The sequence below is a fragment of the Oncorhynchus gorbuscha genome, linkage group LG16 (assembly GCF_021184085.1).
Source record: "Oncorhynchus gorbuscha isolate QuinsamMale2020 ecotype Even-year linkage group LG16, OgorEven_v1.0, whole genome shotgun sequence".
NCBI classification, from domain to species: Eukaryota; Metazoa; Chordata; class Actinopteri; order Salmoniformes; family Salmonidae; genus Oncorhynchus; species Oncorhynchus gorbuscha.
The window spans coordinates 14,627,012-14,767,653 of record NC_060188.1 but is presented as its reverse complement, the minus strand read 5'-3'; the positions used below and the strand labels follow the sequence as shown (position 1 = coordinate 14,767,653).

The window sequence follows — 140,642 nt, the reverse complement described above, 5'->3', positions numbered from 1 at the left end:
CATACACCGAAACCCTCATGAATCTATAACTTGACATGAGATATAAATGAGTGGCATGACTGACAAACTCCCTCCATTGTTAATGAACTCTAAAAGAGTTCGGTCCAGGACAGCAGTGACATTTATAATGATGTCAGCTAAGTCAATGCACACTGACTTATTACCTTGCAGTTCTATACACATGAATAAGCCCCGAGTGTCACAATGACTTACAAATTGGAAATAGGTAACAAACAGGACCATGATTGGCATGACAACAGTGGAAGCCATGCAAATGTTCTATTGGATTAGTGCAAACCTTGAACACTGTCCATTGGTCAAGCAGGAAGCACACAGGCTTCTCTTTCACTGAGCCAGAAACCCATTTGGTCTTAAATCTGACTTGGTACGAAAGTAATGGTACATAAAAATTTGATGAGTTCGCCAAACCAATTGAACAGATCAATGGGAGTATGCTTATGAAAGCTTTAGATAAAATGATGAACTTCTTTTCAGAACGATCTGTCATCATTCATGAGAATCAAGCCTTTTCTGATGTAATGTGACCTATTTCAAGGACTGGTTGACCTTAACCACATGAGAACAGTGTTCACAAAGTTTTGTCCTGAAAGTCAAAGACCGACCTGCCTGATTCTCAAAGAAAATCCAGTCCAACTTTCGTATCTGATCAAAGTCAGCAAGGCCTCTCTCAATGCACTATACAACAGTGTGGCAAATCGATAAATGAACCTGAGAGTGACGGTTGGCTTCGTAACGCACCGTGTCAGAATGATAGCTTTCTGCAGAGACTTGGCATGCACACAGGAGTGGGTAAACTTGAATGTGGTGGGGTTCGAGACGTGCCACGGAGGGGATGGTTAAGGGGAACAGGGAGACACAGGAGAGGAATGATGGACGGCTCACACGCCAGCCATTGTGAGAAAATTATAGCGAGGTGCCGCCAACTGAGGCAGCATGGCAGCTGGCCAAAGGCCCGGGAGAACAAAGGCCCAGGATCCCTGTGTGTGAGTGAGCGCCGGCCTGCCCACAGAGCCTCAAACGTTCATATTTACATGCGACGCTGAAAAGTTAATTGCAGTGAATTCCTGCGCTGGGTGCAAAGTGGGGGCTGTTGTGTTTTATTTTACATAACAAACACGTTGTTTCTAAGCACCTTTTTGCTTCCAAGGCTCTCTGAAAGAAAAATGCAAAGAGTATTTGAGCACTTGGTATTCAAGAGGTTGATTGTAACTTCGATATAATGCACCCAAGGCAAAAAATGACCTTATAATGAATCACTCAAATTGTGAAAAATGTGTTGTGATTCAGTGGAGAATATAAAAAGTGTGCTGAAAACCATGCTTATAATACAGCAGACCAAGATTTGGAGGATGGAATTATTAGAACCTTGGGGGGGGGGGGGGGGGGGAATAGGGAAACAAACAACTAATTGAAGTTTACATTTCATGAATGTGTTTGGCATGTGTTGAGGTAACTCTGGTGCTCCGCAAAAGTGAACGTTTTAGGTTTGATACTAATCAGCAGTGGCTCCTTGGGGAAAACATTAATTCTCCATACATTCCTCAGATTATACTGTGATAATAGAAAATAATTTCTATTTGATTCATAAGTTCACATAAATGTTGCTGCTGTATATGTTTTCAATAGCTGGAGGGCTAGGGGGGCCCTTTAACAAACCTCATCTTCACAGTGGTTGATGGACAAAGGCCAAAATGTGTCAGGGTTGCTACGGTTCCTGATCTTTCGTAAACGAGCAGTGCCCTCTCGCCTAAGACTTGGCTATGCTATTCCTAGCCCATCAAAGTAGAGCTGACCTTGCATACCAGATGAGGTTTGGATTAATGGGCTTGGGATATCAAATCCACCACTTCACCCCCACGAACCATCAAAACCAAGTCAAAGACATTCACAGAGAAATAAATGCTAAAAAAATCAACATCAACCTGTCCATGTGTCTCATCCAAACACTGTAACCAAGACAGGGCTAAGCAACAAGAGAGGATATTTCAAAAGCCTCCAATTATCTGATGTGTGGGGGCCTACAATGAACTAGGCCAAAGGCCATAGGCATCCTTTACCGAACAAATAAAATTTTTGACAGGACAGGTCAGCCTTTCAAAGCATTCCACTGAAAAATGCAGCTCATCATAAGTCAAACGGTTCAAATGCCCATTGCAGTCAATTAAAGACCATTTTAAGTTAACGTGTGTTAATGTTTTATTCACCAATTGCATGTACAAATAAAAAACAAACTACTTTCTTCTGAAACTCATCAGTCTATTCTTGTTCTGAGAAAGTATGGCTATTCCGTGTGAAAAATTGCCAAGAAACTGAAGATCTCGTACAATGCGGTGTACGACTCCTATCACAGAACAGTGCAAACTGGCACTAACCAGAATATAAACAGGAGTTGGAGGCCCCGGTGCACAACTGAGCAAGAGGACAAGTACATTAGAGTGTCTAGTTTGAGAAACAGACACCTCACAAGTCCTCAACTGGCAGCTTCATTAAATAGTACCCGCAAAACACCAGTCTTAAAGTCAACAGTGAAGAGGCGACTCCGGGATGCTGGTCTTCTAGGCAGAGTTACAAAGAAAAGCCATACCTCAGATTGGCCAATAAAAATAGAATATTAAGCTGGGCAAAAGAACACAGACATTGGACAGAGGAAGATTGGAAAAAAGAGTTATGGACAGATTAATCTAAGTTTGAGATGTTCGGATCACAATGAAGAACATTTGTGAGACGCAGAAAATATGAAAAGATGCTGGAGGAGTGCTTGACGCCATCTGTCAAAGCATTGTGGAGGCAATGTGATGGTCTGGGGGTGCCTTGGTGATGGTAATGTGGGAGATTTGTACAGGGTAAAAGGGATCTTGAAGAAGGAAGGCTATCACTCCATTTTGCAACACCATGCCATACCCTATGGACGGCGCGTAATTGGAGCCAATTTCCTCCTTCAACAGGATAATGACCCAAAGCACAGCTCCAAACTATGCAAGAACTATTTAGGGAAGAAGCAGTCAGCTGGTATTCTGTCTATAATGGAGTGGCCAGCACAGTCACTGGATCTCAACCCTATTGAGCTGTTGTGGGAGCACTTCCTACGTATGGTACGTAAGAAGTGCCCATCAAGCCAATCCAACTTGTGGGAGGTGCTTCAGGATGCATGAGGTGAAATCTCTTCAGATTACCTCAACAAATTGATATCTAGAATGTCAAAGGTCTGCAAGGCTGTAATTGCTGTAAATGGAGGATTCTTTGACGAAAGCAAAGTTTGAACGACACAATTATTATTTCAATTAAAAATCATTATTTATAACCTTGTCAACGTCTTGACTAAATTTCCTATTAATTTTGCGACATTTGAACGGTAGTGTATTTAATACAAACTTATCGTCCTGTGCGGTTTAACCAGTATATGACTAGAATATAGACTACAGTATACGCTGAGCTGAGAGTGATACGACTACAATGTATTATTAAATGATGTCAGGGATGTAGACCAAGCCCTAGGCTGACTATAATACATTTACAACTATGACAAGACAATGTATTATTAAATGATGTCAGGGATGTAGACCAAGCCCTAGGCTGACTATAATACATTTACAACTATGACAAGTTCTGAATGATTCATTTTGTACATGAATTCCATAGTTATAACATATTATATAAGGCCAAATGGATGACAAAAGACAGTAGTTGCCACCATATCACCATGCGACCACAGGTTTAAATAAATGTACATGGATGCCTTTCATTCTTATAAGCTGAAACATATGTTTCAGGTATACTATTTCAAAAAGCTCTCACTGCTACTTTGAAGGTCAAAGCATTTCAGAGATGTGTAAACCCTTTGATGATCTCTGATGCCAGCTCCAACACCTTCTTCCAAAGTGTTCTGAAAGAAGTCAAGGAACACAGGCTTCGCCAACATTTGAGTCTTTACAACTGATCTCTAACTTCCATCATTCATCTGATAGGTGTAATAGTATTGTATGTAAAGTGAATCTTGGCTTGGCATTTTTCATTACAGGAGAATGATATGCTGCCCATGCATGTACATCAAAGCAATACAACTCCTTTTATGTCCTCAAAAAAGGTCAAAGTGTAGATCAACAAAGCTTTGAACTTTGTGTCAATTATTAAATATATTTGTTGTGAGTTAGTGATCATTTAAATTTGAACCAAGAATGTATGTCATTCCATGTTGGAAAAGGAAATTATTTGACTGAAAGCATAGTCCTATCGGAAAAGTAATAAAACAAAAGCATAATTCCCCTTATTGCTCTAATACACCTATCAAAAAGATAAGAAATGTTGATGTCAAAATGATAATTTATGGACCAGCCAACCTTCATTTTAGAAGTTAGTGTAATCTTTTCTCAATTAGTGAGCCACTCAATGAATGATCAATCCAGTTTTTCTATACATCAGGCATAAACAAGCTTAGTCTGTTAATCATAATTGTATTATGGTTGGCATACTTATCTAGGAGACGCTGCTTTGATTAGGCAACTATCTGAAACCTTTAGGGTAATTTAATCAGCCACAACTTTTGGCTCAAATGTGTCTGCACGAGCCTTGCAACAACAACAAAGAAGTTGATTAACGAAAGAAAAAGAAAGAAAAGCAATAAAAAGAACCCATGGCTAAAAATATCATTAAGTTTATGGATTGCTGGTGGCTAAAAGCATTACATTGTTGTATATCTCAGACTTCAGAGATCTCTGGCCATGGAGCCTGGGTCTTTTGAGGCACAGCATGCTGTGTTGAGGAAGGGAGCACTAAAAGCCAGCTCACAGTGACAGGGGGCATTAGCTGCCCTGCATCCTCCAGTCTGCAGCTGGTATTAGCAGGCACCAAGCGCTCTGTCAACACTTATTACTCCACACACAAATCTTCTGACCAGCGTCAGCACTTTCCTACAGCTCTAAGACAACCAGAGGAAAGAAAAAGATGTGCAGTTGAATATAAAAATCTTACCCCAAAGTGATGACATGTGGTTGGTCAAGTGAATCAGAGTGAAATTACATTGTAAAAGGAAATGGTCTATATTACACAATGAGGAAATATTTTCGGAGAAAAATATGTCTTAAAAAAATTATATATATTTTACACTTTTCATTACAGATGTAGGATCTTCATTTGATCACTCTTTTGTCCATGAGCATTTTCCTGCCAGGCAGGAAATACAAACATGTAGTGTATTTTAGTTTTAAAAAGGCTTCTAAAAGTTTGTCATTTCCACCTAGAAATTTCAGGCTTGATGTGCTATTACAAAAAATGTATCAACCCCTATAAAAATACTATTTAATTATAATCCACATAATAATTCACATTTCCTGTTTCTGCAGGATTATTTTCCTACTGTAGGAGACTGGCTCACATGAACATCCTACATCTGTAAATGTGTAGCAAAATAGAAAGACTGTAAAGGCTATGTAGACTTGATGCGTTTGCTTTGTTCTGTCGCTGTGTACCGTGCTCGACAATGTCTTACACTGACCCTTTCAGTATTAAATACATATTAATTATAAAGTGTTGGAATATAATAGAACAAATAAGTATATTTGATACCTACTTTCTGAGTAAAAGTCAAATTAGTTTATTCATATTTAACAACTTTTCCAGGCCAGCTGTTACTGAGTAGACGCTGTAATCCTGCCGTCTACTTAAATACCCCACAATGACACACAAAACCTGAAATAGGTGGTCACTTTACATAGCTTGTAAACTGAGGCTTGACAGTCATAGGCATTATAACCATACGAGATTACATTCCATGGAAAAGTCAAATGGGTCTGTGTCAGTCAAATTCTTCATTGTTCATTGATGATATACTGTGTATGATCCTGCATCTGGAGCTCTATCTCTATGTTGATTCAGCCCAGATTGTGTAGATATGAGAACCCTTGACTAAAAATCAAAGCCACTGCATATCCACATTATGGATTCTATTCACTCATAAGTAAACCTCAGTGACCAGCAGAAATTGGGTAAAAAATTATGGTAGCGTACCCCTGCTCAGACATTGCACACATCAACCAATGGTTGCAAGCCACGTCATCGACTGTTCCATTGGGCACCAGATTGCTATAACATATGCACTGGTGTAGAGGAAACCCCCACTGCCCCCGCGAGCTATGGGGACCCATGCGCACCTATGTCTACATTAAAAAATATATATATAATAATAATTTTGACAGTAACCCTCTTTTTAAATTTCCGAATGTAGCAAGTGAAGTGTTTGTGTTGTCCAATCTACATGGTAGTAGGTGAGGCAGACAGACAATATAGTTGTTGTGCATCTAATTAGGCTATTTTTTAGTGGCGCCGGCGGCAGCCCGCCTTCCTCTTCACCATCAAGTAAAAAAATGTAGGTGAATCAGGTCGGACTCGGATGGACAGTGAGTATGTTGTTCGAGATGGATAAACATAAGGCAAGACCAAGTGGTGCACAAAAAAAGATGCAAAAAATCTTTATCTGATCAAGCTCGTGCCAAATTACCCATGATAACCACATCAGCAAAGCAACCACCTCATCCTCCACTGACGAAACACCATGGCAGCAGCTAGCACAAGCAGCCTTCCAGTCCTGACAGTGAAAGATGCCTGGCTCCTCCTCTTCTTCCTCCCCTCGAGAATAATGACAGTTCCTCTAGTGAGAGTGCCGGCCCTCCTCCTCCTCTCTAGAAAACCAAGCGGATGACTGCCAGAGACCAAGCGGTCTCATGATAGCGACCCACCTTCTGTGAACACTGGTAAGCCTATGAGTGATGAGATGGATAGCCCCGACAGTGTGGAGTCTGAGTTCTAATGTGTAATATAAATAGGCTACCAGCTAAATACTGTATATTGCTATGAATAGGCTAGTAGGCTAGACTGCATTGTCTGCATAATGAAACAATCCCTAATAAGCTATTGTTTTGATGGTAGAAATAACTTATATTTGTTCAACTTCAGGTGGAATATTGGCATCTGCTTACTCTGGTATCCAGCTCCATTCCTGAGCTCACTCCTGCTGTGTTCCTAATGAGGAGGTGGGTGTTAGAGATGACTCTCTGAGAACTGTCAACAGCTGCTGAAACCATGGATCAATAAATCAGTGTTAATTCATCAGCATGTACATTTCTAATGGGTTCGTAAGCTGATCACTGTTTGATGGAGGACAGATGGTTTTACTATGGCAGGGTAATTATAGGACCGGTCACTGGTTGATAAAACAAATGTGGGAAAATATCAACTCAATTTGAGACATTGATAGATTGTCACCAAGTATCTTGTTCTCATCAATATTTTAGTTTCAGTTGCTATGATACAAAAAAGTAAGATTGTAGAAAAAACAAAACTCCCTCCATTTATCCAATAGTGTGCGTGAATTGTGCGCATATACGCATGAATACAAACGCTTAAATAATTCTGACTCAGGCAATCCTCAGCCCGTATCCACTCCTGGGAAGTTTTAACAAATATAATTAACATGTATGTCTTGGCCCCAGCTCTATGAAAGTGTATAACTGTGTACGTAAGTAATCTACTGAGAGCCGCCCATAGGTTACCCATGTATGACCGGTGCACGCTGCTTCACTGAGAGTCTCTTGAATCAGACTGCTTACTTGCACAAACTACGCGAGACTCCTGAGAGTTTGGTTCAGAGTGAGTGAGTGCGCACGCTACAAACCCTAATTGTGACAGGTGTCATTACTCCATCAAAGGGTTCACGGTGTGTTGAGTTGATAGGTATAGGGGAGATATATATATTTTAAGACAAAATATAGATTTAATTATTTCAGGGACATTTTATTATATGAATATAAAGAATAAATAGCAGTTCTCTTAATTTACTTGATAAATCGTTGAAATAGGCTACCGATATTCAGCTGTATATCAGCTGCAAGATAACACAATCCACATGAAATCTGAGGTCGATAGATTAGTTTCCATAATGGAAAACAACATATTTATAAAACGGCACCTATGCGCCATTGATCTTCAATATAAATACAACAAGTATAACCAATAATTTCGACAAATACGGTAGACTCTGGTTACACGTAATACTGACTTTTTACAATAACCTACATAATTGAATGGCACCTCATATACATAAAATACATTCCTACACTCGGTAGTGCATACAAAATTACAAAGTCATTATAATTTATACTTGAAAACAGTTATTTCAGTTCGAGCAGGCGCATTTGCATTCGGTTATCATCGGGTATTGAACTGGTATCCAAGTACATTTGAGGCCCCCTTTCTTCTGTATACACCGCCATCTCAATATCGTAAAATGGGTCGAGTTTGCTGGTTTGCAGACCATCCCCTCTGGAACCGAACATGATCTTTTGCTTTGACAGTTTCCCACTCTCACATAACGTGGCCAAAATCTGCTGCCGAGGTCGTTCCATGTATAAATGACGGGACAGAACGAGAATGACCACAGCCACTGCTGCAGCCTCCGTTTAAGTTTTTTACTGGGTTTGTGCTTCTTGCCAAACTGTACGTCAAAATCCATTGCTTTGATTTCATTCGGCATCACTCCACTGGGCTTCTGTTGAATGTCCAAATCGTCAAGCTCATCGTTGCCAGTGTATTTATCCTGTGGTGGTGTAATAGACATCAAGCGACTATCAAAGTCCCCCAATACACTTTTCAGTTCGGTTTCATTGAGGTCCCTCTCTTTTGGGTCAAAGACAGGATCTGGGTCCTCTTTTAATTCCACAAGTGGCAAACTGTCACTCGGGATAGGACGGAGGAGGTAATAATGCTGGCATAGCCCTTCTTCTATTATAAGTCCGAGGGACAACATCAGCAAGTACATTGCTACAAAATGCTGTGATTGATCCATGTCCGTTACGCACAATAAGACAGTATTATAGGATTCAGCTAAACACGTAGGCCTAGTCTACTCTGCTGCGTACAGTTGTGCCCGGTTCTTGCGGAGTGCGCACCGGCTTGAGTTACATCCAGCCAAACTTCACTTCTTGAGTGTTGGTGTCCTTAAAAGTCAGACTGCTTACTCCATAGCAAACGATAATTGATTGAAGATGGTAAAGATGAATAGTCTATTTCGCAAAACAAATCTAGATATAGGCAGTGTTTCCCTTTTACGCACGAATTCAATATATTGTATGAAATGGCTCTGTGACAGCATCAGCGGTTCTCATTCTTGTGCGCTTTGACGCGTGAGTCCAGTTTCAAGTCCTCCCCTCTGAGGATCGGCATGGTGTTTCGTTTTCTTTTGCAGGACGCTGAGAGAGTAACCTGCACCCTCTGATATATCCTCCACGGGTTGTGATGGATATATTAATTACATCTGAATGTGGGTTTGTTGTAGGAGATCCCCGACACCTCCCTCAATCAAGAGGCGGGGATGGGTTAGGGAGAGGAGGGGTCCGTCAATTTGGATTCTGATCGCCCTCTGTCGGAATATCTGACTACTTCTGCTAATTTTCCATTGATAACAGAGGGGGGAAATGAGCAAGAAGCGGTGAACAACAATTAGAACTGAATGTGAGAGGTCATAGCCACTACTATTTCTATCAATAGGCCCACAGCTACTATTCATTTGAGAGGTTAGCCTACTGGCTACCCTGTACAAATCCTGCTGAGGATTTTACAAAAAAAGGCTTACTAGGTTATAAAACAACAGGATATAGAGATAGTGTTTGTCATGAGGAAAAACATGTTAAATACTCTATATAATAGCATCCTTAAATGACACTCATGACACATACACTCAATAATAATAATAATACCAACACAAAATGCTTCAAATATTTGGAATTGTTGTGAGCAAGTAGAACAGGGAGAGATCTTATAAAGAACATGACTGAACAAACAACTGTTTATTTTTCTAATGAAGAGTGTTCTCTTTGTTGGCAGGGACAATATTTCAGTGTGCAACCATGTCTCAGGGAACCTCTCAATAAACCTTGGCCAAAATAACTCCCAAATAAACAACTCTTACTAAGCAGCAGCCGGTCTACCCTCAAATGCTTGGAGAATCATTCCTTGAAAATAATTTAATGGAAGAACTGACTGGCTGCTACATCAGGCATAAAGCATTCACTTAGATAAATGCATCTCTGTTTCATTTTGAATGAGCTAATTCACACACGCACTTCTGCGCACGACTCATTTAGTTTATGGTCAAATTATGGTGAAGAGTCTGGAAAAGGTCACGCTTATTTTTATTTTTTGAAACAACAATTGATCGGACTATTCAGGCATTCTTGGGCATTGGCAATAAGGCATTGACAAGGTTTAACTTGTTGTGACAAATCCCCGTGAATCTGAATACCGGTGTTGAAATGATGCAGCGATAATAGGTAAATACTGATGAATAGATACATAATCATCTACAAGCAATATATTACAATGATTATAACATTTAATGGTCTAGATACGTGGTAACATCTATGGAATACTTTAATCTATGCGATGAAATTCATTGGAGAATACAGCTGCATTAGAGCTAGCAAAGTGACAGTTCAATATGGTTCTCATTACATTATGGACTTATTGCCAGCCCTCATTTCATGGTGAGTTGTTTTTGTTTCTTCTAATCCCTTCCTACTGTTTTATCACAGGAAAATTGTGATAGTTATATATTCACCTTGAAACGACAGAATACTTTAGACAGACGCCTGCTTAATTGAAGTTTTTATTCAAGTAGGCTAAACCAAAGTCAATTTCCTCAGCTAGTAAAACAGCCAACACAATTATCATTTTCAGGGTCTGGTCCTTGAAAGGTACAAAGGAATACCAACTTTTGCTTAAGGATATGCATTCTAAATGAATACCTTTAGGTTCTGCATAGGTCGTTGTACCCGTTCCTGCTGGTTTCTCATTTTGTGAGGCAAACCAGACCACTCTCTTGGCAGGCACCTGATTTTTTTATTTTATTTTTAAACTAGGAAAGTCAGTAAAGAACAAATTCCTATTTACAATGACGGCCTACCCTGGCCAAACCCTAACAACGCTGGGCCAATTGTGTGCCACCCTATAGGACTCATGATACAGCTTGGAATTGAACCAGGGTCTGTAGTGACACCTCTATCACTGAGATGCAGTGCCTTAGACCGCTGCGACACTCAGGAGCCCTTAAACATAGGCACCAAGAGAAGGCCAGCTTAGTTAAACCATTAAAAACACACTAAGAGTGATTAAGAATGGACCTAGACATTCCAGTGTCATTTATTTTATTGTGGTTGTATTAAATTATTACTTTCTCCTACAGTTGAAGTTGGAAGTTTACATACACCTAGCCAAATATATTTAAACGCAGCTTTTCACAATTCCTGACATTTAATCCCAGTAAAAAATCCCTGTTTTAGGTCAGTTAGGATCACCACTTTATTTTAAGAATGTGAAATGTCAAAATAATAGTAGAGAGAATGATTTATTTCAGTTTTTATTTTTTTCATCACATTCCCAGTGGGTCAGAAGTTTACATATACTCAATTAGTATTTGGTAGCACTGCCTTTAAATTGTTTAACTTGGGTCAAACGTTTCGGATAGCCTTCCACAGGTTTCCCACAATAAGTTGGATGAATTTTGGCCCATTCCTCCTGACAGAGCTGGTGTAACTGAATCAGGTTTATAGGCCTCCTTGCTCGCACACGCTTTTTCAGTTCTGCCCACAAATGTTCTATAGGATTGAGGTCAGGGCTTTGTGATGGTCACTCCAATACCTTGACTTTGTTGTCCTTAAGCCATTTTGTCACAACTTTGGAAGTATGATTGGGGTCATTGTCCATTTGGAAGACCCATTTGTGACCAAGCTTTAACTTCCTGACTGATGTTTTGATATGTTGTTTCAATATATCCACATAATTTTTCATCCTTATGAGGCCATCTATTTTGTGAAGTGTACCAGTCCCTCCTGCAGCAAAGCACCCCCACAACATGATGCTGTCACCCCCGTGCTTCACGGCTGGGATGGTGTTCATCGGCTTGCAAGTCTCCCCCTTTTCCTCCAAACATAACGATGGTCATCATGGCCAAACATTTATATGTTTGTTTCATCAGACCAGAGGACATTTCTCCAAAAGGTACAATCTTTGTCCCTATGTGCAGTTGCAAACCATAGTCTGTCTTTTTTTATGTTGGTTTTGGAGCAATGGCTTCTTCCTTGCTGAGCGGCCTTTCAGGTTATGTCGATAAAGGACACGTTTTACTGTGGATAGAAATACTTTTGAACCAGTTTCCTCCAGCATCTTTGCTGTTGTTCTGAGATTGATTTACACTTTCGCACCAAAGTACGTTCATCTCTTGGAGACAGAACGCGTCTCCTTCCTGAACGGTATGACGGCTGCGTGGTCCCGTGGTGTTTAAACTTGCGTACTATTGTTTGTACAGATGAACGTGGTACCTTCAAGTGTTTGGAAATTGCTCCCAAGGATGAACCAGACTTGTGGAGGTCTACAAAAAATGTTCTGAGGTCTTGGCTGATTTCTTTTGATTTTCCCATGATGTCAAGCAAAGAGGCACTGAGTTTGAAGGTAGGCCTTGAAATACTTCCACAGGTACTCCTCCAATTGACTCAAATGATGTCAATTAACCTATCAGAGGCTTCTAAAGACAAAATGGTCTGGAATTTTCCAAGCTGTTTAAAGGCACAGTCAACTTAGTGTTTGTAAACTTCTGACCTACTGGAATTGTGATACAGTGAATTATAAGTGAAATAACCTGTCTGTAAACAATTGTTGGAAGAATGACTTGTGTCATGCACAAGGTAGATGTCCTAACCTACTTGCCAAAACTATAGTTTGTAAACAAGAAATGTGTTGAGTGGTTGAAAAACAGGTTTTAATGACTCCAGCCAAAGTGTATGTAAACTTTTGACTTCAACTGTATCATGTTATTGAGATTTGTTATGAATATAATGGACATAGGTTTTCCAGGTATGTCACGCCTTGGTCTTAGTGTTTTGTGTTTTCGTTGATTGTTTGGTCAGGCCAGGGTGTGACATGGGTTTGTTTTGTTGTATTTCGTATTGGGGTTTTGTAGTTATTGGGATTGCGGCTGAGTAGGGGTGTTGTATGGGCTTGGCTGCCTGAGGCAGTTCTCAATCAGAGTCAGGTGATTTCTCGTTATCTCTGATTGGGAACCGTATTTAGGTAGCCTGAGTTTCGCTTTGTATTTCGTGGGTGATTGTTCCTGTCTCTATGTAGTGTTCACCAGATAGGCTGTAATTAGTTTTCACGTTCCATTTGTTGTTTTGCATTTGTAGAAGTTATTTCATGTATCGCGATTGTTTCATTAAAGACATGAGTAACCACCACGCTGCATTTCGGTCCGACTCTTTCAACAAATGAAGAACGCCTTTACAGAATCACCCACCACACGGACCGAGCAGCGTGTTAACAGGCAGTGACAGCATGAGCAGCGAAGGGAAGACATTATGGACAGTAGAGGTATGGAGTATACTACGTGGGAAGAAATAGACATGTGGGCGGTCGACCCAGAGAGAGTGCCGGAGCCCGCCTGGGATTCGCTGGAGCAGTGCGAAGAGGGCTATAGGAGAATGGAGTCGAAGATAAAGACACGGCGGCGCAGAAAGAAACCTGAAAGTCACCCCCAAAAATGTATTGGGGGAGGGCTCAGGGAGAGAGTGGCAGAGTCAGGAGTCAGACCTGAGCCAACTCTCCCTGTTAATCGTGAGGAGCAGCGATCAAAGGACTTCTGGACTTGGGAGGAGATATTAGACGTGCTGTCGGAGTCTCCCGCCTGTTCAGCTCTATCAGAGCCTTCCTCCTCTACAACGCTGCTGGAGTATCCTGTCTGTTCAGCGCTATCAGAGCCTTCCTTCCCTGCTGCGCTGTCGCAGTCTCCCGCCTGTTCAGCGCTATCAGAGCCTTCCTCCTCTACAGCGCTGCTGGAGTCTCCTGTCTGTTCAGCGCTATCAGAGCCTTTCTCCTCTCCTGCGCTGTCGGAGTCTCCCGCCTGTTCAGCGCTATCAGAGCCTTCCTCCTCTACAGCGCTGCCGGAGCCTCCTGCCTATTCGAAGCAGCCAGAGCTGTATGAAGCAGCCAGAGCTGTCAGTCTGTATGAAGCAGCCAGAGCTGTCAGTCTGCATAAAGCAGCCAGAGCTGTCAGTCTGCAAAGAGTTGCCAGTCTGTAAGGAGCTGTCAGTCTGCAAGGAGCTGTCAGCCTGCATAGAGCAGCTAGATCCGCCAGTCAGCCATGATCTTCTAGATCTGCCAGTCAACCAGATTCTTCCAGATCTGCCAGTCAACCAGATTCTTCCAGATCTGCCAGTCAACCAATCTCTTCCAGATCTGCTAGTCAACCAGAATCTTCCAGATCCGCCAGCCAGCCAGGATCTACCGGAGCCTACTACCTGCCTGAGCTTCATCTCAGTACTGGGCTTCCTCTCAGTACTGGGCTTGGGCTTCCTCTCAGTACTGGGCTTTCTCTCAGTACTGGGCTTCCCCTCAGTCCCGGGCTGCCCCTCAGTTCCGGGCTGCCCCTCAGTCCCGAGCTGCCCCTCAGTTCCGGACTGCCCCTCAGTCCCGAGCTGTCCCTCAGTCCCGAGATGCCCCTCAGTCCCGAGCTGCCCCTCAGTCCCGAGCTGCCCCTCAGTCCCGAGCTTCCCCTCAGTCCCGAGCTGCCTCAGTCCCGAGCTGCCCCTCAGTCATGAGCTGCTCCTCAGTTCAGTGGGGTTCTGGGTGAGGACTATTAGGCCATGGTCGGCGGCGAGGGTGGATTATCCCGGGACGTGAAGGGGAAGAACTATGACTTTAATGGAGTGGGGTCCACGTCCCGAACCGGAACTGCCACCATGGACAGACGCCCATCCGGACCCTCCCTATGGTTTTGAGGTGCGTCCGGGAGTCCGCACCTTAGGGGGGGGGTTCTGTCACGCCTTGGTCTTAGTGTTTTGTGTTTTCGTTGATTGTTTGGTCAGACCAGGGTGTGACATGGGTTTGTTTTGTTGTATTTCGTATTGGGGTTTTGTAGTTATTGGGATTGCGGCTGAGTAGGGGTGTTGTATGGGCTTGGCTGCCTGAGGCGGTTCTCAATCAGAGTCAGGTGATTTCTCGTTGTCTCTGATTGGGAACCATATTTAGGTAGCCTGGGTTTCGCTTTGTATTTCGTGGGTGATTGTTCCTGTCTCTGTGTAGTGTTCACCAGATAGGCTGTAATTAGTTTTCACGTTCCGTTTGTTGTTTTGCATTTGTAGAAGTTATTTCATGTATCGCGATTGTTTCATTAAAGACATGACGCTGCATTTCGGTCCGACTCTCTTTCTCTCGACTCTCTTTCAACAAACGAAGAACACCGTTACAAGGTACTGCATTATTAGTTACACTTTTACCTCAGTTGACTGTTGAAAATAAAGATGAACTTAAAGCATAAGACAAGAAAAAACTGTTATTCTCTGGACAATGAGAAAGTTTAAGCATTTTCTTGTTGTTTCACAGAGTAAACTGTATTATTCATGTAGGACATGAATCAAAATGTGCATTCTGATAGTACTAGATCAGTGTTGTTGTTTTTTTACTGATGACTGTTTACTGTGTTTGCTTGAATAGGGCCCACAGCAAGAATGATAAGTATGCTCAACACAGAAGTGGTCTAAATCAGAGCACCTCACTACTAGACAATACAATCTCTTGACACTCCCACTCCACTGGTGGGGGGGGATTGTGTAGTCTACTCTGGAGGCACTGGTGGGGGGCACAGATAATTGTCATAACTGATGGAAACAGTGTGTGGTTTCAATAAAATGAAATTGTCTCAGAAAACAGTCCATTTCACGTGGCGCTCTTCCGACACAGCACCTTTCACAATGTTTATCTCGCGCAATCCCATTTTTCACACTCCAGGCTAATTGAGGCCACATTGCTGCTGAGTAAACACAGACATGAAATGGGTGCTATTTTGTTTACTCTGGCACACTGGTGGTGTGCAATCTGGTACTTTTCCCATGTTCCTCCTGCGATCCAAGAGCCCACAATCACAATAATCACACTTACTATGTGCTTTATCTCAACAAATTGCTAGGTTTCACTAGAGCAAGGTGAGATCTTTCCTCACAATGTTAAGCCTTATCGTAGATGGTGTTCTTTCACGTCAAGCAAGGCCACTCTACTGCTCGAGCAAAGCCGTTAGAGTTTACATCAATCATTTGTCTCGATCAGATCTTCACAACTACAGGTTTTATGTAGTATACAGATGTCAATCCTATTTCCGTGAATCTATGATCATAAATATCCAGATATGTAGTCGTTATACATTACCATGCATGGAAAATACTGTTCTTTGAAGGCACAGAACCGTTAAAAAATATATTTTTTGTTTAATTACAGAGAAAATTAGTAGACACATTTTGCCCGAGTCATCACTTGCCATTGTCTACATGAAAATGTGTCTAAAGCATGTTAGAAAACGCTCTAAAACACTCCACATCAACTCCTATTACATCACAATCCCATTCTGAATCATGTCTCTACACTCAATTCTTGCTATTTTCTTCCGCTGTCCCATAAATCCATATTTTTGTTCTTGTTATAAACAGCATCATTCAAACATGGATTTATGGGACAATGGAATGTTTTTAGTGCAGAAACATCATTCCAAATGGGATTCTGATGTAACATGAGTTGGTTTCGAGTGTTTTAGAGTGTTTTCTAATATGCTTTAGACAGATTTGCATTTTGCATTATAATCAACGCCAAGTGATGACTCAGCAAAATGTGACAATCAATTTTCACTGTAAAGAAACAAAATATCAACTACAAGCACAGAAAGAGTGAAAATAAGGCCAGATGGGTGAACTTCCCCTTTAACAGGCTCTTTAATTAACAGCTAGCCTTGTTTTCCCACAGGTTGTGGAGTTGAGGCATCACACTGTTGTGTGTGTTCATTTATTTTCATCCCATAAAGTTTTCATAGACAATAGCATTTTATCCAAACAGAGTAATTAACCAGAATATAAACACGGGGCTATTTCAATCTCCGAACCGCCCTCGCTAGCTATTCAAACAAATGACTTAACATAATGTCTATTTGGGTTTCAAAACAAATCGAGTACTTTTACACAGTTAGTTTGGGCCTGTAAATGAAATCGTTAAGAAATTATGAATAGAAATTGTGTCATTATTTCCAGAAATTATCAATAAAATACACAAACTAATGCTCAGATTTGGCAACCTTGACCAAGACACGGGCCTGGGAAAATGATAATACAGTATTGTAGGCCTACTGTAGGCTCAGTACATCACAACTAACATATTACATCAGAGCGTCATGGATGGTGGAGGGCTTAAGGTTCCATTGAGCTCAGGAGGTGAGCATGAACTCATATGTCATCCAGAATAGCAGTGTCCTCAGCTGAGACGGAGGAGGACTGATGGTTCTAACAAGCCAGTTACACAGCAAGTGCACTGGGCTGTGATGCAGCCCGAAGTCAGTGGTCAGCTCTCAGATAGCAGCCCCTTTAGTATATGTAAAATAAATACTTTGGCTTTTGATTGATGATTCAGCAGTTCATCAATCCACCATGTCACAGAAATGGAGCGTGAACAACAGCACAGAGAGACGGTGGGCATCCACTGCGGCTACCAAGATATTTAGCACACGTCAAAGACCGCTTTTCAGCACCGCCAAAGCCAGCGTGGTGATCCCATGTAGTAATCAAGGTGGATTTACACGGTTCATGAGGACAAAGCTGCAGTGGCTGGGCCGGAGCCTCCTCTATGAACTAACATGCTGGGGGAGTTGGAGACAGGATGGGGAGCCAGCCGAGGGGGATCTCGGTGTCTCAACCTATAACACAGGGTGCTGTGTTTGCAACCCACCCCCTTGGTCTCAGACTCTCAGCTCCAAATTCACACATCATAAATCAAGATGACCTTACATTAATGAATCCCTCTCTTTGCTTTATAGTGGTGCTTTTGCAGCAGTGCTAGGATTCATTTCATGGATGTATTCACTCCCTGATAGCTGACAGGGGGGCAGGTAGCCTAGTGGTTAGAGCGTTGGGCCAGTAACCGAAAGGTTGCTAGATCAAACTCCTGAGCTGACAAGGTAAAAATCGGTGGTTCTGCCCCTGAACAAGGCAGTTAACCCACTGTTCCTAGGCCGTCATTGTAAATAAGAATTTGTTCTGACTTGCCTAGTTAAATAAAAATATATACAAGTCCTTTATAGCTATAGCAGATAATCTGTTGATCATCAAAGCTGAAACATGTCTGAGTAGAATTGAAAAGATCCATACCAGGCTTCATATTTCCATTTTGAATATATCATGAGAGGCGCTAGGTAGTAAGAAAATATGAGCTGTAATTGTCCAATGTCTATTTCTGTACTAAATAAGTATTTTAAGTGTTTTGTTTGTGAAATAATGTTGTTCACTCTCTGTGGGAGGTACTTTTCAGTTCACAACATGGAAAAAATAATCAGCTCTTGATTTTCTTTGTGCAAATAAATAAGGTCGTTTAAACGAAAATCGGTAATACAGTATAGTTTGTGTGAGGCTTGCACTGCTCCCTGTGACATCATCAGTGTTCGTTGACTCGTTGAGCAGATGAGTGATGCACACAGTTTTTTTCTCTCCTCTTCTCAAAGTCATGTTTAGTACAGCAACTCTCTTTCTCTACCTCTCCCTCTTTCACTGGGGGGTGTTTGGTAATGAAGCAAGTGTTTCTATGCATTGCGAGGGGCTGTCAGCGCTGCACACAGCAGACCTCTTTCACCTGCCGCAGCCAGGAGGGTTGGACAGCGGGCGTTGAGCCAGCCTGGCCCGCCAGCAGCAGGCCCCTGCCTCCACATATGGATGGCCAGCTCAGTGATTTACACAGCCTCCGCCCAGGGGTGGCATGTCCAGTTGTGTACAGAGGGTTGGTGCTAATTGAAAGTTGGCAGTGGAATTAAAGCCAGTTCAATGTCTGTACTTTATATTTCTAAACACCTGGTCTCATGTAAAAATGAAAGAGGTCAATATTCTTGTCACTATATGAAGCGTTAACATTAGTACTGAAATACAACTATTATAATGATCTCTTAAGCTAAGAATAAGGACTTTACCACTGTTTTGTTAGGACTGTAAAATGTACCAATGGAATGACGTTTGTTTTGATTGCAAGAGTCTTCTAAGGCGGTCCTTGGCTGGTTTACCAGTAGTGAGGTTGAGATAGGAGACCCTGCTCTTGACAAGGCCAGACTCAAGAACAGAGAAGTGAAAAAGGAGAGGAAGGCAGTGAGAGGGAGACAGACAGCAGAGGAGGGGGAGTGTACTGGGGGCTTGGGCAGCAGTGGTAGCAGCGACTGTTACAGAAGGAGTTAAAGTGAGACAGTAAAGTGAATCCAGATGTGCTGTTATTATTAATATCTCTGGCTGATGAATGGGAAGGTAAAATTACAGGCGCCAGCCAGGGAGGCCCCGCGCGCTGCCCTGCCACCCAGGCGCGTCCCAGCTCACCTCACCTCCACGGCTCCAGCACTAGCCTAGCGCCATGCTCCCTGTGATCCGCAACGGCAGGCAGACGCTCCGAAGGCCTCCACGTGGTTTCAACACGTCACACAGGCAAAGAGAGCAACAGCCTTAACCCCAACTCAATCTTCAATTTCAAAACATTGAACACCGTGATTGATATTAAAATGGAATGATCTGAGAGGTAGATGATCCTAAGCATTGTGAGGCATGAGGAGGACCAGACACAAATCTGTAGTAACAGACACCGGCAGGTAGCAAGTTACTGCAGAAAGGGGCTAAAGAGCTGAGGCTGAGATTTAAACACCCTTTAACGATAAAAGCTAAGACTTCCACTTCATTGCCTTTGAAATCCAACTGAGAAAGCCTTACACCTCTGGTTTGTACTGTAGGAAATCTATAATCACTCCTAAACGGCTTTATTGGTACTATTGGCTCTTCACACCTCTTTCTCACACCGTTTGCCTTTGAATTGGTGTTGATCTATAGTGGGCATGTAAAGCGGTAACAAACAGACACAGAGAGGGCAGATTTCATAGGGTGAGTTCTATGGAGGCAGGACCTCTCTCACTCACCCCATCATCATAAAAAATGACACCAGACAGGGCAGTTTATGACAAGTTCCTACTGCGGTTTAATCAAAACCTATAATGCCAGAGTCATTCCTGAGGGCTGGCTGGCTGCTGGAGTGTGGAACTGTCAGCTCAGCTCACCGCTCTGTCACAGTAGTTGTTTACGGGAGCAGCAGGAGAGCCCAGAGAGGAGGGGGAGGTTGCTCCTGAAAGACTGACACAAGGGGGACTGGTGGGGGAAGCAGAAGGGGAGTAGAGATGGAGGGACGGGGTGGGGTTTGAGAAACGAGTGTAAATCCACTGGGGAGATGGAGCCTGGTTGGCTGCAGGGGCTGTTGTTTTAACCATCAGGGGAGTCCCTCTCGGGTTGCTGTCCCCCAGCCGTCCTGGGGGAGATCACAGCGAGCCTCCCTGTCGCTGTCTGCTCCCTGCACCCCGCATGGGGCCCCCATCTCTCCACATCACAGCTTAGAAGAATGTCTCATGCGGTCTTACTTTCCCCCTTTGTGCATTTTCAGCGCAGGGATACCAGACACACCATGCTTAATGACTGGCAGTGGTCGCCAGAGGAATGGCTGTTTTGTTGCTACTGCCAAGAGTGTTATACAGTATGCAAACGTCAGGGCACACCCCTATCCCCGCCCCCCTCTTATAAACTGCCCCGTGGTGTTGAATAGACTAGTAAAGTAGTAGAGAGCTGAGAGACAGACTGGACATGGTTTGGGCATTTATCATGGAGGGAGGTGTCGCTGTGCGCACCAGGGAGAGCAGATTGTATGGGGCCATTCTCCACGGTAGAGAGGAAGAAGCCCTCAAAAGCACTCCACACTCCCCTGCTGAACTACAGGCAGAGACAGCACCTCTGTCTCCAGACAGAACTGAACCAATAGCTACATGAATAATGGCCACTGAAATACATTTACATTTACATTTAAGTCATTTAGCAGACGCTCTTATCCAGAGCGACTTACAAATTGGAATATGTCGTATTATTGTACAATCATACAATCATTTTAAAGTCCGTAATATGAATTGAATCTAATTTCTATTTTTATCTTCTGTTTCACAGTGAAGTCTATTTTCAATGACAATAATAAACTTAAACCAGTGTATGGATGACCATAACTTTAATGGGTCCAATGTGATGTAACACATTTAAGATGGGTGTATCATGACCAGGATTGAATCCTCTACAATGGCGGTGAATTAGTGAGAACAATTCCAACAGGAAAATGTTCATTGATTTCAGATTAATGCACTGTAACTGAGACTTGTGGGTCAGACTAAAGCCATTTTAAGGTTGGATTTCTAGTCTGAAAAACGAGCAGACCTTTTGAAATGGCTGGAGTCAGTCTGATTAGACTACTCCCCAAGGAGACATTTCCACCCTTCCTCCACAAATATCATGTTTTTATTTAATGTAATATGCTCTCTGTAAGAGGTGATGTTTCAGAACTATATACATTACCAAATTATATAAACATTTAACATTTACCAGCTCATATTTTAATGCAATGCAGAAAGACAAAACTAGCACAGTGTTATTTTGGTAAAGGCAAACCTAGACTTATAGATGACCTGCTGTTTTGCGACATGGTGATTCAAGATGTAAGGACAGATTGTCATCAAGGTCCAGTGATCAAAAGAGACACAGAGATCAGCAGGACAGTTCACTAGACTGTTCACCAGACATGTTTTACAGGACCGCCACATATGATCTTTCACCTCATCCCCTCATGGTGTTTGGAGGACAGTCTAAATTAACACATTTACACGTGACTTCAAATGTGTTAGTTAAGTATACATCTTTCACCAAGTGGAGTAAATCCAGAAGCTTGGTCAGATAGTAAGCTTTGGGGATCAAAGACATTCTCTGTCAGCATGGCTGTTCGACTGTGAAGCCTCACTTGAACCCCTGAATAGAGGGAATCCTCTATGAGATACAGACAGAGAGGGGATCAGTGGTCGGCTCAGGGAGGGGAAGAGGGGGTTGAAAGCAAACAGCCCACTGCCAGTGTGATATATGTTTAAGCCCATTGGGTGTAGAGCAGAGACACCCAGCTTAAGATCTTTAACTTGTCTCAGGAACCAGGATGGTCGATCCCTGCCGACTCCGTGATTCAAGCTGTTGCGTTATTAAAGAAAAACAAAACCCACGGTAAAACGGCCATATGAAGGCTAAGGAGAAAGAGCTTTCTGTCTGCAAGCAAATCTGTAGTTATAGAAATAAATTATTTTCTTCCTATTGACGGAAAATATGTTATTGCATGATATGTTGTTTTAAGGAGACGTAACATTTGAACTCAATTTGAGACCCTCTCTAAAACAACAAAATTATCTTTAACAGTCTATAAATGTTTGTATAACTGTCTGTCTGAATCTCATATCTTGCATAATCCTGTACATCCTTAGCTAGCTATATTTTAAAGGGCTGAATTATGTAACCTCTGTCAGGGGTTCTATTGCACAAACCTGACAGTAGGTCTATCAAAGTATGTTCTGTCTGGAAGTATTGAATGTCAATGATGTCAATACATTTATTCTGCCATCAGCTTAATCATTTTTGCCAATGTCTTTTCAAGTCATACTCTGGGGTGTGATCAAGACAACCTAGAAAATCAGCTCTGTTTGGGGGCAATATTGGTTTGAGTATAGGAAGTAAGAAAATAGAGGCTGAGAGAAAGATACCCTGGGCTCTGACAGACCATGTTTAAATATCAGTCCGACACCAGCCCAGCTCCGCAGTGTGACTGAAACTCTGACTCGTCACGCTGTAACATTTAATTAGGAGTCACTCGGATTACCTGTGCAGCCAGTCCAGAGACTCAGCTGAGAGGCTCTGAAAGACCACCCATTCCCTCAAGAGCACGTCTTGTGTTGTTTCTGTAAATTATTTTAATAGCAGGGGACTGGGCTTTGTAGAGGGGGTCAGGTCTGGGTGGGTTGACTGAGTCTGACGAGGCACGCCACCCGTTGACAGACAGTGGTTGGGCATTTCATACACCTACCTCATTCGTTCATATCAATGTTTTATCAAACTGAAATAGAAACTCTATATAGAATTTCTGCATCAACAAACAGATTTGGCTGGTGAGGACAGATGAGCGAGTGTGATGGGTGAATGGAGCTGGGTGGAGGGCCCTGTGGTAGGGTTGTTAATATTGTCTTTATTAATCTGATCGGGCAGAAACCCATTACCACATTGACTTACATAACTGATGTTATATTTTCTTTAACAGAGCTGGATATATACCTTCGTTTCTTGAGCCCTGTTAGGACTTGGGATCCTCTACACCCCAAAAACTGACAGTTGGGTTCCAGTCTGGCGTTGGCACTGAGAGGGGGTGCCTGGGGTGCTGGTGGCTCCAAGGAGATGACAATGAATGATGTGCGGCTGGTCACTCAGACACACGGCTTGGCGTCTCCCAAGACCTTGGAAAGAGAACAAACACAGAGAGGTCAGACAAAACAAAGTGCTGTCCATCCTTGTCTCTCAGAACCCTACTAAATAACCAAAGCATCACAGGCAAAGCTGGTCCCCAGGTCATTTTAAATCCAGCTCAGAGAGGGGACAAGTAGAGACTAAACAGTGGTGTAGGCTGAGATAATGAGATTGAGATTTTAATTATAGACATTACAACATATTGATATTTAGGTGCAACACTATTGAGACACATTCCATGTTTATGAGAGGCTGTCCTATGGTTGGTCAGGTCTCTAGGTTTTCTGTTCCCTAATGGTGACATTAGATATCTCAATGTGTATCACTGTTGATGTAAGTGTGGTTGCACCAAGTCCAGCAGTAATCAGCTGCACTGCACCACATTCCACAGGGGCAGCATCACACTGTGTTTTCCTAAGGAAATAGATTCATCATAAGTCATCATACTAACTGCCACATCATACAAAACAGCCCTTTGTCAATTTGTCCAGCTGTAAACCTTTTCAACATTAATTAGCAAACATGTTGAAAAAACTGTCCAGCAGAACATCAATCTCAACGGAACTTCATGTCAAAGGTTAATGTAACGAATAATCGGTAAAGAGATTCTCTCCAAAGCAGTGAGTTAACATCTTTCTGACAGATACATTCTTATGAATCCTTTTCTTTCACTATTGTTTTAAATGGGTAAATCTTCTGGTGTAGTTGTACATTATCACAGCCCTTCTGCTCAGATTATTGGTCAACTGAACAGCGCTACGAGTGGCAGCCAGTCAGCAGGTGGCAGTCTTATCAGGAAAGCCAAGTGAGACTTGACTTGATACTGGACAGTCAACTTTCAGATGGTTTAGAGTCTCGCCACGGGACTCTGATTACACCCGAATAAGCAACCTCCTTTATAGAATACACTCTACTGCACACAGTCAAACAGAACAATAAAGGAATTGTCCTGGAACATAGCGCAGGGGAACAGCCAAGGTCGTTTTCCGTGTTGAATTACTGTATTTAAAAACAATTGTGAAACCACATGTTCAAATATACATAATTTGAACTAAATATTGTTGGAATTTCTAAATAGAGGGCTTTATGTTGCATAGATCTGTCATGGACATTATATAACTAGCTCAAACCATATGTACCAAACATTTGCTCAATGTGAAGGACTGAGAATGTTTAAAATCATCTGATTCTGGCTCGTTTTCTTTCCAGCACCCACAGTGAGACGTCTGTCTGACTAGCTTTGTTCATTCTGATAGACAGATACATTCAAAGGCTTTTGTAGTTGTAACAGTAAAAGGTCAATTTTCCGATTCCTCTGAATGTCGACGACATTGAATAATATGCCGTCTAATCTGTGTTGCAGATTATTAAACTATTCACAAGAGCCAGACAAAGGTCAGTAACTCACAAGACTGATATACTTGACATAATATGCCCCCAAAAATGTAATGGACTGCTTTCAAAATCTAGGAGTCGGCATATACAGTATAACAACTTACCTCAGGTTACCTCTGAGAAGCACTCAGGACACAAAATTATACATTTGTTTTCCCTTCAGCAAATGAGACTTCCAGATAAATTGGTTCAGTCTCACATTCAGAGAGGTATTTGAAGGGAATAGCATATTGCTCTCAAAATATTTGTACAGTTAAATCTGTGAGTGAGTATATATCCTCATTTTGACACTGGTGAGACGCTGTCTGACGCTGTTCATTGAGTAGGATACATTCATGTTTGTCATTTATTGTAACAGTAAAAGGTCTTGTCCCTGTGCTCCCCACATTGAATAATTCCCTCTGCTGGTCTTGTTTGGTTCTAAACTATTCACAAGAGCCAGACAAAGGTCAGTAACTCACAAGACTGATATACTTGACATAATATGCCCCCAAAAATGTAATGGACTGCTTTCAAAATCTAGAGTCGGCATATACATAACAACTTACCTCAGGTTCCTCTGAGAAGCACTCAGGACACAAAATTATACATTTGTTTTCCCTTCAGCAAATGAGACTTCCAGATAAATTGGTTCAGTCTCACATTCAGAGAGGTATTTGAAGGGAATAGCATATTGCTCTCAAAATATTTGTCCTGTATATATCCTCATTTTGACACTGGTGCATAGCAATGTGGAGCTAAAACAAACTGCAACATGGGGAATCATCCCACGTAAGAACCATGGCACCAGACCTATTCAGACAGCTTTAATGGCAAGCTCTGTGAGAATCCACTCTGGGCTTAAATTCCTTCCAGTATTTGTGAGAGTGCTTAATAACTGTAGAATTAAACTAATTACAAACACAATGTTATGGCGACAGAGCAGATAGATGCCAGGCTTGAAACCCTGAGAATCTGCACCTATCTCTGATTAGAAAAACAAGCTTACAAACTATGGTCTTAGTGGGAGGATTAAGTTGGATACAAAGAAGAAAAAGAAAAAAGAAAGAAAGAAAGCATGATATTCAGGAGGTTTGATTTGTCTATAGCAGAAACTAACCATGAAACCCAAACAAAATGCTCATGTGCAGTATGGTAAAGTGAACGTTATTTTTCCAGGAAAAGTGAAAGAGACAGAATTCCCGTTGCTATGGCTGCAGCCCTTAAACACATCCAGTTCCCTGGTATGTGTGAATTCAAGGGCAAAGCCGTAATGAACAGTGGCTTTAATGACACTGCAATATGTGCGCTTGCCACAGTGTGTATTACTACAGTTAACTGGGGCTGTAATGAGATAGTCTTTCAGGCATGAGTCTGAGAGGAGACAGACAAAGAGCAGGGTTCAATCATATATATGTGCATTAATCAGGGAGAGAGAGAGGAGAGAGTCACTACTGGTTATTACTGCTGCTGTAGCCACACCAGGTCAGCCCAGGTGGGGGAGAGGCTCTTTACTGCATTCATCATTTCAGACAATGAAATCAAAACAATACATCAAAACTATATATGGGAGCCACAGGTTTAACATTCATAGGTTTGGTCATTTTAGGGGAAAGACAAATACGGTTTGAACAATATGAACGTAATCCGTAGTTAGAAACTCAGGTGAATTCTATATTTGACTAAGAACAGTTAGTTGTAAGTATGCTGTAAAGACAGAAGAGGACAGTAATACTGTCTGAATGGTTGTCTGTCTGCTACCACCACTGTTTGTGGAACCAGAGGGTACGAGGCCTGCTGGTCTTTGATTCTGGGAACGCGTAAATCTATAGACTGAAACATTTCATTTGTGGTATTTATTTTGTTTATTGGTACCTAAATGGCCCCATCCATCTCTGACCAAGACAAGGTTGGTTTTGATTAGGGAATTTGCTGTTAAGAAGTTTATAGAATAACACTCGAGTTCACAGATGGGTTTACTGATGGTTACTCAAAGGTGTTATTACCTATATGCATAGCACTCCTTTATCATGTCAGTCACTACAGTCAAGGACAATCCTCAGAAACCAATGGGGTCCATTTAAGCAAACCACTACTCACGACTCATACCAACATGCCAAAATCATTATGTCCATTTAAAACTCCAACTATTGAAAGTGTGTTGTATGTTGTAGTATGAAGAATTTGTGAAGTGAAGAATTTATGTTGTTTCGACATTCTCCTTCAGAGACCGATTCTAACCACAGAATTTATTCAATGTGGTAAATCTGCATTCTATTGATTACAGTGATAAATCATTATCTTAACTATAAACAGTTATATTTTTCTAAATGGAAATCCAGCAAAGAAATTTAGAAATTAATTTTTAAAACACTCACATTAGTGTTTTTCAGGTCTCATCTTTTTTTCCACAAAAGGTATTTACTATTGTTTAAACACTTGACTTGTACAAAACATTCCAATCTGTATTTTCTGGATGGTTTGCACATTCTGTCACTTATTCATGTCATCTACTTCCTCAGTGCTCTAGTACTACTTCCTCAGTGCTCTAGTACTACTTCCTCAGTGCTCTAGTACTACTTCCTCAGTGCTCTAGTACTACTTCCTCAGTGCTCTAGTACTACTTCCTCAGTGCTCTAGTACTATTCTGCTCTATGTGGTCTGCAGGCAGCTGTAGTAAAGCAAAAACAGTCATCGCTTCTTCTACTGGAGGGGTATTGACATAATAGGAGGTATGAGGTCCCAGAGGAGTTTCATTAAATGGAATTTATAAGAACAGAAGAGGGGGTAATGAGTAATCACTCAAAATGTTTGCAATCAGATATTTGCCAAATTTATATTTTGGGGGTAAAACGTTTTTGAAAAGAGCAATGGAGAAAAAGACTTGACATTTTCACAATAGTAGTGGTGGTAGTCCTCAACAACTCCTTAATGAAGAGAGGAGCCAATATAGCCTCTGTAGTTAGGCTACCAGAGCTGAGGAGAGCTTGCATGCCCCCTTTTGGCTCTTTGGGGAAGAATGGTCATCATCTAGATTCAGAGGAGGGTCACCAATCTGAGAGAGAATGCAGATGCTGCTTCTCCATATCCAAATGAAATGCTTCACCTACTCCATGCCGCTTTGTTTCAAGCTGCTTGGCTGACTGCAGGTCTGGACTCCTGATTACAGTGATAGACATGCAGGAATCTGGAGTTGGCTGCCAGAAACCACAGAAGGAAAGGAGAGGACCCTGAGTCTGCGGTCAGACGGTCGGGAGAGGTAAACAGGAGTAGCCCCTCCTTGGAATGCAAGGCCTGTGTTGGCCCAGAGACTAGGTTACGTATGGAGGAGGTGCCAGTCCCAGTCCACGGCAGCTCAACAGAAAACACAATTATTTTTAATGAATGCAAAGACACACCAAGGAAAACAAATACCTGACATTAAGCTCGCGCCAAAGCCTTAGCAATTTTGTTTAATGCAGCTTACACTGTGCATTACTATTACGTGATTGAATCTGTACTTGCGCAGACAAGCAGTAAAGCTTAGTCATTTAAACGTAGAAATGCATTCATTATAACCATACCATAAGACCAGCAATGGGTGTTAATTACGGTCTGTGTGTACCTCTCTCTTTTTGACAGCGGCCTGCAGAACAACAGAACGTTTTGCAGTTATTGTTACTCCTCTGAAAAGTTGAAAAATAGCCTGTATCATAGTCTGTTTTCTCAACATCATCATAGACACAAGCCTGCATTCTAATGACCAGAGAATTTAGGGACCGTAACAGCAGGTAGAAAGTGAATGGGAAAAAAATCAACATCCAGTCACAGGCATTAGCCACGTGTCTGACCCAGTTCACAAAAATACATTTTATTTTTAAATCTTCCGTGTATTTTTGTAGCCTGTAAATGTATGCTCAAGTCAGGAAAAGGCTTCTCTTTTTTGTGTGTTTTATTTTGTTTAAAAGGACCCGTATTTCACACCGACATTATTTTCTGTTCGTTGAATGAGGAGCTGTTTGCAGAAAGATTGATGGATGAAAATCAAACATTATCTTACAGAGCTGTAACGATCCAAAATCCATAAATACCCCTGAGTGCCCAACAGCAGCCTGCCATCCTGGTGATTTCCGAGTTCCGTAGCAGGAGAGCCCTGGGACAATATTGTGTCTCTCCATGTTTGTAAAGAGACCATTCATTACTTCAGTAGCAGGCTAAACGTTGGCCCTGAGGAACAGACTAGACTCTCCCAGAACCGGAATGGCTCCCGCCAAATGAGCTATCATACAGAGATACATTATTTACCATCCTAGACAAGCATGTTTTTAAAACAGAAAGAGTCAAACATCAAGTGTTTTGACTGCAAGCTTTCTCAACTCAACTAAATCATTCTCTGTGGTAATAAGAACATTAACACAGCCATTATAAAAGTATTGTCAAACAGTTGGATTCCTGGCCTGGTATCCTGATATACGGCTTGCTACGGTTCAACATTTCTCCAAAATAAAAGGGGACACAAACTGAGCACACATAGCAATACAGACAGAGGAATAAGCTATAACTAAGCTATGCCAATTGTTGAGAGATGCAAATACAATACTGCTATACATCTTTTTTTAACCATAAAACTAATGGAGTTAAGCAATCCCTCCTAAAAATTCTCATTTTGCAGGGCTGAGTTATTTCCAACATCATAAATACATGCGTATGCAGCCTATTGCTGGACATTAGTTATACTATTGGTTATTCAAAATGCTCTTACTTCTGGAAGTAAGTTTGGACTGTATTAATTAAGTAAAATATGTGATTGGCACAAGTACCCAGCAGTTCTCAAAGATGCTGTTGAAATGAACCAGTGCGACAGGGTTGATTGATATTCATAATGTAAAGGAAATATTTTTAATTTACTAGGCAAGTCAGTTAAAAACAAATTATTATTTACAATGACAGTCTAGGTTAACTGACTTGTTCAGGGGCAGAACGACAGATTTATAACTTGTCAGCTCGGGGATGTGATCTAGCAATAGCAATATTTCGGTTACTGGCCCAAAGCTCTAACCACTAGGCTACCTATGCAGAAGAAAATAAGTGTATAACCTTAAGATTGGGCCTTATTGAATAGAAGTAAAGCAAGGCAACTGTGCTCAGTTAGAACCACATGTGAGTCTGCATGTATAATTGAGTTGAACTACAGTTGATTTGCACAACACTGTATAAAATCATATAAAAGCCTATTCAGGATCAAGGATTCCGATTCCCACAGCACACCGATATCTATAATTGTAATCTATTAAAAATCACCAAAAAGGAGGTTGAAAAAATACATTTCCAAGCACAGCCATTATTGTATTACCTCTGGCAGACAGCAAGGCACCTGGGAAATCTGAGCTGACATTTAGGAGAAGCAGGAGTCCAGGACAAAAAGTACATCACTTTCTAAAGCTAATTAGCCCTGTATATTACCAATCAAAAGAACCCCCCTCTAAAATACAATGGCTAGCCAAGAAATATATTTGTCTTCCATTTGTGAAAGACTGGCAATGGAAAGAACCCTTTTGAGAACTGAATATTATTCACTCAAGAAATTCCTGTGGATAAAATGGTGCATAAAAATATAAAAGTACGGCTCTGATTTTTATCATTATTGATTTTTAGCATTACTCCCATAATTCAGTCCCACCAAAATAGAAGGGATGCATAGAAAATCATACAAAAACTCTTTCAAGATTCCAACGTCATCGACCTACTACTATCTCGTAAACGGATTCAGCTCTCTCGGCTATGACAATTCTCGACTCGTCACTTACATTGCCAGAACTGAAGTGTGCCTTTGATTACTCTATTAAAATAACTAATGCAAGCCGATGTTTTGTGGCCCATAGATGGAATTTGAATTCAGTAATGTAATCCAATTGAGATATTAATTGGATACACAAATGTGTTCCTTGTACTTCTTGATAGTCTCAGGGCTGAAAGAAGTCATGAGACAAAATTGAGACCGGACCTTCACTGCAGATTATGTTCATTCAATGTTCTACTATTCACTCCACAGACCACTAGGTGGAAGAGAAGAAGAAAGTAAATGGTCAATCTCCAGCACAGTGAAATCAGTGAGCCCTAGGCCCTACTTCACTTTCCATTGATGATTAAACAATACCCACTGGGCATAGACATCCATTCAACATCTATTTCATGTTGGCTCAATCTAATTTAATTGAAATGATGTGGAAACAACGTTGATTCAACCAGTGTGTGCCCAGTGGGTAGTGATACCATGATTGCACTTTTCTCTAACTCCTTAATAGCAAATAGCCTCCACAGACCACTAGTTGGAATAATCAATATCAAAGGCTATAGATGGCATGTTGTGTGCACTGTAGCATACTGTACATGCGCGTGGTTGAACGCCTGACAAAGTGACAACAAAACATTCCGATTTTAATAACTGGCTATATGCCAATGACTAGAAAGTTACCTGGACAGTGCTTGGAAATGTAATGGCAAAGACAAAGCTATTCTCTTTGGGGTTGATGGGAGGGCTTTCACACAAGATATCCTAGGCCTAGAGCAATGACACTAGGTGGTGATCTCATAGGAAGCCAGCACCATTTTCACTCAGGAAACATCTAGAACAATGCCCAGTTCGCTGACAGGTCAGCAGAAGTGAAACGTCAGAGAGAGGGACACAGTGAGGATGGGAGGGGAACACTCTCTGGTCTCACTCTCCACCAGTGGACTGGCAATAAACAGGAGTATAGTGACCAATAGCGGTGTGGGTAAAATCACTGGGGAAGCCAAGCCAGAAAAGAAAACTACAGTATGTGTTGTGATAATTGCGTTGTTTATTCTATAACCTGTTTGTTCATATGCCTTGCAAACGTGATACACTACATGACCAGAAGTATGTGGACAACTGCTCGTCAAACATCTCATTTCAAAATCATGGGCATTAATAAGGATTTGGTCCTCCCTTTGCTGCTATAACAGCCTCCACTCTTCTGGGAAGTCTTTCCACTAGATGTTGGAACATTGCTGCGGGGACTTGCTACCATTCAGCCACACGAGCATTTTTTAGGTCGGGCACTGATGTTGGGCGATTAGGCCTGGCTCACAGTCGGTATTCCAATTCATCCCAAAGGTGTTCGGTGGGGTTGAGGTCAGGGCTCAGTGCAGGCCAGTCAAGTTCTTCCATACCGATCTCGACAAACCATTTCTATATGGACCTCACTTTGTGCACAGGGGCCATTGTCATGCTGAAACAGGAAAGCACCTTCCCCAAACTGTTGCCACAAAGTTGGATGCACAGAATCGTCTAGAATATAATTGTATGCTGTAGAGTTAATATTTCCCTTCACTGGAACTAAGGGGCCTAGCTCGAACCATGAAAAACAGCCCCAGACCATTATTCCTCCTCCACTAAACTTTACAGTTGGCACTATGCATAGGGGCAGGTAGCGTTCTCCTGGCATCAGCCAAACACAGATTCGTCCATCAGATTGCCATATGGTGAAGTGTGATTCATCACTCCAGAGAACGTGTTTCCACTGATCCAGAGTCCAATTGCCGTGAGCTTCACACCACTCCAGCCAACGCTTGGCATTGCGCATGGTAATCTTAGGCTTGTGTACGTCTGCTCAGCCATGGAAACCCATTTCATGAAGCTCCTGACAAACAGTTATTGTGCTGACGTTGCTTCTAGAGGCAGTTTGGAACTGGGTAGTGAGTGTTGCAACCGAGGACAGACGATTTTTACCCACTATGCGTTTCAGCACTCTGTGGTCCTGTTCTGTGAGCTTTTGTGGCCTACCACTTTGCGACTGAGACGTTGTTGCTCCTAGATGTTTCCACTTCACAATAACAGCACTTACAGTTGACCGGGGCAGCTCTAGCAGGGCAGAAATTTGACGAACACTTCTTGGAAAGATGGCATCCTATGACTGTGTCAGATTGAAAGTCACTGAGCTCTTCAGTAAGGCCATTCTACTGCCAATGTTTGTCTATGGAGATTGCATGACTGTGTGCTCGATTTTATACACCTGTCAGCAACGGGTGTGGCTGAAATGGCCAAATCCACTCATTTGAAGGGGTGTCCACATACTTTTGTATATATAGTGTATATCATTATTTTATATTAAATACATCAAATGTATATATATATATATTTATTTTATTTGACCATGCTATTTAATCCAGTGTATGCCCAATTTCTTTGAGGAAAACTGCCTTGTTAAGGGGCAGAACGACAGATTTTACCTCGTTTGCTCCGGGATTCGACTTGCAGCCTTTGGGTTACTAGTCCACTTTCTCACAACTTACAGTAGGCCTATGATAATAACATCGCTTACTTACCCACCTATGTAGCCAGACAAATTCTATAGGACTCACCATACTCATCACCATCACGGTTCATGAGGTTCGGTTTTTCCGGCCTCGTGGATTCTATCCTGTCGACGAATTTTAAGATAAAAATTGAAAAGTAGGCATAGACTGCTAAACGTAGGCTAGGCTCTACCTTTTTCAGATATCAAGAAATGCCCTGTCAATTTATCTTCAATATAACTAGTATTTACAAAACACAACAGGACTTCCGGTGAGAGAATTAAATTAACAGATACAATGTATCAAATTTGAAAGGTCAAGTAAAGTATATCAACTTCATCACGCAAGATCAGGGCCGCGCGGCGTGGACATGTCATTTTTACCGCAAGGGGGAGCGCGAACCACAGGAACAGTTCATTTCATTGGTCAACGCCAAAAGTTGGAAAATACACTTTTTTTAGATATTGTGTTCGATTAAGGTGATAGTCCTGTTTTGAAAAGCGTCTACAGGTTTCAGTCAAATAATGCATGATGCAGTGCTTCATCTCAGCCGTCATTTTATTGATATGTATTAGATAGTAATACACACTGTATCACCTCCACAGAACTGGACCCCTAATTGCAACCACACAAGGATAAAGAGGTATAGGCCTAGCTCTCGAAGATTCAACATATGAATAATTAACTTAAACTATTTCATTATCGTGTTTTTGTCAATTTCAAGTATCACAACAAATCAGTGCAGGCAACTTTTAATGATAGGACAAAATATTTTTTTAATGTACATTCAAAATGTCCATTAGGGATATACATATAATTACAGCACTGCATTTCTTCCTATAGACATTAAGGTTTGGAAGTTGATTTGATTTCAGTGCTTAATCACAAGTGCAAAAATGCATATCATTCATTGACTGAACATTCATACATGAAAAAATGTAGGATTTAAAAAACAACATACATTTGACCATAACAAACAGGAAAATAAAAGGAAAAGCCATTGTAGTCAAAGAAACAGTACTCGTTAAAACAGGGGGTAGATCACTACAGATCTCATCCAAGCCCTTACTGTAGGCATGCCCAAAATACAACATTTACATAGGAGTAGGAATTCAGTACCAGATAACTTCAATTGAATTTTTTTTATTTTATACAACTAATAACTCAAATAAAGTACATGCCCCAGTCAGTACCACATCCAGCTGCAGATTACACCACCACCACCACTTTCACCTATTGACTTAGTAATAAGTCTCTAACCATACCCAAAAAAAACCACAATGGCCCTCAGACACTGTAAGTGTAGACTTTTATTGAACGATGGATTGAAAAAAACAATCCTTGTGGCTTTGATGCGACTTCCCACAAAGGACGTTCATTTCTTGTTCTTCTGGCAGTAGTTTGAGTAATTGCCACAGGCCTTCTGCATGTCTGTAAGGAAGGCAGGCACTCCGCTCTGTTGAAACACGGGGAATAGCTGCCTTTGTCAATGAACTTCATGGATAGACTAGCAGAGTAGACACACCCAAATGGGGCAACCATTGGCATCCTAACACAAAACATCTGCTTGAGATTAACAGCGTGAATAAAGCCTTCCAATTTAGATAACAGGGCATGCTTTGTGGCATTCATAACTGGCAAGTAGATATAAATGTGAGTAAACAAACCATTTTCTTAATTCTATAGTACTCCTTTATTATTACTATGAATATGTCAGCCATCCCACCAACAGAAAAGATCAGCTGCTACACTCTTAGAAAAACAGGTTCCAAAGGGGTTCTTCAGCTGTCCCCATAGAAGAACATTCTGGTTCCAGATAGGACACATTTTGGTTCCATGTAGAACCCTCTGTGTACAGGGTTCTACCTGGAACCAAAAGGGTTCTACCGGGAATCAAAAAGGGTTTTACCGGGAATCAAAAAGGGTTCTTCAAAGGGTTCTGCTATGGAAACAGCCAAAGAACCCCATTAGGTTTTTAGATAGCACTCAGGTCTGAACTCACCTTGGCTGCCCAGTTCACAAGCCAGGTTGGAATATTACCACCAGGGTTATCAAAGTAATTCATGAAGACTGAAAGGAAATAATGCAAATGTAAATGTCTGTCAATAAAAAGCAAGTGACTTCACAGACAGATCCACAACAGATTCAAGTTCAAAACTGAACAGTTTCCCCTATGGACATTTAAATTGGTACTACAGGGATGAGTTCTGATTGGATCTGGTGTACTCTAGAGTGAGCAGTACCTTTAGTGCCACAGGCACCATCACTCTCCATGGCCACAGTCTGCTTGTAGTCATTCACTCGCTGCACCCCACTCTTCTCTGGTAACAGGGACTGTGGGGAGCTCTTAGCCAGGACCACCCAGATCTTCCTGCTGTCCACGTCAACGTCCCTCCGCTCCCTGACGTACACGTACTGAGGTTTACACTGTTAAAGAAGCCTGGTAGAGATAATATGGTCTAATGTGGTCCACACCCTGTGACTGGATCAGTTACTCCTTGAGAAAATATACTGTCCCGTGTTGTCACCTAAAGAACAATACATTTCTCACGTTACTCTTAATACTATAAACCATACTTGTTTTCACTTCACCATGTTGGACCCATTGTAAATGTGAAATGGGGGAGAGAGAGGAAAGCAAGATTGAGACATTGTGGGTGGGTGAATACATAGAACAGGATTATGTGATATTCTATATGGAGTATGTATTTAGTTTTTTTTTTTAGTTAAAAAAAATCACAGGCCTATTTTTCTTTTACTGAGAAACATGATGACCTGATATCTACAGGTATTATTTATTTGGACATTTTACTTCATTAAGGATACGTCTCTGTTTGACAGAGGAAAAGGGTATTTCACCTCCCAGTAGATTGCTGAATGACCATCATTGTCCTTCTCATGCAGCTCTGCAAAAAACAAAAAGGGCACACACAAAATAAAGCAGTGCTTACATCATGAAACATCTGTCATCTATTATACTATAGGTATTATACTATAATGTCATACTATTCATTACATGATTAAATACATACATCTTCTGGAACACTTATAAAGGGGTATAGGTATTATATAGAACCAAAAGGGGTTCTTTGACTAACCCCCTTTGATACTAGGTAGAACCCTTTTGGGTTCCATGTAGAACCCCTTCCATAGAGGGTTCTACATGGAACCCCAAAAAGTTCTACCTGGGACCAAAAAGGGTTCTCATATGGGGACAACCGCAGAACCCTTTTGGAACCCTTTTTTCTAAGTGTACAGCACACATCAAGATACATGTGCAAGCAAAGACACCAACAACACTTTCAGAATACAGCATCTATCCAATCTATTGAAATGGCAATTTTATTCAACAACAAAAAGCTTGACGGCAGTCAGGAGCTGAAGCCAAGGATGTGTTTCCAATAAAAAGCCCACTCCACTCTCTCACGCAACAAGTCTCTGGGAGAGGAAAATGTGTTACTTCAGTTAGTTATCATTTCCAGGATAGCCATAACCCTGTTGTCTCTTCTTGAAAAAGGACAACAGTACAGTATTTGGAAATCCCAAAACAAGTTATGGCCAATGACTTACGATTTAAACGTGTTAACCCTCGCAAGGCTGTAGGCCCAGACGGCATCCCCAGCCGCGCCCTCAGAGCATGCGCAGACCAGCTGGCCGGTGTGTTTACGGACATATTCAATCAATCCCTATACCAGTCTGCTGTTCCCACATGCTTCAAGAGGGCCACCATTGTTCCTGTTCCCAAGAAAGCTAAGGTAACTGAGCTAAACGACTACCGCCCCGTAGCACTCACTTCCGTCATCATGAAGTGCTTTGAGAGACTAGTCAAGGACCATATCACCTCCACCCTACCTGACACCCTAGACCCACTCCAATTTGCTTACCACCCAAATAGGTCCACAGACGATGCAATCTCAACCACACTGCACACTGCCCTAACCCATCTGGACAAGAGGAATACCTATGTGAGAATGCTGTTCATCGACTACAGCTCGGCATTCAACACCATAGTACCCTCCAAGCTCGTCATCAAGCTCTGTGCAACTGGGTACTGGACTTCCTGACGGGCCGCCCCCAGGTGGTGAGGGTAGGCAACAACATCTCCACCCCGCTGATCCTCAACACTGGGGCCCCACAAGGGTGCGTTCTGAGCCCTGTCCTGTACTCCCTGTTCACCCACGACTGCGTGGCCACGCACGCCTCCAACTCAATAATCAAGTTTGCAGACGACACAGCAGTGGTCGGCTTGATTACCAACAACGATGAGACGGCCTACAGGTAGGAGGTGAGGGCCCTCGGAGTGTGGTGTCAGGAAAATAACCTCACACTCAACATCAACAAAACTAAGGAGATGATTGTGGACTTCAGGAAACAGCAGAGGGAACACCCCCCTATCCACATCGATGGAACAGTAGTGGAGAGGGTAGTAAGTTAAGTTCCTCAGCATACACATCACAGACAAACTGAATTGGTCCACAGACAGCATCGTGAAGAAGGCGCAGCAGCACCTCTTCAACCTCAGGAGGCTGAAGAAATTTGGCTTGTCACCAAAAGCACTCACAAACTTCTACAGATGCACAATCGAGAGCATCCTGGCGGGCTGTATCACCGCCTGGTACGGCAACTGCTCCGCCCACAACCGTAAAGCTCTCCAGAGGGTAGTGAGGTCTGCACAACGCATCACCGGGGGCAAACTACCTGCCCTCCAGGACACCTACACCACCCGATGTTACAGGAAGGCCATAAAGATCATCAAGGACAACAACCACCCGAGCCACTGCCTGTTCACCCCGATATCATCCAGAAGGCGAGGTCAGTACAGGTGCATCAAAGCTGGGACCGAGAGACTGAAAAACAGCTTCTATCTCAAGGCCATTAGACTGTTAAACAGCCACCACTAACATTGGGTGGCTGCTGCCAACACACTGACTCAACTCCAGCCACTTTAATAATGGGAATTGATGGGAAATTATGTAAAATATATCACTTGCCACTTTAAACAATGCTACCTAATATAATGTTTACATACCCTACATTATTCATATCATATGTATACGTATATACTGTACTCTATATCATCTACTGCATCCTTATGTAATACATGTATCACTAGCCACTTTAACTATGCCACTTTGTTTACATACTCATCTCATATGTATATACTGTACTCGATACCATCTACTGTATCTTGCCTATGCTGCTCTGTACCATCACTCATTCATATATATTTATGTACATATTCTTTATCCCCTTACACTGTGTATAAGACAGTAGTTTTGGAATTGTTAGGTTAGATTACTCGTTGTTTATTACAGCATTGTCGGAACTAGAAGCACAAGCATTTCGCTACACTCACATTAACATCTGCTAACCATGTGTATGTGACAAATAAAACTTGATTTGAAGATGGAACCTGTTGGTAATTTCTCAGTGGGTCGACGAAACAAAAAACTACATTTTCAAGATACAAGCCCTTGAAAGAACATCTTCAAGTTCCCTTGTTTGTTCACACAGTCTAGGCTTATTTAAACATTTGATTAAGCACAATAATACACAAAAGGACACAACAACATTAGCTCATGGCTATACCAGAGTGCTAAGTACCCAACTACAACATCAATAGCTACAGTCTATGGCTAAATTCAGGTGGACAGACATGTTACCTGTTGGATACTTTGGGGAGGCAAGAGAAAACAAAAGATGAGAAAAGTTATTAACTGCCAAACGGGCCCTGTGCTCTTGTTGTGATCCTCATGAAAACTGAGATAAAAGGGATTCTTGGTTATGATTGGTTTGATTGGGATAGAAAACAGGAGTGAATGGAAAAGGACAATGGAAAGGTGATGTTTCAACTATTTTGTGAATGGAAAAGGACAATGGAAAGGTGATGTTTCAACTATTTTGTGAATGGAAAAGGACAATGGAAAGGTGATGTTTCAACTATTTTGTGAATGGAAAAGGACAATGGAAAGGTGATGTTTCAACTATTTTGTGAATGGAAAAGGACAATGGAAAGGTGATGGTTTCAACTATTTTGTGAATGGAAAAGGACAATGGAAAGGTGATGGTTTCAACTATTTTGTGGAGCTCATATTTGAGATAATAAGTAAGAGTTAAAGGGGCTATACATATGAACAATAACACATGCATAAGTAAGCACCATATAAAACAAGCATTAATATGCAATACCATGTCATCAATACTCAACTAACTGACAGAATTTAGTTGCTTATGAATGTGTTATGAGTCTTATAAATGGCCCTTATTAGGGGTTGAGTGCGACAAGAGGTTTGAATGGGAAGAAAGTCGATCTAGGGAGAGTTTGCGTAACCCTTTACCTTTGACATATCCATCCCATTGTTTCCGATAGGGCAAGTCCATGTAGACATCAGCACACAGTTCTGGAGTGCAGGTGGCAAGCACTCCAAAGACTTTGTACTCATAAAGTCCAGTTTCCTGTGAACAGCATATGAAAGAAGTTCTCTCTTCCGAATATATACCACACCTACAATGTAACTAATCCCATACCACAGGGCTCTGATTATTGCCAGTTGGAGAAACATGCAACCCTCAAAAATGTGCTGGATTTGCACAGGATATTATTTCTCCAGAAACTTGAGCTGGGGATAGAGTTAGGCAGGGGGTTTAATAAAAACAAACATGCATTCTGTGAAAAGGTACTGTCTGAGCATGCGTAAAGTTCTAGACTACAATTTGGCACACCATACCCAACAGACACAGCACAAAATGCAATATTTGGCATATTTCTGAGAGTGCCATTCATCCCACTATCTCTAGCCTACAACACCATCATTAAGTTTATTGACGACACAAGAATGGTAGGCCTGATCACCGACAACGATGAGACAGCCTATAGGGAGGAGGTCAGAGACCTGGCAGTGTGATGACAGGATAACAACCTCTCTCTCAACGTGATCAAGACAAAGGAGATGATTGTGGACTACAGGAAAAGGAGGGCCGAGCACACCCCCATTCTTATCGACGGGGCTGTATTAGAGCAGGTTGAGAGCTTCAAGTTCCTTGGTGTCCACATCACCAACAAACTGTCATGGTCCAAACACACCAAGACAGTCGTGAAGAGGGCATGACAACACCTACTCCCCCTCAGAAGACTGAAAAGATTTGGCATGGGTCCTCAGATCCTCAAAAAGTCCTACAGCTGCACCATTGAGAGCATGGTTGCATGACCGCCTGGCAACTGCTCAACCTCCGAGTGCAAGGCACTACAGAGGGTAGTGTGTACGGCCCAGTGCATCACTGAGGCCAAGCTTCCTGACATCCAGGACCTCTATACCGCCTGGCGGTATCAGAGGAAGGCCAGGTGGTATCAGAGGAAGGCCAGGCGGTATCAGAGGAAGGCCCTCAAAATTGCCAAAGACTCCAGCCACCCTATTAATAGACTGTCAAAAAGTTAGGTCCAAAGGGCTTCTTAACAGCTTCTACCCCCAAGCCATAAGACTCCTGAACAGCTAACCAAATGGCTACCCAGACTATTTGCACTGACCCCCTCATCCCCCCATATTTTTACACTGCTGCTACTCTCTGTTTATTATCTATGTACAGTCACTTTACCTCTACCTACATGTACATATTACCTCAATTACCTCGACTAACCTGTGCCCCTGCACGTTGACTTTGTACCGGTACCCCCTGTGTACAGCCTCATTACTGTGATTGTTGCTCATTAATTATTTGTTATTTTCTTAATTAGTATTTCTTTATTGTTTACTTCAGTTTATTTAGTAAATACTTTCTTAACACTGCATTGTTGGTTAAGGGCTTGTAGGTAAGCATTTCACCCTAAAGTCTACATACACCTGTTGTATTCGGCACGTGACAAATAACATTTGATGATTTGATTTGTATTTTTCTTTTAAACCTAGCATAAAAATGAATCCTTGTAACTGTGTGGGCAAATATAGTCAAAATGATTGCCCTGGGGTAAGTTGAGAAAATTAAAGTGTTTCTTTCCAGGCATAATGCAAGGCATTATCGCTGGGATATGAGGTAACAGGGCCTGGCCTATGTTGAATTTTTAGGTAAACTGTTTTTTAGGTGTTAAGCCTTGTTAAAATATGCTTAAATTACTGAAATACAAAAAAGCGATCATAATTGTGTTGAATTGCGGAGGTAAATTGTGCCAAAAGGCCACTTTTTTTTGGACAAGCTACAGTATGCTTTCAAAACTAATGTTTACATTAATTCTGAATGGCTCAATTTACCACACTCTCCCCTAGCCTACTCAATCATCAATATGACGTTTAAAACACTTTAGTTGATGATAACGACTTCCGCATTTTGCCAGTGGCCTGTTGCTCGAGTCTAACGCAGGCTACTCACAAAATCTCTATGCTATTTCATGTAAATGTCCTTTTCGACGTGAAAATAATACAACGTATGAAACGTGAAAATAGTCTACGTGCGAGCACATCCAACAGATCGATGTCAGTGCGTCATTCAATCACGCCAATCGGCATAATCACAATGAATAAACTATTGCTTCGCCAGCTAACGACGCTAACCGCCGATAAGCTAACACAGCAGTTGTCACTTTCTATTCCTGTCTCAAAACATTAATTTAAATGTACCTTGTCATACAGCCGGTAGATTTTGACACCCATAGTCTCTGTGAAAAACTCCCATCCCCCCTCCAACTGAGGTTTATCTAATTCCTTCCATGCCTCCAGAAATTCCTCATCTGTAAAGTGCAGCGACATGTTTTCAAACTGTGCTCTGACATTTGATCATGTGATCTATGACTCCGTGGTGCGCTTCAGACGCCGTGCGTGCGCTGAAGTGCGTCAGTCGTTCCAGTGATATACTTAGAATCACTATCTATTTATTTTTGTGATTGAAATTGTATTTTGTATTTAAACTGTGTGTGTGTGCGTGTGGTTAATAACTATCTGCACTGTAATGTTTTTGGAATGCTCCTTTGTCTATCCCACTTCCAAATTGAAGTGCCATCCAAGGAAACATTGAATTTGGAAGCACTGACCATCTCCAATTACAATAGAGAGGAAACATAATCTGTAATGCTTTGTGTCCTGCTGGTGCCCTGTCTCAGTTGCTTGTTGATGGTTATTCTGCGGTTAACCACTCCCATTCCATTCAGAAATACCAAAACTGTAGTCTATTTCAAATATAGGATAAGCTACATCTGGTGGTTTTAATAAAATATATCAATGCCTTTAGGAACTTCCAGAGGTAGAACCGTGGATCTGTGGTTTAGCATCCTTTGCACTCTTCAGGCGATTTCAGCATTTGCATATGCCACTGATTGAAGGTAGGCCCAAATGATAATCACTCTAAAATATGTCACTCCATAAGTGCCTCTGAGGGATAGTTTAGAGATATGTCATATTACTCAAATCAGTTTTCCAGCCGGACAGTATATGGTCCAGCTAAGGGTTGTGGAAGAGCCATGATTTCCCATTGTCACTGTCTCTTTTTGGGAAGGGATTTACTGCAGGAAGGAAGAGACAAGACAACACCCCGTATCACATTACTATGTATCAAGATCTGTCTTGGGGAGCACTTGTGTTACAGGCAGTAGGCATATCCCATCCACAGGCCCTGGTGGCTGCCATTGGATCACAGGCATAGCATGGGTGTGTGACAGCATGAATTTCCAGACACATAGGTCCTATGAACCACGGTCCCAGTTTAATAGACCATATGTCAATCATCTTAGAGAGTCCCTTGTTTTAATTAAAAATAACCAAACATTAAGATATGTGCATGGATACTATTGTAGGCTCAAGTGTGTGTGTTTGTATGTTGTATGTGTTTGTATGTTTGTGTGTGTGTATATTTGTTTGTAATGATGTGATAATATTGTAATATGTCAACCGCTATAACTCATCTTCGTATTAGCCAACATCTGCTTCAAAGGCCTAATGCGCAGTTCTAGGCTATATAAATGTGTCTGAACATCCCAACAGCTGTGCTTCATTTTGGCCCTGCCTTAGTCAAAAGAGGTTAAAAGGTCCCCCTCCTCTGAAGCCAAGATAATAATAAAAACCTGTGGCCCGCTGTTGGTTCACCCCACCCCCATAGCCACCGATATTCTACAAACGTGCTTGCAATGCAAGAAGATGGCAGTCAAACAGTCGTTTTCTTACACAGGAGGAAACGCACCGGGGACATCCGATGAATGGGAGTCAAATTCCAACACAGCGTTTACGGTGCGAGCTGTAGACTGGCTGAGCGAAGTGGAGAGTGAAACTGTGTTCTGGACCTACACATTGAATCTGGTTTATAATTGAATGTACACAAAGACGGAGGGGAGTCCCACTTGTGTCGGCTTTTGAAAGTATACGGAGTTACTGGAATACAAAAGCGTATTACAGTCCATGTTTTATTCATCGATGGGCAAAAACACATTTTAAACGTTGCGGGCATGGAAAATGCGTGCAAGGTAAGTTTAAACACTTCGTTAGACACTTATCGAACATGCTGATTTTTTTCTTCATCACACAATATTCACTGTGTGTTTATCGGAAGATGGTCCACGCGTAAAACTCGATCTCTCCAACCCAAACACTTTTCCTCAAACATGATATGTTCCCTTTTATGTAATCATTATAACAACTTGAGATAACGTGTTTATATATGGTAGGTTGACTATGCATGTGGCACAGCTAAGGCTACAATATTTTCCATTACTAACTTTCTAGACACATTGAAATTCAATTCAAACATAACACCCCTTATAGCAAAACCGCATGATTTTACATGTGTAAAATCACATAATTTCACATTAAATTGTACTTGTGAAATCATGTGAAAATGTGTTTTTGTAACATTTCACATATGTAGTTTCATGTTATCTATCACATGTTGCTTTACTTGTTGTCGCATGTTATCACATTAACTTCACATACTATCACATGTGATCACATGAAAACATGTGTTTTTGGAACACTTCACATGTTCACATGTGAAATGAATGTATTTTTTCTATCAGGGACCTCATCAACAAAGGTTACTGTAATAAAGGACTAGGCCTATTACAATAAATAGGCTATAAGTTAAATATATTCCATATAGAATATCAATTGCAAAAGGTCTACAATTTTGCACTGGCCTATTAGAGTAATACATTTCTAAGATGTTATGACATGGACTAATGTTTTATAACAAGCATCTTGAATTACATTTTTATTATATTTTCTAAGTTTGCGGACATGGAGAAAGAATGACTGCTTGTGAAATTGCTGATGATTTTGAGGCTGCTCAGATTACACAGAGTAGTTTGTAATGCCATCTCCCACTCTCTCCAGGGAATGTGACAGCTTGTGCAAGGTTGAGTGGTTCTGCGTCATTCAGCCAATTTCTGACTTTGTTGGGCCAGAGGCTAGCATTGTGCAAGGAGGTTGCCTGGAGTTACTAAGTGCCAAATGAAGGCTCATGTCTTAAGCTGTCAACAATTCCGACTGAGGCCATGTGCATGCACATAATAGCTACTTAAATTATTGTTTAGGCCTATGTTATTATGTCCAGTGAGGCTACAATTGGGCAACATGTTGAGGAACATATGGATTTTGACACTCCCTTCAGTATGACATAACAAATTATATATTTCTTCACATAGATTGGGACACGCTGACAGAACAACCTCAGGATATAAAAAGTGAAGACCCATCTGTGGTTAAAGTGAGGATCCATCTGTGGTTGGAAAGAAGCAAAACTTTGATGCTGGATCCTGCGATGCCAGAGGAACCCAGTAAAGACACCATGACAGTGGCAGCAGCCCCAGAAAGAGCTGTCGTGGAGAAGGCCAACATCAATGACCACACTCCGACTGTGACTATAGTAGCTATCCCTTTGGTCACTGAAATCCAACTGAATGCGGCCACAGGTGGTGCAGAACTCTCCTGCTATCGTTGCACAGTGCCGTTTGGCGTGGTCATTCTCATTGCCGGTATCGTGGTCACTTCTGTGGCCTACAGCTTCAACTCACATGGGTCCACCATCTCCTACTTTGGGCTGGTGCTACTATCTGCTGGACTGGTGCTATTGGCGCTAAGTGCGGTATGCTGGAAGATGAGACTTGAGAGAAAGAAGGAGAGGCGGAGGGAAAGCCAAACTGCACTGGTTGCAAACCAGAGGAGCATCTTTGCATGAAGGGAAAGACTGATCATCAGGAGAGAAATAAGTCTGTGATATGTTTGGGTGGGAGAGGAAACAGAGGTAGTGATCAATTTGAAAGCGGAGTGGAGACAGCTGTATCCAGATGTTTTCATGACTGACCAACGTCTATGTGGTGAGTCGTTGCCCTGCAAAGCTTTGACCTCAGACTATCTCTAGGCTAAGCAAGTCAAAACGTCTTAGCTTTCATGAAGTTGTTGGGTTTTTAATCTGTCAAACAGACTGGTCACATCTGGGAAGCTGGGCAGACAGCCAAACTGAATGTATCAAAATTAAGACAAATTACCACTGTACAAAGCAATGGAGAGGATGTTTCCCATTAATCTACTGTTGCATCTGGTGTCTTAGATTTACTGGGAGGGATAGTGGTCTGAAAGGAGGGGGACATGGGAAAATCCAGAACAATGAATCATGTTTCATTTACCATGTTTTAGGCATAACATCTCTCATAAAGTCTGATTGTTCCTTTTCATTTCACGCAGAATTATGTTCAATTACCTGACATGGGAATATGGTACTTACAGTGAGGGGGGAAAGTATTTGATCCCCTGCTGATTTTGTATGTTTTCCCACTGACAAAGAAATGATCAGTCTATAATTTTAATGGTAGGTTTATGTGAACTGTGAGAGACAGAATAACAACAAAAAAATCTAGAAAAACGCATGTCAAAAATGTTATAAATTGATTTGCATTTTAATGAGGGAAATAAGTATTTGATCCCTCTGCTAAACTTGACTTAGTACTTGGTGGCAAAACCCTTGTTGGCAATCATAGAGGTCAGACGTTTCTTGTAGTTGGCCACCAGGTTTGCACACATCTCAGGATTGAGCCACTCCTTTGTTGCCTTGGCCATGTGTTTTGGGTCATTGTCATGCTGGAATACCCATCCACGATACATTTCCAATGCCCTGGCTGAGGGAAGGAGGTTCTCACCCAAGATTTGACGGTACATGACCCCTTCCATCGTCCCTTTGATGCGGTGAAGTTGTCCTCTCCCCTTAGCAGAAAAACACCCCCAAAGCATAATGTTTCCACATTCATGTTTGACGTTGGGGATGGTGTTCTTGGTGTCATAGGCAGCATTCCTCCTCCTCCAAACACGGCGAGTTGAGTTGATGCCAACAAGCTCCATTTTGGTCTCATCTGACCACAACACTTTCACCCAGTTGTCCTATGAATCATTCATATGTTCATTGGCAAACTTCAGAAGGGCATGTATATGTGCTTTCTTGAGCAGGGGGACCTTGCGGGCGCTGCAGGATTTCAGTCCTTCACGGCGTAGTGTGTTTCCAATTGTTTTCTTGGTGACTATGGTCCCAGCTGCCTTGAGATCATTGACAAGATCCTCCCGTGTAGTTCTGGGCTGATTCCTCACCGTTATCATGATCATTGCAACTCCACGAGGGGAGATCTTGCATGGAGCCCCAGGCCGAGGGAGATTGACAGTTCTTTTGTTTCTTCCATTTGCGAATAATCGCACCAACTTTTGTCACCTTCTCACCAAGCTGCTTGGCGATGGTCTTGTAGCCCATTCCAGCCTTGTGTAGGTCTACAATCTTGTCCCTGACACCATTGGAGAGCCCTTTGTTCTTGGCCATGGTGGAGAGTTTGGAATTGGATTGATTGCTTCTGTGGATAGGTGTCTTTTATACAGGTAACAAACTGAAATTAGGAACACTCCCTTTAAGAGTGTGCTCCTAATCTCAGATCGTTACCTGTATAAAAGACACCTGGGAGCCAGAAATCTTTCTGATTGAGAGGGGGTCAAATACTTATTTCCCTCATTAAAATGCTAATCAATTTATAACATTTTTGACATGCATTTTTCTGGATTGGTTTGTTGTTATTCTGTATCTCGTGGTTCAAATAAATCTACCATTAAAATTCTAGACGGATCATTTCTTTGTCAGTGGAGAAACGTACAAAATTAGCAGGGGATCAAATACTTTTCCCCCTGACTGTACATGTTAATATGTAATGATATATATTGGTATTATGGGGACACAAAAATGTGTTGTTTTTGTTTGATGTTTATTATCGTATTCTCTGAAACAAGTCGAGCTCAGAGATAAAGTAAATTAGATGTCACACAGTAATTATTGATAGTACCTATGATGTACCTATTATGTTATAGGTAGTATTGCATTATGAGGGAATATGATTATTGACTAAATGTAACTTACATCGAATTAACCTTTATTAAGTATTCTCTGTAAGCACTTTGTTCCACACCATGACTAACATGGTGTTCTATGTAACTATGACGACAAGATTCTTTGGAATTACTAGCATCTTGCCACAGTCTTGTTGTCACTACAGTACTTGCCAATGTCAGTAAATGTATTTCATATGTTGAGCGATATGAAATGTTCTAGTATTTTATTTCACTTTAATATAATCATTTTTATGTATGACTTCTCTGTTAACAGTACATCAATTGTTAATAGGTTATAGTGAGGTTTAATAAACTCTCATCTATATTTAAACATTTCATTTGTGTCCGTTTTCATGATCCAAAGGTTCACTATGTATGTATTCTGAAGAGAACAGCTGATATATAGGGGAGAAGTCGAAGTGTTCCATGAGACAGTCTGGCTCAGCTATTAGCTTGACATATCAAAGTAAATGATCTTTCTGTTTAACACAACCACACATGGTCTATTTCAGCTTTGGGGGTTTTTAATGACTGAATTGACATAATAGAATGTCGCTCACTTAATGTATTTGTCAAAGAAGAAAGAGTAGGGCATAACTGCTAAAAGCAGATAAGTGGTGTGACTTGAACATTCAATAGTGAATTGAAGGAAGTGTGTCTTTCTCTCCTGACGTACACCACTAAGTCCAACTCCTTATCCTGGGGTTCCATTGTGTATTCAACCTCATGCACTTGTTCTACCCTTTGTTGATTGTTTAACTGCTTTGAGGGCAGGTTTGCCTAGGATTACATTTCATTCATCTGCAGTGAATGAAATGTGTTCGTGATAAGGATAATAAATATTGTTTATTTATTATATAAATAAGTTACAGTATTAATATCTACTTAATATGTTTTTCTAATATTACAATGTATTAACTATTTGTTGTTGTTTTGTACCTCTGTCAGGATCAAATTATGTAGCTGCCAAAGGTGACATCACTGTATACTTTGACAGCTGAGAAATCACTTCCACCGTTTCTTCCACTATATAGTAAAGTCCAAATAATCTGCATAACAGTGCTCAGTTGGCCAACAGAATCAATACTTCACTCTACCTTCCAATACATACATTCCCAAAGGTAAAAGGGAGTTGAACTCTCCTGTTTGACTTGGTTTAAAATAGCACAGACTCGGAGGTATATTTATAGGCAGCATTTGCGTTGCTATGTGTCCCTGTGACACCAGACACTACAACTAAATGGTTTGCTTGCGTCAGAGGAGCACCTACAACACACTTTGTCACTTTTGAGGGCGAACCTTCCCCCACGCATAGGAAAGCTCCTTATAGGGGGAGAAAGGAGTCATTCAGACACCTGACTCTGAGACCAAATGTTAATCACTTAGTAAGATGTGTCCCTTTTCCACATGAAAGGTTACCAGCAGCTAGGGCTAAGAAGCAGTGAAGTTGGAAAAAAGGGGTGACCTGATATGGGATTTAACAGGTGCTCTCCACAACCGTACCCTCTTTCTGAATTTGGTGTACATCACTTTTTTTTGTTCCAGGGACTGCCAAGCAGATAATTATGTTTATGAATAAGACAAAAGTGAGATTGGATCAAATGATTTGAATTGAATCGAAGAAGCCCATAATGACTAGCTGTTACAAGCCAGAATGGGATGAGCACAATTAAAAGTAATGAGGCCAACATTACAGGGATCCTTTTCAGTCAGTTACCTCCAATCAATTACTTGATAAAAACAAACAGAGAAGCATGACTTAACCATAAACAGCTTGTAATAATCAAAATATGTGGTACCAGAGGAGCAAAGGGCTTATTTGTTACAGCTTCTATTTCAAATGACGTCCAATCAATCAATGAGGTCAATGTTTTATAAATATTCTTTTCATCGTTGCTTGTGAGCTCACCCTGTTATCATTAGGCTGTTAGGGCTGTTGGTGTAAAGGAAGACAAATTCTCACATTTTGTGTCTGCACACAAATAAGACTGCCCATGATCTTGTACAGTCCAGCCCAAATGGAAAAACAGCTAACCATATCCTAATAATTGTGGATTGTTCACTTGAAAACATTGTTACAAATATTCACTTCAAGAGATACTTTGCTGTTATGATATTAGAACTGGGTTTCTGATCAATGTGAAACTGTCATTTTAAGTATTCTGTGGTCAGAGCTTCTCATATGTCCGAACCATTGTAAATGGTTTTAAGTTGCTCTATGGGGGCTGGTGGGTTAAAGAGATGGAGAGTGACTGTTTAGTTGCTCTACAAGGGCTGGTGGGTTAAATAGATGGAGAGTGACTGTTTAGTTGCTCTACAAGGGCTGGTGGGTTAAAGAGATGGAGAGTGACTGTTTAATTGCTCTACAAGGGCTGGTGGGTTAAAGAGATGGAGAGTGACTGTTTAATTGCTCTACAAGGGTCTGTTGGTTAAAGAGCTGGGGAGTGACTGTTTAGTTGCTCTACAAGGGCCGGAGGGTTAAAGAGCTGGAGAGTGCGTCAGCGACCTTTCCCCTGGCGGATTGGCCCATGTCACTACTTCCTCTGTAAACTCACCCCACCTGACACTCAGTGACCATGGGCACAGGCCAGCTGATGCAGGAAACAATAGGCAGCTTGCCTGCTTATCAGACACAACCCTCCCATTTCTTGAACGTGAGCAGTTCTTTGATGGTTGTGTCAGTGGATACAACAAAAGTGGAACCTTGGCAATCAGGAGAGGGTTTTGATTAGATTGTTGCAGCAGTCGCTTGTAAGAATGCTTGCCTTCCCAAATGTTCACTGTCAGAAATATTTGCTCACTTGGCGTTTCAAACTTTTAAGCTTGTGCCTCTGCTGAATTTCAACATTGGCCCATGTTTTTGATAACTGAAAGAGCAACCACTGAAACACTGCTAAATTCCATGTATTGGTTCAGCCCTTCAAAAAAATTCCAATCTATATTTCAAGCGCCTCATCAAGCAATGTTTTCTTCCTGCTCCCTTTGAAAGGTACTAAGTGCACACCCTCCAAGATGAATAAATGGCTTATCAAAAAGTATTTCAAGGCAATAGCTAACCCCAATTTTGGTGGTAGTTACCTTAAACAAATTATTATTGTGATAGCTGGGAGAGGATATGTCACGATCTTTATAATGAGTGGACCAAGATGCAGTGTGGTATGGTTCCATCCTCTTGATTAGGTAGTGAAACTCAAAGAAAACAAGAAGACGCAAACCAAAACATGACGCTCAGGTAGTGCTCGCAGACAACTATACATAGACAAGATCCCACAAAACACAAAGGGGAAATGGCTGCCTAAATATGATCCCCAATCAGAGACAACGATAAACAGCTGCCTCTGATTGGGAACCATACCAGGCCAACATAGAAATATAAATCACCTAGATTACCCACCCTAGTCACACCCCGACCTAACCAACATAGAGAATAAAAAGCTTTCTATGGTCAGAGTGTGACAGGGTAAACATAATAATAACTTTTTATTGGAAGAAATCCAGACTACATCCATTATCCAAGAAGCACATTTTACCTTAAAAGGAACAGAAAAGCCACTATGGCATTCACAACAGTTATTTCACTGGCACTGCCCAAGACGGTCTTTTCTTTCATGCTGTGCCAACAGCTCTCAAAGAGGTGTCTGAAGTGCTGCCTGCCCGCTGCCTCTAGGGTCCTAACCCATGGCATGTCCTCATTCCCATGCACACTGGAGGTAAAGCCCTTCCTGACAAACTCAACAACTCTGAGGGATAGAGGATGCACTGGATCGCCATCAAATCTCAGTTCAACCCAAAATTTCCCACTGTTGTTTAAAAAAAATGTAATTACTGCTTTTTAAAGCCTTTTTAAAACTGTAAAGTTCTTCACCCTCTTGTATCTGGCAGTTTAACTTGAGTTTTGAATCTTGATTCACCTTGACGTGAACAACTCTCAGCAGAGTAAAATAAGTCTGAACAGCAAACAACGCAAGATCAATAGACACTGTGACGTTATTGAGTCTGGACATTGTGTAGAACCTTGGAAGGGTGGTGGGTCAGGGCCTCTAGAAACAATTATTTTTGTTTTGTATTATTTCCCTAAATTATTATTTAGACTACAGGGCTCTCTTCAGCCATAACAAAAGGCCATCTTGACTGATACAATCTTGACGATTGAAGCAGCTGCAGCTCCCCCAATGCCCAACAACGACCAACTGTTGAACTAGCACATTCATCTTCTAATCGATTGTGCTGTGTAGTATTTTACCTCTTGTCTCCTTGTCGCCAGCCACCCTTCTGTCTCTCTCCCCACAGACTTCCTAATTAAACCAAGGAGTGTACTGCTAACAGGGTTTTCCCTTTGTTTCTCTTCCCTCATCAAGACCTCTCTCAAACATAGTGAGCCTCAACCAGCTGCCTGCTGGAAAAGGGTGAAAATGATTCCCATCATGCAACAAAGACGGAAGGACGTCAAAACGACACAAAGGGAAACCACAAAAGTGACATCCTATCGTGACTGTATTGTTGACTCCGTCAAGCATGAAGATACATTTAATCCATTTGTCTGAAAAGAGGAATGAGAAAAGACATGGTCAGAGTTAGGTTTCACTGTGATACATAATACAGGATATTTGGCCGAATTCCTGTTGAACCATGGTGTATGTTGTATCTTGTGATTTACAATGCATTGCAAAAAGCTTAGAGAAACAAATAGTATGAACAAGGCAGTGACGGATATGTTATTCATGGTCAATATGTTGGCTCAATGTTGATCTTGAAAGAAGTTCTCACCCTGAAACAATCTAATCCTCGTACCCTTGTTGGAACAACAGAGGAACAATCACTCCTGTCACTGTGTAAAAGACCAGCAGGGCTGTTTCATGTCAATCTCTGACACCAACAGGAAAAAAGCGGCTTCCACAGTGTTTACCAACTCTGCCTCAGGAAATCTGTTTGTAATCTGCAAGTTCTCCTTTGAAACCAGGGATTGGGAAACAGCTGTAATTGAAGAGTTATCTATTAATCAGTGTTTATTTTTTGCACTTCCACCTTAATTAGTGTGTGTGTGTGTGTGTGTGTGTGTGTGTGTGTGTGTGTGTGTGTGTGTGTGTGTGTGTGTGTGTGTGTGTGTGTGTGTGTGTGTGTGTGTGTGTGTGTGTGTGTGTGTGTGTGTGTGTGTGTGTGTGTGTGTGTGTGTGTGTGTGTGTGTGTGTGTGTGTGTGTGTGTGTGTGCGAACACGTGCGTGTGTGCATGCATGTATGCAAATGCTCATTACAGAAGTATTTGAGAAAAATACACAATGCAGATTAAAACTGCACCCCCTCATTGATCAAATAATAGACAATATGCCAAAGTACATGTGTTGCAAAAGGACATATATTTTTACATCACAAAACAGTGGATAAAAACTCAATGATTAATATGTCTCCTGTGTCTAGAATATCAGTTTACTGTAAAGAAACATTGTGGACAGTGAGTTAATGCTGGAAGACCTCAAGTGCAATTGGTTAGACTGCAATAATACATGCAAGGTGTTCACTCTTTCCAGTACCATATTCTTGTATGTGTGCCAAGAAACATCTTGGCAAGCATGGCCAGTCTTTTTCCCCTAAGTAAATTAACTAAATAATTGGAATGGTTTAGGGAGGAAATGACAAGGTGTGTCTGACACAGCTGCAGAGGTCATTTAACAAACACAATGATGTCATGGGAAGTAGCTTCTTCACAGCACTTGGTTTCCTTTCATCTGAACAGCTGAGCTACTTTGTAAAAGGTTGGATTTTCCTCTATAGGCGTTCAAAAACTCCATTGCATAGATCTTTTTGAATGGTAAGTAGAAACTTCTACTTCTGCTGTTGGTTAGGTTACCAGGTTAGGTTATTCCTCAACAGATAAACTAATACAGTTATGATATAAATGTATTGATCTTTGGGGGAAAATGAAAAAATGTCGAGGGAATAATCTAAACGCTTCATCCTTGAATGCATTAATGGAGACCAAGACAGAAATATATATTTATTTACCTTCTTCTGCCCTTATGTAACATGAAGTGAAAGCCCAGAGGCTCTCCTATTTGCCACGCTCTGTCAGGTAACTTTCACACCTAGAAGCTATGGCCCCATAAACCAGCTTGGGAGCCTAGGACTTGGTCAGACCTGGTCACACAGAGCACAACAAGGGAATGTGGCCCAGCTGGGAGTAGTGGGACCCTAGCTCCAAGCACCATCTAATCTTGAACAAGTGTGAATAGGTTACTGTGGGAATCACTGGGGGAGAGTTTAATGTGGTCTCGGGGTGTAAATCGGCATGCTTTTAATCAGCTCTGGACGTTCTTCTGAGCGCTGCCTAGGGAAGAAGCATTTCTGATGACGTATGCAGGACAATGGAGAGGGGACACAGTCAGGGCATCTGTTTTGTAGTGCCCCAATGACTTATTAATGTGGCCAATGGGACCCACGTATAAATCTGAGCTCTTCTGGAGCTGCAAGGCGAAAGAGTCTCTTTGATGCTAAGTGAGATTTAAAGCAAATAAAACAAGTCAACAATGCATTAGACGGAGAAAGAAAACCCTTCGACAGCTCTCTGTCCTCCTGAGTATGTAGAACATTGCTATAGGTTGCAATGTGTTCTGAGACATATGGCCAGAGAAGAGTGTTACGAAGGATTACACAGGCTTCATATAGAGTAAAACAGTTAATTGAAATCCTATTACTCCATATTACATACAGTACATATCTAGGTAGGCTACAGATGAAGGATCTTAATTTGAGCCAGTTTACTACAGCAGTAAAATAAATCTGAAGGAACAGGAAACGTGCATTATAATGTGTGGATTATAATTAATGTAAATGTTTTGTAGGGGTTGATACATTTTCTGTTAGGGAAAATCATGCATATAAAGTCTGATATTTTCAAGTGGAAATGACAAACTTTAGAATCCTTTTAAAACCTTGAATACACTACAGTTTGCATTTCCTCATGTGCAGGAAAATTCTCAGCAAAAAAAGAGTGATCAAATTAAAATCCTACAGCTGTAAGTTAGTGCTGTCTAAAAACCATTTCAATGATTGATGTGGTGTTTCGGTAAGGGTCTTTACATGTGTCACATACTCTCTGTGCGGTTTAACACCACTGTAAAAGCACTCCTCTCCCAGGCTGGGTTTTAAATGTAAGTCACATGGTACACAGACGGGTCGTGCTTTGTGGGGTCCTTGACTAGAGGAAGCCATGAGCTCTGGGAGGAGCAGGTTCCCACACCCAGAAGAAGAGACGGAGGACAGGCTAACACAAACAGTCCGCCTTTCAGGAAGGAAAAGGCTCCCTTTAGGCCTTTATCAGATCTGTGAGCGCCTCAGTCCGCCAGTCGCCCGCCAGCTGCTGTCCCCCCGAGAGGTACGGTTCCACCCTGGTCCAATTTAATGGTCCCTTTACTCTGAAATAATCAGTCATCATAATGCACCACTAATATATCAGGCTAGCTGCTAGGTCACTCCCTTATTTGGGTCTGAGGACACAGTGCATACAGAGGTAAAGTGTGGAACTAGTCAACTAGTCAACATTTCAAGAATGCAGGCTAATGGCAACACTATCAGATAGGGCTAGACCGGCAGTGCAATGTGTGATGACCTGTGCACGGTGGTCTACACCCCCTAACACATGTTCAGGAAGGTCTGGCCAACGGGATACAGCAATGTGGTAACAATTACTATAGACTGAACAAAATAACTGATGTGTGGGTAAGTTAGGTTTACCACACCACACATGGATTCCTTCCCGTTCAGGTCTAATTTCCTGATCAAACAAGTTATACTTTTCATAAAATCAATTCTGAAGGAAATAAACACAACACGAAACAAATCCTCAACCTCCTGGTTCCTCAGTCTAGATCCCCTCTACTCTCGGTGCCCATGGACCAGTATGTCTCTCCTGTGGTATTCGTACACATTGCGGCCGAACAGGAGCTGCCCTCAGCTGTCTTTTGATTGCATAACCCTGCCTCTTTGCTTACCTCATGGAACATCTCTGGAGTAACTCATGGAGACTGAAGACACAAAGAACAGGGACACGTTCACAACATCTGCTGGCTTCAGCACCTCATGACTGTGTATGCCGCTTGGACAACTCCGAGTGAGTAATAGTTCCCTTATGTCCAGTAAAGGGGGCTGTGTCTATGTTGATCTTTTTTCTAAACTTATTAAACCCTTATGAAAAGGAACCGGATGTGGAATGGTATATTTAATGGGGGAAGGAAACTTTGACGCTTCAGTTTAGTTCAAACTTTCAGCAACAAATGTTTTCTTGGTTGACTCCTCCATTTTTTTAGATAGAAACAGCTCTCAGCAACAGTCATGTAGGATAGGGACTGTGAGTAGATGATATCCCACTAACGTCATAGGGAAACCTTTGCCACATCGAGGAGGTCTTGATTTGATGGGTTTTTGCAAGAAATTGATACGCTAACGCATTACAAAATTAGTACTCTGGTTTTTTAAAAATTATTTTAAAAAGCCTGGGCCTGAAACTTCTGCAATTTGTTTTTACTGGCATGGCTAAACTCTCCAAACTTGTATAAAATATATCTTACATTTGTTAGTAGTAGAAAAAACACAGTGTACTCCAGTGTCCACCGATTGAATATCATTATTACCAGATCTGTAAAACAGAGCATTTAAACCTCAAATGTTAACATGCTTCCTTTTGATTCATGTCAGTTAAGTTGTAACAACTTTCTACATTTGGCACACCCTCATGGTTGCCCACAGAGACACCATGGCAACAAAGACAAGAGTGCTTGAATACATACATATCAAGACAAAGATCTATGCTGTTCAGTATTTGAACGTGAAGCTAGTATAGGCGAGAAAAGCTCTTGGGGCCCTGTAGTGACGATTTATCACATTGTGTTGGATTGCAGAGAGGGAGGGACCTTTTGAATGTGTGTATGCCTTGTAACTCATTTGTTGTGAACTTGGAGGGGTGAGGGAGGGGGGTCAGGATATGTCTGATGGAGGGAGGGACACCACCAAGTATTAGTGGCATGCTGGGGAAATAAACAAACATTGAGCAGAGTTGTGTCTCTTTCCCTTGGAGGTAAAGTCTTTGTGCTCTAGCAGAAAGTGAGGCTTTTGTTAACAGAAAAGTCAAAGAAAATACTAACTCCCCTAGCGCCCTCAGACATCTACACACAGAAAGGCTCCATCCAGACAGAGACGACAGATGGGAAGGCCCAAGGCCCTCCGGGAGGTTTCTCTACATATCCTTTCTCCCCAGCTCTCTCAGGGCGTCTGTCTACTTCCAGTCCCGTGGAGACGGCTGGACACCCTGGCACCAGGTCTGGAGCTGGGAAAGATTGCCGGCCCAGATATAAACAGGAGAGAGACCCCACCCATGGGCATGGGACAGACAGACAAACCTGACATATCCTCTCCTGTAATCACTTCCAAAGAACTCAACAAAGACATCCCTCAGGTTTTCCTTCAACCCAATGTCAATGTGCTATTTTTTGGTTAGTAATCTTGAAAATTAAGCTATATGGATTGCCATGCACAAAGTCATCTTATTGATTCTGCAAAGACCTTACCAATATTAATCCATTCCCACAATGTCATCTCATTGCCAAAATTGACCATTTTCCAGAAGGAAATTCTGGCCTCCAAAAATAAGGTTGGAGGCCTTGAGGATGTTTGCTAAAAAAAATGCAGATTGAAAATGTTCTGCATTTCAATCCACAAAGAGACAGGCTGACTGTATTAATGCTGAGGCCTCCACACAAGGGCGTAGCCTTTTCCAGATGCTCATTTTGGGAATTTGACCAGATTAACAAGTGATGACGAACTGACTGACGTACAGAGGACTGTCAGAGGACATGGTTGCTCAATGAGGACTTTTTACTCAAAGACAGAGAAGGCATTAGTCTTCTTCATAAGCGTTCATGAATATTGTGCTGATTGTCCTTCAGAGGCCAAAATAACCCTCTAGTTTTAAATCAATGTCCAAATGAACAGTTAGATCATGACATGTTGGTGTGGCTATGAAAAATCTTTGTAACCTTTGACATTGGTCACAAGAACATTAAAAACGTATTAAAGGCATGAAAATCCAGTTCTGCTATGAATTAACAGTAAATCCTAACTAAGCCTCTGATGGTATTTGGAAACATGAAACCTCTTTATCAAAGAAATCCTTAGTTTTTCGAATTAAAACACCTCTGTCCTTTGTTCTAAAAACCCATGTCATCTGTTTGGGGCTTGTCCATAGTAGACAATCATCATGTTAAATGACTAGTTGAGCCAGAGGAACATGAACTCTAAAAACAGAGCTGTTAGAAGTTCATCAATTCACATAGGATCTATCTGGTTTTATCTTTGTTCAAGAATACAATCTAAAACTCATGTATGCACTCATAAAAATGCACCAATCAAATCTCATCTCTTTGTATTGAAGTGCCTAATAAACAAATATTGATTACCAGCGACATCAAGTAGAACATTACAGTTTGCCTGTCCCCATACATGACAGACTCGTGTGTGTGTGTGTGTGTGTGTGTGTGTGTGTGTGTGTGTGTGTGTGTGTGTGTGTGTGTGTGTGTGTGTGTGTGTGTGTGTGTGTGTGTGTGTGTGTGTGTGTGTGTGTGTGTGTGTGTGTGTGTGTGTGATGGCAGTCTGGGTCAAAGTTCAGATTATCATCCTATAGATGGTGCTGTTCCTACTGCGCAGCTCATGTTGACGATGATGACTGCCCTCTGCTGCTCATCTAACCCTCTCGCTTGAAAGCAAAAGGATGAAAACCATACCACAGGAACAACATTAGCTTCACTCAGTAAAAATATATGAGTAAATAAATATGGTAAAGAAATGTCCTTGTGGTGCTTTTCTCTTCCTCAGAGCATGTGTATTTGAAAATGAAAAATGGCACTGCCTTAATTGACATGCGTCAGCACAGATTATTGACCTCATAGGAACGCTTTCAATTTCGTTAATCCGCCCTCTGATATCTCTGCAGCGGCAGCCTACAACGACTGTGTCAATCCTCTGCTACACACAGTGAACAGAAGAGTACTGATTACACATATTTACCACAATAAATATGCCTTCATTGATATTTAACATTGAAATATGAAAGTCAAAGACCCCTCTTTCACATCTGAATAGCTTTTTAAGTCGCTATCTCGAGTCTCTATTTAGCCAGATGGCTCCCTCTCTCAATCCCCACTCACAATCAAGATTAAGATTACACTATTACACACACACACACACACGCACGCACGCACGCACGCACGCACGCACGCACGCACGCACGCACGCACGCACGCACGCACACACGCACACACACACACACACACACACACACACACACACACACACACACACACACACACACACACACACACACACACACACACACACAGAACACAGTACTCATAAATGCGTCATACACATGTTCATACTAACGACAGACTGTCCGTCCCCACCCTGCTTTTTCTGTTAATTCTCTAAATCCGTGCCGTTTCCGACATTAATATGCCCTTGATAAACAGATTCTGGTGATATAACACAGGCTTTCAAAAATGGCCTTTTTAAATGGGCAGAATCCTATACGAGATTCAGTTGTTGAAATTACAACCGAGGCTTAAGTTATTAAACAGAGCAGCTTTAATCATTGATCACAGAAATTCAAGGTTGGAGGAATGGCATGGATTAAAGTATTTTTACCACAAAGCCACATATCCACTGTGATCTGAGAGAGAGAGAGAGAGAGAGAGAGAGAGAGAGAGAGAGAGAGAGAGAGAGAGAGAGAGAGAGAGAGAGAGAGAGGAGATTGACGAGGATAGATTGACGAGGATAGAGAGAAAGCCCTGCTGTCACTCGCTAGTTTAGTGATTCCAGCTCCACTGAAGGCGACCGTCTTCCATTCTCCGTCCCATCCACCAGCTGTTTCTTCTGGGCCTGTGGGCCGCACAGTATGAGGCAGCTACCATGGGCTTTAAGGAAAACTTCTCGGAGATTGATCCTGTTACTTTGAACCTCTGCATCCTTATCGCCAGCTATGTTATCTTGCTTCTGGTGTTCCTGATATCTTGTATAATGTATGACTGCCGGGGCAAGGATCCAACCAAGGAGTACGCGCCGGACCCTGTGCCGACCCAATCCCCCATCAGACTGGTGGTGATGCAGCAGACCACCCCTTCTCCGCAACATCAACGCTGGGACCAGACCAATATGGTCACCTCATATGAGCCTCAGCCCAGTCCAGACTTCAGGGAGAAGAAGAGCACCATGGTCTAGATTCTAGAAGGGCTACTGTGGTGCTGAATAACTCAGTCCACCACCCGTTGGAATTATCGCAGCTGAATAAACTTTTGTACATATATGTTTTTTAAAATCTGTTTCTACATTTATTTTTTAGACTGTATTTTTTCCCTGGTGGCCAGGACAATGCTAGGATTGGACCTGCAGAAGACCAGTCTGAGACGGTAAGAGAGAAGCATGTGTGTGCAGTGTTGATGCACATGAAATCCATCTTTTAGAAAGCTCTGGTGGATCACAGAAGCCTACAGCCTGTTCTAAAACAAGAAATGTCACAACTGATAATCAACATGGAATTCAGGAGCTGTACTATTAACAGTGGTTTGTGTTACATGACATGAGAAGGAAATGCAATTTCAAACCTTATCTTTGCACATAGCCCAACTATTTATAACATCACAAAATGCCTCAGTGTTTAAATTTGATACAAAGTATTACCAGTTATAATTTTTCATTTTTAGAGAGACAGGTCTGTCCCCTCTCAGTGAGCGTTCATTGTCATCTTGCTTCACTACTTTGTCAAATGTTACTTGATAGACATTTGTATGATGCTCTGCTAGTGTAATGTTTTCATCGATGACAGACTTGTTGCCCTATCTCAACCAGGACTCAGGAGGAGTGTATTTCAAAGTGTCCCCTGGCATTTTCAGATTAGGAGATTGCCCAACATTTCCTCGTATTGTTTAGAGGAAAACTAAGGAAGCCATTAGCCAATTACATAACTTGACAGTGTTGAGTCTCTATGAAGTAACCGACCACAGTTCAGCCAAGTGCTGTCCAACCATGGTCCTGACCTGTGAGGCCCAGATTATTCTGCTATTTTGAGACTTGCTTCTTTAATCGCTCTCCCACCCGTCATGAGAAACAGGTTATTTATGGAGCCCATTTCAGATATGTACCTGCTAACCCTTTGATGTCAAGACATGTGACTTGATTCAGCCAACACAAGTTGATACATGTAAATAAATACATTAACAAATGCTATGTAACGGTTTATCTACAGTTAACTCAATAATTACAAGCTGTATTGTAGATACAAATAGTCAGAGTAACACATCAATCAATCGATATGGCATACTGTGTACTTTTTCTGAAGTGCTTATTGTTTTGTATAATTTCCCTGTATCAGTAGTAGCTTCCTGTACGAATGTTCCCTTATGAATAATGAAACTACAGACGCTTGATACAGACTACTCCTATCATCAAGCAAAAATAAACATACTTTCTAAATAGTGTTTTACTTTGATAATTGCTGAGTCCTATCAGTGCATGTAAATATTACATGGACTGTTCCAACAAAGAGCTGCAGTATCTAATACTGATAAAGGTGTCCGCAGCACACGCATGGCTATTTCCTGACTGTAGGGTCCAGACTGCCCAGGGCATTTCACTTGTTGGTGATACAGAGAGCACGCCACGCAGTGCCCGGAAAAACCTGTATCTCTCGTGACACAGATACGATGGGAACATTGTATTCCCAAGCCCCACACCAGTCATAATGTAGTGCAGCTCTGCAGTGTACACGTGAAACGAGCAAAGTCCCATAGATATTTATTGATGTGACGCAGTGCTGTTACTGTAGGTCCTGAGTCCTAATGTGTTTCCTTTTTTATTCTGTCAGGCAGTGTTTCCATTTGGCATCTGTGTTATAGGTATATGAGACGCTAGAGAGGGTCTGTCTTTTGTTCTGTTGTCCTATTGCTGAAAGGGGAGAATGCATCCACAATGCAGGCCTCATGAGGACTCGCAGGTATGGATTGTCGTGGCCATACATTTCCCTCCCCAAATTCACTAGGCCATCACAGACTCCATTGAACGACTACAGTATATTGAGAAAAAGAGGTTGTGGCTAACACTTATCCAATTATTCAGTCAATCTGCTTGAATTAGGATCTCTAAAAGAGAGTGCAAGCTGAGGCTATAAACTGACTTAAGCCCTTGCATGTAATATAATTAAACGCCAGTAATCATACATTCACTCGAAAGTGTGACAGAGTACTCACTGCCAAAACTAGCACCTGTACACACCGAAATAGCTTTGCCCAGGCCATCTTACCTGGAGCAAATTAACAAAAACAAATTAAGCTGTTTTAGTCCTTATACTTAGAAATGCTACATGTATGCACCCTGCCCTGAGCTGACACACCTGGCAAAGCAGCTCCAATAGCTTGATTACAGTGCAACAACATCAACACCTACAGTACCAACAGAAGATTACAGTACAGCAACATCAATACCTACACTACCAATAGAATATTACAGTACAGCAACATCAACACCTACACTACCAATAGAATATTACAGTACAGCAACATCAACACCTACAGTACCAACATAATATTACAGTACAGCAACATCAACACCTACAGTACCAACAGAAGATTACAGTACAGCAACATAATATAATAATAATAATATATGCCATTTAGCAGACGCTTTTATCCAAAGCGACTTACAGTCATGTGTGCATACAGCAACATCAACACCTACAGTACCAATAGAATATTACAGTACAACAACATCAACACCTACACTACCAATAGAATATTACAGTACAGCAACATCAACACCTACACTACCAACAGAATATTACAGTACAACAACATCAACACCTACAGTACCAACAGAAGATTACAGTACAGCAACATCAACACCTACAGTACCAACAGAATATTACAGTACAGCAACATCAACACCTACAGTACCAACAGAAGATTACAGTACAGCAACATCAACACCTACAGTACCAATAGAATATTACAGTACAACAACATCAACACCTACACTACCAACAGAATATTACAGTACAACAACATCAACACCTACAGTACCAACAGAAGATTACAGTACAGCAACATCAACACCTACAGTACCAATAGAATATTACAGTACAACAACATCAACACCTACAGTACCAACAGAATATTACAGTACAACAACATCAACACCTACAGTACCAACAGAAGATTACAGTACAGCAACATCAACACCTACACTACCAATATAATATTACAGTACAACAGCATCAACACCTACACTACCAATAGAATATTACAGTACAACAACATCAACACCTACAGTACCAACAGAATATTACAGTACAACAACATCAACACCTACACTACCAATAGAATATTACAGTACAACAACATCAACACCTACAGTACCAACAGAAGATTACAGTACAGCAACATCAACACCTACACAACGAATATAATATTACAGTACAACAGCATCAACACCTACACTACCAATATAATATTACAGTACAACAACATCAACACCTACAGTACCAATAGAATATTACAGTACAACAACATCAACACCTACAGTACCAACAGAATATTACAGTACAACAACATCAACACCTACAGTACCAACAGAAGATTACAGTACAGCAACATCAACACCTACACTACCAATATAATATTACAGTACAGCAACATCAACACCTACACTACCAATATAATATTACAGTACAACAGCATCAACACCTACACTACCAATAGAATATTACAGTACAACAACATCAACACCTACACTACCAATATAATATTACAGTACAACAGCATCAACACCTAGGGAATCACACCATCTCTTTATCAGTTATTGACAGAGAGAGACACTTATATTCTTGAAGTAATTTACTTGGGAAAATGTATTTCTCAAAAGCTGGAATCAAGAGATTCCAACTGATGAGAAACTAGCCATCTGAAAGGATCATGTTCTGCTGAGTATTAAAGATGTAAAAATAATTACCACTAAGATAGAATACCACAGAATCCCATCTAAGTATATACTGTATGTGAATAATTGTACCATTTAGAAAAGGCAAAATGTTGCAGGACAATGGGGCTCCTAAGGTCTAATGTGAACATAAATCCGAATGTTCCAAATATCTGAAAATGCTTGCAGCATTTTTGTCAACAGTGAAGAGCAATGTTACACCAATGTATTAGCTGGGTGCAGGTCGACTGTCATGCCTCTATGCAGACACTACACCAGTAATCCTTTGCTATAGGGGGAAATGTGCTTTACAGGTTAAGAACACGCCATACTCATCTTGTTAGCTACTAGATCAATTCTGATATCTGTTGAGGCTGGGGCACAACACAGGCTCTATCTTACTTTACAGTAGTTTGATTTATTGATTGAAATGGGCATTGACAGCATGGCTATAACATACACTAATATATCTACCATGCCATGAATTGCAAAAAGCAGACATTTTATTTCCATTTCTTTACTGAAACCTCAAAGGGTATATCCATGTATTTAGATGTTTAGCCTTTTCACATTGACAACATTGATTCATCAAGCATCTGAATATCACACCTTTACATTTCTTGTCATCTTTGTCAGACAGAATTAGCCTTGTTGTTATTCTAAGTGTGAGGATGGAAATATTCTGTGGCTTTTCATTGAGGTGTTTCCAGCGTATTGTAATCCACAGTATTGGGATTCCCATGTCTTCCCTTTTTAGAGGTACTGCATTCCAGCATGAAACAGTAAACCAATTACAGAGCTGTTTAACCCTGGCATCACGTGTCTTCACAAAGCCTCTGTTATCCTGTGTGTAGTCCCACCAGTGTCTGTCTTACAGTAGCCACTAAAGATGTCATATTAACAGCATGGCCTGCTGTGTGCATGTACAGTACAGTACATTGCTGTTGGGCAGTATGGAGCATTGTTTAGTACTGTTGATCTACATGGTGTAGAGAGCTTTTACATCCTGGCAGAGGGCTTTGTTCGGCAAGCTTTGAGTGTTTAAAAGCAATCAATGAAAATAAATCACACACAGCCTTTACAGTATGTGTAGTTATATTGTGACACAGAGGGTGATTCTTGTCAGATGCTTAACATAATACCTGACCTGAGGGACCTTTAACCACACTTCCTCTGTAACATGATCTCTTCCACTTGCACTGCCGTTGTGGCTCGTGGAGTAAGTGAAATGGGTCTTCAGGTTGTTGACTGTGAGCAGAGTGGGGTAACGGATGAACTCTGCATGTGCCTCTAACATGTAACAGTGTCAGGAATAGAATGAGTGAAACACTGTTTTATAGCATATTTAGAAACACAGGGACACTCTGCTGAGCTGCTAAACCCTGTGTTTGCATGACAGAATGCCAACCTCCATGTCTCAGTCCTGTATCGCATTAGGGGTGTTATGGCACCATGGGGGAACTGCAGCCTTGCAGCAAGAACAAGGAAATGCTAAACCCTAACATATGGCTGCTCACATCCTCCCGTTGTCTCTGCTAATGTCATTCTTAAAAACCATGCCTGCCTGCCACCCACCATCTCAGCTGTACTTCCACAGCTGGTGAACCATGAGCTCCTCCTGGGCTGGATAAACCACATTTGAACTGTCCGATACATGGTGTACCCTAGGGATAGGATATTGTGCAAAAAGTGGATTTTACATGAACTACAATACACATTAGGCTAGGGCTACTTTTGTAATCCTTTGGCATCACAACATATAAAACCAGAGAGATGAATTCATACTTAGAGGCTTACCTGTCTGTCCAGAGATAACATGTGAAATATTTCTCTACGGGGTTGATTATACATCTTATTCTTATTTACCAATGCAAACATTTCAAATGGATACATTTGGGAATGTTATCTTCTCATGCATAAATGTGCTGGTTATTAATGGTTCTGAAAGGTATTGTACAATGCCACTGCGTTGAAGTTGAGTCAGTATGGGCTTATGTTTCACTCTGGTTGTAATAGCCCAAAGAGGAAAGAAACTGCAGGCATTTGTCAGTTTGAAACTCATTAAGCTTGCATATTGCACTTAAAGTCTTATGTAAACAGCTATGTGTTGTGTTATCTAATGCTGTTCCTGAATGATCCAGTTACATTACTGTCACTGTTATGTAACTCTATGGGTTAGAGAGTGCTCATCAGATACATTGCTGAGTTACAATGCCATCACTGTTATGTAACTTTAGAGTGCTCATCAGATACATTGCTGAGTTACAATGCCATCACTGTTATGTAACTTTAGAGTGCTCATCAGATACATTGCTGAGTTACAATGCCATCACTGTTATGTAACTTTAGAGTGCTCATCAGATACCTTGCTGAGTTACAATGCCATCACTGTTATGTAACTTTAGAGTGCTCATCAGATACCTTGCTGAGTTACAATGCCATCACTGTTATGTAACTTTAGAGTGCTCATCAGATACATTGCTGAGTTACAATGCCATCACTGTTATGTAACTTTAGAGTGCTCATCAGATACCTTGCTGAGTTACAATGCCATCACTGTTATGTAACTTTAGAGTGCTCATCAGATACATTGCTGAGTTACAATGCCATCACTGTTATGTAACTTTAGAGTGCTCATCAGATACCTTGCTGAGTTACAATGCCATCACTGTTATGTAACTTTAGAGTGCTCATCAGATACATTGCTGAGTTACAATGCCATCACTGTTATGTAACTTTAGAGTGCTCATCAGATACATTGCTGAGTTACAATGCCATCACTGTTATGTAACTTTAGAGTGCTCATCAGATACCTTGCTGAGTTACAATGCCATCACTGTTATGTAACTTTAGAGTGCTCATCAGATACCTTGCTGAGTTACAATGCCATCACTGTTATGTAACTTTAGAGTGCTCATCAGATACATTGCTGAGTTACAATGCCATCACTGTTATGTAACTTTAGAGTGCTCATCAGATACCTTGCTGAGTTACAATGCCATCACTGTTATGTAACTTTAGAGTGCTCATCAGATACCTTGCTGAGTTACAATGCCATCACTGTTATGTAACTCATCAGATACCTTGCTGAGTTACAATGCCATCACTGTTATGTAACTCTATGGGTTTGAGAGTGCTCATCAGATGCATTGCTGAGTTACAATGCCATCACTGTTATGTAACTCTATGGGTTAGAGAGTGCTCATCAGATACATTGCTGAGTTACAATGCCATCACTGTTATGTAACTTTAGAGTGCTCATCAGATACCTTGCTGAGTTACAATGCCATCACTGTTATGTAACTTTAGAGTGCTCATCAGATACCTTGCTGATGTGAAATTCAACATAGGCTAGCAGCACATTGTTTTGTGTCCTGTCCACATACAGCACAACACAATTACCCATAGGGACATATTTGCATTTGATAACATTGTGAATTAATCTCTTTGCATGCAAGTATACATCTGTTGAAACAGGCCTATGATGTAATATCAGTTTATTTGCTAAAGTTTATTGACACTGAGATAAAAAGTCAATGCTAAAAGGCTGAATTCCGAAAAATAAATCATTCATTCATGACACAGGACATGATTTTGGACTCTGAAAAGAATACAAAAATAATTTTGATGCATATTCAGGTTTCGTCACTAGTTGCCACACCCACAAAGTCATAAACCCCGGCAATTTATACAATTTCTCTTCTTGAAATTAAAATCTGATTTCAAAACTAACGCTAACACTAACCTTAACCACACTGCTAACCTTATGCCTAAACCGAACCTTAATTTAAGACCAAAAAGCTACTTTTGGTTCTCATGAATTTTTTTCGATAAAGCGTTTTAACTTTAGGGTTGTAGTAACTAGTAACTTGCTAGTTGAAAAACAAAAGTAACTACTACTGTCACATCTGTCTATCATGGTGTGACAGATTTTGAGACCTCCTCCAGCCACCCACACTGTCATAAGATGATTGATTGGTCTGATAGGACGATGCCCCGCACTTTTAGTGCTATTATTGGTTCAAGCATCCGTCATTCAAAATCTCTTTGCGTGAACTAAACACATTTCAATCGTGAAAAAGGGAACAACGCCGGTGTCTACAAGGGGGCACAAGTGTCAGGAGGATATGTCTTTGATAAATGATAGTATTAATGTAGTCGATTGAAGCTTGTTTATATTTGCAGCACAATGGTATTAAGGAAAATTCCAAAATAGTGTCTTGATGTATCGATTTGGACTGGGGGTATCTTATTATGTGTACAGATTACTGGTTATTAGTTGATGACGATAGCTGGGCCTTCACTTTCTCTTGTTTTGGCTAGCTTTCTAATTTCCCATTTGGCTAGCTTGCTGATTTCCTATTTTTGACTGTAGCTCGCTAGCTAAATCTTGCTTCGTGATTTCCTCCCTTCGTTTTGCGTGAAGGCATTGAAATGAAGAGAGTGAACAGCCTTCAAAGGTGGGTTAGCTAATAATGTGGCAGTCATCCAATGTTTGCATTATGATGGATTTAGCTATAGATAGATAGCTGGCATTCATTTGTTCGCGCAAGTGGTCTTGTTAACGTAAGTGAACCTAGCTATTGTCATTTACTGAGCCTTATTCTTAGATGGATTGTTTGTTTGTAGCCATTAATTGAGCAGAAACATGGTTATTGTAGCAAGCAGTACTATATCCTACTAGCTACAATGTGTCCCACCAGGAAATGCGATACAGCATAGGGAAATGGAATCCGGTAAAACAAGTCGCCATAATTGTCCAATCATTGCTTTGTAAATAATGGTTATATGTCCTTGATGAAGGGTAATTCCATGTTATCAGAGTGACGCTGAGACCCACTTTAAAATGTGTGGCAAGATTCAAAGATGATTGCATTAAGGATTAGGTTTCAGTTATGATATGACACCTTGAGTATGAACACATCTGTTTTGGTTATTGAACTACACTAAGTGAAGTGGATCAATACCCGGTAATAGAATGACTGTAACAGATTGACATCATGGGTCTGTACTAACACAGAAATGTATAATTATGAATATCATTCTCTTCATGGTGAAGTGTCCTATACAAAGGTAGAAAAATGTAATATCCTCCTTTGCATGTTTATTCTACACACAGGCTATTATTCAAAATGTTAATCTTTTTATTTATTTAACCCCAATGAGCTCCTTCCTCTATACATGACCAAATGTGGTTGGTCCAGACTGGACCAAATCTCTACCAATCATAGATGTCTATTTTTCACAAGTTTGGACATTACAATAAATGAAAGGTATAGTGCTGCAGAGTAGAGTATATAGTTCAATACAGCACAGTATAGTTCAGTCCAGAAGAGTATATTACATTATATGGTACTCTACTCATGTGCTCTACTGTACTGAACTCTACTTCCATCTCCGTGACCAGAATTCAAAGCTTTTGAATATTCCACATTTTTAGGATTTAAAATGGTTGAAAAATATATCTAGGCCTTAATAAATAAATAAAATACAGACTCTTAGCTTTCATTTGGAACAAAATGTTAAATGCTCCTATAAACTTCAGGTTATTGCTGATTGGTCCTTTTTTACATGGAAATGATCTGAAACTAAACAACTTTTCCTTTTCTTTTTTTCCGGCCAATCACTAAAATGTGGATGTACCAGTACGCCTTTTTGTGTTAGTTATAAGCGATTTTTCTTTGAGATTTACTGTATGTCAGTTTCTGGTCTTCTTGTGTTATTTTCCTGCTTCCTTCAATTGGCATGGTATACTGTTGCATGAACAACCCAGAACAGTGTGAGAACAGCCCTGAATCAGGATAACCTCTAACACCAGTATTGTAACAGCCCCTAGTCCTCCCCGCTACCTGCTCCACTAACACTTGCTGCATGTTGCTGTATGTTTCAGGTTCATGAACAGGCGGGCCTCTGCTAACTGCCGCTACCAGCCCACCTGCTATGAGCATGCTGCAAACTGCTATACTCACGCGGTGAGTTCACGTTCCCTAAGTAGGCCTACTGTACAAAGACAGGTTTTCAAATGTCAGACCTCAATTGCTCTTTTTCCCATGCTTAATTCTATTGACGGAATTCTACCTGGTGTTGATAGGGTTATGGAGAAAACACATTTGATGAAAAACACTATCATTATAAACTAGACTGAGTGTATGTTACAACAGTTGGTAATGTTAATCTGTCTCCCTTTGTCTGTACCCTGCAGCTACTCATCGTACCAGCCGTTGTGGGCATGGCCCTGCTGCACCGGCTCTCAGACGACCGCTGGGAGAAGATCACAGCCTGGGTGTACGGCATGGGCCTGTGTGCCCTCTTCCTGGTCTCCACTGTGTTCCACATCATCACCTGGAAGAAGAGCCACATGAGGTGAGGAGGCAGAGGAATGTTCTATCACACTAGACCAGGGGTCTTCAACCTTTTCTTGCCAAGAGACCCCCTCCCAGGCAAAATGCCGACCCAGGGACCCCACCATACTTAAGCAAATATTATGTTTTACATGTCTTCTCATCAGGTGAATGGAAAGGAGAAGTAATCAACATTTTAAAATGAGTAGATTTGTTTGATTATTTTGACCTCCCCACATTATAATTGAAAGAGGAAGTGTAAACTCATAGCCTATTAGTTAGAAAGGTAACTCCAAACTCATTTTCGCTAAGAGCAGTTGCTTAGCGCTGGTTAAACAAAGGTTAGCCATGTGTTGGTAAAAATGAAAGTCCAAGCCAAGAGCTTACCAGCAGCACTTGTTGCAGTGGTAGCCTATTCGCGGGTGCTTATTCAAAGCCAGTGAGTTTAATTTGCAGTAACAGGTCTGACTACCTGAGTTATATTATACAGCACCCAGCACATAATTTTAATTGCATACTAGGTATGAGTAGACACAATCAAAGGCCAAAGAGAGAAATACTGAATGCTTGGTCTTGATTCTAGGTCTGTGGAGCACTGCTTTCATATGTGTGATAGAGTGGTCATCTATTTCTTCATCGCTGCCTCCTACACACCATGGTAAGTTCTATTTCTAATACCAATTTCCATATGTCACTTATGGGATGCACCTAAGGGGCGGATCGCAAGCTCGAAGTATCCAATCACACAGCATCTGTTGGAGACAGAGTGACGAATGAGGTGAGCCCCTCTCCTTCATTAAGGTAGCCACTCGCCCGCCAACTGGTCATTCTCGCCTTTACCTTGCGGAAGTGACCGCGTTCACTAAAAGCTCTCCTCAGCACAACTAGATTCCTGTCTTTCTAGTGAACTGTTCTCAGGCGAACCAAGAGATTAATGCTGCCGAACTTAGAACCTCAGCTCTTGTCGATTAGTGTTGAGTACTGACCGAAAGGAACATTTTTGCTTTTTTTGTTGTTTTCAGGTAGTGCCACATGGCAAGCTACCGAGACTCTGTTAGCCCTTGCTTCGGCTAACTAGGCTAGCACACACCGTAAGGCTTTAACTAACCACTAGCAAATGTCTAGCTCCTGCCGCAATGCTTAAGCTAACCTGGCTAGCTAGCTACAAAGCAAGCTAACCGCACCAGCCTTACTACCACCAACACTGTACTATTGTTAGCTCTCTTCTCTTGTCTGGTTCAAATCTACTTTTACATGTTTGTATTAACTTCCTAAGGTTGATGTCTGCACCCCCGCGGATATCGAATTAGCATAATAAAAACATCCCCATAAAAATCGGTCAGTTTAAGCTAGAAATATGTTTTTTTGTTGCATTGGATGCATCTCAATCCACCGCATCCACCTATGTAACACTTACGCATCAGCGTTGGAAGGTGACAGAGCTAGAGCAGTGTTTGTCAGACCATGACACATCCCGAACATCGGTCTTCTCACAAAATCGTCTGCAGCGTCCGAACGGTTTGGGTTACAAACTATTATTGACTGTTGACTACGACCTCCACAAGCATCTTGAGACTCGTCTGAAGTCTGTTCAGCCAATCTGCCAACTTCTGTCTGTAGCGGCCGTACAGTTTGGGCTACACACTATTCTAACATACATGTTGGTTGTTTTGGTCTAGGATGCAGTCGAAAAAATGTATGGAAGTAAATTATATATACAAAAGTATGTACACACCCCTTCAAATTAGTGGATTCGGCCATGTCAGCCACACCCCTTGCTGACAGGTGTATAAAATTGACTACAAAGCCATGCATTCTCCATAGAGATATATCGGCAATAGAATGGCCTTACTGAATAGCGACTGTAAGTGCTGTTATTGTGAAGTGGAAACGTCTAGGAAAAACAACTGCTCAGTCGTAAAGTGGCAGGCGTAGTGCGTAAAAATCATCTGTCCTCTGTTGCAACACTCACTACCGAAGTCCAAACTGCTACTGGAAGCAATGTCAGCACAATAACTGTTTGTTGGGAGCTTCATGAAATGGGTTTCCATGGCCGAGCAGCTGCATACAAGCCTAAGATCACCATGCTCAATGCCAAGCATCAGCTGGAATGGTGTAAGGCTTGCTGCCATTGGACTCTGGAGCAGTGGAAACACGTTCTTTGGAGTAATGAATCACGCTTCACCATCTAGTAGTACGACGAAATAATCTGGGTTTGGTGGAAGCCAGGAGAACGCTACCTGCCCGAAAGCATAGTAACAACTTTAAAGTTTGGTGAAGGAAGAATAATGGTCTGGGGCTGTTTTTCATGGTTCGGGCTAGGCCCCTTAGTTCCAGTGAAGGGAAATCTTAACGCTACAGCATACAATGCCATTCTAGAAGATTCTGTGCTCCCAACTTTGTGGCAACAGTTTTGGCCCTTTCCTGTTTCAGCATGACAATGCCCCTGTGCACAAAGCAACTTCCATACAGAAATGGTTTGTCGAGATCGGTGTGGAAGAACTTGAGCCCTGACCTCAGCCCCATTGAACATCTTTGGATGAATTGGAACGTCGGCTGCGAGCCAGGCCTAATCGCCCAACATCAGTACCCAACCTAACTAATGCTCTTGTGGCTGAATGGAAGCAAGTCCTCGCTGCAATGTTCCAACATCTAGTGGAAATTATTCCCAGAAGAGTGGAGGCTGTTATAGCAATAAAAGGTGGACAAACTCCATATTACTGCCCATGATTTTTGGAATGTGATGTTTTACAAGCAGATGACCAAAAGTATGTGGACATGTAGTGTATATACAGTGCATTTGGAAAGTGTTCAGACTCTTTTTCTACATTTTGTTACATTACAACCTTATTCTAAAATGGATTAAATAAATATAAATCCTCATCAAGCGAAACACAATACCCCATAATGGGCTCCCGAGTGGCGCAGCAGTCTAAGACACTGCATCTCAGTGCTAGAGGCGAGACTACAGATACAGCCTGTATTTGAACCAGGGTATCACAACCGGCCGTGATTGGGTGTCCCATAAGGCGGCACACAATTGGCCCAGCGTCGTCCGGGTTCTTAACTGACTTGCCTAGTTAAATAAAAATAATGACAAAGCAAAAACAGTTTTTTCGAAATGCTTGCAAATGTATTACAAATAAAAAACCTATACCTTATTTACATAAGTATTCAGACCCTTTGCAATGAGACTCGAAATTGAGCTTAGGTGCATCCTGTATCCGTTGATCATCCTTGATGTTTCAACAACTTGATTGGAGTCCACTGAGACTCTTCCTAGAGCTGACCTCTCAGCTAAACTGAGCAATTGGGGGAGAAAGGCCATGGTCAGGGAGGTGACCAAGAACCCAATGGTCAGCTCCAGAGTTCCTATGTGGGGATGTGACAAACTTCCAAAAGGATAACCATCTCTGCAGCACCACCAATCAGACCTTTATGGTTGAGTGGCCAGATGGAAGCAACTCCTCAGTAAAAGGCACATGACAGCTCGCTTGGAGTTTGCCAAAAGGCCCGTAAAGTACTCAGACCATGAGAAACAAGATTCTCTCGTCTGATGAAACCAAAATTGAACTCTTTGGTCTGAATGCCAAGTGTCATGTCTTGAGAACCTGGCACCATCCCTACGATGAAGCATGGTGGTGGCAGCATCATACTGTGGGGATGTTTTTCAGAGGCAGGGACTGGGAGACGAGTTAAGATCGAGGGACCGATGATTGGAACAAAGTGCAGAGAGATCCTTGATGAAAAGTTCTCTGGAGCAGGTTAGGACCTCAGACAAAGGGCAAAAGTTCACCTTCCAGCAGGACAATGATCGTAAGCACAGAGCCAAGACCACGCAGGAGTGGCTTCAGGACACGTCTCTAAATGTCCTTGAGTGGCCCAGCCAGAGCCCAAACTTGAACCCGATCGGACATCTCTGGAGAGACCTGAAAATAGTTCTGCAGTGAAGCTCCCCATCCAACCTGACAGAGCTTGAGAGGTTCTGAAGATAAGAATGGGAGAAACTCCCCAAATGGGTGTCAGGGCGGCAGGGTAGCCTAGTGGTTAGAGCGTTGGACTAGTAACCGAAAGGTTGCAAGTTCATATCCCCGAGCTGAAGAGGTACAAGTCTGTCGCTCTACCCCTGAACAGGGGTCATTAAGAATTTGTTCTTAACTGACTTGCCTAGTTAAATAAAGGTAAAATAAAATAAAAAATATGGGTGTGCCAAGCTTGTATTGCCATACTCAAGGCTGTAATTGCTGCCAAAGTTGCTTCAATAAAGTACTGAGTAAATGGTCTGAATACTTACGTATATTATATTTCAGTTTTTGTATTTTTAATATATTTGCTAACATTTCTGAAAAACTGTTTTTGCTTTGTCATGGGGTATTGTGTGTAGTTGCAGGGGGGGACTATTTTAATCAATTTTAGAATAAGGCTGTAACGTAACAATGTGGAAAAAGTGAAGGGGTCTGAATACTTTCTGAATGCACTGTATATGGAGACTGTTTAGTGCCAAAATAAGGGGTTAAATACATGTACATGTATCTGTTGTACCATGTAGTCAATGCGTTTGTATGGGCCAGTAACGTCCAAAATAATTTAATTAAATACATTTTTTATATATTTTTTTGATACCTCAAGGGGTCTTAAAATTCCAAATCAAATAGCAAAATGATCCTTGGTATGACTTTTAAAAAATAATTCCATATAGCTTAGTAGTAGCTCAAGTCCCGATGTCTCTGTATCAATTAGCCAGCTCTGGAAAAATACTCCTATCCCGCATGGCCCCCCGCTAAGAAACTGCTTCCCATGGTGACAGCCTGCCTCAGAGAGGCTAGGAGCTCATGGAATAAGCAGCATCCCGGCTAGGGGTTCTCTAGCAAGGCCATGTATGATCTGGGTTTCGCAACCCTCCCAAGGTGTAGCAGTCACTGGCTGACCCCCTTCAACTTCTGCCTACCCTGCAAACCAGGGACAGGGCAGCAAGCCTTAGGGGCCCTGAACTGCAGCGACACAGCACACTGCCAATACCCAGGCTAAGCTCTTGAATAAAGGCAAACCTGAAGCCAAACAATCCTTTTTGGCGGCCTCAGCAAGGTTCCTCCCTCCTAACCCCCCTAAGGGGGGCATGAAGTGCCAGTCAAACTAGGTCACAGCCCTAAGTGGCAGAGGAGGATAGTGTGCAAAGCCTCTCTCGGGTTTAACGTAAGCTGTCCCTCCCCCTCGCGTGGTCAGGCACATCTGTAAAAAATATATTTATTATTATTATTATATTTATACACTATTCCCTTTTGCAAAAGCACACTTTCGTGACATTGCTCACATGGAAGATGGAGGATGTGTACTCTTACCATGAGTGCCATCCCCCTTGGACTCTCCGCTTGGCACCTTATCAGGTTTTAGCCAGGGATGAAAAAGTTAACATGTCCGTTCTCGCTCTGGTCTCTTCTGACATACGGAGCTGGATGACAGATTGCCTTTTGCTATTATACCATGGCTTCCTTATTTTTCCTTGCCTTACGGCATTGTTGCCTCTGTCTTTTGCACTAGCGACACAGTAAAAACAGGCTCATGTGGGCACCTCCTCGGTGCTACCACCAGGAGGCGCCATCATGAACTGAGCAAGGCAGGGGAGAAACCTTGCACCTTTCTCTGTTTTCATAGTGACAAACAGGAAATCAGGTTTCCAGGGTTCACTTTAGGCACCACAGTCTTTTTTTGGGCAATTTTATTGCAACTTAGCTCTATTGATAGAAAACTATTTTTGTTGAGCTATAGGACCGTCAGTACAGTATTCCATATTTGAAAAATAAGAGGGGGGAAATGGTTACCTTTGCTGGACCCCAGAGCACCAAGTCCAATGCGCTCTGTTTTTAATTTTCCTTGTCCCGCTCTTAACTGCGCTTAGTTTTCGCAGTCTAAGATTAGGTCAGATCCACCTTTGCTTTCTAAACGAGTGGCTGAGGAGATCTTCGCTCATTCTAACCCTCCCTTCCGGGGTAGGGCCAAAACATGCAGGCAACTGCCAAAATAAAGGAAGCACCAACATAAAGTGTCTTAATAAGGTGTTGGGCCACCATGAGCCAGAACAGAGTCAATGCACCTTGACATAGTTTCTGCAAGTGTCTGGAACTCTATTGAAGGGATATGACACAATTCTTCCACGAGAGGCTTTGGTGGTGGAAACCACTGTCTCAGGCAACACTCCAGAATCTCCCATATTGAGTGGAGATCTGGTGACTCGCTCACACACACGCTTTAAACCCCCTATGCTTCTTTGAGACCAATGGGCAACTGGGCATTTTCATACATGAGCATGATGGGATGTTAATTGCTTAACTAACTCAGGAAGCACCTGCTTTCAATATGCTTTGTGTTCCTCATTTTCTCAAGTGTTTCCTTTATTTTGGCAGTTACATGTAGCTGATCTATTGCTTAGGATTAGGATCTGGTCAACCAGCATGTTTCCTTCTTTCTTTTGGTTACACGGGTTGCCCCCGCTAGTCATTCCATTGGCCGGTCTCTCGCGCAAAGAACCCTGCTCGGTAACACGAAAAAGCCATACCTATTGCCACCTGCAGTCCAAGAGGATCAAGCATGTTTTGCAAGAAACATTCATGCTCATATGCCTTCGACCCATTACGAGGTATCCTGGGTTAACTGGGACACTCTCCTCTTCCCCCCCGTGGAATTATTACGCCCCGGGGTGAACATGCTGGCACTTCAAACCAGTCCCTGAGAACCCCCATCTATCCAGACTGACTCGAGAAGACACTGTTAGAAGCGTCAACCCTATAACGGTCTTTTGGAGACCCTGCCCCTAAATTATGATGAAGCACCACTAGGGGTGGAAGCCACGGCACACCTTCTCAAGGGTAATGCCCTATGCTTTTTCTCTCTCTCCTAGGCCTGACACCCCCACTCTAAGCAGAGCGAGGTAACAGGCTTATCCCTGATGTTCGACCCCCGCAATGACCAGGTGCATCCTCGTTAGCGGAGACCACTCTCCAGCTCTATAACCAGTCCTTGTAGCCACTTTTATGCCGGGATCCACGGACACTAACATACGGAAAGATTTGTACCCTCACCTAGTAGCTGTTACCCTCTGCGCATAGCCCGTGGGAGGATAAATCTGAATGCGACAAGCCGGCCACTCAAGATCTTTCACAATCCAGAGTGCCAGTGCCCCACATACATGCACATTGTTTGGCGAAACAGACAATGCATTTTTTGGTGAAGTGGTGTAACCTACACAGATCATTCCTTAAATGCTCCGTATGCTTCATTGCAAGACTTTTTTGGACAGAGGGAAGATCTCCAAACGTCCAGTTTACTGCTATCTCGCCTGTCACCAAGGCCTCGACAGATGTTATACTTCTCTTTCTAACCCGCCTTACCGTCTGCCCTATGCCTGCAAAACGAATAAGCGGGCTGTACTCACTGGCAGCCAACCCCTGCAGAGGGAGGCCCCCTACATCGTTAACCGCTATATTGAGAGAGTGTTGGCTATTGTATTGGAAAATATAATAGCAAGGTTACAGCCTGGAAGGGCTCATTCCACTAGAGATACGACTACCTCTTGGGCACTGGTCTAAGGCATCTCCTTAGGGGATATTTGCACTATAGAGTGTTGGGCCACCCCTCATATGTTTGTGGTCTTCACCGACTGGATGTCACTGCACCTTCGTGGGGAATACTCCCTCAGTGTCGTAGCCTCTGAGGGGTGAGGCTGTTGGAGCTACCCTGGCTTCAGAGAGCATGTCTGTGTTATGGGAGTTTACCATATCCCATAAGTGACACATTGAAACAAGTATAAGAAATACAACTTTGGGTTACTTGTGTAACCCCGGTTCTATGAGAATATGAGTGAGATGTCACCACTTTTCGCAAGAGCGCAAGAACTAGAGGCATGATTGAAAATGACCAGTTGGCTGGCGAGTGGCTCCCTTTATGGAGGAGAGGGGCTCACCTCATTCGCCAATCGACCAGTTGGTCTTCAACAGACGCTGTGTGATTGGATAATTCGAGCCTGTGACCCGACCCGTAGGCATATCCCATAAGTGACACATGTCACTGGTATTCGCATAGAACCGGGGTTACACAAGTAATTCAAAATGATCTCATGTATGTGATGAGGATCCTGTGGGTGGTATGTTTCCCTAGGCTAAAGTGTGGAATGAACATCATCTTTCTCTCCTGCCAGGTTGAATCTTCGTGAGCTTGGCCCACTTGCAGTTCACATGCGTTGGTTTGTATGGCTAATGGCTGCGGCAGGAACGATATACGTCTTCAACTACCACGAAAAGTCAGTATAATAACCTTTCTGCATTTTAATGATGCCTTTTTTGCAATGTAAATATATATATTTTTCAACTAAATCTTCAGTGGAGTAATTGGATATGTACAGACTACGGTCTCAATGAATCCTATAACAATGAAGCTGATGAACAGGGCCATTGTTATATCTGCTAACCATCATCACTTGTTTTTGTTCTCAATTTTGTAGTTTTTCTGGTGATTAAAGTAGGTCTTTTTTTAATATGGAATATTCTGTGTTTTTTGTTCTAGGTATAAAGTTGTTGAGCTCGCCTTCTATTTGACTATGGGTTTTTTCCCTGCGTTGGTTGTGACATCAATGGTAACGTACTCAGTTGTACATATTGACTTTCTGCTGTAATCTCCTTACTCAGTCACCACCCACTCACAGCGGTAGTGGCAGTGCTGCTTACATCTACTGCTTACTGTTTGCTTTGACACTCTGTTTCCAGCTCTCTGGCAGACACATTAAACATGACCGGTTCTCCATAACTTAATTCAAATGGCCCTAGAAAATCTGGAATCTGTCAATACCACCAAACCGGTGTCTCCATATTGTGAAAACAGAGCATTTCTATGATCTGTGGTTAAAAAATGAAGGTCCTAAAAGAAATGCTTCTCTGTGACATCACAGGGTAGGATTAAAATGAAAAAACTAATTTTCAAAACCTGCAATGAGTTTCTTGCCCAAGGGAGGGTATTTTCTTGCTCCCCACGTCTCCGTCAATCTCATAGTGTTTGAAAATCACTGTTTTTAAAATGGTTAAACTTTTGATGATGTCATCGGGTAGAACTGTTCACTTCCTTTTTTTTCTATAAAATTTAGAAATGGGCCGTTAGTGAAAATGAGGTTGGAAAGTGGTGGAGTTGTTCTAAAGTTCTCTATCGCTTTGCACCTTTGTAATGCCTACCGTCATCGGGTGTTCTTGCAAAAACATCATGTTAATGTGTGTATTAGGGACTTACTATACATTATCAGTAGCATCCATCACCAAGGCGTAGTGATCACAGCCTCCATCACCACCCTTCACTTGTGTACCACTATATCCCTCAAACTCAACTCTGGACCTTGAAGCCAGTCCCACTGCATTTTTTCATTATTCCCCTCTAATCAGGGTCTGATTTAGACCTGGGACACCAGCTGTGTGCAATTAATTATTAGGTAGGACAGAAAACCAGCAGACTCCGGACCTCGTAGGGTTAAGAGTTGAATAGCCCTGCGCTATATGATCAGCAGAATATCTGTTGTTCAGCTTCCTATGCCCCCCTGTGGACTTCTTGTGGTAGGTCACTCAGACTCTAAAGGTTTTTAGGGTTTGTATTACTGTACTATATGCTGAACCTTGGAGAATAATATTTTAGTCCTTTACATGAGATTTTCCCAAAACTTTTCCACAGAACAACACAGATGGATTGTACGAGTTGGCCTGTGGGGGACTCATCTATTGCCTGGGCGTGATCTTCTTCAAGTCGGACGGGGTCATCCCGTTTGCCCATGCCATCTGGCACGTGTTTGTGGCGCTGGCTGCAGCCGTGCACTACTACGCTATCTGGAAGTACCTCTACAGGAGTCCCCCTGCTAATACTATTCGGGACGCCTGACCCCCACCGCATCAAGTAGGCTAACTGAAAACACATTGCCCTCCAGTGCCTCTCGACATAGGCACCAGCAAATAAAGACTCCCACAACTGCCCACCGAGGATGCAACCACAGCCGGAAAGTTTACGAAAACGACCATGCATTGTTTACTGTTTTCAGGTAGGGAACAGTTTTTCTGTTTATCTTTGACTGTACAAACATTGAACAAAGGTTATTTGTAATTCTGTTTTTGTACAACTGTTATTCAGTTGGAACCCCCAAAACAACTAAAATGATCAACTTTTGACTTCCATTTGGGAATTGTTCTCATCTTCTACACATAATGATACGTTGGACTGAGTTGATATCAGTGCTTTGTATCACTTCACATTCCATACTTAGTATCTTCTGTCATTTGTAGGGATTTTGTCAGTCATCTTATTGATTGGAAAGCAGTTGGGAAGAACATTCAATAGAGTTGAGGTAAATGTGCACGGTACACATTGGACACAAAATGTCTGAATCAGTATTTATCAGTATCTAAGTGCAGTCTTATTTTTCAGAAGCACTTTTGTATGATAAGAAACACAAAGAACCATTGGATATGATGTTTAATAAGTACTCTGATTTGTGTAATTGTATTCTTTCCCACAAATATGGAGCCTTCAGAAGGTGAGTATTTGAGTTGGTATAGCTTTTAAAAAGGGTCTCTGTGATTGGACTGAACTTCCAGAAAGATACAATATCTACAGTACATCTGAGATGTCCTGTACTTCTGCACATATCACTGCTGCCACTTTAATGGTATAGTAGATAGTTCCATTATATCACACACTTCCTGATTTAAAAACTCTCCTTACATCCTAAATTACCCTTCTGTTCTTTGTATTAATTTGAACCTGTTATGTGTTTTTGGATCTTCAATGGTACTCCGTTCCCTACCTTTTCTTTTGAGGAGTATTTGCCATTTCAGTTGAGAAACTATGAAGAGCAGTACCATTATACTATGAAGTTGAATTGATTGAGAAACGTGTCATGTACAACCAACCCTATAATGATTTGTAATGGTTTGTAGATCTATCAAGTTTTAGCTTTCTCACTTGTTTCTCACAAATGTTCCTTGTGTAAAACACTGTACAGCCCTTGGTGAGCATGCCTTTTGTTTTCCCCTCCCTGACATTTTGTGAGCTATGCTAGGTGGAGAAATCAGATGATTTTGTTCTGGATTGTAGCCATTCTGAAATGTCTTGCTCCCTTTACCACAATGTTTTGTAATATTTGTATATTCTGTTTTGGCACATGATCCTGTACTGGCCTTTTTTAGGGAAAACATCCGCTTCTTGTTAACTCCCTACTTTATCCATTGGGTGTATTGGTGCTGTACATATAGAAAACAATGTTCACTCTGTAAGAAATAGGTTACTAATGTGTTGATGAAAAATAAATGCCCTCAACATTGTTCCTTTCTTCTCGGTTTCTCCATGTCTTGTAAATGTGTACTAGATCTATAGGTTGAAACTATAGCTGACCTCTGGGGGCTTGTCACAGCACTGTGACCCCTGGGGGCTTGTCACAGCACTGTGACCCCTGGGGTCTTGTCACAGCACTGTTACCTCTGGAGACTTGTCACAGCACTGTGACCCTGGGGTCTTGTCACAGCACTGTGACCTCTGGGGGCTCCATACAGACAGAAAACACATTTCTCCATTGTTCTGTGTAGGAAACCAAACCTTCATTAAAGGAGTTGCATTTCCCCTTAGCTCATTTTCTCCATGGACAGAATGGGAGCCAGACAGAGTCCCAGCAAGAGACCTTCCAATCACTGACCTTGATGCTTGAGACAACTGCTGGGCCTGGGAGCTTTTTGATCAATCAGACTGGCTGGTGGATGAGGAAAACACACAAGCCACTGAAATGTTGATACCAGCGGTTTCATTCATTTAGTACCATGTCCTGAACATACTACAACTGACCATAACCCAGCCACCTGTAAATGTTTTTTACTCCTTAGAAATACTGGTTATGTGACATTACTTTCCTAAATGTATGCTAAACATTAGGAATAACTTCCTAATATTGAGTTGCACCCTTTTGACCTCAGAATAGCCTCAATTTGCTGGGGCATGGCCTAGACAAGGTGTTCGAATGCTTTCCACAGGGATGTTGGCCCATGTTGACACCAAAGCTTTCCACAGGGATGTTGGCCCATGTTGACACCAAAGCTTTCCACAGGGATGTTGACCCATGTTGACACCAAAGCTTCCCACAGGGATGTTGGCCCATGTTGACACCAAAGCTTTCCACAGGGATGTTGGCCCATGTTGACACCAAAGCTTTCCACAGGGATGTTGGCCCATGTTGACACCAAAGCTTTCCACAGGGATGTTGGCCCATGTTGACACCAAAGCTTTCCACAGGGATGTTGGCCCATGTTGACACCAAAGCTTTCCACAGGGATGTTGGCCCATGTTGACACCAAAGCTTCCCACAGGGATGTTGGCCCATGTTGACACCAAAGCTTTCCACAGGGATGTTGGCCCATGTTGACACCAAAGCTTCCCACAGGGATGTTGGCCCATGTTGACACCAAAGCTTCCCAGTTGTCCAGTTGGTTGGATGTCCTTTGGGTGGTGGACCATTCTTGAAACACACAGCAAACTGTTGAGCATGAAAAATCCAAAACCGTTGCGCCCGGCACCGACTACCATACCCCCTTCAAAGGACCTTAAATCTTTTGTCTTGCCCATTCACCCTCTGAACAGCACAGATACACAATCCATGTCTCAGTTGTCTCGAAGCTTAAAAATCATTCTGTAACCTGTATCTTTATCCCCTTTATCTACACTGATTGAAGTGGATTTTAAAAAGTGACAAGGGATCATAGCTTTCACCTGGTCAGTCTGTCATGGAAAGATCAGGTGTTCATGTTTTTTTTATAAACCGGGTGGTTCAATCCCTGAATGCTGATTGTCTGAATGCCATGGTATACCATGGGTATGGCTAAAAATGACTATTTACTTGTCTAATTAGATTGGTAACCAGTTTATAATAGCAATAAGGCACCTCTGGGGTTTGCGGTATATGGCCAATATACCATGTCTGTTCTTAGGCACGACACAACACCTCGGACCTTATTGTTTAAGTACTATATAGACTTAGTGTATACAGTAAACAGTTTGAAAATGTTTGACACTAGCAGAAATAACAAGTGTGACACTCTTCAAAAGAAACAGAAAATACTTTATTAGACACTATGAATTACAGATCGGGAGGCCAAGGACTGAATATCATATGTTATGCATTCATTCCATGACAGACAAGACAGAATACTCCTTTCATTGTGTATCTATGTACCCTCTGTGAAACAGTCCATTGGTGTTGCCATTAATACAATGGTAATTAGTTAATTGTAGCATTTTAAATAAGTAAAAAGACAATTGTAAATATATAGAATATTTGCTGCATTAGATCTGAACCTATTCAAGTGGTGATAATGACATTACATCGCTGAGAGACTGAGGAACAGTCAGTGTATTCAAGGCACTGGAATAGACTCAGAATTATGGTTACTTTTTTCCATTCATGGGTGAGGTAGTGAAGTCACTCTACGGGAAGGTATGTGGGCAATGTGTGGACTGGTAATGGCTTTATCCTATTCTTTCATATGGTACGTCCATGGTACAGAATAGCATGTGAAAGTACATGGACATACACAGCTAACAAAACCCATATCTGTACAGATGGGCTATAGAAATGTGAATAAGGAAAACCGTCTTCAGCCATTTCTCTAGAGCCAAAACATAGCTCTACTCTCACCTTGGCTGGACCATGATCTGCAACAGGTAAGGAACACTACACTGTATTTGGTCAATTGTGAATTTAATGCAGTATTATAGCAGAAATAGAGAACTCAGTATGCTATGCAGTGTCATTGAGAGTAATATCACTCAGGCAGTGCGGCTTACTAGAACTGCGAAGGTCTAACAAGCAGACAAACAGCAGCTACAGTAACCTGAAATTTCCCTCCCCTTCATTGTAACATCGTTCTAACTAGTGAGCATAGAGATGGCTCCAAATATTAGTTCATATCAGAATATGACTAAAGGTAAACCTTTTCAGTTTTACCATCAAAGGACTCCGGTGTCATATTTTGGCTGAGTGAAGGGAACCATAACAGGAATCTTCTTGAGACACCTAGTGGTGACATCGATGACAATCAATAGCAATAGAGACCCAATAGTGGGTCTCTTCAGAAATCGATTAAAGAGCATTCCATACATTCCGTCCTCCATACTCACAACTGTATTTCATGTTAACGTTGGTGAGACTCAATCTTAAAGCACTACGATTCCATGACACAAGGAACTAAAGGTTACTGATGGCTAAATCTATAGTATATAACCAGGATACAGGAGTGTCTTTCCAATAATGCCCAACAGTATCCGTTACTGCTGCTGGATTTGGAGGAATCTCTGTAAAACTACCACATTGTTATGGTTAAGATAACCAATATAGTAGTGTTTTGCTTTCTTTGAGTAATGTATTTGTATTCTTTAATAATATTCTGGATTCTGTGCCTTTAAAATACATAGCCAGTAATGTATAGGAAAAATACTGTACAAAAACCCCCATATAGAATAGCTTTATATAAACATCTCTTATAACCAATGTATCATCTCTGTACTGAATCTTTTGGTTTGTAGTAAACTAATTGTTTGGGATAACCACAGTACTGGACAACACCATCCTACTTTTTTCTCCCGACATCTTTTACATTCATACAGCCATCTTACAGAGGAAGGCAAAAAACGCATATCTACAAAAATACAGATATCTCTATTGATTATTAAAAGAACCACTCTTGTTAATCATGCTAAATAAAAAAGGAAATAATTCAACCACTTTGCGATTAGCTTGAGGTTTGTGTTCTGAGAAATCATGCTGAAATATTCAAATAAAAACGATGAGATGATAATAATAAGAACAACAATATCAACGACACAAATAGAAGTCATAATAATAACAATTAACAATTGAATATTTCAAAAAATTAATCTGTCCTTAACAGAAAAGATACACAAATATCAGGCAGATTAGACTGAGGAACATTGCACCAGGGCAGATTGTGACACGTGTTAGAAGATTGGTGCAGAGAGGGTTAGCGGAGTTGTGGAACAGGCTGCAGCAGAGAGACCACTGAGCACAGGGTGGGAAATCTGTCCACCATCACCATGCTAGCTTGCGCAACTCCCAACAGAAAATGAGCGTGCCGTGCAGCGCGAGGCAAGAGGGTTGTGGGTTCTACTGGAGACCAAGAGGTGCTCTGATTGGGGAAATCAGTGTGGGAGGAAAAACTTGGTAGCATGAATTAATATAGATTTGGAAAAGATTATTGCTCAATGTGTGATAGAAAAGAATCGCTGGTTTTTCTTTCCAACTGTACAGTTATACTGAGGTTTGAGAGAGAGGTTAAGTGCTAACAAGAAAATATTAAAATCACAAGAGTAGCTTATAGTCCTGATGTGATGAACTGATGTTCTATTGCAGAGCTGTAACAACAATGGACACGAAAATGTATAATATTAACAGAAGTACAATAACATTCAAAAATTGCAATACGAATGTACGGTACAAACCCGAGAGAAGGGATGCTACAGGAAGGGACAGGAACAGGGTCTTAGGTAGGAGGAGAATCCCTCTGAAAACAGCACTGGAAGAACATAAGGATGGGGAGGGAGATACATTACAACAGCTCTCAGTCCTGATCACACGTATAAAACAGGTGAGAAAGGGGGAAAACAAACAGCATGGCATCATTTACAAAATGAACAGAGGAAAGAGGGGACAGGGTAGGGATCCGGAGAGTAGGTTGTTGGCTCATTAACACTCAAAGTGCCTTCTAGTACTTGAAAGAGGAAAGTGTGTGTGCATACTGTACATACATACTCATACCCCATGTACATGAAGGGTGAGTGAGAAAACAGAAGGAAGAAACTAACAGATGCCAGTGACAGAATTCAAATTCCAAATGATAGAATCATATAGGATTATCATGTACAGGGGTGAGGGGCTGGTGTGTGTGTGTGGGTGTGTGTGTGTGGGTGGGGGGGTGGGTGGGGGCGTAGTGCCACCAAAAGGGAGGCACATTGTCCATTAAACTCTTGGGTGAGGGGGTGAGAGGGAAGGGTGTGGACGTTGGTTTGGGGAGGTTCACAGGGGCCCATGCTGAGCCTCGTATTTGGCCACTATGTTCTTGGTGCGACCCAGTTCCTTCCTCAAGTCGGCCACCTCTGAGCGAAGTGCACCGTTCTCCTTCTCTAGGAAGCCAGCCCGGATGGCAATTTGGTTCTCCTTCAGTCGCCTGGCATCCCGTGATCTTTTGGCTGCCACGTTGTTCTTTCTGCGTCTGGCCCAGTACTTGTCATCCTGGAAAGTGAGGTGAAACACACTGTTGTGATTCATATATTTTTGTCACACTACCTGTGGTATTGTAAAATTATAAGTGATTCACCTGAGTAATAAACCGTATTCCAAACCTATTATTTATGTCAGCACGCATCTCATTTTCACATTTCCATAACGTTGTTTAAAACTGCCTGACACCTTCAAGCTCCTTTGCACCCTGCAGGAAGCCATCTTACCTCAACAAACAAAATAGTACATGTGATACTCCTCTTCCAACAACATCGTATGACCCGGGTTAAGGGTGAATGACCACGGCTAAACCTGTCAATCTAAATCCTGGCCAAGTTCGCCTCCTCCCTATCAATACTGAAAAAGCTGCCGGTTTGGGTTTGCGCCAACGCTCCTCCTTATATTGTGGTTTAAAATACTTCTGGTTATTTAGGTGGAATAAGTCCACTTGCTGCTTACATAACATAAGAAAACATGGTGCTTTTTTGAGTTTTTGGCCAAACAAGTGGCGAACCCTTTCAACCTTCCACATAAGTAGGCTCCAGGTAGGTTACCTTGAGATCTTCAGGGATGAAGATTTTGCGTGCCTTTTTGATCATGGGCTGTGGTTTGAGCTCCTCTGGGGCGAACTTGCGTTTTCCGGGGTCAAACATCTCCTGTCCGGGTACGCTGGACAGAGCCAGGTCTGCAGGGTCGGGCTCGTAGCCCACTGGAACTTGAATAGACTCTGGATCGATGGGGCTGGGGGTGTTCCTGGCAGCTGAGGGCAGCACTGCAGGAGAAAGGCAAAGGAAAACAGGTTAGAGGGTCTGCTGAATTACATCTGGGCACTGTTAAGAAGAGACTGTACTCTCAAAGAGCAGGCTTTGAGGTGCAATGGTCCTGGAGAAAGTAATGGTTAGAAATTAGGCCTTATTAGACCTCAACTGGTTTCCTTAAAATGAAGGTTCTAGAATCTGCCTTTAAATGTAATATAAACAGCTATGACAAAAGTCATTAGTACCCCCCTCACCTCCTACCCCGTACCAGGTGTAGTAGGGGTACTTTTGAGTTCTCAAAAAAGCCCCCTTTAAAAATTCCCAAGGAGGGCACTTAGGGGGAAACAAACACACGTGTGCCTGTTTACATCATAGTATTCTGCCATTCTGTTCTGTATCATGGTTGTGCTTTACAAAGCTGATCCTCTAGAAAAGGGGTGTCAAACATACATCCCGGTTCAATGTGGCCTACAGGTGATTTGAGTGAAAAAAAAACTCATATTTGTTTTTCAAAAGGACAATGAGCCAACACACTTCCTATTTGACCAAGAAAGAGAATGCTGCTTTATGTTTTGGATCATTGTCTTGTTGGAAGACAAATCTCTGTCCCAGTCTCAGGTTTTTTGCAGACTCCATCAGGTTTTCTTCCAGAATGGTCCTGTATTTGGCTCCATCCATCTTCCCATCAATTTTAACCATCTTCCCTGTCCCTGCTGAAGAAAAGCAGGCCCAAGCCATGATGCTGCCACCACCATGTTTGACAGTGGGGATGGTGTGTTCAGGGTGATGAGCTGTGTTGCTTTCACGCCAAACATAACGTTTTGCATTGTTGCATCCTTCCATTTCAATATTATCGCTTGCACAGTGCTCCTTGGGATGTTTACAGCTTGGGAAATCTTTTTGTATCCAAATCCGGCTTTAAAATTCTTCACAACAGTATCTCGGACCTGCCTGGTGTGTTCCTTGTTCTTCATGATGCTCTCTGCGCTTTTAACGGACCTCTGAGACTATCACAGTGCAGGTGCATTTATATGGAGACTTGATTACACACAGGTGGATTGTATTTATCATCATTAGTCATTTAGGTCAACATTGGATCATTCAGAGATCCTCACTGAACTTCTGGAGAGAGTTTGCTGCACTGAAAGTAAAGGGGCTGAATAATTTTGCACACCCAATTTTTCAGTTTTTGATTTGTTGAAAAAGTTTGAAATATCCAATAAATGTCGTTCCACTTCATGATTGTGTCCCACTTGTTGTTGATTCTTCACAAAAAAATACAGTTTTACATTTTTATGTTTGAAGCCTGAAATGTGGCAAAAGGTCGCAAAGTTCAAAGTTCAAGGGGATATATATATATATATATACATATATATATATATATATATATATATATATATATATACATACATATATATACATATATATATATACATACATATATACATATATATATATATATATACATACATATATATACATACATATATATACATATATACATATACATATATACATACATATATACATACATACATACATACATACATACATACATACATACATATATATATATATATATATATACATATATATATACATATATATATACACACACACACACACACACACACACACACACACACACACACCTTAAAATGTCTAAAACCAAATTGAAAATATGTAGAAAAGATAATGGTCCTACAATCATATAGTTTCTTGACTGTGTCCAGCTCGCTAATAATCACCGAAATGAAAGCTAGACAGTCAGGGAGCATCAGAAATTCAGAAAACAGAGACTACAAGACTATTTGTTGCAGATTTTTACAGCAAGGAAATATAACACATTTTTTTGTGTGGCCCTCCGGACCTCGTTGACGACCATATGCGGCCCCCGGGGAAAGATTAGTTTGACACCCCTGCTCTAGAATCAATACCAGCCTTGCATGTGAAGACGGACTATATTCTTATGTCCGTCTTATTCTATACATGCTCATCAAGTCAATGATGATTTCATCTAAATAATTCTACAACTGGCCTTGCTCCCAGTGAAGCAATATAACTGTGGTTGCACCTTTTAACCAACAGGCGGAGCACAGAACACACACACACATTTACCGATACACAGACAGACAGACACTCTCACAAACACAGAAGATATGTTATTTAAGCCTTTCTGGGGCCCTGTTATCAGTGCCTCTAGTCAGCTGAGCTCAGGCAGACAACAACATTTTGTCTGTAAATTGACTTAAGGCAACCTCCTCGTCAGCCAGCCTCAACATGTGCCTCTGCAATCTCTCTGTGGATGTTACGTAACACCTAATAGATTTCTATTGCACAGAGCAGCAGGTCAGCAGTTGACACGGTTTCACATTCTACCCTTCATCATTCAGTGGATTAGCAAGCAGAACTGAACAACTTCATTGGATGGCTTCATCAAATCAGCTGTAATTTGATTGGTGGCTGGCGGTGAGCATCTTATGACAGTAAGCTAATAGAGCCCAATGTCAGTGTATTTACCTGAGATTCATCCACTTAAACAGCTTGACAATTACAACAACTCACAATCAAAGGACTGTAGTCTTTTGTAGTTGGTTTGAAAACTTAATGAGGAATGAAAGAAATACAAATTCTTCCTGTGGACGGTGAAAACACTTCACTCAAACAGAATTCAAAGGCCGACATTTTAGGTCACTTCCTACGTCATGGCCCAGCTCCTCTGTGCTTTAAGCTGGCTACGGCCTTAAGCCTTCTGACCTTTGGTCACAGCAGCATTTCTAGCTCCAGCCAGTCCTGGTTGAGATTTAAGCCAAGGCCAACATACAGGTCTGACTTGCTTGTATGTTATGCAGAAGGAAGTAAGACAGCTACTCCAGCCCTTTCAGAAGAGAAAACAAATATGTAGGAATTTAGAGAAAAAAATATGGATGAATATGTATGCACTCATACATAAGTCACTCTGGATATGAGCATCTGCTAAATTGCTAAAATGTAGACACGCAAGCATGACAACTACACTCTAGCTTCACCAGTGAATCATTGCATCAGTAGTCACTGACACATTAAGCTAAAATGGCTGGCCATCCAATGTGGTACTTCAGCAGGGGTCCAAGTCAATGCCTCATTTTAGTGAATTGTCAAGAACACGTTGGCTGCATGTTAGTCCCCAACAATGACAGGCCACTGACTAACACTGTCAGCTTAGTGCCAAGCTACTTACAAGGGCTAAATCAGACGCTGTCCAAAACAATCTGTCAAAAGTATATCACTTATATAAATAACAAGCACTGTGGCCCAGACATCTTATCACTTTAACCATTAATTCTGACCAGATTACTGAAGTAAAAATACAGTGACATGCTTTACTGGCTAAGAGTGGCCTGGTGAAAAGCCTGGCTGATAGTGCCCTATAGAATTTGGCTGTGACCTCCCCTGTACGAACCTCCAATAGGAAGAAACAACACACACATGTCTGACAACATGTGTTCAACGTCCACCAAAAATAGATAAAAGGTAAGAGCTCTGCGTCTTGTTCCTTCTCCTGTAGGTAAATGCTCAGATTTGCATTGTGTGGGTGGGTAGTAGAACCAGTGCAGATGGGACGGAGGGCTAAGATGGCTCTGACCTGACTCTCACCTGCATGTTCTTCCTCTGACTGCTGGACAGTCAGGAGAGAAACTCAAACCCTCTTTAAAATGGTTTGATTTTCATAAACATTTTAAGCTTGACCCCTAAGGAATGACAACAGAGTCTGTGCCTTTTCCAACCAATCTTCAAAATGAAGTGTGAGCTAGTCGGGGATTCCTATTATTGTGTTAAGTGTTTACTGTATATGAATGTGATGCTAAACAACATGGAGTCCACAGAACTAACCACACCTCCCCTTTATCTGTTTACTATAGAGAGAGGATTTCCATAGGTACCACACAACTTATCAGACAGTCACTTCCATGGCACACAAGTTTAGACCTGACCTTTGACCTTGTCTACATTCCACTTCCCTTTTGGCCCCTGCCAACAATAGACCGAAGGCCCCTTATTGAACCAGCAGTGGGACCCGCCCATCGCTAACTCCACTGGATATCTGCTGTGATAACAAAGCTATCTCAGGCTGCATTGTGCTTGCATGCAATATGGAATTGGGAGGTTGGTGGGGCAGGCTAGGCTGGAGGTGTATGTGATAGCAGTATAGCCTTGACCATGTGATCTCATCAGGGTTCAACCTGTGCCTCTGCTATGGCTCCGACTGGGCTCTGTCTGGTGAGAGACAATTAAAGGAAGGAGGTGAGGGAGAATTAAAGGAAGGAGGAGAAACTCATGCCATGACAAGCTCCCGTTAGCAGTGGGGCTACACATGGCGGATTCATGTGTCTGTCAGGAAGATCTACCCGCACATGTGAGAGGGAATGTGCATAACGGCGAGATGACAGGCCCTGTGAAACTGTACCAGACGAAAAAATAAAAAAAATAAAAAAACAAACATGCTCACTCGCACTGAGACAAATATACATGCACGTACACCCTCACATGCTGGGATTCTTTGTACTGTAACTGTACAGATGTAACTCTTTGACACGAGTGACAGACTTGTGTCCGGATGTACTATTACTTCCTGTGGTGAGGCCAAAAACTATGTGACAGACTTGTGTCCGGATGTACTATTACTTCCTGTGGTGAGGCCAAAAACTATTTACAGTACCACGTCAAGGTGTGTTCCTAGCTTTTTTCTTTATTTTTTTACTTTGTGAAAGCAGTGGGGAAATAAATACTGAGAGGAACATTGTGGTCACTGTAGGCACACTGAGGAAGGACATACTGTGTTTGGCATGAGTAATAATGTCATCATTAGAAACAAACTATTACACTTCTGTCTCTGACTACTTTTAAGGGACAAGCTAAATCATCTTAAAATGTGTCAAACAGAATGTCATAGATCAGAAGAAAGTAGTGAAGGTTTTTGTTTTTTTTCCCATGGCAATTGTGAGGCTATTTTTGGAATGGATGGGAATTTAGGGCATTTGCAATTCCTTCAAATGTGATTTCAAATCACAGTAAAAGCATGCTAGGTGGATCAGCGTAATAGTGGGGGGGGGGGGGGGGGGAATTGATACAGTAGAGTATCGTAATATTAATACTATTTATGACAATATTATATCAATTTTATGACTCCAAGTATCAATTCTCAACAGCAAACCTTTTGTATATTTTCTGCTAGGTAGTTGACGCTAGCTGGCGCTAGTCGGCTGTACCAAAACATTGGTATTTCTCCTTCTATAGCGTTGGCCTCAATCTTCTATTAAAAATGGTGAGCCAACATGTTTTCAGCACTTTTATTTCCATGACGGATCCAAACTATTTTATCATGGGTCTCTCGTGTCCCCCTGCAGCAGACATAGTGATCCATATGTCATGAACATAAAATCAGAATACATATAGAATCGCAATAAATATCATATTGGCACCGAAGTATCACGATAATATCATATCATGAAGAGCCCTGGCAATTCCCAGCACTACCATTTAAGTGGTATGTCATATGAATTCAAGTCCACTACACAGGCCAGTTTCACTAGATCCCCATCACTGTTCACGTTGGGACTTGGTAGATCATTAATGACTAAGATGAAAAAACCTTTGGACATACATAGGTCTATTGGAATAAAAAGGCAGCAGAATGTGTTTTGTGTAAGTGTTCAACTTCTATTCAATCTGAGGATGTTTACTGATAATGGTGTCAACTCATATCCATAAAACCTCAAGAAGTATGGGACAAGCAAAATATAGGTCCCACCGAGCAGAGACATTGTAAACATGAGCTTCTGTTATACTCTGGAACATTATAAAAAGGCAGGTTTCCATATAGTGTGGATGTGATTATAAGGATTGTATTTGACACACTGTGCTCTACCAACAATGTTAATGAGAAGATATCACACACACCAACCAAAATACAGACCAAAGTTACTATATAACACAAACCAATGGCCACACAGAAATATTCCCTTTAAACATATAACGTAACTGATGTGATAACACCTTATTTATACATTTTTATTAACTAAAACAGGGTCATAAAGACAACTACCATCCTCATCATTAATTAACTAGTTTCAAAATAAAACAATTACAGGCAATAGAATCACTGTTTTCCCCTCGACTAGAAGATTCAGATAGGCTGTCCATTATTTAGCAACAAAGAATTGGCTAGCACAAACCAGATTACATCTGCCTGCTCCAACAAACACAACAATTACACTGACCCTTTTTATTCACTCCCCCACTTTCAAGAGGCTGAAACCATGACAACTAGCCTTATGGAAGATGTTTGCCTTGGTGATGCATGTAAATAAGGTATGTTTATCCTCACACCTCTAAATAACAGGGTACCAGGAATGTGTGTTTCATTAAGGAGGAACGTTTAACTTTTTTCTGGTTGTCTCTTCAGTAGGCAGCAACAGATAAGTCAAGATTCACCTTAACCAAACAAAGCATTGCGTGCCAAGCAACAAAATGAGCCTGATCTAAATCAATATTGGAATGTCATCGGGAATGCAGTAAAACTGTAAATGTTTGTTGACAAAAACTACACAGTTGAGGGATCAAAACTACAACCCACCCAAGTTGTACAACTACTGTCCCTCCAGTTTAACTTTCTAGTACTTGGCACAATGCCACTCAAGCTCCAAAGTCCAGGGCCAGAATTGTAGAAGAAATGTCCTAGCATTCTCAAAGCCCCTGAAGTAGCCTAAATACTGAGAAACCTCTATCTGTTCTTTTGGTCAGAGTAGAATGGGGTATACAGTAAAGGAGAAAGTTTAGTGTTGAGAAGACAACCTGGTCATGATATGCATGCTGAGTACACCAGGTGGATAAACAGCGCCCGGGGCATATTATTACAAAGCGTAACAACTAAGGCTTTGACCATAGAGATTTGCCCTAATTTGAGAGCTATAGGAGGGTTGTGTGTGTGCGTGTGTGCGTTTGGTTGACCTTGCAGATGTTAGCCCTCGTTTGAGAGTGTTCCTGTGCTGTGTGTGTGCTGTGTGTGATATGGTCTTTTACCTGCTCCGGCTGGGGGGCTCTGGAGACAGTTTTGGGAGACCATGGCTGTATGAACAGAGATAGTGGCGTGGCTATTGAGGTCAACCACAGAGGGTATGGGGGGTGCAGGGGAAACCTGCTGGATAGTGGGCTGCCGGGACTGCTGTGGCTGGTTTTCGTTATTCTGAGCTGAGTTTGCGGGGATGCCATTCTCTGACAGAAATTCTTCCAGGTCCATGTACTCCAGCTGAAAGTTGTCCCCATCATATGGCAAGGTCTTGTCCCACAGGGTTGGCCCTAGGAAGGCTGACTGTGGAGTATTGGCACCGCCTTCCTCATCCAACTTTTTCTCATCTTTTCCAAAACCTGCAAATATTTGGAGAGAGTCATATCACGGTTAGACCAAAACAGACAAACAATGTCAAAACAGCTTAGCCAATAAAAGGCCAAGGTTTTAATTTATACACACACACACAAATATCTAAAGCCCCTGTTGTTGATTAAGCGTATACTTGAGGCATATGTGAATGTTTATATACTTGATGCAAATATATGAATAACCAAACTACAGTAAACACCCCATCAACTCCAAAAGCAAAAGTACCCTCGAGGGGACAACCTCCAGTCTCAGGAAATATATTTTAATTTCTCTTCAACCTATTTCCAGAAGTTTTAAAGAGTTTTTTCAAATATTATATATATAGTCCCTATCAAGTTGTTGACAAATAAGTACTAAATGGTTTCTAGCCTGGCTAGTCTTCGGAATACTCTTTACAGTAGATTACAAACTTCCCACACTGTACTACTGTTGGACTTGCTTTTGCCCTTTAAAAGTATTTTTGTAGTAGTGTTAAGATTGTCTAAGTTGTTGGGAAAGTTGTCAAAATGTCAGTTCTTTTAAAAAGTTTCGATAGAATGTAGTTGATGTGGTTAATAAAACAGTGGTTGTTTGATTGGTAGAAGATATTTCTGTTCTGATTTAAATAGCATAGAAGTAGACCAAGATGCCATATCCTCTAAGTTTTTGCCTAAATTGTTAGGAAAGTGGTCAAAGTAGCTGATGTGTCAAAAGTCTAAATGTTTACTTACTGTCTCATGGTAGAAATGTGCTCAACCAGTGCTATAAAATGTTACATTTCTGAAAGTTATATGACATTTAATTCAACAGTGGGAAGTTAGCTTAACGAATGCAGTGGATAACCGTTACTAAAACAGCTGTCACTTTTGATCAGAAGAAGATAACACATTCAAATTATTATTATTATTATTATTATTATTATTAAATCTGAAATCAGAACAGAATTGCCATGACACCAGAGTTTTGACTTCGATACCAGGTTTAGTATCACTATACTCAACACCAAAATGAAACCAATTGGAAAAAAGAAAGGGTATTAGCCAAAGTCACAGAATGGTAATTGATCCAGATGGATCTTTTGAGTCCATTATCATTACATTTGAAAAATGTTTTAATGTATGCATTAATTCATAAATTATTAAATAAATGTCACCTTTTTTTAACCAATCAAACTACATAACATTATGGTCATCATTTATTTGAATGGTAAATCTCTAGTCTATTGATAAACTGGGTAAATCGTGATGTAGCCTAGGCCTATTTACAATACCAGGGAATGCATATTCAATAGGAGTGTGTCCATGCATTGAGTTATTGACCTTGTTTTGGCTGATTTCATTGGGCTACAGATGAAAACCAATCGGTTCCCCTTCCATTTGAGACTTATTTTAAAGTATGCGCGTTCTCTTTAAGACTCATGACGTCATTCACACACACCTTTGAAAACATTTATTAACAGTTTCATCATTTCTACATGCTGTTTTTCACTGTTCAAGTGTGTTAACGTATGTGCAGCATAAGTGGTGATGCAGCTCAGACTCCCAGTGGTTCCTCCAGGCAGGTTCGGGCTAGCAATGAATGAGTAAGTGGAGCAGGCACGGTGCTCTCGCGCTATAAGGGGACATCGGCTACGCTGATTGACAGACTTAATCCTCTCTCAATCCGTTGACGACATGAGACATGACAGAAGTACCAAATATAACAAAATATTCTAGTATCCAACCGTTTTTCAGGTTCTAGTATACAAAAAGTACTAAAGTTTCGGTATATCGTGAAATACGCATTTGAATAGCAGAGAAGTAGACCAAGATCTCATACTCTCTTAAATTGTTTGTCTAAAGTGCTGGGGAGCTCGGAAAAAAAAGAAAAAAAGACAATTCAGTTACTAAAACAGCTGTACCGTTTTATCGCAAGAATATATTTGTTACGATTTCAGATTTCAATAGCAGAAAAGTACAGGAAGATTCCATACGCCCTAACTTTTTGTCTAACTTGTTGGCAAAGTGTCAATGTAGCTGATTGTTGTCACATTGTTCACAGTGCATAGAATGTTGGATGTAATGATGTCACAATGGGACCTTTGGAATGTTGAAATCCCTTTAGAGTGGATGGAGGACAAAACGAAGGGCAAATAGCTTTATAGTTTAGAAAGTGTAAAAAGGACATCCCAAAAGTGTATACAAGCACACTGGTCCTGACCACTCTGCACTTTTTTAAAGTTTGAATGACGTTTCTAGCTTAAACGGTGTACGAAAAATAGCATTCCAAATAATAATAAGTACTGTAGGACAAAAACTTGCAGCGGGACGTTTTCTGTCGTAAGTCACATGAATTAAAGGGATAGTTGTTACACTGTATCCTTATCAGTCCGAAGCTGTCATACCAGGAATGTATTTTGACATTTAACGACGAAATTGCAACCATCATGGATCATACTGTACTCCTTCCCGATCTGGCTAGATGTAGTAGTACTAATACATTACACTTAATGCGGAAATCGGCCGTATAAACAATAAAGCGAATCCCCGACACTGGTTCGGTAAAAAGCTGAGGGATGGGGCTGACAAATGTAACCACTCAAATGCATAGACATGAAGAGTTAGAGTTATGGATACAAGGATTGACCATCCATGATATCAAAATTATAGTTGTAACCATGTTGAGGCTATATTGTGTTTGTTTACATTTTCATTGTTTACAAACATTGGAGTAAAACATTCTTATATTTGGGGTTCTGATGGGGTATGACAGTTGAACTAAGCTCATTAGGCATTTATAAGTTCTACTCTTCAAGAATCAATGTATAAGTCCAAAAGTGGATGTAGCAACAGTGATTGTCCCTTTAATTTACACTTGAATCAACGCCAATTCTTAGTAACTAAAGGTGAGAAACACCGGGCTACTGAAATATTGTAGCCTTCGGAGACGTCGTTTTTTTCTGCATTGTATCTTGCTTGCTCACGCGCTGCAACACTGACAGATCATGCTTGAAAGCGAGAACGACAAAAACAATCGTCTCAAAAATGAATGTAAACTACCACGTAACAAATTATTTGATGTCTGCGTTTACCTTCTTCGTGATGAAATGGCAGCTTCATTGGATTCTCCAACAGGGATTTCAGTACGCCATTAGTTGGAGGTTGGAAAGATGAGTTTAAAGGATCAGGTCTGGACATTTTCAATTGCTGTTATTCCAAAAGAAGACCCACGTTTGAAAATATGTTAAACAAACACCAAACGTCAATGCTTGACCCAACCTGTAGTTCAGACCGAGAAATTGATATCCGCGCAGAAAATAACAATTACGGGTTTCGTCCAACGACGCTAGTTCGAGAAGGCAGAGAACGAACTGGATGTGAAGCTCAAGATGGTTCACAATCCATTTGTGGACACCGATGTACATGACGTCAAACCTGGCAAATACTTGAATACCGACTCTGCGAATGAGATGGAGGGAAGGAAGGACTGACCACTGCTGATTTGGGAACTTATTTGTTTCACGGTTTTCCCTATCATTTTTTTCTCAGTCCTTTTCTCCTTGAAAATATATATATGTCAATCATGTTAATTGACAGATTACTCCGACATGGCGTATGTGATCGTTGTACTACCCATATGTAGTGCAAGATCCATAGATTTAGCCCCCCATACAGTTCTCTTTCTCCCGGTTTTCTATTGTGTTATTGACTGCACGTTTGTTCATTCCATGTGTAACTCTGTGTTGTTTGTGTCGCACTGCTTTGCTTTATCTTGTCCAGGTCGCAGTTGTAAATGATAATTTGTTCTGAACTGGCCTAGCTGGTTAAATAAAGGTGAAATAAATTGATGAAACACTGGTGACAGCAGTGGGCTCATTGTGGTGTTCTCTCAGGGCCTTGTAAGCATGTGAAGCTTTGAGTGTGAGGATATACAACCCTTCTTTAAAGAGGATATTGTCATTTAGGCCTACTGCAATGTGGTGTAGTGAGCTTCGTTGGACACATACACAGAGGCCTGTGTTATTAGGTGCTCAGCTCTGTAATAGGATATGGATCAAGCCCCCATCATAGCTCTCTCGCTCCTGTACATTCAATAGATCATTTAAAGCTTGTTTCCACCAAACTGGTAATTATTCAACTCTAATATTTTTTTTGTCACACACTGGATAGTTGTAGGGAAATGTGTTGTTTTACAGGGTCATCCATAGTAGGGTGGCACCCCTGGAGTAAATTAGGGTGGCACCCCTGGAGTAAATTAGGGTGGCACCCCTGGAGTAAATTAGGGTGGCACCCCTGGAGTAAATTAGGGCTAAGTGCCTCAAGAGCACAGCGACAGACTTTTCACCTTGTCAGCTCGGATATTCAAACCAGTGACCTTTCAGTTACTGGCCCAACATGCTAACCGCTAGGCTACTAAAAGGAGTAGGCTTATAACAGGTGTGCCAACTGTACATTTCTTAACCTTAGATCTATAGGCCTACTATTGGCCACAGAGTAATTGAATTATACAAACATTTATTTTAGCCCTCTATTATGTCCTACAAACATTTAACCTATGGTCTACAACAGCCCTCCACTAATTTTTCTTAAAACATAAAACCAATCAATTAGAATGATGCTAGTACAAACAATTCCCAGGACATCTACAGCACCTAATGTCACAGGAAAGCAGAAACAATCATCAAGCACATCACATCAATTCAAATTGTATTAGTCACATGCACCGAATACAACAAGTCCTTACAGTGAAGTGCTTACTTACGAGCCCCTAACCAGCAATGCAGTTTAAAAAAAATACAGATAAGAATAAGAGATAAAAGTAACAAGTAATTAAAGAGAAACAGTAAAATAACAATAGCGAGACTATATACAGGGGGGTACCGGTACACAGTCAATGTGCTGGGGCACCGGTTAGTTGAGGTAGTATGTACATGTAGGTAGAGTTAAAGTGACTATGCATAGATGACAACAGAGAGTAGCAGTTGTGTAAAGAGGGGGTGAGGGAAGCACTGCTAATAGTATGGGTAGCTATTTGACTAGATGTTCGGGAGTCTTATGGCTTGGGGGTAGAAGCTGTTTAGAAGCCTCTTGGACCTAGACTTGACGCTCTGGTACCGCTTGCCGTGCGGTAGCAGAGAGAACAGTCTATGACTAGGGTGAGTGGGGTCTTTGACAATTTTTAGGACCTTGTTCTGACACCACCTTGTATAGAGGTCCTGGATGGCAGGAAGCTTGGCCCCAGTGATGTACTGGGCCATTCACACTACCCTCTGTAGTGCCTTGCGGTCAGAGGCCGAGCAGTTGCCATACCAGGCTGTGATGCAACCAGTCTGTACATAGGACAGTGGTCTATAAGATGCATGGTAGAGTAACCGAGTGGTAGTCGGCTAGTGACAGTGACTAATTTCAGGGCAGGGTACTGGGTGAAGGCCGGCTAGTGATGTCTATTTAACAGTCTGATGGCTTGAGATGGGTGTTTTTCAGTCTCTCCGTCCCAGCTTTGATGCACCTGTACTGACCTCACCTTCTGGATGACAGCAGGGTGAACAGGCCGTCCAAGCACACCAAGACAGTCGTGAAGAGGGCTCGACAAAACCTATTCCCCCTCGGGAGACTGAAAAGATTTGGCATGGGTCCTCAGATCCTCAAAAAGTTCTACAGCTGCACCATCTTTTTGAGGATCTGAGGACCCATGCCAAATCTTTTCAGTCTCCCGAGGGGGAATAGGTTTTGTCGAGCCCTCTTGACGACTGTCTTGGACGGGATGAACCAGACTTTTGGAGGTCTACAAAAAAAATTCTGAGGTCTTGGTGGATTTCTTTTTATTTTCCCATGACGTCAAGAAGAGGCACTGAGTTTGAAGGTAGGCCTTGAAATACATCAACAGGTACATCTCCAATTGACTCAAATGATGTCAATTAGCCTATCAGAAGCTGCTAAAGCCATGACATCATTTTCTGTAATTTTTCAAGCTGTTTAAAGGCACAGTCAACTTAGTGTATGTAAACTTCTGACCCACTGGAATTGTGATACAGTGAATTATAAGTGAAATAATCTGTCTGTAAGAATCATAAAATACGGGATGAGATGTTAAAAACTGTCCATTGTGCCAATAGATGGTATGCACTCACATGAGATTTGCCGTGATGTTGACAGAGTGGCATGGGAGGTTTATTTCTTAGACTGGGTTAAGATGTCAATTTTGGGACACATCCTCAGTAGTGTGCCTTCGAATCAGTGGGTGTTTCGGCCTTTAATCACTAAACACCCTCATCAAAGGTGGCCAGCTAAAGGGTGATCAAGCCTTAGCTTGTGTCCCATGCCCAATTAAGATGTCCCACGGGACTATGCAAGGCAGGGGCGTCCTCTTCCCTGAGCCAGCCCGACAGCTGACCGCATACCTCATATGCCCTCCTCAAGTTGGAGGGATCTGAATTGGGTTTTCAGGTGGGGATTGGGGGTCATGAAGTTATAGCCCAGCAAGGGTCCTTCCGTTTGATCCAGATCCACTGGCTGCCTCTTTCAGCTGCTTGAGAAACTGCTCTGACGGTCTGCCGCAGAGCCTGTCCATGGATTCCAAGTTCTTTCAGAAATCTGATGGTGGAAGAAGCCACGAATCCTCTGCATCCCACTTCAACTGGCCAGACTTTTGCATTCCAGCCACGCTGAGTTGTGTCTGCTGCCAACTCTGTGTAACGCAGTTTCTTACGCTCATAGGCCTCTTCAACAGAGTTTTCCCACGGGACTGTGAGCTCTATGATGTACACAGCCTTTCGTGAAGGGGACCAGAGTACCATGTCTGGCCTACGTTTGGTAGAAGCAATCTCAGGTGTAAAAATGAGTTGCTGGCCAATATCAACAAGCATCCCGGGCCATGGCTAGGTGTCCAGTTTCTGGCTTCGTAGGAGGATGCTTGGGCCTTTTCCGTCCCTCCCGGATGAATGTTGTTGTTTTAACGGGATTGCTTGTTTTTGGAGGTAATGAATTGGTTGCACTCCTCTTGGTCTCAAGTGCTGCAGCCAGGCTCCTGATTGTGCCTCCAGGTAAACAATTGTTGGAAAAATTACTTGTGTCATGCACAAAGTAGATGTCCTAACCGACTTGCCAAAACTATAATTTGTTAACAAGAAATTTGTGGAGTGGTTGAAAAACGAGTTTTAGTGACTCCAACCTAAGTGTACAGTATGTAAACTTCTGACTTCAACTGTATGTATGTGTGTCCCATCATCCCATCATATATACAGTACCAGTCAAAAGTTTGGACACCTACTTATTCCAGGGTTTTTCCTTTAATTTGGACTATTTTCTACATTGTAGATAAATAGTGAGGACGTCAAAACTATGAAATAACACATATGGAATCATGTCGTAACCAAAAAAGTGTTGAACAAATCAAAGTTAAGTGTGCCTTGAATTCTAAATAAATCAGTGTCACCAGCAAAGCTCCCCTACACCATCACACCACCTCCTCCATGCTTCACGGTCGGAACTACACATGCGGAGATCATCCATTCATCTACTATGCATCTCACAAAGACATGGCGGTTGGAACCAAAAATCTCAAATTTATACTCACCAGACTAAAGGACAGATTTTCACCGTTCTAATGTCCATTGCTTGTGTTTCCTGGCCAAAGCAATTATCTTCTCATTATTGGTGTCCTTTAGTAGTAGTTTCTTTGCAGCAATTCGACCATGAAGGTCACAGTCTCCTCTGAACAGTTGATGTTGAACTCTGTGAAGCATTTATTTGGGATGCAATTTCTGAGGCTGGTAACTCTAATGAACTTATCCTCTGCAGAAGAGGTAACTCTGGGTTTTCCTTTCCTATGGCGGTCCTCATGAGAGCCAGTTTCATCATAGCTCTTGATGAAACATTCAAAGTACTGACATTTTCCGGATTGACTGACCTTTATGTCTTAAAGTAATGATGGATTTTGCTTATTTGAGCTGTTCTTGCCATAATATGTTTTGGTCGTTTACCAAATAGGGCTATCTTCTGTATACCACACCTACCTTGTCACAACACAACTGATTGGCTCACACACATTAAGAAGGTTAGGAATTCCTCAAATTAACTTTTAACAAGGCACACCTGTTAAATGAAATGCATTCCACAGGACAAACTAATGCTGCTGGTTGAGAGAATGCCAAGAGTGTGCAAAGTTGTCATCAAGACAAAGGGTGGCTACTTTGAAGAATCTCAAATATAAAATACATTTTGATTTGTTTATCACTTTTAGGGTTATTACATGATTCCATATGACATTATTTCATAGTTTTGATGCCTTCACTATTATTCTACAATGTAGAAAATAGTAAAAAATAAAGAAAAACCCTGGAATGAGTAAATGGATCCAAACCTTTGACTGGTACTGTATATTAAAAGTCAAATGTATGTCCCGGATTGGGTCCATATCAAGTGAATGATTTGTCTATGTTGGGATCACTACATCTGAAAGTAGGGCAACAACCTCAGTTCACCTCAACGGAGGAGCTGAGTCTAACAACTTGATAAAACATAAATATATAGTTTTATTGGCTAAGTTGTTAAAAAAAAGTATATTCAAGGCCATATTTCAGTCATGGCTTGTTGTGGGTGGTAGTGGTTGAGATGGATTTATTCCTCAGATAGAGTAGTTCTGACTAAAACTGCACCATTCTACACAGCCTACCAGAGTGGGAGTACAGAGATCACAAATACTGTATGTGAGAACCTCACTTTGCCTGCAGCCATTTTTAGGGTTGTATGATCAGTATATCCAAACACACTACCCTGGACCTTTCCCCCTCACTCCCCCACAACCAAAATATAGAATTGAAGATTCAACTGGTTGAAATGTGTAAAATGAAACCCACAGCTTAATTTGTATTGTACCAACAGAGAGGAGACTACGTTTTTTCAAGAAGATTGTCTCACTTAGCCGTGGAAGTCATGTGATTAAGAATTCAGGGGCTGGATGGAAAAAGAACAACTCACTGAAACGAGCCACAGTACAGCAATTAAAGGCCTGTGGAAGGGACTGAAACGAGCCACAGTACAGCAGTTTAAGGCCTGTGGAAGGGACTGAAATGAGCTACAGTACAGCAGTTAAAGGCCTGTGGAAGGGACTGAAATGAGCTACAGTACAGTAGCTAAAGGCCTGTGCAAGGGACTGAAACAAGCCACAGTACAGCAGTTAAAGGCCTGTGGAAGGGACTGAAATGAGCTACAGTACAGTAGCTAAAGGCCTGTGCAAGGGACTGAAACAAGCCACAGTACAGCAGTTAAAGGCCTGTGGAAGGGACTGAAACGAGCCACAGTACAGCAGTTAAAGGCCTGTGGAAGGGACTGAAACAAGCCACAGTACAGCAGTTAAAGGCCTGTGGAAGGGACTGAAACAAGCTACAGTACAGTAGCTAGAGGCCTGTGGAAGGGACTGAAACAAGCTACAGTACAGTAGCTAAGGCCTGTGGAAGGGACTGAAACGAGCCACAGTACAGCAGTTAAAGGCCTGTGGAAGGGACTGAAACGAGCCACAGTACAGTAGCTAAGGGGCTGTGGAAGGGACTGAAACGAGCCACAGTACAGCAGTTAAAGGCCTGTGGAAGGGACTGAAACGAGCCACAGTACAGCAGTTAAAGGCCTGTGGAAGGGACTGAAACGAGCCACAGTACAGCAGTTAAACGCCTGTGGAAGGGACTGAAACAAGCTACAGTACAGTAGCTAAAGGCCTGTGGAAGGGACTGAAACGAGCCACAGTACAGTAGCTAAGGGGCTGTGGAAGGGACTACTGGGTGGGGCCCACTAAGTACCATTAAGATACATGATATGGATAACATGGGTCTTAAAACATTCCTGAGAACCCTTGATATTGACCAACTATTTGGGGATTTAGCATCACTTGACATGATTTACTGTCCACCACAGCCTATTAAAATTATATTTACCATTCAAAATTATTGATTTTATTTGCAATTACATTTAAACACATTTCAGTGGCCTAATGTAGACATATTACAAATCAGTGAAGGGCACTTGCCATCTCGAAAGGATGTTGTGTGTATTTGATCTTATAGATCTACCAACCCTGTTCTAGTTCTGGCCATGATGGTTAGACCGCCTCCGCCTTAGCTGCACTAGCTGTGTCATGTTCCACATGGCTCCCCACCTGGGCGTAGGCTTCCTGTGAAACTACTGGGCCTGAAAAAGAAAACATGACAGATCTTACTCGGCCTGTCTGAGGAGCCAAATGGGAGACCAAGCCCAGAAGGGTTTAGAATCGTCTCCTCAGTAGTGGCAAGCTACTCAAGCTGGAAGTATTCATTGTTTTAATTCCAACTTCTTTGTGCACCGTGTATTTTGTACTTTTAAATATGCAGTGCACTTCAACTTGAAGTTGAGCCCGTGAGAACAGTCACATTTCAACATTCTCTTTGTCATGTTTCAACTGGACCATAGCATAGCTATATCCTATGTGTTTTTTTTACAAGTAAAAGTGATGGATTACCAGTAATACAAGTGTAAGTGTTGATAAATTTGACTAGCTTTTAAAGTACAGCTCAGAGTAGACTTGAACATTTCACATTTACTCTGCTCCATGCAATGCAGATATGCCACTGTGTATTTTCAATGTCACTGCTGTGGCTTAAGAACATGTTACTCAAGGAATATATAATTTACGGTTTTTACTTGTTAATTACCGTTTATATTTTTGTTTTTTCCCTCAACTTTTTTTATTCAACTTTTTCACTCCGGACGCTTTATCTGGACATGGTACGTCAGGACCTCCAACAGCCGAAGAGAAGTAATAACGTTAACATTATGCCTTCTAATCGCAGTCACTGTACTCATAATATACAGGAGAAAGATCGCCTTACGGCGAGGATAGCTGTGTTACAAGCCCAGCTTCAGACGCAATCGTTAGGCAAGGGTAATTTCAGTGTAGGAAATGATGAAACAGCGTCTGTGCCACCAGTAAGTACAGATAGTAACGTTAGTATAAATCCCCTCGCACGGTCCCCGCAGCCGGACAACTTTCTCACGGTTTCTGGAGGGAAATGCTGTAAGAACGCTCAACCGGTGTCGCTCATTCAGCCGACAGAAACTTTCAACCGGTTCTCTCCATTAAGCAGCGAGTCGGAGTCAGAGGCCGAGTCTTCTCTGGTCTCTACTCCTCCCGTTTCGGGGTCTGAGACGCCGAAGCTTCCCACCATTAGCTCTGACAAATTGAAAACTCTAGTCATTGGCGACTCCATTACCCGCAGTATTAGACTTAAAACGAATCATCCAGCGATCATACACTGTTTACCAGGGGGCAGAGCTACCGACGTTAAGGCTAATCTGAAGATGGTGCTGGCTAAAGCAAAAACTGGCGAGTGTAGAGAGATATAGAGATATTGTTATCCATGTCGGCACCAACGATGTTAGGATGAAACAGTCAGAGATCACCAAGCGCAACATAGCTTCAGTGTGTAAATCAGCTAGAAAGATGTGTCGGCATCGAGTAATTGTCTCTGGCCCCCTCATAGTTAGGGGGAGTGATGAGCTCTACAGCAGTCTCACAACTCAATCGCTGGTTGAAAACTGTTTTCTGGTCCCTCCCAAAAGATAGAATTTGTAGATAATTGGCCCTCTTTCTGGGACTCACCCACAAACAGGACCAAGCCTGACCTGCTGAGGAGTGACGGACTCCATCCTAGCTGGAGGGGTGCTCTCATCGTATCAACCAACATAGACAGGGCTCTAACTCCTCTCGCTCCACAATGAAATAGGGTGCAGGCCAGGCAGCAGGCTGTTAGCCAGCCTGCCAGCATAGTGGAGTCTGCCACTAGCACAGTCAGTGTAGAGTCAGCTCAGCTATCCCCATTGAGACCGTGTCTGTGCCTCGACCTAGGTTGGGCAAAACTAAACATGGCAGTGTTCGCCTTAGCAATCTCACTAGGATAAAGACCTCCTCCATTCCTGTCATTATTGAACGAGATCATGATACCTCACATCTCAAAATAGGGCTACTTAATGTTAGATCCCTTACTTCAAAGGCAATTATAGTCAATTAACTAATCACTGATCATAATCTTGATGTTATTGGCCTGACTGAAACATGACTTAAGCCTGATGAATTTACTGTGTTAAATGAGGCCTCACCTCCTGGCTACACTAGTGACCATATCCCCTGTGCATCCCGCAAAGGTGGAGGTGTTGCTAACATTTACGATAGCAAATTTCAATTTACAAAAATAAAAATGACGTTTTTGTCTTTTGAGCTTCTAGTCATGAAATCTATGCAGCCTACACGATCACATTTTATAGCTACTGTTCACGGGCCTCCTGGGCCATATACAGCGTTCCTCATTGAGTTCCCTGAATTCCTATCGGACCTTGTAGTCAAAGCAGATAATATTCTAATCTTTGGTGACTTTAATATTCACATGGAAAAGTCCACAGACCCACTCCAAAAGGCGTTCGGAGCCATCATCGACTCAGTGGGTTTTGTCCAACATGTCTCTGGACCTACTCACTGTCACAGTCATACTCTGGACCTAGTTTTGTCCCATGGAATAAATGTTGTGGATCTTAATGTTTTTCCTCATAATCCTGGACTATCGGACCACCATTTTATTACGTTTGCAATTGCAACAAATAATCTGCTCAGATCCCAACCAAGGAACATCAAAAGTCGTGCTATAAATTCTCAGACAACAAAGATTCCTTAATGTCCTTCCAGATTCCCTCTGTCTACCCAAGGACGCCAGAGGACAAAAATCAGTTAACCACCTAACGGAGGAACTCAATTTAACCTTGCGCAATACCCTAGATGCAGTTGCACCCCTAAAAACTAAAAACATTTCTCATAAGAAACTAGCTCCCTGGTATACAGAAAATACCCGAGCTCTGAAGCAAGCTTCCAAAAAATTGGAATGGAAATGGCACCACACCAAACTGGAAGTCTTCCGACTAGCTTGGAAAGACAGTACTGTGCAGTATCGAAGAGCCCTTACTGCTGCTCGATCATCCTATTTTTCCAACTTAATTGAGGAAAATACATTTTGTTGTCCTGAGTCTGCACAACTCTGCCAGGACCTAGGATCAAGAGAGACACTCAAGTGTTTTCGTACTATATCTCTTGACACAATGATGAAAATAATCATGGCCTCTAAACCTTCAAGCTGCATACTGGACCCTATTCCAACTAAACAACTGAAAGAGCTGCTTCCTGTGCTTGGCCCTCCTATGTTGAACATAATAAACAGCTCTCTATCCACCGGATGTGTACCAAACTCAATAAAAGTGGCAGTAATAAAGCCTCTCTTGAAAAAGTCAAACCTTGACCCAGAAAATATAAAAAACTATAAGCCTATATCGAATCTTCCATTCCTCTCAAATTTTTTAGAAAAGGCTGCCTCACTGCCTTCTTGAAGACAAACAATGTATACGAAATGCTTCAGTCTGGTTTTAGACCCCATCATAGCACTGAGACTGCACTTGTGAAGGTGGTAAATTACCTTTTAATGGCATCAGACCGAGGCTCTGCATCTGTCCTCATGCTCCTAGAGACCTTAGTGCTGCTTTTGATACCATCGATCACCACATTCTTTTGGAGAGATTGGAAACCCAAATTGGTCTACACAGACAAGTTCTGGCCTGGTTTAGATATTATCTGTCGGAAAGATATCAGTTTGTCTTTGTGAATGGTTTGTCCTATTGACAAATCAACTGTAAATTTCGGTGTTCCTCAAGGTTCCGTTTTAGGACCACTATAGTTTTCACTATATATTTTACCTCTTGGGGATGTCATTCGAAAACATAATGTTAACTTTCATTGTTATGCGGATGACACACAGCTGTAGATTTCAATGAAACATGGTGAAGCCCCAAAATTGCCCTCGCTAGAAGCATGTGTTTCAGACATAAGGAAGTGGATGGCTGCAAACTTTCTACTTTTAAACTTGGACAAAACTGAGATGCTTGTTCTAGGTCCCACGAAACAAAGATATCTTCTGTTGAATCTGACAATTAATCTTAATGGTTGTACAATCGTCTCAAATGAAACTGTGAAGGATTTCAGCGTTACTCTGGACCCTGATCTCTCTTTTGAAGAACATATCAATACTGTTTCATGGACAGCTTTTTTCCATCTACGTAACATTGCAAAAATCAGAAACTTTCTGTCCAAAAATGATGCAGAAAAATTAATCCATGCTTTTGTCACTTCTAGGTTAGACTACTGCAATGCTCTACTTTCCGGCTACCCGGAAAAAGCACTAAATAATCTTCAGTTAGTGCTAAATAAGGGCTGCTAGAATCCTGACTAGAACCAAAAAATGTGATCATATTACTCCAGTGCGAGCCTCCTTACACTGGCTTCCCGTCAAGGCAAGGGCTGATTTCAAGGTTTTACTGCTAACCTACAAAGCATTACATGGGCTTGCTCCTACTTATCTCTCTGATTTGGTCCTGCCGTACATACCTACACGTACGCTACGGTCACAAGACGCAGGCCTCCTAATTGTCCCTAGAATTTCTAAGCAAACAGCTGGAGGCAGGGCTTTCTCCTATAGAGCTCCATTTTTATGGAATGGTCTGCCTACCCATGTGAGAGATGCAAAATCGGTCTTCCTGTCTGGGTTGGCACCCCCCTTTGGGTTGTGCCGTGGCGGAGATCTTTGTGGTCTATACTCGGCCTTGTCTCAGGATGGTAAGTTGGTGGTTGAAGATATCCCTCTAGTGGTGTTGGGGCTGTGCTTTGGCAAAGTGGGTGGGGTTATATCCTTCCTGTTTGGCCCTGTCTGGGGGTGTCATCGGACGGGGCCACAGTGTCTCCTGATCCCTCCTGTCTCAGCCTCCAGTATTTATGCTGCAGTAGTTAATGTGTCGGGGGGCTAGGGTCAGTTTGTTATATCTGGAGTACTTCTCCTGTCCTATCCAGTGTCCTGTGTGAATTTAAGTATGCTCTCTCTAATTCTCTCTTTCTCTCTTTCTTTCTCTCTCTCTCTCTCAGAGGACCTGAGCCCTAGGACCATGCCTCAGGACTACCTGACATGATGACTCCTTGCTGTCCCCAGTCAACCTGGCCGTGCTGCTGCTCCAGTTTCAACTGTTCTGCCTGTGATTATTATTATTTGACCATGCTGGTCATTTATGAACATTTGAACATCTTGGCCATGTTCTGTTATAATCTCCACCCAGGCACAGCCAGAAGAGGACTGGCCACCCCACATAGCCTGGTTCCTCTCTAGGTTTCTTCCTAGGTTTTGGCCTTTCACCGTGCTTCTACACCTGCATTGCTTGCTGTTTGGAGTTTTAGGCTGGGTTTCTGTACAGCACTTTGAGATATCAGCTGATGTACGAAGGGCTATATACATTGATTTGATTTGATGATCATTTATTAATTGTTCATAAAGTGTTGGTCTCCTCCATTTTCTATTTATTTTGTTATGTAAGTTTCTGACAGTACTGTTCTGTGAAATACATGCAGAGTCTAATTCAATGTAACATCCCCCTCCCTATGCTCCCCCTGACAAGAATTCACACTGAGGGTTCAGATGTGGTTTTGGGCAAGATGTGGCACACAGAATCCTGCGGCACGATGAGCTAGGGATAACGGCCTGAGTCCGTGTGTAATTACTCTGTGAAATGTTACATAACATGAATAGTTTTCTGTTGAAAAGAGCTTCATCTTAATTTCAGCTTCTGCAGCATGCTCTCTAGACCTTCAGGCCTGCTGGGGTATTACAGTACAGCTTTCTATCTCATCGTGTTTATTCATTCACATTATCCTTTTTCACAGAAACATGACTTGACATTGTTGACCTCTCGACCCCTGGCTATTTCAGGCACATCGTATACGTACAGTGGCTGATGTTAATCCTTCAGATTTCGTTATATTCCCAAGGGGAATCCAAGTGGCCTGGGCCAACGCTAAAATAAACCTTATTTAGGGTTGGTTATTTTTAGAAGAGTGTAGTCATCAAGATGTTCTGTACTTATATATAGTTTTGAGTCAATTTGAGTGAGGCGTCCTCAAAGATAATCCCAGATTATGGAGACATCTGACCTACCTGGAACCCTGCTCCTCCTTCTCCAAATGGAAGCACTTCAGGGAGCTCATTCTTTACCACAGCATTGCAACTCAAACATCCCCAAACCCGAGAGATTGCCAAGGGTTACACCAAAACTTCTTCAGAAATAGAATGGGCACAAATGTACAATATATAGCAATAACAATTCCATGAGAAGTCCATGTAACCAGGAAAGCATAAGGCAGGGTAACACTCCGTTTGCTTTGATTTATCCTGCGGCAAGTAAACATTTATTGGAATCCGAGGAGCTCAAACTCAGGCTTTGTGAGGTAGAGCAGAGAAACAATCAAGCAGAAGTGGGCCATAAGTGATACTCTAACCAGATCTAATTTCATTGACAAAGTGTTCAGAGCACACTCAACAAGACAGGTGGGCGGCATGAGACAAAGGCTACGTGTCAAATGTATGTAACACCTTGCGAAGTAATAATAGATAATAGAGGGTCGGAGACAAGGACATGATCGGTATGTTTTTCCATTTGAATGTTATCTCTACATGAGGAAAGAACTCTACTATGTTTTGTTCATTTACATTAGGAACAAGAAACGGGGTTTTAGGGCTGCACAGTATTTGTTCTATGCAGCTGCATGCATTCTTAGCTTCTACTTCACACACTGATTCTCCATCCTCGGCATGATTCTGCCTGTCTATCACCACCTCTCCCTGCCTGAGATGTGAGTTATTGAGGGTCATCTCCAGCTCCCATACACTGCATTAAGCTCTCACAGCGCCAAAATACTGAGCTGCTGCTGCCCACACACACATCAAGAGCAACGCAGGTGACTAAATCTCTCTGCGGGGTTGCCAGATATGCTTGATTTATTAAGTGCACGTATAGGTAGAAGTAAGAGTAAAGAAGAGTCAATTGACTTATACTATTCAGGTCATCAGAGTATGTTTAGCTGGAGATATAGCCTATAGATACATAAAAGAAATGTGGTGCTTTGGAGACATTTAGTCACAATGACCCACATCTTGGTGACACTGAGTCCTAGCAGATTTCTTGAGATTTGAAGCAAAGCACAAAGCATGTGTTGACATACGACCATTACATGTTGCTATTAATAAAACAAACAAATCTACTTCAAATAAGCTTTTCTACAAATGACCTGCTTGAATCCATTGATTGCATTGACTTGGCCTTTGAACAAAAGGTCAATAGGGAAAGCTGCTTAGTGGTTTACACTTAGAGAGATTACTGAGGATGAAGAACATCACAAGTCAATCATTTTCAACCTACTGGAAGCGCATTTGACAAATCTCTACACAGAGTAATAATCATAACACACATATCCGTCTACCCTTTGTTCAAGGTGTGCTGTCACTTGTCCATGTCATTCAGTTTTTATGCCCTGGGGAAACGACTGTACATTTCACTATATGGAGTTGTGTACTTTCAGAGAAATTTACTTGAGGTACATTGTGACTTCAGCAAAGTGTTTTGCCTCATAGCTTACCTTACCGTGGCCAAGATTCAATCAGATAAAGTGTTAACCGAAGACAGCTGACACCCTCATAGCTGATGTTTTTGCAGTGTCTGAGGTGTGAAGGCATCCACGTATTAGGTTCGGTTTGCTTCTAGCAGAACTTGGATAAGCGAAGCGAACGTCTGTGCCTCGCATACTCCCTTAAAAGACCATTGCTTGAAAAACTGCAAAATTACTCTTTGTCCCTCTTGAGACACCATAGCAACAACATACCCAGTATAAATTTCCTCAAAATAGTCTGAATTAATCTAAGATAAATCAAGAAATCTGGAATTAATTGAAGTTTTTGCTGAGATCTTAGTCGTGCAATTTTACATCTAACTGAGATGTTTGGTGCAGTATTTCTCAAGTTTAAAAAATCAGCATGAAAACTAGCCATCTCTCACTGAATGACAACAAACACTTAATTGAAGAATCACTTCCGTAGCTCCCACTCCTACTAAGAGTAGTACTGTTGACCAATCTCAGACGAAGGGCTACCGAACAGCTAAAAACAAAAACTGCCGAACACCAAAACAAACAAAAACATCATAGAATGTTGTCATAATATATGCACAAACTGTTTTGACTGGGAAGCATGTGACAGACTCGACTGCATCGGAGCTGTCAAATCGGTGAGCAGCTAATCTTGATCATTAACATGAAGCACGTCCCACTCCTGTTAGAAGTTCAGAATGAGAAAGTGTAGGCTATATAGAACTAATGACGCTCAAATTGAAAATCATCAAATTAAATAATGAGGATTTCTATCAGCCTGATGGAGGTGTAGATTACGTCTCACATTCCAGTTTTCAAATTTGTAAACAAGGCTGCATGGGATTTCTCTTAATACAACTTCGTGCAGCCAATGGCAATGTCCACTTTAGGTATAATGCCAGCAGACACTTGTGGATTTGACAGCTCTAACACAGTTCCACCTCCAACACTGCTAAAACAGTGTTTTTACATAACAGAAATGATGCACATGATTGAGCATAATAACATTCTTAATATAAAACATTACGCTGCAGGACATCACTCCTTTATGGTTTAGGTCAAATACACACTTGATATGACTGGCGGCTCTAAATTGACCATTTATTGATTACTTATGCTTATAATTACTTAATATGATTTGAACTTTAAAACAGCATTACAATGTAAATGGAGTTGTGTGTATGACCCCGCTCTGGCTTTAGTGTGATCTGGCAGGAAGAAAACAAATACTTTGATTAAAATCTAATATGAACTCTTATAATGAATCAGTCTAATCTCCGAACTATAGACTGGTGGTGATTGCTCAGAGTTAAAGTAATCTCCTTTTTATATTGGATAGGGGACTTTCTTGTATAATTGTTTCATGGCACAGTAGCACTTCTTTCTTTGCCAATCCCTTGCTCCTCTCCTCATCTGCAGTTTTTTTTGTGTGCTTAGTTATCACCATCCACTTCCATTGCTGCCCCAGGGGATGTGTGTCCCTCGGGGATCTGCTGGGGAGAGACCACCCTCAGCCTACACACAACACTCATCATCCCTGCAGAAAATACTCTGCTAAAACAACAGTATCCCCACAAACACACACACAGTAAGAAGTCACATGCTGCCAGTGCACACAGACACGTTTTCTCACACACACATAAACATTCAGGGGAGAACGGATACATCTCCTCTCTCATCAGTGGATACACACAGCCACGCGCACAGGCACGTTCACACTCACACACTGAAATAGAGCTGTGTCCATCTGTTGTGGCTGGTTGTTTTTACAGTCAACAAAGATAGAGACAGCATGTTGGCTCGGGCTAAGGACCAGCAGAGATGGAGCGTTCAAGGGGAGTGAGTCAGAAAGTGAAGATGGAGACAGGGGATGTCCACAGCATAGCAGACCATTCTCTGTGCCTTGTCTGTCATTTCACCATGACACAGACAACAGTCTGAACCCAGACACCTCTCTCTCTCTCTCTCTCTCTCTCTCTCTCTCTCTCTCTCTCTCTCTCTCTCTCTCTCTCTCTCTCTCTCTCTCTCTCTCTCTCTCTCCTTCTCTCCCTCTCTCTCTCTCTCTCTCTCTCTCTCTCTCTCTCTCTCTCTCTCTCTCTCTCTCTCTCTCTCTCTCTCTCTCTCTCTCTCTCTCTCTCTCTCTCTCTCTCTCTCTCTCTCTCTCTCTCTCTCTCTCTCTCTCTCTCTCTCTCTCTCTCTCTCTCTCTCTCTCTCTCTCTCTCTCTCTCTCTCTCTCTCTCTCTCTCTCTCTCTCTCTCTCTCTCTCTCTCTCTCTCTCTCTCTGTTTAGAGTCTACCGGTTTGTCCTTGGCACAGGTTGAGACGGAGAGGAGGGAGAGTAGCTGAAGGTTGACATTTTGAGATAAAAAATCTAACTTTATTTGTCACATGCGCCGGATACAACAAGTGTAGACCTTACAGTAAAATGCTTACTTACAAGCCGTTAACCAACAGTGCAGATCAAGAAGAGATAAGAAAATATTTAAAGAAGAAACTAAAGCAAATAATTATAAAAAGTAACACAAAATAACAGTAACGAGGCTATGTGCGTGGGTACAGGTTGTAGGTAGGGGTGAAGTGACTATGCATAGATAATTAACAGTGGGTAGCAGCAGTGTACAAAACAAATGGTGGGGGGGTTGGGGGTGGGGGCAATGTATATTGTTTGGTGGCCATTTGATTAATTGTTCAGCAGTCTTATGTCTTGGGGTTAGAAGCTGTTAAGGAACCTCTTGATCCTAGACTTGGTGTTCTGGCACCGCTTGCCATGCGGTAGCAGAGAAAACAATATGACTTGGGTGACTGGAGTCTCTGACAATTCTTTGGTCTTTCCTCTGACACCGCCTATTTCATAGGTCCTGGATGTCAGGAAGTTTGGCCCCAGTGATGTACTGGGCCGTACACATTACCCTCTGTAATGCGTACGGCCCAGAGACGATCCGAGGTCCGGAGTCTCCAGCGATGGTCTGCAGTCCCGGAGCCTCCAGCGACGTTTGGAGGTCCAGAGTCTCCAACGACGGTCGGCGGTCCAGAGCCTCCAACAAAGGTCGGCGGTCCAGAGCCTCCAGAGGGGGGCGGTGGGGGTGTGATCCTTTTTATTCTCTATTTGGTTAGGTCAGGGTGTGACTAGGGTAGGCAATCTATGTTTTCTATTTCTTTGTTGGCCGGGTATGGTTCCCAATCAGAGGCAGCTGTCTATCGTTGTCTCTGATTGGGGATCATTCTTAGGCAGCTTTTTTCCACCTGTAGTTTGTGGGATCTTGTTTTTGGTACTGTGCTGTTTAGCCCAACTAGACGCTACGTTTAATTTTTGTATTTGTTGGTTTTTCGGTGTTCATTTAATAAATTAAAATGTACGCCTACCACACTGCACCTTGGTTCGATCCTTCCATCGACAATCGTAACATCTAAAAGAACAGCTCAAAGACAGAACTACATACATTTTATTTAAAGGCTCACGCAGCCTACATATCAATACATACACACAAACTATCTAGGTCAAATAGGGGAGAGGCGTTGTGCCATGAGGGGTTGTGTCACGTTCTGACCTTTATTTCCTTGGTTTTGTCATTATTTAGTATGGTCAGGGCGTGAGTTGGGGTGGGCAGTCTATGTTTGTTTTTCTATGATTTGGGGATTTCTATGTTTCGGCCTAGTATGGTTCTCAATCAGAGGCAGGTGTCATTAGTTGTCTCTGATTGAGAATCATACTTACGTAGCCTGGGTTTCACTGTGTGTTTGTGGGTGATTGTTCCTGTCTCTGTGTTTGAACCAGATAGGACTGTTTGGGGTTTTCACGTTTCTTGTTTTTGTATTCAGTTGTTCATGTGTACCTTTACGTATTAAAAGAACCTTGGACACTTATCACGCCGCATATTGGTCCTCTGATCCTTTTCGCCTCTCCTCTTCGGAAGAAGAGGAGGAAATCCCATACAGGTTGCTTCATCTGTTTTTTTAAAACCAGGTTTGCTGTTTATTTGAGCAGTATGAGATGGAAGGAAGTTTAATTGCAATTAGGGCTCTATATAATACTGTATGCTTTCTTGAATTTGTTCTGGATTTGGGGACTATGAAAAGACCCCTGGTGGCATGTCTGGTGGGATAAGTGTGTGTGTCAGAGCTGTGTGTAAGTTGACTATGCAAACAATTTGGGATTTTAAACACATTAATGTTTCTTATAAAAAGAAGAAGTGATGCAGTCAGTCTCTACTCAACTCTTAGCCAAGAGAGACTGCCATGCATAGTATTTATATCAGCCCTCTGATTACAATTAAGAGCAAAATGTGCCGCTCTGTTCTGGGCCAGCTGCAGCTTAACTATGTCTTTCCTTGCAGCACTGGACCACTGGGACAGTGTTAGAATCATGCATTGTTTAGATGTGATAGAATCATGCACTGTTTAGATGTGATAGAATCATGCATTGTTTAGATGTGATAGAATCATGCATTGTTTAGATGTGATAGAATCATGCATTGTTTAGATGTGATAGAATCATGCATTGTTTAGATGTGATAGAATCATGCATTGTTTAGATGTTATAGAATCATGCATTGTTTAGATGTTATAGAATCATGCACTGTTTAGATGTTATAGAATCATGCATTGTTTAGATGTTATAGAATCATGCATTGTTTAGATGTTATAGAATCATGCATTGTTTAGATGTTATAGAATCATGCATTGTTTAGATGTTATAGAATCATGCATTGTTTAGATGTGATAGAATCATGCACTGTTTAGATGTGATAGAATCATGCATTGTTTAGATGTTATAGAATCATGCACTGTTTAGATGTGATAGAATCATGCACTGTTTAGATGTGATAGAATCATGCACTGTTTAGATGTGATAGAATCATGCATTGTTTAGATGTGATAGAATCATGCACTGTTTAGATGTGATAGAATCATGCATTGTTTAGATGTGATAGAATCATGCATTGTTTAGATGTTATAGAATCATGCATTGTTTAGATGTGATAGAATCATGCATTGTTTAGATGTGATAGAATCATGCATTGTTTAGATGTTATAGAATCGTGCATTGTTTAGATGTTATAGAATCATGCACTGTTTAGATGTTATAGAATCATGCATTGTTTAGATGTTATAGAATCATGCATTGTTTAGATGTTATAGAATCATGCATTGTTTAGATGTTATAGAATCATGCATTGTTTAGATGTTATAGAATCATGCATTGTTTAGATGTTATAGAATCATGCACTGTTTAGATGTGATAGAATCATGCACTGTTTAGATGTGATAGAATCATGCACTGTTTAGATGTTATAGAATCATGCACTGTTTAGATGTGATAGAATCATGCATTGTTTAGATGTTATAGAATCATGCACTGTTTAGATGTTATATAATCATGCATTGTTTAGATGTTATAGAATCATGCATTGTTTAGATGTTATAGAATCATGCACCGTTTAGATGTGATAGAATCATGCACTGTTTAGATGTGATAGAATCATGCACCGTTTAGATGTGATAGAATCATGCACTGTTTAGATGTGATAGAATCATGCACTGTTTAGATGTGATAGACTCTTTCCCTGACAGCACTGTAGTCTTTTTATCATCAGCCAAACACTATGCTCTATCTGACAGAGGAAAAAAATGACCTTCAGCTCTAGCTGAACATGAGTACAGTATAGAGGATGGAGGGGGTAGAGGGGAGAGGGTAGGGGATAAGAATGGAGAGTAAGGGACCGTGACCATCTGCAGAGACTCTGTAAGCCTGAGAGGAGATACGCCCAATGTCTGCAGCTTCCACTGTGAAATCAATTTAGGCCTACAGAGATGTGTACATTCAGCCATGTCGTAATACAGGGAATATTTCAATTATATAACCCTCTGAAATGCATTATGAATGGCAATGTTATTGTTGACACAGGTCATTCAACCTACCAAAGGAATCCCCAAAGGGCATCTTGATATGCATTTTTGTGTATGAAGTGAAAATCATTCCATAGATTTCAGTTATATCCTGTGTACTAGGATAGGACAACGACAACATATGTTGCCCCAGTGGTTGGGGTGGCTCCCCTGCAGGCCCGGGCCTGTGTGCCCCCTGGTACATGTCCCCTACTCTGGCCCCAGGAGGGCGGCTCGGCCGGCGGCTGAGAGAACAGCCTGTGCCGGAGGAAGTGGCTCCCAGCCGTCTGCGTTTGTCACGGAAGCTCCTTGGATGGATGCCAGTCACCCTTTAGACCCAGTTACAGTACAGAGTGTGAAGTGCTCTCACAGACACTCATGTCAGAAGGAGAACAAGCAACAGGCTAAATAGTAATGACCAGGCATACACCAATCAGACAATCAGTATGGAAATGATTGCATTTTCATGAATAATATTTAGAAGTTTTAACAAACTCCACAGATATTGTAAATTATGGTGAATACACTGAGTCCACTCATACAGATGCCATATCTTAATTTGATCCAGTTTCTCAGAGCAGGAAAATAATCCTGCAGAAACAGGAAATGTGAATTATAATCAGTGGCAATTTTAGCATGTAAATCTTGGTGGGGCAAATTCAACAACAACAAAAATGTGATGCATGCCACACAACCTCTGCACTGAATAGCAGGCTAGTGATTGCTTTGCAACGCCTGCAGTTAGCCACTGATTCCTTCCAAACCACTCATTTTTGAATTTGCGATTTCCAACTTGTTGTGTAATGTTTATGTCCAATGGCTGATGAGCACCGATATGTTTTATCTATAATTTCTCCACATATGACAAGAATTTAAAAGGATTTGCCAGTAGATTGTCAACTTGATTCATGATAATGGCTGCTTGTCCAGCTTGCTAGCTAACATTTTGAAAGTATGATGTTGACATGATCAGTCCAATCAAAGCTATGGTAGATATATCATGATTTGACGTCATTTTATCTGTGGCCAATGACCTTGAGCCTTCTTGGATGGGCATTTCTAATGTAAATCTATGGCAGCACCCAAGGGGCTTGAATTGTATAGCTCTCCCTGTAGATTTTGCGGTGAAGTAGTGTCTCCATGAGCGACAGAACACTGAGCCAATCACAGCGCAACTCGAGAACATTACCAACCCCTACACTCTGTATTTTCTGCTGGCTGCACCACCACCACAGAAAGGGCTGAGCTAGCCTGAAACACCTGCACTTTGGAACTGCATTACTCGAGAAAGCAAAAAAGAGACCATATTTGTATGCGGCTTTATAAACTCTAAGATTATTTCAAACCAAATCAAATTGTATTGGTCACATACACATGGTTAGTAGATGTAATTGCGAGTGTAGCGAAATACTTTTTTTACATACTGATATGTGACACGTAGTAATGCCAAAATATATGTATTTTTTTAGCTAAATAGGTGGGCTCAAAACAGGCTCTGCCCCACCTGCCCTGAATGACGTGTCAGGGAAAGGGAAAGGGGGATACCTAGTCAGTTGTACAACTGTCACCACTGATTATAATGTGGATTATAATTCATGGAAGTCATTTTAAGACATTTTTCCGTTAGGGAAAATTAACCTGTTAGTCCTATAGGGGCAGTATTTCATTTTTGGATAAAAACACGTGCCCGTTTTAAGCGCAATATTTTGTCACAAAAGATGCTCGACTATGCTTGATCGTTTTGGAAAGAAGACACTCTGACGTTTCCAGAACTGCAAAGATTTTCACTGTGAGTGCCATAGAACAAAATCTACAGGCAAAACCAAGATGTTTGAGTGACCAGGAAATCAACAGGATTTCTGGAGGCACGTTTTCCATGATCTCCTTATATGGCTGTGAATGCGACAGGAATGAACGGACACTTCCTATCGTTTCCCCCAGGTGTCTGCAGCATTGCGACGTATTTGTAGGCATATCATTGGAAGATTGACCATAAGAGCCTACAATTACCAAGTGTCCCACACGGTGTCTGCGTGGAAATTGGTGCGCAAAAGTCAGGTACCAGTATTTTTCCATCCGAATCAGAGAAGAATGCACGCTTCCAGGGAAGGCATTTCAATGAAGAGATATATGACAAAACACCTTGAGGATTGATTCAAACAACGTTTTCCATGGTTCAGTCGATATTATGGAGTTAATTCGGAAAAAAGTTTGACGTTTAGGTGACTGAATTTTCGGTTAGTTTCGGTAGCCAAATGCATAGTAACAAAACGGAACGTTGTGTCCTACACAAGCATCTTTCAGGAAAAACTGGACATCTGCTATGTAACTGAGAGTCTCCTCATTGAAACATCTGAAGTTCTTCAAAGGTAAATTATTTTATTTGATCCCTTTGCTGGTTTTTGTGAATGTTGCGTGCTAAATGCTAACGCTAAATGCTAAGCTAGCTATCACCACTCTTACACAAATTATTGATTTTCTCTGGTTCTAAAGCATATTTTGAAAATCTGAGACGACAGGATTGTTAAGAAAAGGATAAGCTTGAGGACAGGCATATTTATTTCATTTAATTTGCAATTTTCAGAAATCGCTAATTTTGCGTTATGGTAATGAGCTTGAGGCTGTAGTCACGATCCCGGATCCGGGATGGGGCGGACTAAGAGGTTAAGTCAGAAATGTCAGAAACAAGCCTTTTTAAACCTTGAATACACTACATGCTTGCATGTGCAGGAAAACGTCTGCAACAACAGGATGATCAAATTAAGATACAGCATCTGTTAAAAAATATATATATTATATTTCCCCTTTATTTAACCAGGTAGGCCAGTTGAGAACAAGTTCTCATTTACAACTGCGATCTGGCCAAGATGAAGCAAAGCAGTGCAACACAAACAACAACACAGAGTTGCACATGGAATAAACAAACGTAGTCAATAACACAATAAGAAAGTCTACATACAGTATCTGCAAATAAGGTAAGATTAGGGAGGTAAGGCAATAAATAGGCCATTGTGCGAAATAATCACAATTTAGCAATTAAACTCTGGAGTGATATGTGCAGAAGATGAATGTGCAAATAGAGATACTGGGGTGCAAAGGAGCAAAAACGAATAATAACAATATGGGGATGAGGTAGTTGGGTGGGCTATTTACAGATGGGTTATGTACAGGTGCAATGATCTGTAAGCTGCTCTGATAGCTGATGCTTAAAGTTAGCGAGGGAGATATGAGTCTCCAGCTTCAATGATTTTTGCAATTCGTTCCAGTCATTAGCAGCAGAGAAGTGGAAGGAAAAGCGGCCAAAGAGGAATTGGCTTTGGGGGTGACCAGTAAATTATATACCTGCTGGAGCACGTGCTACGGGTGGGTGCTGCTATGGTGACCAGTGAGCTGAGATAAGGCAGGACTTTACCTAGCAAAGACTTATAGATGACCTGGAGCCAGTGGGTTTGGTGACGAATATGAAGCGAGGGCCAGCCGACGAGAGCATACAGGTCACAGTGTTGTGTAGGATATGGGGCTTTGGTGACAAAACGGACGGCACTGAGATGGACTGCATCCAAATTTCTGAGTAGAGTGTTGGAGGCTATTTTGTAAATGACATCGCCAAAGTCAAGGATCGGTATGATAACCAGTTTTACGAGGGTATGTTTGAGTAAAGGATGAGTGAAGGATTCTTTGTTGCGAAATAGGAAGCCTATTCTAGATTTAATTTTGGATTGGAGATGCTTAATGTGAGTCTGGAAGGAGAGTTTACAGTCTAACCAGACACCTAGTTATTTGTAGTTGTCCACATATTCTAAGTCAGAACCGTCCAGAGTAGTGATGCTAGACGGGCGGGCGGGTGTGGGCAGCGATCGGTTAAAGAGCATGCATTTAGTTTTACTTGCATTTAAGAGCAGAACGTGTTTAGGGAGCGATTGACAGTGATGAGGGTTGGTCGTTTGACCGTGGACCCATTACAGACTCAGGCCATGAGGCTGTGATCACTGAGATCCTGGTTGAAGACAGCAGAGGTGTATTTGGAGGGAAGGTTGGTCAGGATGATATCTATGGGGGGGGGGGGGGGGGGGTCTGTAACATGCGGCAACAGTGAGAGACTTATTTCTGGAAAGGTGGATTTTTAAAAGTAGAAGGTCAAACTGTTTGGGCACAGACCTGAATAGCTTGACAGAAAGCTGCAGGCTGTCTCTGCAGTAGATTTCAACACCACCCCCTTTGGCAGTTCTATATTGGTGAAAATTTTTGAAGTTGGGGATGGAAATTTCCGAATTTTTGGTGTCCTTCCTTAGCCAGGTTTCAGACATGGCTAGGACATCAGGGTTGGCAGAGTGTGCTAAAGCAGTGAAAAAAGCAATTTATTGAGGTAGTTACAGTTGGATCAGTAATCCATAATATAAACTGTATAGGTACAGTATCTGAATGGTGCCTGGAGGTCCCTTTAATAGTGCTAAAACATCAGGAGAGCAGCACAGGAATAGTAGTACAGTGCCCATGACCGTTTATTTGAAGGATTACTGTGCAAATCCTCTGGTGACCTGGAAACTTCCTACAGATCTTAATTTGACCTATAAATTGTCAAAATAATCCTTCAGCAACAGGTTTTGAAAGTTTAGTCCATAATGTTGATTGACCAGCGGTTAGGCTATTAGCTGGCCAAAACTAGGCTACATGAAATGTGCCATACTGTTAATGTGAGTTTTCAGTGAATGTACTATATGTAAATCATGAAGTTCATCTGCATTTCCTGCAGGACAATTCAGGAAAATTCTCAGCAACAAAAGAGTGATCAAATTAAAATCCTAATTCTGTATGGAGAGTAAACTTTGGTTCTCCTAAAGGGAAACATTTAAATTAGGGTCTCTTGGGTCACTACTGTGTCAATCAAATTGATAAATAAAGCCCTTTTTACATCAGCAGTTGCCACAAAGTGCTTATACGAAAACCCAGCCTAAAACCCCAGAGAGCTCCATACTGAAGTGAAATGCAAACCACTGCATTTAACTTCTTGCGGCGAGCCATCCCGGATCCGGGATCGTGAATACAGCCTCAAGCTCATTACCATAACGCAACGTTAACTATTCATGAAAATCGCAAATGAAATGAAATCAATACGCTAGCTCTCAAGCTTAGCCTTTTGTTAACAACACTGTCGTCTCAGATTTTCAAAAATATGCTTCTCAACCATAGCAAAACTAGCATTTGTGTAACAGTATTGATAGCTATTGATAGCTAGCATTAGCATTTAGCGTTAGCATTCAGCAGGCAACACTTTCACAAAAACCAGAAAACCATTCAAATAAAATCATTTACCTTTGAATAACTTTGGATGTTTTCAATGAGGAGACTCTCAGTTAGATAGCAAATGTTCCGTTTTTCCTGAAAGATGATTTGTTTAGGAGAAATCGCTCCATTTTGTGCGTCACGTTTAGCTACTAAAACAACCTGTATCCAGGATTGTGTAAATCTATCCGTAAGCTCATTAGCATAACACAACGTTAACTATTCATGAAAATCGCAAATGAAATGAAATCAATATGCTAGCTCTCAGCTTAGCCTTTTGTTAACAACACTGTCATCTCAGATTTTCAAAAATATGCTTCTCAACCATAGCAAAACTAGCATTTAGCATTTAGCGTTAGCATTTAGCATTTAGCATTTAGCATTAGCATTTATCGTTAGCATCAGCAGGCAACATTTTCACAAAAACCAGAAAAACATTCAAATAAATCATTTACCTTTGAAGAACTTCGGATGTTTTCAATGAGGAGACTCTCAGTTAGATAGCAAATGTTCAGTTTTTCTGAAAGATTATTTGTGCAGGAGAAATCGGTCCGTTTGGTGCGTCACGTTTGGCTACCAAAAAAAAAACGAAAATTCAGTTATCCAAACGTCAAACTTTTTTCCAAATTAACTCCATAATATCGACTGAAACATGGCAAACGTTGTTTAGAACCAATCCTCAATGTGTTTTTCACATATCTCTTCGATGATATATGGTTCGTGGAAGTGTCCTTTCCCCTCTGAATTGCATGGCAAAATGCATGCAGCTGAAGATTACGCAACAATTTAGACAAAGGACACCGGGCGGACGCCTGGCAAATGTAGTCTCTTATGGCCAATCTTCCAATGATATGCCTACAAATACGTCACAATGCTGCAGACATCTTGGACGAACGGCAGAGAGCTTAGGTTCATTCATCACACATTCACAGCCATATAAGGAGACGATGGCAAACAGATAATATCTTTGCAGTTTTGAAAACGTCAGGGTGTTTTCTTTCCAAAGCTGCCAATTATATGCATAGTCGAGCATCTTTTCGTGACAAAATATTGCGCTTAAAATGGGCACGTTTTTTATCCAATAATGACATAGCGCCCCCATAGGTTGAAGAGGTTAACCATGGAAAGAGGTCTGGGAATATGGCTGAATATAAACAGTGTAGTTATTCCCTCCGCAAGGCAATCAAACAAGCGAAATGCCAGTACAGGCCAAAGAGACGAGATGTATGTGGCAGGGTCTACAGGAAATTTTGGGCCACAAAAAGAAAACTAGCTACATCATGGACACTGATGTCACTCTTACAGACAAACTAAACACCTTCTTTGTCCGCTTTGAGGATAATACAGTGCCACCGTCATTCATTGACTACATCTCAGCATTCAACACCATAGTACCCTCCAAACTCATCATCAAGCTGGAGGCCCTGGGTCTCAACCCTACCCTGTGCAATTGGGTCCTGGACTTTTAGAAGGCCGCCGCCAGGTGTTGAAGGTAGAAAACAACATTTCCACTTTGCTGACCCTCAACACTGGGGCCCCACAAGGGTGCGTGCTCAGCCCCCTCCTGTACTCCCTGTTCACCCATGACAGCGTGGCCATGCACGCCTCCAACTCAGTCATCAAGTTTGCAGACGACACAACAGTAATAGGATTGATTACCAACAACGACGAGACAGCCTACAGGGAGGAGGTGAGGGCACTCGGAGTGTGGTGTCAGGAAAACAATCTCTCACTCAACGTCAAAAAAACAGAGGAGATGATCGTGAACTTCAGAAAACAGCAGAGGGAGCACCCCCTATCCACATCGAAGGAATTGCAGCGGAGAAGGTGGAAAGTTTTAAGTTCCTTGGCGTAAACATCACATACAAACTGAAATGGTCCAACCACACAGACAGTGTGGTGAAGAAGGCGCAACAGCGCCTCTTCAACCTCAGGAGGCTGAAGAAATGTGTCTCGTCACCCAAAACCCTGACAAACTTTTACAGCCTGGTACGGCAACTGCACCTCCCTCAACCACAAGGCGCTCCAGAGGGTAGTGAGATCTGCACAACGCATCACCGGGGGCAAACTACCTACCCTCCAGGACACCTACAACACCCAATGTCACAGGAAGGCCATAAAGATCATCAAGGACAACACCCACCCAAGCCACTGCCTGTTCACACAGCTAGCATCCAGAAGGCAAGGTCAACACAGATGCATCAAAGCTGGGACCGAGAGACTGAAAAACAGCTTCTATTTCAAGGCCATCAGACTGCTGAACAGCAATCACTAACTCAGAGAGGCTGCTGCCTACATTAAGACCCAACCACTGGCCACTTTAATAAATGGATCACTAGTCACTTTAAGCAATGCCACTTTAAATAATACCACTTTAATAATGTTTACATATCTTACATTACTCATATTACTCATATCACCTTACTCATATTGCAACTTGCCTATGCCGCTCGGCCATCACTCATTCATATATTTCTATGTACATATTCTCATTCACCCCTTTAGATTTGTGTGTATAAGGCAGTGTATAAGGTAGTTGTTGGGAAATTGCTAGATTACTTGTTCGATATTACTACACTGTCAGAACTAGAAGCATTTCGCTACACTCGCATCAACATCTGCTAATCATGTGTATGTCACCAATAAAATGTGATTTGATTTGATTTGACGTGTAGTCCACTTGTCATTCCAATCTCCTTGCATTAGCGTAGCCTCTTCTGTAGCCTGTCAACTATGTGTCTGTCTATCCCTGTTCTCTCCTCTCTGCACAGACCATACAAACGCTCCACACCGCGTGGCCGCTACCATAATCTGGTGGTCCCAGCGCGTACGACCCACGTGGAGTTCCAGGTCTCCGGTAGCCTCTGGAAATGCCGATCTGCAGCCAACAAGGCAGAGTTCATCTCAGCCTATGCCTCCCTCCAGTCCCTCGACTTCTTGGCACTGACAGAAACATGGATCACCACAGATAACACTGCTACTACTACTGCTCTCTCTTCGTCCGCCCACGTGTTCTCGCACACCCCGAGAGCTTCTGGTCAGCGGGGTGGTGGCATCGGGATCCTCATCTCTCCCAAGTGGTCATTCTCTCTTTCTCCCCTTACCCATCTGTCTATCGCCTCCTTTGAATTTCATGCTGTCACAGTTACCAGCCCTTTCAAGCTTAACATCCTTATAATTTATCGCCCTCCAGGTCCCCTCGGAGAGTTCATCAATGAGCTTGATGCCTTGATAAGCTCCTTTCCTGAGGACGGCTCACCTCTCACAGTTCTGGGCGACTTTAACCTCCCCACGTCTACCTTTGACTCATTCCTCTCTGCCTCCTTCTTTCCACTCCTCTCCTCTTTTGACCTCACCCTCTCACCTTCCCCCCCTACTCACAAGGCAGGCAATACGCTCGACCTCATCTTTACTAGATGCTGTTCTTCCACTAACCTCATTGCAACTCCCCTCCAAGTCTCCGACCACTACCTTGTATCCTTTTCCCTCTCGCTCTCATCCAACACTTCCCACACTGCCCCTACTCGGATGGTATCGCGCCGTCCCAACCTTCGCTCTCTCTCCCCCGCTACTCTCTCCTCTTCCATCCTATCATCTCTTCCCTCTGCTCAAACCTTCTCCAACCTATCTCCTGATTCTGCCTCCTCAACCCTCCTCTCCTCCCTTTCTGCATCCTTTGACTCTCTATGTCCCCTATCTTCCAGGCCGGCTCGGTCCTCCCCTCCCGCTCCGTGGCTTGACGACTCATTGCGAGCTCACAGAACAGGGCTCCGGGCAGCCGAGCGGAAATGGAGGAAAACTCGCCTCCCTGCGGACCTGGCATCCTTTCACTCCCTCCTCTCTACATTTTCCTCCTCTGTGTCTGCTGCTAAAGCCACTTTCTACCACTCTAAATTCCAAGCATCTGCCTCTAACCCTAGGAAGCTCTTTGCCACCTTCTCCTCCCTCTTGAATCCTCCTCCCCCTCCCCCTCCTCCCTCTCTGCAGATGACTTCGTCAACCATTTTGAAAAGAAGGTCGAAGACATCCGATCCTCGTTTGCTAAGTCAAACGACACCGCTGGTTCTGCTCACATTGCCCTACCCTGTGCTCTGACCTCTTTCTCCCCTCTCTCTCCAGATGAAATCTCGCGTCTTGTGACGGCCGGCCGCCCAACAACCTACCCGCTCGACCCTATCCCCTCCTCTCTTCTCCAGACCATTTCCGGAGACCTTCTCCCTTACCTCACCTCGCTCATCAACTTATCCCTGACCGCTGGCTACGTCCCTTCCGTCTTCAAGAGAGCGAGAGTTGCACCCCTTCTGAAAAAACCTACACTCGATCCCTCCGATGTCAACAACTACAGACCAGTATCCCTTCTTTCTTTTCTCTCCAAAACTCTTGAACGTGCCGTCCTTGGTCAGCTCTCCCGCTATCTCTCTCAGAATGACCTTCTTGATCCAAATCAGTCAGGTTTCAAGACTAGTCATTCAACTGAGACTGCTCTTCTTTGTATCACGGAGGCGCTCCGCACCGCTAAAGCTAACTCTCTCTCCTCTGCTCTCATCCTTCTAGACCTATCGGCTGCCTTCGATACTGTGAACCATCAGATCCTCCTCTCCACCCTCTCCGAGTTGGGCATCTCCGGCGCGGCCCACGCTTGGATTGCGTCCTACCTGACAGGTCGCTCCTACCAGGTGGCGTGGCGAGAATCTGTCTCCTCACCACGCGCTCTCACCACTGGTGTCCCCCAGGGCTCTGTTCTAGGCCCTCTCCTATTCTCGCTATACACCAAGTCACTTGGCTCTGTCATAACCTCACATGGTCTCTCCTATCATTGCTATGCAGACGACACACAATTAATCTTCTCCTTTCCCCCTTCTGATGACCAGGTGGCGAATCGCATCTCTGCATGTCTGGCAGACATATCAGTGTGGATGACGGATCACCACCTCAAGCTGAACTTCGGCAAGACGGAGCTGCTCTTCCTCCCGGGGAAGGACTGCCCGTTCCATGATCTCGCCATCACGGTTGACAACTCCATTGTGTCCTCCTCCCAGAGCGCTAAGAACCTTGGCGTGATCCTGGACAACACCCTGTCGTTCTCAACTAACATCAAGGCGGTGGCCCGTTCCTGTAGGTTCATGCTTTACAACATCCGCAGAGTACGACCCTGCCTCACACAGGAAGCGGCGCAGGTCCTAATCCAGGCACTTGTCATCTCCCGTCTGGATTACTGCAACTCGCTGTTGGCTGGGCTCCCTGCCTGTGCCATTAAACCCCTACAACTCATCCAGAACGCCGCAGCCTGTCTAGTGTTCAACCTTCCCAAGTTCTCTCACGTCACCCCGCTCCTCCGCTCTCTCCACTGGCTTCCAGTTGAAGCTCGCATCCGCTACAAGACCATGGTGCTTGCCTACGGAGCTGTGAGGGGAACGGCACCTCAGTACCTCCAGGCTCTGATCAGGCCCTACACCCAAATAAGGGCACTGCGTTCATCCACCTCTGGCCTGCTCGCCTCCCTACCACTGAGGAAGTACAGTTCCCGCTCAGCCCAGTCAAAACTGTTCGCTGCTCTGGCTCCCCAATGGTGGAACAAACTCCCTCACAACGCCAGGACAGCGGAGTCAATCACCACCTTCCGGAGACACCTGAAACCCCACCTCTTTAAGGAATACCTAGGATAGGATAAAGTAATCCTTCTCACCCCCCTTAAAATATTTAGATGCACTATTGTAAAGTGGCTGTTCCACTGAATCATAAGGTGAATGCACCAATTTGTAAGTCGCTCTGGATAAGAGCGTCTGCTAAATGACTTAAATGTAATGTAAAAATGTAATTTGAGCAAGCAATCCAGATGTAGAAGCTAAAAACTCCCAGAAAAGGCTGGAACCTACTGTAGGAAGAAACCTAGAGAGGAACCAGGCTCTGTGTGCTATGCTTTCTATACACAGATGAGTCTATTTTCATTTGTGTTGTTGTGTGTAGTCCTTTAAGTTAAAGTCTGTATCAAGTGTATACCTTTACCAAATCCCCCCCCCTCTCTTAAGCCACACGTGCGTCACCAAAGTGCCGGTCTCTATGAGACGAGAAGCATGACTGAGACATGTGCTTTGTGTAACTCAGCTCAAAAGAATAAATCAGGTTGGTTAATCAGGTTTCATTGAACTAGCAGTCTTCTTTTCAAAGTAATTCCAACACCAAAGAAAAATAAACCCTCAAGAGCAGAGATGCTCTCCCACACAAACACAGCTAGTCTTGTGTGGTTCCTGGCAAAGCGCAGGAACCTAAGGAATAGGAGGTTTCTTCTCTGTCTCCCAGCAGTATCTAGGCAACCTCCTTACAACCAATCCATTTGAGATCAAAGGACAGTTCAAGCTGTCTGTGCATCGACCTAGATCCGTTATGTTCTCACAGCAACCACTGCTTCCTTCACAGTGGATCACCTGCTAATTAGTGTGCCTCTCCTCTGGCTTCTCTAGATGGAAGGCTGCTCTGACCCCGCATCTCCTTCTGAGGGATATTAGCCACAGCAACAGTCTCAGTCTACACTCTGCATCTGGCTGAACCTACAGTTTAACACACAGTAGACTTCTCCCATCGTTAGGTTAACACTAGCAAACAGGAAAAGATGAGTGTTGTGGAACTCATAATTGATTTTCTATTGTGCTGTCGAAATGTTACAATATGCATTATGTTACAATATCGATGTTTTATGGAAACAACTGTTCTCACAGCTCCAACAAACACACTCTAGTAATTTGCATAAAACAATCTATGTCAGATGTTTACAGTTATAATGAGGCTACCAGTATCTGAAGAACAGTAGAGTTCAATAAAAGCCTGTTTCCTAATGATCCAAGGATCCCTCATAATAATCCTTTAGGTTTTGAGGGTTTTGAGGGGGCGGAGGGTGGGAGAATGTCTGTTGTGGCACAGGGCTCATAGAGGTATCGTTAGTACAGTAGTCTATAGTGCATCTCGTTAGTGTCTCTTTAAGGGCTGAGTGGAGGACCCAGGGCACACAGCAGATGGCGGCTGGCTGCAGGTTCAGAACTATGCCCCGGTTTAACCTGGTGGCATGTCAGCACTGTATGCCTGCCTGCAGTACAGTACAACACACACAGCAGTGAGGTGGTGGTAGTGGGCCAATTATGTCTCTTTGTTATGTCTACAGTATAGAGAGAGACATCTCTTATGAGGGAGGGTGACAGTATGGGCCATGATGACTTCTGTGAATGATATGTGTGACAAAACAATGTTTGTAGTCATGGATGATATGGTTTATGTACATACAGTGCATTCAGAAAGTATTCAGACCCCTTCCCTTTTTCCACATTTTGTTATGTTACAGCCTTATTGTAAAATTGGTTAAACAAATTTTTTTCCTCATCAATCTACACACAATACCCCATAATGACAAAGTGAAAACAGGTTTTTAGACATGTTTGCTAATAATAAAAAGGAAATACCTTATTTACAGAAATATTCAGACTCTTTGCTATGAGACTCTAAATTGAGCTCAGGTGCATCCTGTTTCCAATGATCATTCTTGAGATGTTTCCACAACTTGATTGGAGTCCACCTGTGGTAAGTTAAATTCAATGGACATGATTTGGAAAGGAACACACCTGTCCATATATATCCATATATATATATATAAGATCCCACAGTTGACAGCATATTTCAGAGCAAAAACCAAGTCATGAGGTTGAAGTAATTGTCTGGAATTGTGTCGAGGCACAGATCTGGGGGAAGGGTACCAAAAACTGTCTGCAGCACGAGAGTCCCCAAGAACACAATGTGCTCCATTATTCTTAAATGGAAGAAGTTTGGAACCACCAAGACTCTTCCTAGAGCTGACCGCCTGGTCACTCTGAGTAAACAGGGGAGAAGGGCCTTGGTCTGGGAGGTGACCAAGAACCCGATGGTCACTCTGACAGAGCTCCAGAGTTCCTTTGTGGAGATGGGAGAACCTTCCAGAAGGACAAGCATCTCTGCAGCACTCCAGCAATCAGGCATTTATGATAAAGTGGCCAGATGTAAGCCACGCCTCAGTAAAAGGCACATGACAGCCCGCTTGGAGTTTAGCAACTCAGACAATGAGAAATAAGATTCTCTGGTCTGATGAAACCAAGATTGAACTCTTTGACCTGAATGCCAAGCGTCACATCTGGAGGAAACCTGGCACTATCCGTACGGTGAAGCATGGTGGTGACAGCATCATACTTTGGGATGTTTTTCAGTGGCAGGGACTGGGAGACTAGTCAGGATAGAGGGAAAGATGAACGGAGCAAAGTACAGAGAGATCCTTGATGAAAACCTGCTCCAGAGCGCTAAGGACCTCAGACTGGGGCGAAGTATCACCTTCTAACAGGACAATGACCCTAAGCACACAGCCAAGACAACGCAGGAGTGGCTTTGGGACAAGTCTATGAATGTTCTTGAGTGGCCCAGCCAGATCCTGGACTTGAACCCGATCTAACATCTCTGGAGAGAACTAAAAATAGCTGTGCAGCGAAGCTCCTCATCCAACCCCACATAAGAGGAGAGGATCTGCAGAGAAGAATGGGAGAAACTCCCCAAATACAGGTGTGCCAAGCTTGTAGCATCATACCCAAGAAAACTCGAGGCTGTAATTGCTGCCAATGGTGTTTCAACAAATACTGAGTAAATGGTCTGAATACTTATATAAATGTGATATAGATGTGATATAGATTTACAAACATTTCTAAAAACATGTTTTTGCCTTGTCATTATGCGGAACTCTGTGTAGATTGATGAGGGAACAAAAACGATTTAATACATTTTAGAATAAGGCTGTAATGCAACAAATGTGGAAAAGGTCAAGGGGTCTGAATACTTTCCGAATGAACTGTATGTTTAACAAAAAATTACAGCAAATGAGGGACTGTCTCAACATTTTTTTTAAATAGTTAAAGCTATTGAAAATGGAAGCTGGTTAGGTCATTGTAAATTCCCAGGCCATTTGCTGTTAAACTTTTTATTTGTCACCAATGCTCAAAATATAAACAATAGATTGATTTCAGGGAGATCTATATTGGAATGAATGTAGGAAGTGATACTTGGAACGTTGTTTAGCCAGGAGTGCCCTCGCCCTCCCACACTGCAGGATGCTAGCCTGTTCCCCGTGGAGACAGAGGCAGCAGTGTCTATAGATAAACCCACTCCAGGCAGTAGAGAGGATGAGTGAGTGGTGGAGCACAACAAAAGCTAGAGGGGGCTGTGTAGGCAGGTGCTCCTGAGGGGGTTGGAAAGGATCAACACCCTTTTGGATCCCAAAATTTGAAAGTGGGTTTTATTTAAACTTTTGCTGTGTGCTGTAAGCTATTTTTCTATTAAGGAGCTGAAGAGAGGTTGGTTGGGATATGCCATAGATGGATATAGAGACATACTGTATAAGGTTGGTTCTTGCAAAGATGTCTTAAAAGGATGAATGATGAGTCAAAGCTGAACTAATTTCTCAAAAAATGTGGTAGGGTTGAATGAATTATTCACTGAGAAATGGGTTTCCAGTCTTAGTCTATGCTATGCTATGACATGTGCCAAAACATGTGCGATAACATGTGTTATGACATGTGCTATGACATGTGCTATAACATGTGCCATGACATTTTTAGCCTATAAAACTGAGTGTTGTAAACAAGTTCCTCTATCATATATTATGGCGAGACGTTGTCTTGTTATCACTTTATGAAAACAGTACAAGCTGACCTAGATATTATAGAGAAGGGAAGTGCATCTCAATTGCTAACAGTGGTGAGAAAATAAACTGCCTTGTCCCTATGGAAACTGGAAGGACTCAACATAACCACACTCTGCTGGCACCTAATTGTCATCCAAACACATGTACTGTCCAGGAGAAGCTTCAAATAAATCATCTCAATTAAGGTCAACCCAACCTCCGCTGCAGTAGTTTGAATGAGACATGACAGCCTGTTGATTGATGTTGATAAGGTGTTGACAGAAAGGAAAGTGGCAGATTTCCAGAAAGGGAACCGGCTCTTATCTGAACTGTTAATGAGGAAAATAAAAGGTTATCAGGAAGCTGAAAGGAACAGGGAAATGATTTCCTCATATGCAGATCTATTTGTAGCAACACCTTCCATGTTAAACCTGGCAGCGTGGCTGTGAATATATCATCTCCAGAGTAGATGTAAGTTTGTTTTACTCACTGCTTTAGCACACTCTGCCAACCCAGATGTCTTAGCCGTGTCTGAATCCTGGCTTAGGAAAACCACCAAAAACCTTGACATTTCCATTCCTAACTATAACGTTTTCCGGCAAGATAGAACTGCCAAAGGGGGCGGTGTAGCAATCTACTGCAGAGATAGCCTGCAGAGTTCTGTATTACTATCTAAGTCTGTACCCAAACAATTTGAGCTTCTACTTCTAAATATTCACCTTTCCAGAAACAAGTCTCTCACTGTTGCCGCTTGCTATAGACCTCCCTCTACCCCCAGCTGTGCCCTCGATACCATATGTGAATTGATTGCCCCCCATAAATATACACAGGCAGTTAGAAAAGCTAAGGCAAGCTTTTTCAAACAGAAATTTGCATCCTGTAGTAATGTGAGCACCTCATCCCAGCTGCCCACTGCTAGGAAACACTGTCACCACCGATAAATCCACTATAATTGATAATTTCAATAAGCATTTCTCTACGGCTGGCCATGCTTTCCACTTGGCGACCCCTACCCCGGTCAATTGCCCGGCACCCTCCACAGACACCCGCCAAAGCCCCCTAGCTGGTTCTGAAAGAGCTGCAAAATCTGGACCCCTACAAATCAGCAGGGCTTGACAATATGGACCCTCTCTTTCTAAAAATATCTGCCGAAATTGTTGCAACCCCTATTACTAGCTTGTTCAACCTCTCTTTCTTACCATCTGAGATTCCCAAAGATTGGAAAGATGCCACGGTCATCCCCCTCTTCAAAGGGGGTGACACTCTAGACCTATATCTATCCTACCCTGTCTTTCTAAGGTCTTCAAAAGCCAAGTTAACAAACAGATTACTGACCATTTCGAATCCCACCATACCTTCTCCGCTATGCAACCTGGTTTCAGAGCTGGTCATGGGTGCACCTCAGCCACGCTCAAGGTTCTAAACGACATCATAACCGCCATCGATAAGAGACATTACTGTGCAGCCGTATTCATCGACCTGGCCAAGGCTTTCGACTCTGTCAATCACAACATTCTTATTGGCAGACTCGACAGCCTTGGTTTCTCAAATGATTGCCTCGCCTAATTTACCAACTACTTCTCTGATAGAGTTCAGTGTGTCAAATCGGAGAGACTGTTGTCCGGTCCTCTGACAGTCTCTATGGGTGTGCCACAGGGTTCAATTCTCGGGCCGACTCTCTTTTCTGTATACATCAATGATGTTGCTCTTGCTGCTGGTGATTCTCTGATCCACCTCTACGCAGACGACACCATTCTGTATACTTCTGGCCCCTCCTTGGACACTGTGTTAACTAACCTCCAGATGAGCTTCAATGCCATACAACTCTCCTTCAGTGGCCTCCAACTGCTCTTAAACGCAAAAAAACCTAAATGCATGCTATTCAATCGATCACTGCCCGCACCTGCCCGCCCGTCCAGCATCACTACTCTGGACGGCTCTGACTTAGAATACGTGGACAACTACAAATACCTGGGTGTCTGGTTAGACTGTAAACTCTCCTTCCAGTCTCACATTAAGCATCTCCAATCCAAAATGAAACCTATAATAGGCTTCCTATATTGCAACAAAGCATCCTTCACTCATGCTGCCAAACATACCCTCGTAAAACTGACCATCCTACCGATCCTCAACTTCCGTGATGTCATCTATAAAATAGCCTCCAACACTCTACTCAACAAACTGGATGCAGTCTATCACAGTGCCATCCGTTTTGTCACCAAAGCCCCATACACTACCCACCATTGCGACCTGTACGCTCTCGTTGGTTGGCCCTCGCTTCATACTCGTTGCCAAATCCACTGGCTACAGGTTATCTACAAGTCTCTGCTAGGTAAAGCACCGCCTTATCTGACCTCACTGGTCACCATAGCAGCACCCACTCGTAGCACGCGCTCCAGCAGATATATCTCACTGGTCACCCCCAAAGTCTATTCCTCTTTGGTCGTCTTTCCTTCCAGTTCTCTGCTGCCCATGACTGGAATGAATTGCAAAAATATCTGAAGCTGGAGACTCACATCTCCCTCACTACCTTTAAGCACCAGCTGTCAGAGCAGCTTACAGATCACTGCACCTGTACATCTGTAAACAGCCCATCTATCTACCTACCTCATCCCCATACTGGTATTTATTTATTTTGCTCCTTTGCACCCCAGTATCTCTACCTGCACATTCATCTTCTGCCAATCTACCATTACAGGGTTTAATTGCTATATTGTAATTACTTCGCCACCATGGCCTATTTATTTCCTTAACTTACCTCATTTGCACTCACTGTATATAGACTTTTTGTTTTCTTTTGTTCTACTGTATTATTGACTGTATGTTTTGTTTATTCCATGTGTAACTCTGTGTTGTTGTATGTGTCGAATTGCTACGCTTTATCTTGGCCAGGTCGCAGTTGCAAATGAGAACTTGTTCTCAACTAGCCTACCTGGTTAAATAAAGGTGAAAAAAAGATACATGTACCATCTAATGGAGACAGTATCAGACCAACGGTATGTTCTGAGCAGACGTAGCAGACATCTTTCATCTATTCAAACATGAAATTATTTTAGGATCTGGTTGATTGTGATCGGTGTAAATGAGAAAAAAGTCTCTGCCTTTGTCCACCCTGAGTTAAGATATAAAAACCATACTACAACAGGTATATGCATGCTGAACACCAGAGAGGGAGATTGCCAACTTGTTAATTAAGAGGACAGAAATCAAAAACATCCGATGATGGGTTGCCATTGGCAACAAGTCTCCGGCCATATCTCCATATTTTCTGCATTGCATTCATGCTATAACGTGCTCACATCAGAAGGTTAAGCTACATGTGAACATGAAAGCGAAGGTAACCTCCCTAAATGACTATCGCCCCATAGCACTCACTTCGGTAACCATGAAGTGCTTTGATAGGCTGGTCATGGCTCACATCAACACCATCATCCTGGACACCCTAGACCCACTCCATTTTGCATACCACCCCAACAAATCCACAGATGACGCAATCGCAATCACACTCCATGCTGCCCTTTCCCACCTGGACAAAAGGAATACCTATGTGAGGATGCTGTTCATTGATTACAGCTCAGCGTTCAACACCATAGTGCCCTCAATGCTCATCACTAAGCTAAGGACCCTGGGACTGAACACCTCCCTGTGCAACTGGATCCTGGACTTCCTAACGGGCCGCCCCCAGGTTGTAAGGGTAGGCACAACACATCTGCCATGCTGATCCTCAACACTGGGGCACCTAGTGCTTAGTCCCCTCCTGTACTTCCTGTTCACAGTCATTAAGTTCGCTGAAGACAAAACAGTGGTAAGCTTGATCACCGACAACGATGAAACAGCCTATAGGGAGGAGGTCAAAGATCTGTCAGTCTGGTTTCAGGACAACAACCTCTCCCTCAACGTGAGCAAGACAAAGGAGCTGATCGCGGACTACAGGAAAAGGAGGGCCGAACACGCCCCCTTTCACTGATGGGGCTGTAGTAGAGTGGGTCGAGAGTTTCAAGTTCCTTGATGTCCACATCCCCAACAAACTATCATGGTCAAAACACACCAAGACAGTCATGAAGAGTGCACATGTCACATTCTGACCCTAGTTCTTTTATTATGTCTTTGTTTTAGTATGGTCAGGGCGTGAGTTGGGTGGGTTGTCTATGATCCTTTTTCTATGATTTTCTATTTCTGTGTTTGGCCTGGTATGGTTCTCAATCAGAGGCTGCTGTCAATCGTTGTCCCTGATTGAGAACCATACTTAGGTAGCCTGTTTTCTATTGTATTTCGTGGGTGATTATTTTCTGTTTTCTGTTGTGTGTCTGCACCAGCCAGAACTGTTTTCGGTCGTTTCTCTTTGGTATTTTTGTTATTTCCGTGTTCATTCTAATAAATATGGACACAGACCACGCTGCACCTTGGTCCTCACCTTCTTCCACCAACAACGGCCGTTACAGCACAGCAACACCTTTTCCCCCCCAGGAGACTGAAAATATTTGGCATGGGTCCTCAGATCCTCTAAAAGTTCTACAGCTGCACAATCGAGAGCATCCTGACAGGTTGCATGACAGCCTGGTATGGCAACTGCTCGGCATCTGACCGTAAGGCGCTACAGATGGTAGTGCATGCGGCCCAGTACATCACTGGGGCCAAGCATCCTGACATCCAGGACCTATATACTAGGCTTTGTCAGAGGAAGGCCCTGAAAAATTGTCAAAGTCTCCAGTCACCCAAGTCATAGACTGTTCTCTCTGCTACTGCACTGCAAGCAGTACCGGAGTGCCAAGTCTAGGTCCAAGCTTCTACCTAAGCCATAAGACTGCTGAACAATTAATCAAATGGCCACCCGTACTATTTACATTGAACCCCCCCCCCAGGTGCTGGTACCAGGCCGGTAGTAACCACTACAGAATGTCTGTCCACAGCAGTGAGTCAAAATGTCCAAGTAAGGGGGGTTAATTGACAGCAAGGATCCGCACAAACACACATACAGACACAGACACAGACACACATACAGACACAGACACAGACACACATACAGACACAGACACAGACACACATACAGACACAGACACAGACACACATACAGACACAGACACAGACACACATACAGACACACGGCTGACGTCAATGAATAACTTTAGACAGTGGTTCTACAAGTATAGAAGAGAAAGGACATATTATACAGTAGCACACAATAATATGTAAAAGAGGTAAGGCTATACACAGATACACCTTGACTTGTCTTAACTGAATGATAATGCAGCATATAAGAATATGATTGACAATAGCAGGATAAAGCTGCAGTGTTTAGTGCTACATAATACAGATTCAATATGCTCTGACTGTAAAGTATAATATGGCCCGACACGTGACCATCGCATGGTGAGAAAAGTCTGTCCACTTGTCTTCACCGCAACTCACTGGCTGGAGGCGGGACTGTGAAAAACACAAGAGTGATTGACTGAGGAGTTGTGTGGATTCTAACTAATGGGACAAACCAGGGGTGCTTAGAGACATACCATAACTGACTGTGTGTCGTTTTGTTTTACAGTGTGAACGTTACAGAGAGATGAAGACACTGGTTTTAAAGACATCCAGATGTGTGAAAGCTCCCACAGAGACCCTGTGACGCTGTGGTCTCTCTCTGAATGGCTGGGGAATGGATTCTTAAGGATGTCTCTGAATCGCTAACCGGTCTTTGTATATCTTCCTGTTTTATTATGCACAAAGACTGGCCAACAAATCAATTGTATCACTTGCTGACCAACTACAAAGGGACATTGTGTCGTTTTCCAATCAATAGTGAACAGTCAACATCAATAGTAGCTACCTACTGAGGTCTGTTTAGGGAGACATCATGTTTAAATGGGAAAAATACACTGGTCGTGACAACGGTAGTTGATCTGATCACAAGCAAAGGCCCACAATGACTCATGTTGACTCAACCATAAACAGCCAGACCACAGACAGATGCTGATGGAGCAGCCAGTGCAGTAACTGTTTCTGGTGGAGCCATGCCAAACGGCCTGTCACGATAAGCCCTAACCAGAGTTCATCTGGGGACCTTAAAGTTGTATAATACCTTTCCAATCCAGGATGACAGCAGGGCCAATTGCCACTGCAATGTAAACGCGCACGCACACATGCACACACACACGCACGCACGCACACACACACACACACACACGCACACACACGCACGCACGCACATACGCACACACACACAGCATCCAATGCAGCGATGAACTTGGTGACACCTAACCTTTTCTTTGTACTACAACATGTGTGATTGATTCTGTGAAACAGTTCCCTTTTCATATCCTCCTTTCCTGTGAACACACCGAGATGACATGACCCCTGCTAAGCCGCTGTGACCATTCCGTTCCCCACCTCAGCGAAGAATAGGACATAGCTCCCAATTATCTACCATATCTTTATTTCTTCTCATTTAGGATGGATCTCATTTTGATCTTCTGGCACAAACATTTTTTTTAAAGCCAGTAGCCCAAAGTGAATGACTTTCTTTCTGTTCTGTGTACATAGCCCATTCCCACAATAATAACATCTCTGTTGAGCTTCCTCAGCCTCTCTTCCTGTTTTCTGTTTCCTTCACATCAACAGAGGACTGTATTATACATAATGGGAGGAGAGGAACATAGGGCAATTACACATTAGAACATAGTGGGGAGGGCCTGGCAGGCTGAAGGGCAGGAGGGCACATCAGGATACAGCCAAGTTGTTTGTAGCAGGTACACAGAGTGAGGCCGCTCGAACACCATAAGTCAAACACGATATTAGCTCCCCGATGAGCTGTCAGATGCCCTAATGAGCCATGATATTGCTGGTCTCCTTCTCACAGCCCTGCACACACACCACAACCTGGCCACACCGCACCTCACCCAGATCACAGGCAGGAGCAAGGAGGCTTGCTGCTCAATCATTCCAGTTGCTGAATAATACAAAGCAAACAGTGACCTACTTTTTCAAGCAGGGAACATGAGAGAGAGAAAACACGAAGTGGAGTCTGGGGAAAGGAGCTGGAATGAGGAAGTGGAGAGAGGACCTAGAGTTCATTGACAAGGGAGAGGGCGGGTTTGCTGTGTTGGCGCTGACAGGCTGGTACAGTAGATGGTGTGAAAGGCTTAGTATACACCCTCTGTCTAAATGGAGCTCACCAGGCGGGGTCTACACCAGGAGCCCCCATGAGAAGTGGGACTCCAGTCCAGAAAGCTGTTGTGTACCAGCCACAGCTTGTTGGCTTCTGTAATGTGATTAAACACACAGGCACAAGAATACCACAACTAGCCCCTATCCTGAAGGCCTCCAGGCTCAAGGAATGCATTTCATAGAAAGAGGGCCTCACACATGTGTCACATCATCAATCTGGGCAATGTAGGCCAACGCCTTCTGATCCTACTCTTTCGCAGAATGTTCTTTCCATTTTCTATTTTGTTTTTGTTTCATTTGACCCATGTTTTGTGGTCTCAGTTGTCTCCTATTGTCTACTTGTTGCCAGGGTGTACCCTGTGAAGTGAGATGACAAGCAGATGCATGTCAAAATGTTCCAACCAAAATAAATGGTAACTATAACACCACACGCACGCACGCACGCACGCACGCACACACACACACACACACACACACACACATCTCAAAACCAAATATGGCATGGTTGTAGTTGAAATACAAACAGATTTGAGGAAGGACATAACAAGCAAATCAAGAGCTCATGAGTGGAGCTATTTACAAATCTTTAGTATTTATTGCCGAGTGGTAAAGTATGAATCAAGGTTTTACTTATACATCACTGTAAAGCCCATGATTTATTTTACCGCAGTCGATCTTCGTTTTATGCACTCTCCCACTCAGTTTTACTTAAGAGGCTTGTGTAAATTAGACAGAGCAGAAGGGAAAATGAAAAATGCACATCCGTAAGCAGAACTAAATGTAGGGCAGGCCATGTCCCTGCTGTTGTGATCCCTGTTCTGAGGTCTCACTCTATATAAAAATAGAGGGAATGTACAGA

The 140,642-nt window shown here is 42.2% G+C and overlaps 5 protein-coding genes across 6 annotated transcripts; 2 read left to right on the top strand and 3 right to left on the bottom strand.

Moving 5' to 3' along the window:
• Positions 1–7,796: 7,796 nt before the first annotated feature.
• Positions 7,797–9,295, bottom strand: LOC124000600 (noggin-3-like). The gene has a single exon (XM_046307099.1). The coding sequence runs from the start codon at positions 8,855–8,857 to the stop codon at positions 8,189–8,191; it is 669 nt and encodes a 222-aa protein (XP_046163055.1). The 5' UTR covers positions 8,858–9,295; the 3' UTR covers positions 7,797–8,188.
• Positions 9,296–33,876: 24,581 nt separating this feature from the next.
• LOC123999713 (phosphatidylcholine transfer protein-like) lies at positions 33,877–41,913 on the bottom strand. The gene is made up of 6 exons (XM_046305722.1): positions 41,750–41,913; positions 39,479–39,596; positions 35,967–36,046; positions 35,384–35,555; positions 35,143–35,210; positions 33,877–34,596 (listed from the first exon to the last, which is right to left on the bottom strand). The coding sequence occupies exons 1-6, from the start codon at positions 41,876–41,878 to the stop codon at positions 34,516–34,518; spliced, it is 648 nt and encodes a 215-aa protein (XP_046161678.1). The 5' UTR covers positions 41,879–41,913; the 3' UTR covers positions 33,877–34,515.
• Positions 41,914–43,200: 1,287 nt separating this feature from the next.
• On the top strand, positions 43,201–45,972 carry LOC124000420 (transmembrane protein 100-like). Its single transcript, XM_046306768.1, has 2 exons — positions 43,201–43,581; positions 44,758–45,972. Exon 2 carries the CDS (start codon positions 44,859–44,861, stop codon positions 45,288–45,290), a length of 432 nt encoding a protein of 143 aa, XP_046162724.1. The 5' UTR covers positions 43,201–43,581; positions 44,758–44,858; the 3' UTR covers positions 45,291–45,972.
• A 13,316-nt stretch (positions 45,973–59,288) lies between these two features.
• On the top strand, positions 59,289–81,161 carry LOC124000150 (monocyte to macrophage differentiation factor-like). 2 transcript variants are annotated; one of them, XM_046306327.1, is made up of 7 exons: positions 59,289–59,919; positions 69,369–69,450; positions 69,681–69,841; positions 70,403–70,477; positions 78,011–78,112; positions 78,376–78,445; positions 79,522–81,161. In XM_046306327.1, the coding sequence occupies exons 1-7, from the start codon at positions 59,816–59,818 to the stop codon at positions 79,723–79,725; spliced, it is 798 nt and encodes a 265-aa protein (XP_046162283.1). In that variant the 5' UTR covers positions 59,289–59,815; the 3' UTR covers positions 79,726–81,161. The 2 variants fall into 2 exon arrangements, with proteins under 2 accessions (XP_046162283.1, XP_046162284.1); XM_046306328.1 differs by lacking the exon at positions 59,289–59,919 and adding an exon at positions 67,532–67,938.
• A 1,760-nt stretch (positions 81,162–82,921) lies between these two features.
• LOC123999351 (hepatic leukemia factor-like) lies at positions 82,922–97,686 on the bottom strand. The gene is made up of 4 exons (XM_046305014.1): positions 97,344–97,686; positions 93,937–94,281; positions 86,671–86,888; positions 82,922–86,128 (listed from the first exon to the last, which is right to left on the bottom strand). The coding sequence occupies exons 1-4, from the start codon at positions 97,447–97,449 to the stop codon at positions 85,913–85,915; spliced, it is 885 nt and encodes a 294-aa protein (XP_046160970.1). The 5' UTR covers positions 97,450–97,686; the 3' UTR covers positions 82,922–85,912.
• Between the last annotated feature and the right edge of the window lie 42,956 nt (positions 97,687–140,642).

Excerpts from the sequence above, each read along its gene's own strand:
- LOC123999713 (XM_046305722.1), bottom strand. The coding sequence starts at position 41,878 with ATGTCGCTGCACTTTACAGATGAGGAATTTCTGGAGGCATGGAAGGAA. Across the intron at positions 39,597-41,749 it reads TCTACCGGCTGTATGACAAG|GAAACTGGACTTTATGAGTA; the intron begins GTACATTTAAAT and ends TGCTGTTCACAG. Across the intron at positions 34,597-35,142 it reads TTGTGAACTGGGCAGCCAAG|AGCGGAGTGCCTGCCTTCCT; the intron begins GTGAGTTCAGAC and ends GTGTTTCAACAG.
- LOC123999351 (XM_046305014.1), bottom strand. The coding sequence starts at position 97,449 with ATGTCCAGACCTGATCCTTTAAACTCATCTTTCCAACCTCCAACTAAT. Across the intron at positions 94,282-97,343 it reads GCCATTTCATCACGAAGAAG|GTTTTGGAAAAGATGAGAAA; the intron begins GTAAACGCAGAC and ends AAATATTTGCAG. Across the intron at positions 86,889-93,936 it reads GAGCCCCCCAGCCGGAGCAG|TGCTGCCCTCAGCTGCCAGG; the intron begins GTAAAAGACCAT and ends TTTCTCCTGCAG.
- LOC124000150 (XM_046306327.1), top strand. The coding sequence starts at position 59,816 with ATGTTTTTTAAAATCTGTTTCTACATTTATTTTTTAGACTGTATTTTT. Across the intron at positions 70,478-78,010 it reads GCTGCCTCCTACACACCATG|GTTGAATCTTCGTGAGCTTG; the intron begins GTAAGTTCTATT and ends CTCTCCTGCCAG. Across the intron at positions 78,446-79,521 it reads CGTTGGTTGTGACATCAATG|AACAACACAGATGGATTGTA; the intron begins GTAACGTACTCA and ends ACTTTTCCACAG.
- LOC124000600 (XM_046307099.1), bottom strand. The coding sequence starts at position 8,857 with ATGGATCAATCACAGCATTTTGTAGCAATGTACTTGCTGATGTTGTCC.
- LOC124000420 (XM_046306768.1), top strand. The coding sequence starts at position 44,859 with ATGCTGGATCCTGCGATGCCAGAGGAACCCAGTAAAGACACCATGACA.